Below are 139,378 nucleotides of genomic sequence, written 5' to 3'. Positions count from 1 at the left end.
GGAAACGTCCTGATTCTCCTTGATTACTCCCTCTCTCTCCCTCTCTCCCTCTCTGTCTGTCTGTATTCCCCCTCTTTCTGCCCCCGCTCGCTCTCCAAATATCTCTGTCTCAGTGGCTTCTGGCTCTCCTGTTGTCTCCAACCCAATTTCAAACTTTTTCTTTCCCGTCTCTGTCCGTCTACTTGCTGCCTTTACTCGTCTCGCCCTGCATCGATCGCTCTGATTAGTCCCCGGGGTTGCTATTCAGACCTTTTCTGTCCTCACGATGATGAGCTGTTTATCCACTTGGTTTTACTGCTTCAATCAAGACTTTGAGGAGACTGTCAGGATTCAGTATTGCACCGTGCATGTGTTCGTTTTTGTGGCATTTCACCATTCACCCAAAATCTCGTGTTTGTTTTGGATTTTCTTTTACTCTTGTCTTCTGAAAATAAACACAAGAGGAAACACCACCATGTGTTCCAAACAACTAACATTTATCGAGTAGATATTCTTCATAACAATCTCATTCCTCAGCGATATTAACCAATACATGAAAATCTTACTTAGACTATCACAATTAGATGTATACATATGACCACAATGAAAGGAGAAAATTAAGGATGTTTTCTATATGGAAAACATAACTGCAAGACTCCATTAAAAGCAGATGTATTCCTGACTTAACGGTCTTTTATTTCAACTTTTTTTCAACTGATGTGACAGTAAAATAACTTTTCTCCTCATTGAAATGTGAACGCTGCACGACTTTTTTTCTTTTCTTCTCTTTTATAATACATTTATTGGTTTTCTTGTGTCTGTGGACAGCACTAGCTGTCCCTATTCATTTATACTTTCAGGGATTTTCCCCCCTGAGGATGCTGGGATCTAAACACGGACGGTGAACAGATGCTGAAATTCATGGACTGTCCTCTAGTCAAACATTCAAAGCACGACACTCAGTCGTGCTTTGACTGTTTGACTGCACTGCACAATACCACTTGATAATAGGTAAAATACAATTTAAGAGAAAACCTCCTAAACCATGTAACCAAATTCCCTTTAGGCAAAAAGAGTGGCAAAAAGTGTCACTGTACACTGATTAGAAAGTCGTTTGTTTGCAGTGAAAGTCAAAAAAACAGTATTTGGACTGTAGAAACTGTAAGTATTGTACAAACTGTTTTTTTTAACCTGATGGTGCCGCTTAATGAAAAAACAAGGGATGACCAAAGTGAATAAAATTAACTGTGAGGGGAACAAGAATGTCTTTGAAATCCACCCAATATCTTTGAGACATCTCAAGCAACAAAATGTAACTTCCTGGAGAATGATGGCAGATTGTTGAATCTCGTCCACAGGCCTCAATCAGTGACGCATTGGGTCGTCGTCCAACAAGCTGCCAGCGTCAATCTATGATCTTTCTCCAGGAAGTTACATGCTGTTGCCTTATCTTGAAGCCACAAATCTCGTGGTGGAAAGATGAAAGGTCAAGGGATTACCAAAGGTATTAGGAATTAGCTCGTCATCTTGGAACCATGAATGCCTGTACTAAATGATGTGGCGATACATCCCATACGTGTTGAGATATTTCAGCCTGGGCCAAAGTGGTGGACGGGCCGACAGAACGACTGCTAGCGTTTGCTGGAAAAGTGGCATGCAAGACGGAGGCTAATTAGCTCCATAGCGAACCATCCTGTCACACATGTGCCATTGGTTTACACCGAGGCCTGTGTTCTCACGTTGTGGTTCCAGCTAAAGGGATGTAAAGCCTATTGTCCTCACATGACTGGCATTATTAAAGAGCAGAGTTACACATTGAACTTCAACACCGCTTTGACTGCTCTCTTGATCTTTGTGACGCTCTCTGTCTCACTCTTTGTCACCATCTTTACTGTGTTTCACTGCCTCTCAACACTTCCTGCTCTCTGACTGCCTGTGGTGTTCTGGATTACAGACTGTAGGGATGGAAAATGTGGTACTTGAAATGGCATTGTATGTACGTGTTTGTCTTTGTGTGTGTGTAGGGGGGGAGTATGTGTGTGCAAACATGTGAGAGATTGTATGTATGTAAATGTGCGTGTGGGCATGAATTTGGAAGACAATAGCAGCATAAAACACACAAGCTGCGACTGTGACACAACATTGTCACAGAGAGGACGCAGACGTTGACGACCGCCCATCATAAATCAGCTATTCTAACTATGACACCGTGAATAGGCGTCCGGAAAGTGACACAGCAGTGACACGAAATTCTTTTCACATTTCCTGGACAGTAACGGCAGGGCACGAGCGGGAACTTTCCCCTGGAACAAGAGTCCCCTCTGAGTGAGGAGAAAGGGGGACATTGTGGGCCGGGACCCGAAGGTCATCATGGCTGTTAGGCTCACGCTCCGCCCGGACTCCCGCTGACTCACTGCCGGCCCCACCAGAGGAGGACGACCAGGACTAATCTGTGTACGTCTCGGGCCACCATTAGTCAAACATTAGTCACGGCGCCCATTTAGGTGATGAACATGAAGAGAGTTTCTGTTCTCCAGACACACTCTGGGGCCCAAATGTGGATTTCTCAATCCCGCCGTGACCTGATGTGATTACATTTCCTCTCCCTGCGGCCTCTCCCTGCTCTCTGTCTGTCTTCCGCGTCCGTAGAGATGCTGGCTGAATTCCTGTGTCACAGGACTCGCACTCAAATGATACCGAAGCCGTGCCCGAGGGCAACTCTTCCTCCGTGGAAAGGAGATTCCTTCCATGGAAAAAGCTGCCCTTCCTTCTTCTTCTTCTGTTGAATTCTATCTTAAGCTTTGGTGGTTGCTCAATGGTGATTGGCTGACGCATTACCTGAACTTCTATTCAAAGGAAAAGGTGGCTGTTTGATCAATCATTCAGTTTGCTAAAGGCAAAAAAACTAGTACACATACTGATTATTGTAATTCTGCTATAATTTGTGACTTTTTGCTGTGGCAGACCTGAATGTACCTTTATTGAACACCTAAAAGTGTCACATGGTTTATTAAAGTGAAAAAAGTCAACTCATTTCTTGCTAAATACTAGTATTTCTGTCTACATGATGTTGTCTGTTAGTATTCTTATCATCAGCTCTTTATTTGCTTTATATTTGAGTCTTAATCATCTGCTTTTTTCATTTAACAATAGTTGTGCTTCTCTTTTTGATCTGCTGCTATTTTTTTTTCTTGCTTTAAACTGGCAATAGATACGTTTTTGTTGATTGCACAATATAATGGCTATAGATTAATGAGACCATCGGTTTTTAGTTTTGGTTTCCTCTAAACTTTACTACTCATCGTGCAACTCTGTCTGCCACCAGGCACAAAATTTCCCAGGAAAATTAAGTCAAGCTGGCAGCTTGGCAACATTTCTGTTTGCTTTCACAACTACATTATAGACTAAAAGAATGGACAAACTTAATTGGTTGCGACTCTGAGGGAAATGGAAACAATCCGGTTGTCTTTGTGACAGTGGCACCAACAATAAATAAATACCACTTGGAAACACTGGATGTGAAAGTCTGTTTCCAATGTAAATATGTATATCCCTCATTGAAATCAAAATCTTTTTCAAGAGGGACCCAGCCAAGAGACAGCATAAACACTAACAATAGTAGAATGTACATAGTCTTTTTTTATTATTATTATTGTTTAGTTGTAACAAGTGAGTTTCTGCAGGGAGGGATCAATAAAGTGTAATGTTACGTTATGTCAAGTTATGATATGTTGCATTATGATACACTATGTTATGTAATGTTATGATATCTGTTATATGTAATGATATGTTAATTATGTAATGTTATGTTGTGATATGTAATATTATGCTTGTTATGTCATGTTATGAAATGTTATGCTATGTTAAATTGTGTTATGTTATGATATGTTATGTCATGTCATGTCATGTCATGTTTTGATATGTTATGTTATGATATGTAATGTTATGTTATGATATGTTATGTTATGTTATGTCATGATATGTTATGTTATGTTATGCTATGTTATAATATGCTATGTTATGATATGTTATGTTATGTCATGATATGTTATGTTATAATATGTTATGTTATAATATGTTATGTTATGATATGTTATGTTATAATATGTTATGTTATGTTATAATATGTTATGTCATGATATGTTATGTTATGTTATGTTATAATATGTTATGTTATGTTATAATATGTTATGTTATGATATGTTATGTTATGTCATGATATGATATGATATGTTATGTTATGATATGTTATGTTATATTCCCTTACAGTTATCAACTCAGACAATTAATTGTAATAAAAAGTGGTCAAAATTAAGTGTTTTCTCGCCTGGAGGGAGGAAGAAGATAGGGTTACTATTACTGTCTCACAGACCAAATTATCTTATCAGACATGTAAATAAAAGCAAAAGTGAATTTTGCTGTTATTTATTGTTTTCTAGATTTCATGAGGAAAGATGCCTTTTTGTTCTTATTACCTGGAGAAATATTTGCATGTTTCCTCAAGGTGCGTCATCCTCCAACAGGCCTTTATTTGGAAGACATGTTGTCACAGTAGGAATCCACATGTATAAATATTAAAGGTAATAATGGCTGAATTCCATTTAGCTGTGTCAATTTCAGCACCCTGCATTGTGGCTTGGCTTACTGGGAGAGTTTAACATAACAGAGCCATCAGTAATGTTATTAATAACACTTGTATTTTTCCTATTATGCCTGTTGATGTAACTTTCTGCTTCTCTGATCGGATAATCCGTCTAAAATCTATGTGTATAAATGAAACTGATTCTTGTTTACATATTTGATGAAGGTCGTCTGGACTGAAAGGTCATGTTAAATAAATATAAGATAAATCAGCAGTAAGTGAGACAGTTTGTGGTTGTTTTGGGGCTTCGTGTTTTGACTTATGCTGAGTCACTGTCTATTTTAGCAATAGTGACAGGCACTTTCACGACAATGGGACTGCAAGCAAAACCAAACAACACCGTGACATCATTGTGTATGTTAACGCAACCACGCAAAGAAGGAGCAACTGTTTTTTTTTCCTTATGTCTTGAACATAGATCCTGTTAGAATAAACCATGGGGTCATGTTTAATTTAGCTTTAACTTTAAAGCTAGACTATGCACAGTTTGTTGAATGGCGGCCAGCCATTGTGTTCAGAGGCCAGTCTCAAAAAGATGTTTCAGATTGTTCTTTTTTTTGTGCCTTTCTACCCTCAGGCTGAACTAAGAGCAATGTCCCCACTGTAACAATCAGTGACACCAACGTCACAAGATGACAAGAAAAGAGGAAAACATGGCTCATAATTAGCAGTTTTGCGAACACTGTTATGGAGTGACGAGCGATGAGAAGGGGAAAGTTTTTAGAGACGTCAGGAACCTGATGGAAATATACAGCAGTGAGGAGATTGTTAATCGTTCGTTCAAGGAAAGTCTGACTGATGACGAAGCCACAGCAGTTTCACTAAGTTGCTATTGGAAATTATTTGTATTGTTACACCCTTCTTTTCCCAGTAAAAGGTCCTTGTAACTGTTTAATTCGTACAGATGGCAAACATTTTCTGCTGGATAAAAGAGATTTCATAGCAACTTAGTCCTAATCAAGTGTAAATCCACTGTGACGTCACCTATGGGTTTGTGGACTACCGTTTTAAAGACTTGAGCCTGGCATTACAGCTGTCTTGGTTCATTTGGGCCAGAAGTGACTGTATTTCTGACTGAGAACCTGAGGAAATGCCATTGGTTGCAACTTATCAATCACAAGGTAGCCACACTGTAAAGCATACCCTGCTCTATCATTTATTTTACATTAATTCACAAAACTAACATCTTGTCGTATTGAAGAAGACTTGAATCTAGCGTTTGAGACCATAAACTCATTAGGAAATAGTTTATTAGGGTAATAAATCAGGTGAGAAGAAGGGTAATTTTCTCATAAGCTTATATAATCAGACATATTTTTGAAACCAGTGGAGTCACACCCTGGCCAGAAAGAACCATAAGACTTTTTGCTTTTAATGAAACCTCGCCTGACTCCCTCCTTTACAACTGTAATAATTACTTAGGCCACTAGAGGTCGCCCCCCAGCCAAAAACATAAATATGGGTCGTAGTAAGCCGCTTTCACAGTTGACCTATTTGGTTGTTTTTCTGATGAAGACAGTCTGTGAAGAACAGCTGAATGTAGACGTTTATCAGAAGTCTGACCATTAGTTGGACCGAATGGAAAGTTGAAGTCTGTCCTTGTTAAACTAGCCCCAAAAGTGACAGCAACAGCTAACATTAGCCACCGATAGCCTGCTGATAATACCAGACCAAGGCAAGTAGGCGGCAGAAGTCCAATAATGCATTTTGTTGCTTCTGTTTTCAGCTTTCCATTTGTTAGAAGTTATTAAGAAAGTTATCTTGTTTCAGCTTTTGTGAAGTCGATCTTTGGTTGTTTGATGAGGCACCGCTGTGACGAGTTTTTTCAATTTCCATCCTCAAGAGAAAGGAGATGACAGGATGTCTCGGGTCAACAGAGGGGCCACCAGATTCTGTCAATCTAACAAATTAATTATCGGACATTAAGAGATTTTAGGGATTAGTTATCTGTAAGAATTATGGGATGTTAGGGCTACAGTCGCCTACTGTCTTCATAATACAGAAAACCTGACATACAAAGAGTTTTTCTGTGTGTGGAGAGGAGGATCGGTGTCACACTCTCCCTTTACAAAGAGATAAAAAAAAAAAAGAGAGAGAGGAAGAAGAAGACACTTCAGGATTTTGGAGACCTTTCCTGTTCCTCTCACTGACTCAACAGCCTCCTATGGTGAAAGACTGTAAAGCAAGAGACCTGAGGCATGGAAAGTAACAGAGACAGAGTGATTCAGTGAAAGTGAATGGCCCTGACTCCCCTACCCATCACTGAAGGGGGAGAGGTTGAAAAAAAAAAAAAAAAAAAAAAGAGAGAGGAGCAGTGAAAGGACGGAAAGAGTGGGGGAAATGACTGGGCGACTGTGTGGGAAGAGAGAGAGGAGGGGCTTAGAAAGTATGAACTTGTGTATGATTAAGCTGCAGGAAGCATTAAGAAGGGAAAAGAGTGCAAACAGGACGCGGTAGACTTCACTTTTAGTCGCTTGCTGAGGACGAGTGGCCTTATGGCTTGCCACGGGGGGACTTTTTCCACCGGGTCGCACTTTTTCTAACGCGCTCCTGAGACTTGTCTTGGTGAATAAAATCCCGGAGCTTGAACCCCCCGTGCTGTTTTTCCCTCTCTTCCCCACTGCTGTGCGTAATTTCTCTCCAGGATCGAGAAGGAAACAACACATCACAGCAACACGAGGACGAGGACTCGGGACAGACAGACAGAAACATATCCGACTGGAGGAAAATGAAAGCCGTCTCGGATATCTGCTTGCTTTTCCTCATGCTGCACACTCCCGGCGTGCTGTCCTTGTCCACACGTAAGTTGCACGCAGATGTCCATCGGTGCGCAAAAAGTCGTGGTCTTTGGCTGCATCGGGGAATTTGGGTTTGGGTACGGACTGCCCTTTTTGGTCCACAAGAGTAGGTTTAGTCCATGTGTCACCTCAAAGATCTTACTGTAAACACCTCTGGGTGACACTGTCCTGCTCTGCTGTGCACGATTTCAAAGATAATAGAGTTGGAGAAATGGATTTTAACAGCAGTGCAACACATTTTAGAGAGCTGCAAACATTACAGATGAACTACAAGCCTTAATAAGAATTTTATAGTTGTACCATATTGAATAGATTTACTATTTTAGGAGGATATTAGCCTGCAAATACCCTTGATATATCAATGTAGGATAAGAAATACAGTTTTAGAGGGGTGTTAGTCAATGCAACCACTACAGATCAACTACAAGCCATCATAAGACTATTATAGTGACAAAATATGGGATAAAATGACTATTTTAGGAGGATAAAAGTCAATGCAAACATTACTGATTAGTACAGGCCTCGGTAAGGAATATTAAAGTTATCAATATAGAATGAAAAATGCCATTTTATAAAGGCATTAGTCAATGCAAACACTACAGAAACTCTACAAGCCCTGCTGAGGATATATAGTGACATCTTATGGGGTTAAATAAGTTAATGCAAACATTACTGAGAAACTACAAGTCTACAAGGTAATTATACAAGATGAATATGTCCATTTAGGAGATGAATGTAGGATAACAAAAATATCAGTTTGAAAGGTTATAAGTCATTGTGAAGATAACAGACAAACTCCTGGCGCTGTTAAGAATGTTGTAGTTATAAAATATGGGATTAAGTTAACAGTTTAGGAGGATATAAATCAATGCAAACATTACAGATGAACGTCAAGCCTTGAGAGATATATAATAGGAATATTATAGTTATCAATGCAGTGCAGAAATACCACTTTAAAGGGATATTATTCAATACAAACAATACAGTAATACAACAAGCCATAATAAGAATATTATAGTGATAAAATATGGGATAAAATTTACATTTTAGCACACATTACAGAAACACTACACGTCAAGTCAAGTTTATTTCTAGAGCACATTTAAAACCAAAGTGCTTTACAAACAGCATTACATAAAATAACAAAGAAATCAAACAGCAGTGAGGCCTCAAAGTGCTCATGATTTGTAGGCTAAAGAAAATTGATGGGTGTTTCGGTGGGTTTTGAATGTATCAGTGGACAGAGAGGATTTCCTTGTTTGTGGCAAACTATTCCACAGTTTTGGGCGACTACCATAAATAGTCCGTCACCTTTGGTTTTTAGCCGGTTGCGTGGAATGGAGAGCAGCAATTGGTCAGCAGATCTGAGGGGTCGGCGGTCGAACAGGGGATGTGCAGTTCTGAAATGTAACCTGGTGTCAGTCGATGCAGTGCTTTAAAACAAAATAGAGAATCTTAAATCTCAATAAATAATATGATTATACAATTTGCAAGGAAATGACTATTTTAAAAGGATATTAGCTGGTGCATAGAAAGTGCAATAATAGTATTATAGGGATATTAAAAAGGATTTTAGAAACACTAAAATGTTACTTTAACTCCATTGAAGAGTAGCAGAGATACAGGGTTTCCAGAGGAGGAATAAATCAGCATCAGATTATGTAAATCCCACACAGGAACATATAACACTCACAGTGACTTTTCACAGGGGAACACTGGATTTGAAATATGTTTCCAATAGAAAGTAACTCCACAGACTCCTTCCTGCGTTGATTTACATAATGGAGACTCACTTGTTTGGATCCACTGGCGAAAAAAAAAAAAGGACAAATGCCACTTTGTCCACTTGACACCTCCTGTTATTGATGTGCTCCTGCTGAGGTATATTGGTTGTATCCCTGCCGAGAGAAACTCATCTCCCAGGAGGCCGAATTTCAACAAGTTGGGCCATAATTCGTTTAACACATGGAGGGCAAGAGGGGCTTTACGAACCGCAACAAAACAGTGACATCATTTGCTCGGGTTTTGGAGAATGTTAACCGGCAGCTTAATGCACAGTAACGTAAATAAATCAAAGTTATGTCCGCTTCCCCCCGTTAAGTGGCTGGATTAGTTTTTATGGTGAGCTCACTGGCAAAGAGCATCTCCTGTTATTCATCCAGTCTGAAAGGCGCTAATAAAAGAAAGTATACTTTCAGTGGGCTCATAGAAGACAATGGGCCTTGATCACGAGCTGGCCTGCTGTTTATTACAGGGCCTAATAGGTCATTACTGTTTTATTCACTGCAATGATGGAGGGTGCTTCCCCTTCACTCGCTGTGCTGTGGTTTACAGATGCCACTGAAATAAAACAGTTTCAATGTGGAATTTTCTTACAAACATATAATTAGTTTTTAGTGCGGCTCATAATCCCATAAAGTTTGAGTTTATATGTCCTGTTAGCGTCTAAAGAGGTATTTATGTTGGATATCATCAGTTAAACACCAACTTCTTCACTCTAAAACAAACAAAATCCTGAAAAACAAGCTTTTTTAGCCCGAAATTAACTTCTCATCTCCTACATGTCCCCTTTCTTCTGACTAAACTCGCCCCTAATTTGATGTTAGACAAGATAATCCCTCCGCTCGCCTGTTCAGAGCGTCAGTTTAACACCCGCAATGTAAATCTATACAATAATACACGCACACGAAAAACGATCCGCCACCGTCTCCTCGATCTCTCTTCAGACAGTGCTGCACGGCTCATTGTCACTAAATGTTGCGTGACTTCTTCCATTTCTCTTTTCCACACCGGCCCCCGAAAATGTTCCACATGTACGTCTATTGTGGAGCAGACAGAGGAAAGTGTAGGCTTCCTTTCAACTGTCGCACAGATGAGTGGAGGGTAAATAGCTCTTTAGAAAACAGGAGGGAGTGTCACGAACCTTTAAAGACTGACAGGATAAAGAATAGAGCTGCGACTGATGATTATTTTTGTTGTTAGTTAACGTGTCGTTTATTTTCTGGATGAATTGATTAGTTTCATAGAGCTCGACCGATACCTGGTGATATTAGGACGTAAAAAATACACACACTTCTTTTAAATGATTCCTAGAACGTGGTTATCAAACACTTGTGACAGGATACAGGATGCAATGGAGGCAGGATATTTTACAGTTTAACAATAAACTTGTCCAAAATGGCATCACTGCATTGTAACAGTGAACCTTACTGGGAATTTAGTGGTTATAAATTACCTGGACAACATATACTCTGACACAGATATAGCTAAATATCTGGATCTGTGGGATTTTATCGTGGATCGTGATGAAAAACACACCGAGTCGGTTGTGGTGAATTTTCATTAGCAGGATAACCGTGAATCGAGACCATGACTGATTTGTAGAGGCTGTTAGCTCGCTGATGTACAGTCCTGTGTTGTTTTTTCTGATTTATTCTGAATTGCCCTATCCTGTCGCCATGACTTGCACATTTCATCTCCTGCAAAAACAAGTTCAATCTAAGGTTGTGAGGTTAAAGTCATTCCAGCGTGTTTCAGTGCAATTGTAGTTTTTATTTGAAAGTTTTAAGAATATTTTGATGATTATCGAGATAATATCCTGAATCGCAATCATGTGACATGGCAGGATAATCGTGACATGAAATTTTCATATCGTCGCGGGCCAATCCGCCAACCAATATATTAGTTGGGCTCTACTGTAAAATGTGAAAATGAAAAATGTTGATCAGTGTTTCCCAAATCACAACATGATGACGTTTTGTCTTTAAATACTCAGTCAACTTTCTTAAAGAAGTAAAGAAACCTGAAAGTATTTACATTTAAGAAGGAGGAATTTTGACTTATTTTTATATATGTGCAAAAAATGTTTTTAATCATAATATAATCATTAATTCTAAAATACTAGATTATGGTTTTTTTTGTTTTAGATGGTAGTTAGATGCAATTACAATGTTTATTTTAACAGTTTAGCTTGCAGTGGTGGTAAACCCGAAATAAATAAGTAATGAATAAGAACAAAGCACCACCACTCAACTTAGTGTGTACAGCAAAATGCTTTGTTGCAAAACCTGTCCATGGGAAGCTTTTAAAGGAGCACTATGTAGAGAGAATAAATGAATTCAAAATCAAAATCATTTCATTATTTACAAAATAATTGAGGTAACAATACAAACTCAGAAATATTTTAAGAAGAAAAGAAAAGAAAAACAAAAAGGAGATCAATACAGTTACAAATATAATGCAGGTATAAACATACAGTACTGTAATGGTACATATATGTCTGTGCTGGTGTATTAGTTGTGTTGTTTCTCCTTTAATCATGATGTAACAGCTCTGTTTTGACAGACATTTGTGTTTTGCATTTTCAACTCTTCAGCTGGGATTGACGATTCCCAAGTTTTGCTTCTTGAACAGAGGAAATGAATAAATTGTGACTGTCACCACTAAGTGATTAGTTGAGTAATTGTTTGCCGATCTAACAAAGAAAATTATTTTCAGACTTGTAATCAATCATATATGTCATTGTTTGGAGACCTGCTAAAAATTACACAGTGCCCGATAACTTAATCCTTCACTGTCGCGCATCCACTGCGCTGATGAGCGCTGTGCTTCACGCAGCCTCTCCAAACAAATAACATTTTACAAGCCATTTCCTCCAGCGAGCGTGTCAAGCAGAGACAATAAACAGCAGTAATTGTGTCTTTCACTGTAGTGTTTGAACTGTAAAGGAACGGGGGTATTAGAGGGCTTCGCACCCAGCTCCGGGGCGATGTCCCGTCCTCAGCGCCTCGAATACACAAACACTGATTGTTATTCAGCTGGATCAGCATATTATTGGCTAATCACGGTCCCGCTTTAGTCCCGCCGTCTCCGGTGACAAAGACAACCTCCCCTCTCTGCATGTGTTTGTTTGCGTTCCCGTGTGCGCGTAAATGTTTTGTGTCAAAGCTCCGGTCGGGGGTTGTGATATTAATATTGGTGTGGAGTTACAGTTGGTTTTAGCTTCTTCAAAGGCGGCTCCTCTGCGTAGGACCACACAATGTCTGTCAGCTCAATAGACGAGGCCCCCGGGCGAAGATTTGTAGTGGTCTGACAAAGTGTTGACGCTCTCACAGCTCAGTCAATCCTTCTTAGAAGTCATCTGACTGACGTGTTTTCATACCGCTGCCTGCTTAGGTGGGCAACATTTTTTGAAAAATCCACAAATCTGAGGAAATAAACGTCTCTTCTCTTCCCTTCCCTCACACAAATCAATCATAAAACACCCACAAATATGATTAAAAATATCTGTAATCCTTCACATTTATCTTTCGTCTGTAAAATATGATAACAAATGATGATAAACTGTCTCTCTGTGATGATTAAACTGACCATCCACCTCTTCCAGATGTAGCAGTTATCTACCCCCAGGACCCCGTCCTTCGCATGGGGTCCAACCTGACCGCCAGCTGCTGGGTGCACTCCGACCTCGGCATCCACGCCAGCTCTCTGTTCTGGACGCTCAACGGTCAGCAGCTGCCCAGCTCCCTGTACCGGGTGCTGAGCCCGACCAACCTCAGCGTGACGCTGGCCGGACTCAACGCCTCCAGGCAAACGTCCGGCGACAACCTGGTCTGTCACAACCACAAGGGGCACATCTTGGCGGGCTCCTGCCTCTACGTCGGGAGTAAGTTCATCAGCATTAATGTGACTTCTATTTTCTCATGTTATTGGTGCATTTATCTGGTCACTACGTCCATGTGAAGGAAAAAGGGTCAATAAAAAGTAGAACAGGATTGAGAGGAGTTGCACAACACAGAGGTGAGAGGAGTGAAAGGAAATGGGAATACGGGGAAACAAGACGGAAACAGTGGGCAGATTTTTAAGTGTCCCTACACGGTTGTGGCTGTATTTTATGTTTAGTGTTTCTGCCTTCAGGCCGGTGTGAGGCCTCTGCGAGCGTGTCACTGTGTGACGCTTTGACCACCTGTGTGGTCCATTACTCGCACAATCACTCATAGGGCACGGGTCATAGGACGTTTTACACAGACACATGTTTGCTCTTCTATACTTATGAGGACCAACATCTACATAATGCATTGCCAAGCTGCTAATGCTTCATTGGGGGATCTTGTCAATAGTCTTTCCTGTAGGGTCAGTCATTTCCTTCACGAAATTCATAGACATTTTAGGAATTATTTGCTTTCTTGATGAGACGTCTGGAGGATAAATATGAGGCTGCAGCCAGCAGCTGAGCTTACCATTAAGACTGAAGGACTTCCCATCGGTCTTATTCTCGCTGTTTGTTTTAAACTACACCATATGTTACACATTACTCCTTTAATGGCAATCAAAAGTGAGCTAACATTATCAACATAATGTGAAGAAAAGTGTCTACTGACGTTAGCAGTCTAACTAGCTAGTCCCGGCCCATCCTGGATCCTAATACCACTTTGTACTGGAAAATGGGATGTAGTCCGACAGCCCTGTATTTTCAGCTGGTTTACCGAACTAAGACTTAATTGCTTAACTGCCCAGTTATTTTATCGTTAAATACTTATTCGATCTCAACATAAATGAAATACAACTTACCAAAACAGTAGGGTTTTTTTTTCCCCAATCACCTATCAACCACCTGTCAACATGAAAGTAAAGAGAGACTCTGTCCAGTCCCAGGTCGATATGCTTCAGATGTACCTTCTTTTCTCGCCGTATTTTCCAAATGACAGTTTTAAGTCAATGTTACTTTAACCCTTTGTGCTTTGTTTTTGGTGCAATCTCCTCATCTAACTCTTGGCAAGAAAGTAGATAAGTGTATTTCTGAAAATGGCTTATATAACTATAAACCTACTAAAGTACCCTAAACACTTAAAGCCTTAAAGGGTTATTATTTTTATATTAACTGAACTCTTATGTTAAACTTTACTCGGAGCTAAATGCAACATTATGTACGTTTTTAGGAGAAAAAACATAACCACGAAGAGACGCATGCTTTCATTTTCTCAGACACACACACACACACACACACACACACACACAAGGAGATGCGGTCTGGATCCTAATCTCTGTGTGACACTGGTGTTCAGCACCCTGTGTTCTGAGAGATGAGGAATGTTGGCAGGGATCCAGAGTCTCACCAAATCAGACAGCACACACACACACACACACACACACACACACACACACACACACTCACACACACATAGACACAGAAACACACACAAAAAACAATTAAGAAAAAAAACGCACCAATTTCTGAGGAACATCACGACTGGGTGAATTACACTCAGGAGGAAGTGGCTGAAATAATGGCTGGAGGTAACTTTGTACCCTCAATGACCCTCCACCACCTTCTCTCTGCACCACTCTCCTTTCTCTTTCACCGACGTCTCTCACTCTGTCCCTCATTTGTCCGTCTGTCCCCCCTCTTTCTCTCCCAGTGCCTCCGGAGAAGCCGGTCAATCTGACCTGCTGGTCCAGGAACACCAAAGACCTGACTTGCAGCTGGGCTCCAGGAGGGAAAGGAGAGACCAACATTAGCACGCAGTACACGCTCAAGTACAAACTCAGGTACAGACACACGGATACAGCTACATTCAGTTCGGTAGGAAATCTGAAAACCCCCCAAAAATGTTGTGAGGTAAAAATGCTCTTGAACTATGTAGATCCCTAATTATTTATTATTTTTCATAATTTGAGCGTGGTGGGCAGGGTGACACGTCAGTCAGTTAAGTAAACATAGTATACTCAGACCATTTAGGATCCTAAATCCTGGAAATGAGACTAAACAATCAACTATCTTTCTCCAGAATCGCTTACTTCAAATTGTGCTAAGAGGGGGAAGTATTTTGAGCAGACAGATTTAAATATGTCGGACTGATTTTACTGGTTAAAAAACGAATTACTGGACAACAGACACCCTCACATCTTCAACTTGCTTCAACATGTGGCAAAGTCAACAGTTGTCAAAAGGGCTCCATGCAAAGCTAACCTGACGCGCCGAATGTTTTATTACACAGAACCATGTGGGAAGGCACCATTGGAAACTCTTTAAAAAAATACCTGGCGTGTGATGAGACAAACTATCTGTCTGACTGTCTATCGTGGGCTAACTTTGACCAATCAGATCAGTAGTAGGAGAGCCAATTGGTGAATTATACTCTTACCGGAGCCAGTTGAGAAAATGTTTTCCATGAAGAAAAGCTTTTAGTGCTGTGAATGAAATGAAATATACCCTCCAGTTCTGAGATAAGTGATGCCACGGCAGCATCTAAACTGACCTCCTGTGGAGCCACCATTGTTTAAGGCTGGTTGTCAGCCTTCAAACACGCCCGTAGTTGCCAGTATTTCCTCATTGGATTGGTTGAAGCGTTGCTATTTGGCCATAAGAACAAAGCTGTAAGCCTGGCAGAGACATGTAGCGACCATGCCACAAACCTGTAAAGGACGGGAGCAACTACCAGGCGAACCAGCCTCGGGTTTAAACGGGTTAAATATCTGACTTGGTGAGCCTTTCAGGAATGTTCCCAGTCAAAATCAAAATATTGACATGTGGGATTTTTATGATGAGCTGAACTGCCTGACAAAAAGAAAGTGGAGCTGGAAATGGGACAAAATACCTTATCTGTTCGGCGGACCATATTTTAAGAAAAATCACATCAGTGGCTGCCAGCCGGTGAAGCCATTTATAGAGTCACATTTCACGAGAATAAGGAAAAACAGAGTTTTCATCTGGGAGCGATACATTTTCATATGAGCTTCAGATGGGTTGAAAGCTCCGTTCTCATTTTTTAAATACTTGAATCAGATATTTGAAGAGATAAAAAGAGAAACACGACACGCAGCGCCAACAGGTGTACCAACAGCAACATTAGTGTTCGTAAAACATCAGATTAATTCTTTGCCAGTCGCACATCGGCTCAAATTCAGCTCAAATGTGTTTTCCTCCCAGATGGTACGGTAAGGAGAAGGAGTGCGAGGACTACACTCACTCGCAGCCGTACTCCTGCAGCATCACTCGGGACCTGCACCTCTTCACGCCCTACGAGATCTGGGTGGAGGCCTCCAACCAGCTGGGCCATGCTACCTCTGATGTCATCACCCTCGACATCCTAGACGTGGGTGAGTGTGAACTTTGATCCATTTTCTTTGAGTCCTTTTTTTTTTTTTTTTTTTAGAGCTTAGATCCCGGTGTCAATGAGCCCTAAGGGTTATGAATCAGGACAATAGATACCTGTGTCTACCTGCAGCCCTTCTTCACAGCAGTTTTCCCCTCCCCCCCCCCCTTGAACAGTTGAAGGATTATTAAAGAATAATTGGACATTTTGGGAAATACACTCATGTTCTCTCTTAGGACAAGTTATCCCCTTCTCACAGAGAGCAAGGAGGAGATTAGCTTAGCTTAGCATTAAGACTGTAGCCAGGGGTTGAAAGCCAGACGAGACATAAAAATACGCCTTCCAGCACCATTCAAAGCATATTTATTATGTGTTGTATCTTGTTTGCTTAACCATATAAAAACTTTGGTGTTACAGCAGCAATCTGTGGTTTTACTGGGGGGGGTTGTGTGCCAAATAGTTTCTTGGCCAGCAGCAGTGACTTCCAGTCTTTATTCCAAGCTCTCAATTAAAATCCAAGGTTTATCTTCTGACCCACAGGTATCGAACCGTAAAAGACTTTAGCCTCAAATGGGCACCCTTAAAGTATTGAAGAAGCATCACTTCACTTCATAAGTCCATCTCTTTATTGGCACAGACAGGTCGTTGGCTGGACTTCTGTGTCTCCTGACTTCTGGAGAAAGTTGTTCGCTCGCCCAGCTTCACCCTGATAGGAGCTGAGCGTTGTTCCCTTTTAAAGCGATGCTATGTGGTTTTCCCTGCGTGGCTTAATGCGGGTTTAAGCAACCGGAGCATGCAGCGAGACCAAATCCTTTCTCTTTTCTCATTATCTCCCCCCTGAAAAAAAGTCGCACACTCATACAGACATGAATGCACGCACCTGGACAAGCGTAGGTGTGTGACGAATGGAAACGCCCTCCCTTTTGATGAGCTCATTTTCTTTTTACTCATGCTCACTGGACACACACGCATAGAAACACACACACACACACAGAAAACACTCGCTAACCCCCTTTTATGTAGTGTTGGAATGTTCCAGGCTGATCCTCAGACCTAATCCTGTCTCCGAGCCGGCTGTAGACCCCCGAGGCCAGAGGAGTTCGGGCTTTTGAGGCTTTAAGACTTGGACCTGAAATAATACAACCTGATTAGCTCGGAGCTCTTCACCTGGTTCACTCCTAACATGCTCCCAACGTTGAGTTTCAGAGGCGAACGTGTCCCTGGCGAGGAAGCGAGCGTCCATCAAACTGTAATCCCCTTTCCGTTCCCTAACGTATGCACACACACATACCTGTTTACACACCCCGGGGGCAGGGCAGGGCCTGGTAACAGTATAGAAACAGAGAGGCAGGCAGAGCGTAGGCGGTTTCTGGACCTGCGTGTACGTTTTTGTTTCCCTCGGGTTGCCCTGGCCGTTCTTTTCATTCAAGTTTCCACAACAGTAGCAGGTCATAAAACACAGCAGCCACACCTGCGCCGAGCTGCTGTGAGTCACTCGCGTCTACGGTCATGTCTAATCAGTCCTGAAGGCGAGGCGGAAACACCTACAGTTTTCTCTGCATTCCTCTGTCACGGGGAACCCTCTGAACCGAGAGACTTGAGGCAACTTGTATTGGTGTCTGCCTCTGAGATGAGGGCGCGTGGAGGAATGACACAACATATGTTAATGATGATTCATCTGTCGGTTGTCACGTCTCATTGACTTTTACTGCCTAATGCATCTGATGTAGATAACAACACACCGCAGAGAGCACTGTCCTGGACTGTAGCGTCTTTATTGACAAAAGCAAAAGTATGGATTCATTTTTTTTAATTAAAAAAAGGGAAAAAGATTTGCCAGCAGTCCTGCTGTGACACTAGGTCCAAACATCCATCACCCAGAGGGTATGTCAGTAGCCTCTTTGTAGCCTGAGAGGCCAAACGCAGGGCAAAGAAAGTCCAGAAAATGCTTACTGCTTGTAAAGCTTAACTGCTTTGAGCGCAGGAATTACTGAATCAGGATTTATGTCAGCTTTCGACAGTAAGAAGACTCTTTAGGGAGATATAAGTGAGTAAATCAAATTGAAATTGGAAAAGCAGAGGGGACGGAAACATGTTTATGACCGTTAATATGAGAAAACAACTCTGACCGAGTTAATAATGAAACAAACTCATAACTCATCTCGGTCTTCAGATACTAAAATTAATGGTTGTTCTCAGCTTCCATTTTAATGAAAATCCTGCTTCTTGAAATAGTTTTTTCACCATTGACACTTAAATAATAAATAATTAATAAAATGATTTAAAGAAAAATACATTTAAGTGCATCAATTATTTCAATTAGTTGTGGTTTACCATCTAACACCCTTTGTTCTAAACTTATCGTTGGTCCGGGCAATTTAAAATCACCCAAAACTCTGAACTGAAACCACTGAACTTACACACTTTAGCTCAGAGAGAGTCTCTGGTGGCCAGAAACAAATCCTCTAAAACTCTCGTGTCAACTCCCAATTTTTCCCCCCACTGACTCTCTCTCATCTTCTTCTTCTTTCCCCTGGGTTTGCCTTGTTTGTTTATTGCTAAGGAATGAGATTGTAAAAAAAAGAAACCGAAGTTGATATTGAAACGATCTTAAAAGCTCAAAACAAAATGTGAGGAAAGTTAAAATAATGGTCTGTCACAATATGTTTGTTTGTTGGAAAGATAATCGTTGTCAGATGATAAAAGTCTCTTATGGCGTACACAAGTCGACTCTTCGGAGACCACAAACCTCCGCCAACACTGAACACTCCTTCGATGTGCTGTTACACATAAAGACATCACTCCTACCGCTTCAAATTAGAATTGAATGGATTCTTGACCCGGCAAACATCAGTCCAGAATGTAGCAAGAAGCCCCTAAGCTATGGATTTTTGGCTTAAAATGTTAATCCGGGCCATCTGTCCGCCAGAAGTTTATCATTAAGTTCCTCGGATAGAAATATACTCCTTAATGGCTGTAATAAATTACAATATTAATCCAGTTTGTGCCTCTTGTGAAATCATTGTTTGTACATTTGAGAATTTTCCCTCATTATCACGCACGCAAGCCACTTTTTTCCCTCAAAATAAATAGAAATCCAGAAGGTTGTTCAACAACACGTATACTTAATCTTTTTAAAGACATTTCTTAGATCCCAAAGCTGCTTTAATCAACATTTTTTAAATTTAAGAGACTGTTGGAAACGAATGTGTAATGTGCTTTTAGTGACGACCCACCAGAAAATTATCACATAACTCTGCAGATCCTTTCAGCTCTACGGAGCGTTTTACCCTCTTTCAGCCCATTGTTTTGGTTTTCTGGCCCTCAATTTCCAGCGACCAGCTATTTTTAGTGAAAGAGCTCTAATAAAAATCTGAATAGCACCAAACTAGCTGGTGAACACAGCGGAGTATGTAGCAGCTAAAGAGCCAAAGGAGTTGGTAGTGACCAAAAACAGAGCTAAAAGACAGACCAGGACCAGAGACACGACACTGAATGAGTGATTTGTGTGATTTGTGCTAATTAGTTATGTTAAAGTTAGTTAAATGCTTTTATTTTATAAGTTTTAACCTTCGCTGTTTTAGCAGAGGGAATTTATGAGAATCAAACTGACAACCTACTTATAAGATTATGAAGGTGGACTGTTTTTTTCTGTACTTTTGCAAATATAATGTTTCTTTTTCAGTTGTGAAAACTAATAAACAAAGTGGAGATAAGTCACAAATGAGACAGCCGAAACACAAACGCAAAACATGTCACTTGCTGGGCTATAGAAAATAAATGGGCAACTACTCTGATAATCAATAAACATTTTTTCATTCATTTTCTATGCAAAAATGAAAAACATTCAACGGTTTCAGCTTCTCAAATGTGAGGCTTTGATGCTTATCCTTGTCATACTGGATATGTTTTGGTTTTAGACTGTTGTGGTCAGACACAACAACACATTTGATGATGTAATCTTGGGCTGTGGGAAATGAAAATGGGCATTTTTTCACTATTTCCTTTCATTCAGCACTACTTACACATTACAGATCTTCATTACATAACCATTTCGATTCTTGGCCTGACTTGTTAGAAGTGGATTTGATGGGATTAGAGCTGCAACTACAAATTTTTGTATGGATTAACTGCTTCATCCTTTGGTCTGCAAAATGTAAAACAAAAAAACAAGCAAATATTCAGACTTTAAAAGTTCGGACCAGTTGATTCTTGGTACATTTTCATGATTTCAGCTCTGGGGGTGATTTGTACTTAATAACCTTCGCCGTATCTTTTTCCTCCAGTGACCACGGACCCTCCGTCAGGTGTGACTGTCAGTCGTGTCGGCCAGTTAGAGGACCAGCTGAGTGTTCGCTGGGAGGCCCCGCCTGCTCTCAAAGACTTCCTGTTTCAAGCCAAATACCAGATCCGCTACAGACTGGAGGACAGCCAAGACTGGAAGGTAAAGGACAAGGACGCGCAGTTATGAGGACATAAATCTCCTCTCTTTGTCTCTCACACACAGGCAGATATATTACCTCAGCACTGTCCCAGCTGTTTCTCATCCTAATGCTGTAATCACCTCTAATCTAGCATGATTGAGGCCTCCGCTGCCAGGAGGAGAAGTCAGGTTTTGATCAGGAGAAAAAACACAGTCCGGAGCCACTGTGTATACCTCGGTTCAAACTTTTAATGAATGAAAAATACAGTGTAAAACCTTCAGCCGTGCAGATGGTGCTTCCCAGAATTCATTTGAGTCCTCTGGGTACGAGTGAAGATTCTCCAGTAATTAAGGGGGAATTACACACATGTAATATAAGCAAGTCTTTGCTCGCAAAGTGGAAAAAGAAAAGGCGGGGAGTGGAGGGATGAGATGGCGGCGAAGGAGGAGAGAGGAGACTTCAATCCAAGTGGCTTTAAGGGTTCGGTGGTGAAAACAAAACGCCGTTTTCCCTCTGAACCGGCCCTAATCATGAGGTCATGCTGAGGAATGGAGGGATACATCTCAGCTGTTAATGTCTTCAATATGGCTGCAAAGACGCGCAGCGGTTTGGCTTCCCCACGTCACATCATTAGCCCTCTGATGCCTGTAATTTCCATGTTCTGCTTTCTGTTGTAGTCGTTTTGAACAAGTGTTTACAGACTGAATGCCAGAGCTAAAGTGGGGACTATTAGACGGCATTATTAACTGCAGTGTGCAGGCGTTTTTTTTCCCTTTTTTTTTCTCTCTATCTATTTGCTCGTCTTTATTTTTGCCGTCTGTCTGTGTGTTTCCGCGAGTACCTGCGCATGCTCACGCGATAGTTTCTCAGCATGTGCGGCTCTGTAATACCTAACAGAGAGCAGATTTTTACCCAGCAGGCACAATTACACGAAAATATTTGCATAAACATGCTGATCAGGAGCCACTAAACAATGTGGTGTGCATGCATGTTTAGGTCTGTGCATGGTTTGTGGTTGTGTTTTCTACATCTTGACTCTGCCTTGTGTTTTAGTTTATGCCCATTGGTATTTAATACTGCGGTCAGACCTCCAGCACTCAACTCTTCTGTGTTTGGTTTTTTTCATGTAGGTGATGGACGACGTTGGGAATCAGACTTCTTGTAGGCTGGCCGGACTGAGACCTGGAACGGTATACTTTGTCCAGGTATGGTTTGGTACAAGGGGGGGGACCATAGACAAAAAAATGATCTCTTGAGCAATTCCTGAAGGGGACACCAAAAATACTGTTCTATTAAATGCATATAGAAGAAGAAGATTTATTAAATACATATGAATATAAAACATGTGGTGTACGTTTTGAATTTGCATCCAGGTTAATGTTAACAGCAGCAACAAGATGGTGATGATAATGAGGACGGCATCTTCATATTAAAAGTCCGACATCTGAGAAATACTTTCCATCAGCTTTGACTGAGTGTGATCACCCAGCATCAATGATGTAAACACATAGTCCACCTTACCTTGTCATGCTGTCCTGCGCTCTGTGGGCTCAGAAAAAGACACCCATCGTGCACAACAGCTTGATCTAGGGTGGTGTGGTGGAGGCAGGTTACTATAAAGATGTGGGCACAACAGTCTTGGGTTTCCTGTCGTTTGGCTAGCACAAGTCCCATGTGTCCATTTTATTCTCCTACACTCTCAAAGCTTCAGTATTTGATGAGTTGGGAATGAGACTCAAACATCAACTTTCTTACAAATTGGACCCTTAAGTCCAAGCTGGAATAGCATGGCTGCCAGCCTGAATCTCTCCCCACTCCTCCTTGGGGTGGTTGAAAGATGCCGTGACTAGTGATCATCTCAAAGTTCGCTGATCTTAATCCAAAGCCCTTGACAACTCACCTGTCCTCCCTGTCATAAAAAATATGATATTGGTGCAACACAGTTTATGTAAATGTGTGTTCTCTTGTATTTTCCCCAGGTTCGCTGTAACCCTGTGGGTATCTACGGCTCTCGCAAGGCGGGCATCTGGAGCGAGTGGAGCCATCCCACGGCTGCGTCCACACCCCACAGTGGTGAGCACACACTCGAGCACTTACTGGTGATACTCATGATGGCACTTCTTCCTCTTGATCTTGGTTTTTGAGAGCTTTTTGGTCAATTTCAGGAGACAGTTTGTACCTCTAAAGCTCGTTTTATATCTGGACGTTCCACATGTCCCACTGTTTTCTCACTCTGATGGAAACTGGCCAGCGGTGGTGCAGTGTCGCCCTTCTTTACTCTTCTTCCAGCTTGTTTTGTATTGTATTTTATGTTTTATTCAGGGCAGATGCATCGGTTAAGTGACATCAACTCAAATTATATCACATCAAATGAAAAAATTAAAACCAATCCGAATATTGCCAAACTTAATATTAAAAATCAGACCAGACCTTGTTTACGCAATGTTTTAGTTGCAACACAAAAGGCTTTTTACAAAGAACTGACAAAATGATCAATAAGGACGACTGAACACAATTCAAACCCACGCTGTTCGCTCTGCTGGATGCTGCAGCGACATGGCTAGCTGCGGCTGTTGTCTCCTCAGACTTAACAATGAGTTCTCAGAGTAAAATGTTGTCATTACGGTCAGGAATGATGGCCACGGCTACGAAACAATACACGGGTTGTAAAAAAAAAAACTTGAATTTTTGAAAACATCTGAATGTTTCCCAGAACTTTTAATGGAAGCGAGGAATGACTTAAACAGATTGACTCAAATAAGCAGTCTGGACTGGGGGCTTGGAGTGGTATTATGAAAAGGGACTCACCAGGTCTATATGGTTAGCATGCTAACCTCAGTAGATATCTCTATGTAAATGCATAAAACTTTACTTTTCCCACCACTGCCGCTCTGAGAAGTTTGGTTACAGAAAACTAAAGCCAGTCTAACTCCGGCCTCTTTCCCTCCCTCCTTCTTTCTTCCCCTTCACGCAGAGCGCTTGATGTCGGGCTCCTGCGACTCCAAGTCCAGCGGGGACTCCAACTCCACCCTGCGCAGGGAGCTGAAGCAGTTCTTCGGCTGGGTGCGGAAACACGCCTACGGCTGCAGCAGCATGTCCATGAAGCTGTACGACCAGTGGAGAGTGCTGATGCAGAAATCCCACAAAGCACGCAACCAGGTAGGTAAGCATCACTAATGCAGGGACACACTACTCAAATCTAATCACGGACATGCACCGCACGCACCAATACACACGCAAAGTAAAGACCGTTGAATGAAAAGCTGATTTGTAACGGAGTTTGTCTTTTAATTTAGGTTCTCCAAGGGGATAAATCGTAGCACACGCTGCCTTTTCCAAGTCAACAAAAGAACTGAGTGAGTGTGTTTTTGTCTGTGTGCGTGTGAGAGAAAGAGACAGTGTATTCTTATATGGGAATTATAAGACTTTTTCCTCTGGACATACCAGCCGTGGCGGCGAGAGGACATCCAAACATGGGATTTTCTTCTTTTATTCATCTTGTACCGGTCGACATGAGCGCTTTTTTTTTTTTTGTCTAAAAAAAGGTGCAACTGAGAAGGTGGACTCGCCTCGGGACGTCCTGGTATCAACATTAAAAAAAACATAGACCATGCGGACTGTTCTGCTTTCTCAAAGGACGTTGTGAAATGAATAACTCGGGCATCAGTAAAGACGTTTGACATGTACCTGCTCTAAAAAACAGATTCAAACAAACTAAAAAGTGTTGCCCGGGCATTAAAAAAGTATTCTGTGACCTGTTTTTATTCTCCTGTGGATCCAAAGCACCATCTAGTGGCTGTTCAGCATCCATGGATCAAAAAACTTCCACTGTGGTCCTGATGTAAAAAAGAAAAAAGTTAAGAATTATCACTCAGTATTTCCAATTCATGCTTTTTGTTATATAAGTGGATAATGTGCCAAACGTGTTTCTGAGCGACAGTATGTGACTGATGGTGTTTGTGTATGGAGACGTTTTTCACTGCCTTTATTTTTGTACTGAATTGTACCAGCATATTTAAAACTGTATAAAGTTATGTTTTATTTCTTAAGTTATGTTTAGTTAGTAAAAAAGAAATATCAATGACTGAAGTTGTTTATCAATCTCTAATGTTGTTCTATAAAAACATGTCAGAAACACGAGGCTTGGGATTGAGTTGTGTGTGCGCACTACAGCAGCGAAGCAGACACAATGACACACACCTCTGCTCCTCCTGTTGTCTTTTATAATACTTTTTTTTACCCATTACTCCACAAAGTATGACTTAGTGCTTGACACATCTCCTGTATAATTTTCACCGGGATTGTCCAAATTGAAATATGTCCAATTTAATAATTTATGTGAACAAAAACACCTTTTATAATAAGAATTTTCTGTTCATTTCATCCCCAAAATAAGCAGAAAACATGCCACAGGTACAGCTTGTGACTTAGACTGATACTCAGTTGCTACTCAAATAAGAAATTAGTAATATTTTAAATAATATGTATTATTTTTGAGAAAATAACAGGAACAAAAGAGAAAAAAGACAGACACAGCACATCCTGGCATAACAATAACTATGTCATGTTTAATTAAAACAACAAATTAGTCCTCCCCCTGAAAAAAATACCACTATAGGTTCCCAGATCTTAACTAACACACCGCGTCTATCTTCGTTACAGAGTCTCTCTCCAGATGTGATGTGTTTACCATTTCTCTCCACCGCAAATCATAAGTGGGTACAGCTTCCATTTTTCACACTCGCGAGATTCAATTATTTTCAATCACCTTTCCAAACAAAACCGACATTTTTCAGATAGTTGTTGGCGAAAGACGAGGGGCTAGTCGCTCCAAGAATAGCTGTAGGAGGATCAGGTTCCCAAAAGCCTCAGAGAAACAATGAAAAATGCCTTTTCATACGTGTGAAGTTTCTGCATCGCCAGAAAGAATGTGTGAAATAGACTTACATCAATAACAACCAGTGTAAACACCAGTAAAAAATACACTATAAGATCGACAGGTATTTTAATTAACCCTGAGATTCTAGATTTAGTCGTAAGATTTAGTGTAATGTAGGAAGAAAGTCATGTTTTATAGCCAAAGGTGCCAAAAAATACAAGTTTTAACAAACATCTAGATCTTTTTTCCCATTTATGTTAGTTTATGACAGTTGTGTGAGCTTTTAAACACAAGTTTGAGATCCTTAAAGAACATTTTATTAATTTATTCTTCATCATACGACCTTCTCAGACTTTTCTGAATATCTAAAATAACAAAACTCCAGTTTAGGAATCTATATGTGCAAAATAAAAAAATAAACAAATGAGTCACATTAATCAGATTTGCTCAGATCGTTCTCATGATCTTGAACCTGCCATAAATCTGGTTTCCAAATGTTTATATGAATCGTGACAATTAGGAAAAGCTTACCATGTTTTCGCAATCAGAGAAGGGTGTGTCAAACACATTTTCAATGGCGGAAAATGAGTGTAATGAAATGGGTGGAGTGTTTAACCAAGAAAAAGCTTGACAGTTTAGCTTTTAAGAGCAAAAACATGCAAATCCTGACCACATGGCGGCGCTCTGTGCACCTAAATCTGACAGGTTATCTGAGCTGGTGTCTGTGAAATAAAACATAACTTTGGAGAAGTCACAACAAAGCTGACTGATATTTGACAAACACTCTCTGTGATGACTCCAGACTGCATCTCATCACACTCCACAGCAACGAGCGAGCCGCCTCTCCGAACACATCTCACTCAGCCCGCCGCGGCGCCTCCCTGTTCATCAGAGGGAACTTAAGACGGTGGTTGTGTTTCCTGTCAGTGCCCTCCACTGTAGCCGGTTCCTCTCCTGCTGGTGACACAGCAGAGTCTTATTACAGGAGCCTGCGACCACTCAGAGTCACTGCTGCTTAATATTTAACCAGTGTGGGGTTTAACTTGGTCATGGCTCTGCTCTCAAGGCTTTAGTTACCTCTGTGTTCAGGAAGAGAATTAGTAGAAAGCGGGAGAGCAAATTTTCTGCCAGGGTCTCTCACACTGGAAAGCAAAACATTTTTGTATTTTCTGCCACAGTTCACTCTTTCCAGATGCTCCCTGGGTGCAAAGTAGCCGACTGTGGATTACGTTCAAGTTTTCTCAAACTTTTTTTTGGGGTGGGTTGAAACTCATTTTAAGGTCTGGGTATTCTCACAAACCTAGAAATTGACATTTTGTAGTTTGAATGGAAGATTTTCATGGATTAAATACAAGTTCTTTCCCTCAGTGTGCCCACTGAAAAACTCCAACATTGTGCCAAGTGTTACAAATAAAAGTACTCTGCAGAAAAAGTGGCCTGTATGTACTATATTATATTGTATATAGGGGCTGTACAGATATAACTATGGGTTTGGGCATCAGAAAAGAGGGATGGTTATGCTGTATATCTTCTCCGCTGCTCTTTTCACCAGAGAAAGTGAGATTTTTTGGAAAGAGAAGAGAGTCTTTAGACTTATCTGACCCCGCTTGGTTCTGTATCTCAGCCTTTCCTTGAGAAATGTATTATATTGAAAATCAACAAGATGGCGTCTGTGTGCGCCACAGGTACTCAATGATAAATACACAAGTTCTACCCTTGTACTTTACTTGAGTTTTCCCATTTTCTGATATTTTATACTTCGAATCCACTACTTTTTGGAGACAGGTGTTGTACTTTTACTCCACTACATTTGTGGGATATTCTGGTTACTTTGGCAAAATATTGCAGCATCGGTAACCTGCTAATAAGAGAGACAATCCATGGAAACTTCTTAGCTTATTTTTCTTCTCACTCCTGGAAGAAGCCAGACCTAGAATATATTTACTGAGAAACAAAAAGCTGGTTGAATTTCAATCATCTTCACCAGTTGTTTGTCCTTACAGGGATGTTGAGCCTGTCAGATCAGTGTAAGTCCTTTCATTTTTAATAACGTGCGTGCTGAGATATTAGTTACAGCGTACATACATTAGCTGCAGTTCAGTTGGAGTAACACAATAGCTCGGAATAGGATGACAAACGAGCTACATGTCATGTTACTGACATGATTGTAGCTGCAGTGCTTTGAGGAAACAGTTCCCCTCTGAATGGGGAACAAAAAAGTGCAGATTTTTGTCTTCATTCAACTTTTAAAAGAAGTGACTGAGGCGATCACTGGTTGTCCTCTTTCTACCCCTAACAAAGTCATTTCTTTTGGCGCTGCTTATGTAAACCTTTTGTCCTGAGGGGACCTTAAGGGAAGAAAGGAGGTGGAGAGCAGGTTGGGGCGTATGCGCAGGGCCTCGGTCAAGATAGGGTTTCTTCACCTCATGGTCATGTATTATTCAGCCCAGGAGGCCGCGGATCACCTGGAGAGAGTCACACACACACACACACAAACAAAAAGGAAGTGTCTGAGGTGACAGAGGACCCAAAGAGGAAGAGAAGAGGACGGACGGAGAAGAAAGAGGCTGGCGGAGTATGCAGGAGGCGGTGAAGAAACGGCCGATAATCTCTGCTCGAGAAAGAGGTCAGTGTGAGAGATCTCTGTGTGTGTGTGTGTGTTGGTGTGTGTGTGCACATGGACTGTATTATAGCTGAACTGTTTTTGCTGTGAAATTATACAGCCATTGCTCCACACTTGTTTGAGATTTATACTTTGTTTAGAATCCATTCCCAAACAAGCGGACGGAGACCGTTAAAATGCGTAACCATAGAAAAACAGCTCCATATGGAAATCATCAGAGACCATACAGCCCGAGCCAGAGAGCGGCGGGTGTGCTACACTGGCTGCTCCGAGCTGAATCTGTTGCATCACGTTCATCACCGTCCTCCTCCTCCTCCTCCTCTTCCTCCTCAGGCCCGGGCCCTGGACGCTACGCTCTGCCCCCTACAGTCGGATACATCAACCATGACTACACCAAGCCCAGCAGCCCGGCCTACACCTTCCACAGCCGCATGAGCAGCGCCAGTGAGTTGAGAGTCACCTCACAGCAGGGATCTTTAAAGGATAACTTCACCCAAATATGTTCATTCAGTCATCATCTACTCACCTTCAAACAGATTTTCGTTTTTGGGTGATTTATCCTTTAATGTTTTATACCAGTCTGGAGCGTGTTCACTTCCTTTTATGAGGTCTAAAGGTGACTTTGAGTGTTTGTTTGTTGTGTTTTTCTGTAGTGGTCTCTGTGGACTCCAGCCCAGGACCGAGGTACCACATTGACTCCAAGGTCACTCGCTTTGGCCGGATGGAAACCCCCTCCTACTCAATCCTGGGCAGAGGAAGGCGAGCAGGGAATAAAGGTGAGAAAATGAAAAACTGTGTCGGTTACTGCAGGTACATGTATATTTATTTATTTACCACATTTCAGTCTGCTCGACCTTCCTCAGGAAGCATCTGAACAGCTGCTGGGTAAACGATCCAATCGGTGGGCCAGAAAGGACACTTAGAAGTGTCCTCTCCGGCGGGGTTCACTTAGACGGGGTGAAATGCAACTAAGTTCATTTACTCAAGTACACGTTTGAGGAACTTGTCTCTTCTTTTCAGGCACATCTAACTTCTACTCGACTACATTTTAAAGGGAAATATTGTGATTTTTACTTTTCATCTGGCAGAACTAGATTTTTTTCAACAAAAGCTGATAAAGAAAATAAATCTTTCCAAACTACTTCCTCTTCTTGTTTACAGGTGAGGTGTTCCAGACTCCAGGGCCGGGGGCCTACAGCCCGGAGAGGGCTCCACCTGTCAATGCTCACCACAGACCCCCATCCTACACCATCGGCACCCGCACCAGATATCGCTCTGTGGACCCTGTACCAGCACCGAACAGGTGAAAAACTGCACGTCACAGAATAAGGCTGCTTTCTTCTCCCTGCCGTTATATTTGTGACCTGCTTTTATAACTTCACATCCTCTGTAGGAATTAATCGGCTTTGCTGAAAAGAAATGTGTTGTTTCTGTCACTCCAGCTACAGTCTTCCAAATCTTCTGGGCCGCCAGGTTCCTAATAAACCCTCCAGCGCCAGTTTCAGCTTCTCGGCCCGGAGGAAGGTCGGCGCTCCGTCAGAAGACCTCTCCCTGAGCCCCGGACCGGCAAAATACAACACCATCAACCCGGACGTTTACCTCCAGCGCCAGCCCTCCTTCTCCATGCAGAGCCGGACTAAGAGGCCCAATTATTCCTCTGCTATTCCCGGGCCCGGCACGTACAGCCCGGAGAAGTTTTACATGCACCTCCCCAAGCCTCCGTCCTACACTATTGGTGTCAGACACTCTGAGTTCGTCACCCCGCTCGTGGTGGACATGGCTGACTGACGGATTCAGTGCAAACGCCTTGTTTTTATTCAGTTTTTAACACAATATACGGAGCTGCCACACAATGATTAAAAAAAGATTAAAGTGTGTCTCAAAATGGGTCATAAGCTGATCTTTAATAACAACTCGACTAATAGTACAAAAATAGATAATACAAAATATTAGTGGGAATGGTGACTGTGCAATGTAAATACATTAAAACATCTCTTCATTCATTTATAAATAAAATAAAAATATAAATAATTATCTCTTGCATTGCTTGTGCTGGTGAAACAACAAAGACTTCTGCAGTTTAACGTCACTGCTAGCTTAGAAGGAGAGTTGTAGATGAAACAGGAAGTGACGGGGAGCGTCTACACTCTTGCCCTCGGTATGGTGACTTTTACAGGTGCGCTCCAGTCGCTGCACTGGCCCAGACCCAGCAGCTCTTTGGCGCACACCTGGAACATGTAAGGCCTTCCTGGGGTCAGCCCCTTCAGCTCCACCTTGTTGTTCTCGAACGGACCCAGCTGGAGGAGAAAAAGTTTTTTTTAACAATCACCCATCAGCAGCTGGAGTTTTATAATACAACACAATTCCCCAGAAGCCCCGACTTCCCAAACTGTCATTTGAAATGTGTCATTTCAAAGTAACTGCTCATAAAAATGTCACGTTTCTAATTATTTCAGGACATGTTATTGTGTATATATGTAAAAGAAAAGCTGCTGACACATGACTAAATCTACCAACGGTCTAAATGAAAGTGAAACTAGATAAACTGTCAAATCTAAATGAAAAAACAAAACATTTGATCTCAGTGTTGTTGAAAAGGGGAGGCTTTCCACGGATGATGGGAGTTTCTGAAGAATTTTGAGGTTGCCTGTGAAGCTGGGGTAATTTTTTAACTTCTGTACGCGCTGTCTGTGTAAGACCTAGAGTTTTTTAAATCACATCGCAGTTTCTGCTGAGTATTTAAATGAAGACGATTCTCACATTGACAGACTTTGGGGTGCCCCTGTATTCCCACTGGTACAGTATCTGGTATTTTAGGGGGAGGATGTCCAGGTTAGCCCAAGAAGGGGGAGGAGACCATTCCACCAGCAAGTTTCTGCTACTACGAGGGGAAACCCGGACGTCTACGGGAGGATCTGGTTTCACTACAGACAGAATGACAAAGAAAAGAAACAGTGCACCCTTCAGTTTAATATCAAATTGTCTCTTAATACTGAATTTTAATCACATCATATCTTCATCACTGTCTCTATATTTGTAAGTTTGGTTCTCACCTATTTCCTCCAACATGAAACTTGACAGATAGGAGCTGCTTCCACCAGAGGAAACGGCCGTGACATTGATGATGTAGTCAGTGAGAAGTTTCAGGTTGGGCAGGAGGCAGAACCACAGCTGAAAGAATAATAATAAGAAGAATTTTAAGAGCTTTTTGTATATATTTCATGTATTATTTATGTCTTTTTCAGTGTATTTCATGCATGAATTTTTATTTTACAGTCAAAACATGCAATAAAACAGACGTGGGCAGGTGATTTCCCACTATTACCAACTTATTCATCTTATCTTAAACTGACACACTGCTTACATCAGAATCACAAGACAAACTTCACACTGAGTTTGGACACTCACAACTAAAACCAGAAAATTTGACCGAGGGGTTTTCCAAAAGTCAAGTTTTGAGTTTTTGGATGGACATTACAGCATAACTTTATGACATATCTGACCGTTTTCATAACAATATTCCTGACTGAGTCCAGTCCAGTCCAGTGTATCTGCTATGAAGGTAAATAAAACTGTTACCTGTTCAGATGAGGATGATGATGTTGCTGGGATCAGGAATGAGAATGAAGAACCGGGTTGGATGAGCTGGCACTGCTTGACGTCCGTCTGTCTGTGTCTCTCACTGACAAACACATTAACATACATGAGGCTCCTTAATGATGACAGCTGGAGTGTGTTTTACTCAGAGGGGTCAGAGGTTTGGGGTCAGCACAGTTTCTCAGGTTTACCTGTAGGAGGCGATGTAGCGTGACGGTGGGGACTGAGAGGGTTCAGGCCAGGAGCAGACAGTCAGGTTTGGATAGCTCGCACACCAGCAGTGCACCTTGGGAGGCGAGGGAGGACCTGAGGGAAGAAATTACACGTATAACAACTCCTGTTGAGATCCTAGTGAACAGGTGATAAGGCTGTTATAAGATGCTTGTTAACATTATTAACTGTTAATAAGACTGTTTAAGTGTTGATAGTAGTATCATGTTTATTGTTTTTGATGTTATTAGTGATGTTTGGTGTCATGTTTTCAGACTTAAATCAATGTTGAAAGATACTGTAATCGTACCAGAGTATATTTTTGTTTTAGTAGATTGAAGTTGAATTTAATGGCGTCTTTTTTGAGGGACACCTTTTTTAAAGCTACATTTTCAAAATACTAAAAATCTAAAAAAAAAGTATACTAGTTTTAGTAGTTACCTGGTTATCCATGCTCACAATTGTACCAATAATCAGACTTTTATTTTGAAAGGCTCATTTAAAAATATACACATAATTGAAAAGTAAGTCAAACTTAATAAATGTGTTTGTTACAGCAGAAACTTATAAGGCTTTCATTAATGTTCTCAAATGTCTATAACAAGTTCCTTTTAAGTGCTTATAAATGTCTTATATCTAACATTAAATGTGTTTATTATGCTATTATTTACACTTTATTAACACATAATGATGTTAATAAGCATCTTGTGGATTTAAACGGACCTCATTACCTGTTAACTAACATTTATTACAAATAAGCACAACACTTCATGTGCAATATGAGCATAAAATACAGAAAATATTTGCACTTTTGTCCTTATTTCATGTTTTTGTGCTTCTATGTAAAGGTGCAGTTTAAATATTATATCACTGCTTATTTGTTTCTATTGTTCTCATTACTGTCTTGTCTGCCTGTAACTTACTACTTACTAATACAAAATAAATTAAAAAATCCCAAAAAAGGGAAAAAATAACATAAATAATGACACGATGCCAACACAATGACTCTACAATCACCCAAGGCATGTAGACACACATTTAAATAGTAGTCAGGAAATCTATTAACTCGTATTATTTACTTATAAAGCACTTTTCAAGCAAGATGCAAAAAGCCCTCTCCAGAAAAGAAGATAAACAGTATGACATACTGTAAAATATTGACTGTCTTTCCTGTTTTTTTGGATTCTCATTTATATTTCCCAGCAGTTGATACTCACTCCCAGATGTTGCAGTTGCCTTCAGCAGGTCCAGCGCTTGGCCTCCAAGAGCACACATGAGGAGAGCAACAGCGACACGCACACTGCCACCCATTACAGCCATCAGTGCTTCAGGCAGGAGAGATTATTACCAGAGTGTAGTTTCTCTAATTATCTGTGTAAATGTTGCAGCCAACACTCAGGAATCTCGACTAGTGTTTTCTACTGTCCTTTGTTCTTTGCTCTGCTACAGTCTGTTCTATGTCTGCAAGCCAAAGTTCACAGATAGTAATCAGCATTAGTCTGGTCACTTCTTCTCCTCTGTCTGTGTGTTTGAGCTGCAGCTCTCTTTTAAAGCGGTGAAAAAGAGGAACAGCGAGTGTGGTTTATCACAGGAAAGCGTCCTTGAAAAAGAACCGCTGTCGCTTTTAGGTTTCCCCACGTCACTTCCAGTATTGTCACACTAGTTTTATTACATTATTTAATTGTTTACAAATAAAAAATTATATACAAATTCAGTTTACAAATATACAGAGGACTTAATCAGTGTGTACAGTAGTTGTAAAAGTGGTGAACAGACAAGAGAGTGCAGCAGCTGCTTGTGCTCCCAGGTACTCTCCACTGACTCCCTTTGTGCACTAGTATGCCCTCTAGTGCACAACACACACATAGCAGCTACGGTATCGAATGCATGTTGTACATGACAATATGGTGTCAGCTTTCAGACGTTTTCTCGATTCTCTCTGTGGGGCCACGACAGCTTCTTGGCTCTCCACGCAGAGAGGGGGCCTCCGTGGAGGTTCCAGCCCGCCGTGGGAGCTCCTTCTCTGTGTACGCTGATGCTGTGAGCTCCGCTGGAGGTTCGCAGGGAAGTGAAGGCCTTGCTGATCCAGCTGTTCTTTGCCTCCTGGAGATCGTTGGCCAGGATTCCTCTCTGGTGCTCCAGCTCCTGTATGAGGATAGCACAGGTGGCATGTTAGAAATGTGGCAGGAAAAATGTGAACTTTAGGTCATGACAAGGGAATTTCGGTCCCTAGTTGTGTAACTATACTAAAAAAAAAATGTGTAATATTGTTTGGTTTTTCAAATGTTGCCTCAACCTTGAGGCAATACAATAAGTGCACTTACCAACAGTGTGAAGAAAACCCCCTTTATTGTACAATTACACTGATTAAAGCATACTTTGAAGTAGAAGTAGGCTGTTATAGACTTTTGGTAAACTACATTCACATGTCACATGGACATTTTTATTTTAATGTGATGGAAGTGAATCCCTTGTGAAAATGTCAAGTACACAAGTAACATTATTTTATTTTCACATGTTAACACTTTAGTTTACATGTAAAAATGGCTGATCGCATGTGAACATGTGTGAAGTTGTAAAAGCATTTCAATTTAATGTGATTTTTGCAAAAATAAAGCTAATCGCATATGTTTTCTTTTATATTTCATATGTTTTTATTTTTTAATTCACATGGAAATTGTCATTTTAACATGTGAAAAAGTAGATTACACATGCACCGTTTTCATAACAATGTACTAATTGGACAATGTTCTTGTTATACTGATGTAATATTGTTGTATTTTAGTGTAGCACGGGAAGAATTACAATGGTATATTTAAGTACACTGAAATACTACGACAGGGAAATTGATTTTTAAAGAAAAAAAAACATAATTTTAAATCATTTTTAATCACAATAAAAGTAATAATGTGCTTGAAGCTAATCAGCCCTCGGATGCTGTTCTCTCACCACCGGCGTCTACACTCCGGGGGGTGCTGTCCTATTTCCTATCTTCACATGGGCCCACATTTTAATGAGGGTGCTTCACATCCATGGGCTCAAATAGCCAAAAACTTTTCTCTGTTGCTAACTTCAATGAACATTCTTCTCCAGTTGAAGTTGATCGCTCCTCGGAAAATGTAGTTGAAAAAATACGTTTCTGAAATTAGGAACCAGGCAAGGAATCTGCTGCTGGAAAGTACCCACAAGTCCGAACCTTGTGTTTGAAGTTTCGTTTACAGTTTTGTAGATATTAGAGTGACAAACCATGATTCTGTGATCTGGATGTAACATGTTTCAATTCCCAAAATGTGTTGGTCAAAAAGTATGGGTCTGCTCTCACCTGAATCTTGCACTTGGCCTCCACCATCTGAAGTTTGGTCTGGGCCAAGTCCTGTTCCAGCTCCGTGATCTGGGCTTTAAGAGACTCCTTCTCCTGGTCATCCCTCCTCTGCTCTGCTTTGTTGGGGCTTTCACCGTCCTCACGCTGGCCTGATTCGGTCATCCCGTGGCCCTCTGTAGCCGCCTGAGCTGTGGCGGACGGTTCATCTGAATCTATGACGTGCTGACAGCGTGAGCAAGTCCTCAGTGCGCTCTGCAAAGATGGAGATTGGGATTGAAAACTGCTCCGCCCAAACGCGACACCCACCCGCTGTTATAAAGGAATCCTTGTGAGAAAGTTAAGCAACTAAAGCTTTCAGGATTTTTTTGGAAAGGGCTGTAAAAAGACTTCCTACGACATGTTCTTCAAGTCGAAGCATGACATCAGTTTGTGGGGAGATAAAAGGAGGGAGGATGACAGTCGAGCTATTCTCACCTTGAGTGATTCCAGCTCTTCTCTGTGGGAGGCCTGCTGCCTCTCCAGACGGTTTGTCAGCTGAGAGCAGATCTGAGCAGAACAAAGAGCGTCAACATCCTGAATCATCACTGCGCTCTTTATCGATATATCTTTGATATATAAAGAATAAAGTATTATCTAATTATATGTACCTGTTTGTAGTCTGAAATGATACCAGATGACCTCTTGACCTCCTGCTCGGCCTTCTCCAGCTCTCTCCGAAACACTTCCTTCAACTATAAGAAGAGAAGAAATCCTTTACTCATGCAACCCATGATGACAGCGAGGGATTATCAATTGACAACGCTTTTTTTGTTTATGCTCTGGTGACTGGAGATGTCCCGCCGTTGGATCAGAAATATCTTTTTTGTCACCACAAAAACAGCTCAAGATGTCCTGAATTCTTGTCAAAAATATCAGTTTTTTGGTGCCACAATCACAGCTGGAAATTGTCCAGAGGTCTCCTTAAAAATACCCAGTGGTGACACACTTACAAATGTTGAAATGCAGTCTGGACCTGCCGTCATTGGGTTACCAGCCTCCTTGCCTGCAACTCCACCACCATCCCCTCCACGTCCCAACATGAGATTAAAAATCTTACCGTGGCAGCCTCCTCCTCTTTCACTCTCATCTCCTCTTCTGTAGCCTGCAGTTGATGTCTGCTCTGTAGAAGATCTTTGGTGAGTTCGTCCACCCTGTCCTCCGCCTGAAATCAACATCACAGCTTTATTTCTCATTTCACTCGAGTATTTGCTTTGTGACACAACTTTGCCCAGCCTGCATGATCCTCCAAAAACAGCGTAAAACTACAGGTGTGAGGATAAAATATGTATTTCTGGTTTTTGGGGTGTACTGTCCCTTTAAGAAATGCAAGCAAAGACTAGTTTTGTTTAAGTTTCCTTAAGGTTACAGTTTGGCCGTCTCCCAAGGGGCCCCTCCTGTTTGAGAGTTTATGAGGCCTCCTCAAGGTGAGTTTGCATTTCTAAATTAAATCACTTCAACCTTTCTGCGAAGGGCGGCAGCTAATCACACCTTGTCCAGAGCGTTCCTCAGGGCGACCTTGCTGGTGATCAGTCTGTGGGCGAGGTCGTCGTTCTCCTGCTCCAGACGGAGGCTGGCCTGCTCGAGCCGACGGTTCTCCCTCTGCGAAAAACACAGAAAAATCAGTCAGGGTCAGCGGCACACTGCAGAATATAAACTCCGGAAATCAGGTCATTTTAAAAAGAGAGAAAATGTAATTGATCTTTTCAAAAATGTATTTACCAGCATTACCAGGTATTTGTCCACGGGGTCTTCTTTATCCTCCATTATTTGAAGCCGGCCTTCCCCCAGTTTAGCTTTCTTAGTTGGGACCTGAGGGGAGAGAGTCGAGGCTAATGAAATACAGCAGTGTCATATTTAACTGAGCCGGAGAAACAGATCTGGTGCTGTATGGGTGAGAACAGTCCCCAGAAAGAGATCGAGCTCGGGATAAGAACGAGACGAGACAGAGCCGAGAACATACGGAGGTGGTTGGTGATAATTCCTGATACACAAGTTAATTATTGTGGAGGGGAGGATTCTTATTAAAGCCTGAAATGACAATGATCATATCTCAAACATCTAAAATAAGCAATCAGAGTTCATTTCCTTCTGTTTCGCATCATGTGGAGGAATGTGTTTGTGTTGCAGTGTGTAGTGTGTCAGCCTGTTACACTCTGTTAGTATCGTTTCATTCATGTGTTTTTGGATCAGTCCACCACGTCGACTTCAGCCATGCTTCATATGTTAATAAGTAATGAAGTTTTGGATTTGCAAATGAAAATCCTTTCAAGCAAAACCACAGAAACTCACAGCGAAACTGAAAAAAAAAAAGAGACCTCAAAGTTTTTTTAAAGTGCATCCAAACGTGTTAAAGGTAAAACAGCGGCTCTGTGCTTATTAAATATGTATTCTTTAGGTTATATTCATGGTTTGAAACCAATTATTTGACCCGTGACACCAAAACTGCAGACTCTACACTTTATCTTTGTGTCACACTAATATATAGATAGTGGAGAGGCAAAGTGCAGCAACTGCAATCTTCTTCGTCTCTTCTTACTGAAAACACTTAAATCTACTTTTATTTCTAATTATATTTCATCTTACATCTCAGCTTGCTGTGTAGATTACAGGTTAAAGTTATACATTGGGAAACAGTTCGGACAGCTGTCCTGTTTTGAGCTGAGCTGTTGAAGGCCTTGCAGGGCAGGCCATCAGATGTGTCCATACCAATACTTGAGTCATGCCGTGGTTTTGAATCTAATCAATGTTAACTCTGTCATTGTGGTTTAGCTGTTGATATTTGTTGTGGTGCTCTAAAAGCAACTTTACAGTGAGTGCAATCTGCACGACATCGAATCTTACTGTGAATTTAGGTCCTGTTTCTTCCACCAGAGAGGCCAGGATCTCCTCTTCGCTCATCTGCTCCATGAGTTGGGCATCGTACGCCATCATGACAGACACCTCTTCCATCATCTTGCCCCGATACGCAGCCTCAGGAGCTGCTGACACTGACACAAACCCAAACAGTCGCAGCCGTTGCAGGTTAAAGTTTCCAATTTCCAACCACAGACGTCCAGTGGTAGCGTTGGGACACCCTGCCGGTATCCTGAGTGGATCAGCGAGATGTGTTCTTCTTGTTTTTACTCGCAGTGATGCAGGCGAGAAGTCAGACCAGCACGTGTGTGAACGAACAGGAAATGTCAGGACAAAGTCCAAGTCGTCCAGACACAAGGAAACGCTTTTTATAGTCCAAAGGTAAATAACAGAGAGAGATACTCCAGCAGCAGGTGAAGTTTAGCCACACTGAAACATTTAATAACAGCAGTCAGAGCCTTGTCCACACAGTGTCAGGTGAAGGAATGAGTGTTACAGGTAAATGGGCAGTAACTGGCTCAACAGGGTTTATATGAGACCTGTGTGAGAGTGTGTGTGAAAGAACAACAGCCTAAGACACACCCACTGCAGGCCTCACCTGTCTTATCACCTCACCTGTTCTCTCTCACACAAACAACACCTGTTTATGATCCCAACCTCTCGGGTCACACGGCTGATTCTGTGTATTTGCTGATAATAAGCTCCCGCACTGTATTTCTTTTAATCTGACACTTTTATTTTCGCCCATTTTCCTCTGCTCATTTTCTTCACAGCCTTAATACAGCTGGCACAGATGCTGTGTGAACCTGCCAGACAGCCGACTAGTAAATGATCTGGTATTTGTGATATTTCACCCCGGGGTGTCGGTGTGACACAGGCCCGGTCGGTCTATTATTGTCCCGGGCCGAGCAGCCTGACGGGTCCGGCAGGTAAAGTGATCGAATACCAAAGCATGAATAACAAAGAGGATTCATCACCTCCGCCCGGTAAAACGACACCAACTTATGTCACACTTCCACATCATGCATGGAGTTTCTCCTCATGTGCTGAAATCTCTTATTCAACTGTTTTCGTCTATTTTTTCTCCTGACGACAGACTGGTTTCATTTCTTTCCAGCTCTCACTTCCCTTTTCTGCCTGTCACTCCTTTTCACTTGTCTTTGATTTTGCGTCCCTCTGTGTTTTTTTTCACCGCTTCCCGCTATATTTCGGTGCTTTTTCTTCTTTTTTTTGTCTTTTTCCCAGAAACTGCGATTTCAACATCCTGTACAACTGCAGCCTGAGTCATTTTTAAGTGAAGACAAACCAAAGAAAGTCCAGGAAGATATAAACATTTATTCCTCCTCAAAAAAAGGAACATTTTGTGAAACTTTGTGGGTTTTTTTCTCACTGTATCAGGGATATACCAAAACTTACTCTAGTTTCATACAGAAATATCTGAAAAATACAATTTTCAACAGTCAAGAACAAGGAAAGGGAACCTAAAAATAACAGGTCGGCTCTGATACAGCAATGGTGCTCTCGGTGGTGCAACAAATGTGCCGTCATAGAACAAACTATGGGGACCGTATTTGTTGAGTGGGTATATTGACTATGTTGTGAAACACCAATGCTGAGTGGACATTTAAATGAACAATAATAATAATTAAAAAAAGTTATTTTATGGATATAATCCAGCACGTACTTCTGAACAACGAGGGGGATGTGTGGTGAGGAAGGTTAGGAGACGTGACAATGAAGCTCACAGCTCGGTGGAAACAATGTGGTGTGAGAATACACTGAATAAATATCTTCTGTATAGCTTTTAACTAATAATCTTCAATCTTTTATACTAAATATCACCTTTTTTTTTATGTTTTTCACATTTTAGCTAAACTTCAGGACAATTTCAAAGTGAATTTTTCCCTCCAAATGTACATTTTCTGTTATCTTCTCACCGTGTTCCTCTGTTGTATCATAAAAACAGCCTGTTCTCACTCCCCAACACGTCCAACACGGCAGCCTGGTCGACGGCCCTGTGCTTCCAAGCTTGACACTAGCGACATATTGCTAGCATCAACAGGCTAAGTGACCAAGAATGAAGAGCAAGTTATGTTAAATGAGTGAGTTAACGTACATAAATGACGTATCTTACGTTAAATGTGTGACATAATTACGTCACTTATGTAACTTTCAGGATGAAGTAGGAAGCCTAAGTAGGAAGTTTTAGTGCCTAAACCTAACCAAACTGCAGCCGGTCCAAAAGTCATAATATGCCATAATATGTAAACTTTTTTTGTGAGGAAGCTTTATTTTGAAAGTTTACCCAGCTGTTGCATATTATGTATTATTGCTAACCTGACCGCGGAGCCATTGACGTACAAAACTGGCGCTCGATGGGCAGGTAGAGCATCACAGTTTGAAGCTTAAGGGCACTGACCAAGCTGCCGCGACACGTCGGGAGTGAAAACACGTTGGAAAAACAGATGGAAGGATAGTTGAAGAGTATGCAAAACTCACATTTGGCACAAACTCAGTAAAACACACTGAAACCCTGACGTCCCTCACAAAAAAAACTACAATACTCCTTAAAAAATATATAGATTCAGGCATATACTGTGGAATAACACTGCATCTTGTTACTGTACTGTAAAGCAGATATAATGGCTTATAAGATACGAAGCTTCAAGATCAACAAAGTATGGTACAGTTTCTGCCTGCGACAGCTCTAAATCTGAGGATGCTTCTTGTTTTTCACCCTGTAAACATGAATATGTTAAATACATCGACGTATGTGGAAGACACTACAGAACCAACTTCCTTTCGGCGGTCTAGTTTCATTACAGTCAACCAGAAGAGAAAACGCAAGCGAGCCAAATGCCCGTCCTCATCAGAAAAACCACCATACGGGGGTCAAACTGTGAGAGCAGCTTATTACGACCCACGCGTACATTTCTTGTTAAGCTGCGTCATTTAAACACTCGTAATTATTCCTTCACTTTCATTTGAAGGAAAGAAAAAAAAAAAAAAGCCCCATGAGCAGTTTTCTGTAACAACAAAACCTAATAGGAAAAAACTGTTAGCCCTCATGTACAGTAAGCTGCAGGGGATGGGGGAGGGGGTTTCTAAGGCTAACTTTGAGTAGGGGATGCGGGAAGGGAAACGATGCTGCAGAGAAGAACAGAAACTAAAGAGGTGCTGATCTTCTTCTGTCACGTAGCAGGATATATTCAGGCTGACCAAGCTGCAACAAACTGTGATCAGCAGTGGAAGAAAAGAAAAAGGTAATTTATAGAAACAGGCGATGAAAGTCAATGTGGAAGGAAAAAAAGGAGTGATAAATGATCAAGTGATTTGATTACTGAGAGTCAATTTGATTAAAATAACAGCGATATGATAGAAACACATGTTTTATCATCTGGCCTGTCTTACATTCGTCATTCACAACACAAACTGCCATTTATCAGTTCACAAGAGTGGCCTCGAGTGTGTAAGCAACAAAATTAATTATGGAAGAGATGAATGTACGTGATTCGAACAACAGAGTGACGTTTTATTGGTAACAGCGGTCACTTCCACCCAAAATGTTGAGTAATTATTAGTTTTCATCACATCACAACTGTGTTTTCTTAATAAAAATCGTTTAACTTTTCTGTAGAGAAGATTTCCCGAGGCTAAGGTCACAAGCTTTCTTCTTCAACCTTCAGGCAAACACTAACAGCTTCTGGTTTAAATGAATCAAATCACCTCATAAATTATCACTCCCCATTTCATTTCACATCCATTTTCATCACCTCCATTTTTTACCAATTAATTTTTGTTTCTTCCATGCCTCGGAGACGACAGCAAGCAGCTGCCATTACAATTATTCTCCAGATGTCACTTCCCAGCTCTTATTTTATTTTATTCTACCGTTGGTGCTGAAACACATATAAAAATTAAAATACTGTACGTCCCTGGCCGTACAGATGGAGAAGAGGATTACCTAAGCTTTTGCCTTAGGTGAGGACTTAAAGTTAAATCTTAATCGAAGGTGTTTTACGAAGGCAAATCAACTTGTCGGTCAGTGTTTGGGAAGTCTGGCACACCAGAACCACCAGTAATTAACCAACAACTGAGATGTCAGGGTGTTTTTTAACTTGATATAGACATTTGTCGGCTTCAGTCCGACATGGCGCTGAACGTTGTTGTGCTTGCATGTCTACTGTAATCTAACTGAGGTCCTGTATATTTAGAAATCGGTTAGTGCCGCTTGTTAATAACAGCAGTTATGAGTCTATAATTTACAAATACTGCCCTACAACTTTCCCACTAGGTTTCCTAAAAGATCTACGCAATTTGGTGCTAATTACAGGGAAATAGAGTTTCAAAGGTTGTTTCAGTCAGTGTTAGCAGCTCAGGTGAATATGCAAAAAATATGAAAAGGCAAGAATACAATATAACACAGTGTATATGGGTAACAAAGTCATCAATAATCAATTAGTAATCAATAAATATCTATTAGAGTTTATGTTTTTCCTTTCGAGGACATCTCTATTTTTCCTATGATTAGTACTAAATTACATAGTTACATCTAGAAAACTTCTGAGGAAATTAAAGAAATGTTTGTTTAAAGTTTTTTTTGTTTTATTTAATTAATGACCCAAACAAATGTCTTGTGATTTCCTCTAATATATTTGGATTTTGCACATCAATCGTTTAAAATAAACTTTATTCATATTTCAGAAGCGTTTAATTATTAATTGGTAATTGTTTAAAAACTTGGCAGTAACACTTTATAATAACTCTCACTGATAAAAGGTAAATATGTAGTTGATTAAACTCGTAACTGAACAGTGAAATACAACTGAACTAATGTTTAATCAACTATTAATTCACCATTTATTAGTGAGAGTTATTGTAAAGTGTTATGGGAACGGTGAAAACCTTTATCTGTAGCACCTACACAAGAAAATTGACTTGACTCTCTGGAAACCATTTTGTGTCCACACTATAGTCTGCATCAGTCCAGACGTGTTAACATCTGAATTTCGATTGGATCACAGCTGAGATCCGATCAGCAAAGACACATTTTAGTACCGCATGTTATCTGTGAAGCGCATGAGGATGCACTTGAGTTCTGTACCATGTCCCTGCTGATAAAACATCATTTTATGCTGATGTCTGCAGCTCCCTGTGGGCCCGGTCCACGGATGTTTGTGCCCACACGGAGGCTCTGTCAGTGGGCTCAGTTTATGGGTCACTCCCTTGGATGAATGAGTCTGGAATCTGTGGCAGGAGGGAGCATGTGCAGTAATGTTGGCGTGTGTGTGTAACTGTGCTGTATCCTAATCCATCACCTGAATTTAGTCTCAAACAAAAGGGCATGTGCTGTGTGTGTAAGTGTAATGTGTGGGCAGGTATGTCAGTTTTCCATGTGTGTGTGTGTTTATGGTGCAGCAGAGGTCAGACCACGGTGCTGTAGGGGCGTGGCGGGGGAGGAAACATGTCCGAGGGGCCGTAGAAACTCAGAGGGGAGGAGCCCTGCGGGTTGGCAGACAGCGGGAGGGAGACGGACGGGTTCTCGTAGTAGGTGTGGAAGCCCAGCCGCTCGCCTCCGTTACGCATGTTGTCTGTGTGTCCAGAGCGGACGGAGAACGGCGAACAGGTCGGGCAGTGGTTGTGGTGAGAAGCCGTTTCCAGCTGATCCAGAGGGACGGGGTTGATGGCCGTGCCGTCCATGGCGAGGGCGTTGCAGGCGTTGCAGGGGAAGTGTGAGAGAGGGTCCGCTCCCACCACAGAGCCCACGTCCACCTCAGAATCATTCTTCTTACAGCAGTAATACTGCAGAGGGTAGAGAAGGACGAGACCGGGGGAGAGAGATGAGAAAGCGGTGCTGAGGTTCGGTACTAAAACATGCTGTATTTGAGACATCAAGGCTGTTAAAGGAACATTTCACATTGTGGGATTTAAGCTCATTTGCTTTCTGGCCAAGAGTTAGATAAGAGGATTGAAATAACTCTCATGTTGGTGTGTTAAACACAAAGCTAGAGCGAGGCGGCAATTAGTCTGGCTTACATCTAAAACCATAAATTGTCCTTCTTACAGCTCTGTTTGCGTAACATGTTAACACATAAGATAAAGCATGTTAATTAGTCAGCTACAGAGGCGCTGGTAGGTTAGCCGTTTCCTCGTTTCCACTGGGGATTGCCCATTGTTCTGGTGGCCTCTCACTCTGACTGTCTGGAAAATGTCCCACCGGACTGAAAGCACATTGGTCCAACAGCCAACAAAAGCCCACTGCTCCGTAGTCGCATTGTTCTCAAAATACACGCTGCTTTCAAATGACTGCAGCACACACACACATTCACAGCCGCTCAGTGACACAGTGATACCTGGAGTCTACAGTAACAGAGCACTGCTACAATGCACAGCAGTATCACTCCGGCGAGAATTCCTCCGGATATAACAATAGTTCCCGCTGACATTCGACCAGCTCTCCATCAAACCCTTCAGAGGAGGGAGACAGAGATGAAAGCGAGAGAGAGAGAGAGAGAGAGAGAGAGATGGAAAATTGAAGAGGGGCGGAAAAAAAAGACGAGCTTATTAGACATCAGGATTTCAGCTGTGCTCCAGACGAAACTCAAAATTCACTGCAAGATGTTCAGCATACTCACGTCCAACAAAGGTTTCTATAGCGCCTGCGAAGATAAGCAATGAAGACTGAATTAGTAAATTGGTGTAACATCGTGATGTAACCTCAACTGATGAAACATGTTGTAACTTATCATGCAGCTGTTATAAGACAGCTGGGGTTGTTTCAGGACTCGCGGATACAGATGGAGAATAAATGGACGGAAAAAGAGCCAACGCGAAACCTACAGAACAGGTCTGGTGCTCATTTACATAAGTTCTGGAGACAAAAGCTACAGGCGGGATGAACATCACTCGTCGGATCGATACCACTCTTGTTTGTGTCCTAAGGCCACATTTACATCACGTCAGTGTCGAAGTGTAAGAGAACCTGAACACAAACCAGAGTCTAAGAAATAGACAATATCATCTATAATACAATCAATTCAGCTTATTTAAAAGCAGTTATACAAGTCGGGGCCAATTGTTTACAGATTTTGGGGTCCACTCTCCTCAAAGCCACCAAACTCCATTGACAAAAAAGGCAATTTTACTTTGTAGAACACAGGAGCTGCTGGCCTCGTGCTTCCTCCATTGGTTAGTTTGTTTGGATAATTGTGTTTCTTTGGTTTTTGACAAAAAAAATACACCCCCCAAGGATTAAGTTGCAGCCGTTAGCCTAAAGCAATTTACAGGACTGACGCACCGGTGGCAGTTTCAAGGCTTAAGAAGCTAAGAGGGCAAAGCAATAACAACAGTGTTAGTAGTGTTCACTTACTAAAGTCACTAACCTAGATCTTGATGAATGAATGATATGCTGTACTACTCTAAGAAAGAGGATCAGCATCCTGTCACCATGGAAAATGCCGGTTCCCGTTAAATGTCAGGATGTGCTTGAAGTTGTGCCCGTAATTCTTGCATAATCCCGTTTCCCCAAATATTAAACTGTCTCTTTAATTCGTCGCCCTCAGGTGTATCCGTGTGGCTTACAATGTGCTGTTTCAGTTCTCACGAGTCGAGGAGAAAGAGTCATTTCACCCCCTTGATGAGGCGGCGGCGTCTGAGCGCTAATAGAGACGGACACTTACATTAGAGGACAGCGGGGGACGCAGAGCCGGAGGAGTGCGAGGAGGTCGGAAACCATGACAGGCCTGTGGAGCGTTACTCTCAAAACCTCCTCTCGCTGGAACTCCTGCAGGGAGAGAAAGAGGCGCCTGTCAAGAGAAGATAAAAAGAAATATAGGACAGCAGATAACGATTAATGTCAGTGTGGATTCATCTGTTTTTTTTGGGATTAATCAAGTGTTATTTTAGCCTTTAAAATGTCATAAATAATGATTGGCGTCTGCTACAAGTGATCAGAGCTTTGAGTAAACTTCAAAACTTATTTAGTTTGATAAACAGAACAAGTATATGTACATTTCCCTGATATATGGAACCAGCATGTGGCTGGTTGTGGCTGTGGGATTGAATGTATCATAAATGTCAGCTTAATCAACTAGTTGTTTCAGCACATCACACCCACTGTTTCATATGGAGTCTGATTTCACAATATGTCACACACAGGCAGAAAAACGGTACATGATTAGACTCGCGATATGCAAAAGCAACAACACTGAAGTGTGAGTGATTTCCAACAGGAGCACTTTGGACGGCAAAAAGACGTTTGGGGACGGAGCCGGATTAGCATACTGAATGCGGCGGCACCTACTGCGTGCACTCGCCATATGGCCGGTATATTGTATGCATCTGTGCAGGACAGTTTCTGAATACTAAATCTGATTTGTACGTGCGTCTCGTGTCACTGTGACTGATTCAGAAAGCTCCTCTGGAAGCAGCCTGGGTAATTGTCATCCTGTGATCTCCTGGATACCGACAGAGCATCCAAACGACACAGTAAAGATGTGTTTACCACACAGAGATGCAACTTAATGATTATATGTTCTCTCTCAGCCAGTTTTAAATGAGACAGTGCTGATGGAGAGCAGAGCATTCTCATCTGGTAGTTAATATTTCTTGGTGCGAGTTATTTTTCACAACAAATTATACCCTATGAAAACGGACCTCCGGGGGGCGGCCTGCAGCTTGCCACAGGAGATCTTTGTCGACATTTTCCTGTTTAAATCATTCGAAAATAAGAACAACATTAGCTAGAACACTCGTTCTTTTTGCATCAGGAAGCTACGGCTTTTGTCTTTTCGCTGTAACACAGTGTGCGCTCGTGATCACATCGTTACATTATGTGAAGTGCGAAACGTGGTGTGGTGCCAGTGATCGGTGGGAGGCTGGCTGAGATACAGGATAGTTGTAAGAGAGAGAGACTGAGAGAAGGAGTCAGTAGATAGTTGATAGGAGCATAGTGTTCTTGTAGTTTTGATTATAGTGTTTTTTGGTCGTCGTGAGCATACTGAGCATTTGAAGACACTAAGAAAGACCGATGTAGGCAGTGGGGAAAGATTTCTGCTGCAGCTGAAACCAACAAAAATGCTGAGAAATATTTTGTTGATGTTTCTACACTTAGAAATCATTTGAATCAGTGTGTTTGGAGCTTTTATTTTGTAAAAATGTATGAAAAACACGTCTGATTTTTATATGTTTCTAATTAATGACATAATTTCAGTACCTTTATCATTTATCATCATTCATTGACTCACAAAACTTAAAAACTTAGCTTGCAGAGATGTTGGGGATTCGTTCAAAGGTTCAAAAAGTGATGCGTGCATGTCCACAGTGTAAATGAGACCTATGAGAACACGTAAGATGCACGAGATATCTGACACACGCAGAGGAAAATTCGCAGATACATGCACAAACACGCTCTGCCTAATCACAGTCGAGTGTTTCTGCATTCCTCCAGCGATCGCTCTGCATTCCAGGTAAATAAACTTTAACAAATAGCTCTGATTGGCTGAGTCTCACAGGAGCGAAAAAAACAGCGTAAATAAGAAGAAATCAAAAGTCTGCACTCGTAATTATCTCCACTGCACACGGCAAATGTACCGCCTGGCCCCAAATAGACCTTTCAAAGTGGTCTATCAGACAGAAAGCCCTCAATGAGCCCTGTGCAACAGAGATAGAGTATATGTGTGCAAATGCCTCGATTTCTTTCTTCTGGCTGTCACGTTAAAACACCAAACACACAATCTAAATATTAACACGCAGCGAGAGAGAATGACCTTTTATCTCGCTACATAAAAACGCACGATTTTGACATTAATTTGGACTAATTTATACGGTTGAGTTATCCATTTTGAGCACTGCCATTATGGTAATTACAACACCAGGCGACTTTGTTTATCTACTGTTCGAGTTGATTAACTGAAACATCCAGATATTTCTCAGCGGAGGAATAACATTTAATTATCCCAATTAAACTGACGGAAAAAATGTCAAGCTTATTTCTCATTACTGGCGTATTAATGTAATTTCGGAGAAGCTATGAGCTTCCCAAGGCTGTAATTTGCTGTGAGTTTTAGTCTTACTGCCTAATGAAAAGGTTTTTTTGTTTTTTTTTAAACGTTCTGGCACTTGTGTTGTCGTAACTGTCACGTCTCAGCCAGGAGGTAGAAACAAATGGTAGGTGGATTGTTGTGCACTATAGTCCAATCCAGCCATAGGTTTCTTAAAACTCCTCCTAGGGTTGGGATCATAAATCTTACCATTTAACATTGAATGCGCATAAATCTTTGACTGAAGCACGGAGAGGGATGTGTGTGAGCCTCTCTCTCGGACAGCTCACTCGATGCAGCTTCTTCCATTGCGTCATCGTACTAAATTATATACACCACGGGCCACGATAATGTTGTTAAAAGCGATGTGAAGTCTCTCTTGCTCCCCATTTCTCCATCTCCTCCCTCCCCAGCTCACTATCTCATGCCTCTCCAGTCCTCCTTTCCCCCTCTCGTTCACTCCTTCACTTCTACACTGTACATCATTCCCCTCGGCCGCTATAGCACATTTGTACGCAGGAGTTACGGCCTCCTCTGATGTATATCGACACAGACACGGCGGTGGATTCTCTCCAGACCCCAAAAATAAGTGATTCTGACTAACATGCGACCAAATTATGCTAGAAAGGGAGCGTTGAGGTAAAGCCTCAGATTGGAGAGTTTCCAACAGACTGGAGAGACAAAGACGGCAAGTGACAAGAGGTTTGGAGACTCAACTCTTAACGCCGTCACAGCATCTCAACCAGCGCGGTTCATGTATGACTTCCAGTGGGGTTCGGAGCTGTCCGATTCAACTGGGAGACGCACGCAAACACAAATCCAACAACCCCCGAGGTCTCAAAACAATCCCTGAAAGGAGTCGGAGGGATCTGCCAGAAATCCCGTCAGCTGCTGACTTGGACAAGTGACAGGGATGAGCGGGGATCAGAAGGTCTCAGAGGAGGCAACAGGCGTCTGATTTCCACAAGACAAAAGCTCCTTTAAGTAATTATGTGTACGAGTGTGTTGAGCCCCGGTGACCAGGAGACTCCGGATAGACAGTGTGTGTTCGGTGTGTGTGTGTTGGCAGTTCTTCGCTGTACAAGAAAAATGTGCGTCTCTGAGATTTGTGGGGATTTTGACTGAAGCACGAAAGCAATGCTAAGCAGGTTGTTGTGTGTGTGTGTGTGTGTTTACGTGTGTGTGAGAGAGAAAGGCTTCGTAAGTTAGTCAAAGTCATTTTACTGCTAAGTTTCTGCATACCGTAGACACTAAGTTGCTTTCCATTCACGTGTTTTGAAACGCCCCAACATAACGATTAGTCGACTAATCGATTAGTGAATGAACCGGCAACTACTTGTGTGTTTCAAATGTGAGTTTCGGATGCTTTTCACCTTCACTACCTTTAAGGTTCGAACGTCAGCGAGCAGTAATAACAAGTTGATATCACAGTATTTAGAGATATTTTAATCAACGAACAATTCAAATTTGTGCCTTAAGCATAAAAAAATATAATAGAGCTGCAAAAAAAAAGGAAAAAAAGGTCACAATTGTCTGATTGCAGCTTCTTAAATGTGGTTATTTTCTCATTTCTTTCCTCCTCTGTGACAGTAAACTGAATATCTTTGGGCGATGGGCAAATAAAACATTTGAGGACGTCATCACGGACATCCTGAACCATTTTTTGACACAAAAAACGAATTGATTCATCGAGAATATAATCCAAAGATTAACTGACACTGAAAATAATATAATACTCTGACACCTTATTAACAAAAAGAGTGATGTTTTTGTGTCACATGATTATAAACCTATGACTCAAACGCACAGATTAAAAGAAGAGCTCTCTCCCGGCCCTGCCTCGCTCTCCTTCACATTCAAAATCAGTTGATTGGTGGGCTGATTACGCCTTTGCTCGAGCTACATCATCATCTACCTTCGACCTTCACAACGTTATAAATGTTGAGCGGGGTGGAGAGGTTTCACCCTCCACTTGCGGTGCTATATTTAGCAGTTTCGTCGTCTCTCGACACAGTGAAAAGCGGGAGATGAGAGGCAGCTGAGAGAGGTGTCATATTTTAATTTGTTTTCTCTGTGGGAAATGAAACGACGCTTGCAGTCAGCTAAATGCCAACGCACAGAGACACACGAGCGCCAAACACACACCAGTCAGCGCGCGGCTCTTACACAACCACCGCCGAACGCATCCCCTGATCGAAAGTTGGAGAGGTAGAAAAAACGCCGCACGGAAGTTTCATGTGGGCTGCTGATGTGGTGATGATTCGAGTTGTGAAATTAAGAGCTTTTTCTCCCATGTGAGGCCGGAGTGAAGCATGGAAAATTAGACGAGCTTTGATAGGGAAAGTTAATTAGCGAACCCAACTTTATCTCAAAGTTGAGGGAATAGTCTGACATTCTGGGAAATATGCTTACAGTATATGATTTCTTGCTCGGAGTTATATGAGAGGCTTGTTGCTAGTCTAATATCCTTCTGCACAATATGAAGCTGGAGCCAGCAGTTGGTTAGCTTAGCTTAGCATAAAGACTGGAGGAAAAATGCAAAACTTGCCTACGACCAGAGTAGTGAGAGTCCTGCAATCGGCTGAGACGGCAGGGAGAGTCCAGCCCAGTGGACAGACTGGCAGGACGGCTGCCAAGGAAGAGACAACTGCTCCAGACCACTTCAAGGATGTTTCAACCAACAAAGTAGGGATTTTAAGCCCAAACATGACCTTTTCCTAACCCTAACCAGCTGGTTTTTGTGCCTAACCACACCATAAGCACAGCACTGCCACACAAGATGAAACTGGAAACCTATAAAATAAAGTATCTGCATATTTCCGTGGTTTGCAGAAATGTACAATGCCAACATTCATTTCGGTGACTGGGTTGAAGTGGCTCACTGAGCACGGCCAAGAAAGATTTTCAAAACTTTGGACAGAGCTGACTAGCTGTTTCTAGTCTTTGTGCTCAGCCATCTGTCTCCGTACTCCACCTCAGAGAAAAAAGAGAAAATCTCCCTTCATGATTTCTCCGAGCCCAAAGCCACGCTCGAAAAATACTTCAAACCCATTTACAATCATATACAACAGAGAAAAACAGCAAATCCTCACATCTTGAGAAACTTGGACCAACAAAATACGCCAGTTTTGATAAATGCCCTTAGGGGTTCATTGGTAGAAATGGAATATATATTCATAATTATGTTTTCATTAGTGTATAATCACCTGAAAATACAACTTGTTGTGTTTTCGTTACCTTTAAATGAGCATCACCGTGTTTCTACAGTAGCCCAGAACAGACAAACTAAACACTGAGAGGGCAAATCATGTCCACAGCCACCATAGGTGTCTTCAGCCCCCCAAAATTTCAACAATATGTGTCATATCATGTTCACATTATATGTTTTTGACTGTCATATCTGGAGGGATGACGGCGGTTGAGTTACTGGTGAGTAGGCTGCCGTTCGAGACTGTGTTTCAACATTTGTAAGAGTGACACCACTGGATTTTTTTAAGAAGACCTTGGGACAATTTCAAGGCGCTTTGTGGCAACCAAACCGGGTGTTTAAAGCCAAAACACGATGTTTTCCTCATCCTAACCAAGTGGCTTTTGTGCCTAAACCTAACCAGAGCATGGGTGCAGCGTTGTTTCAAGATAAGAGACGTAAAGTACAATCATGGCCAACATTTATTTTGGCGATTGGGTTGTTCTCCTCCATGTTTGAGAAGGGAAGGTGAGGGGAGGGGTATTCAGTTGGTTGCATGATTATATGTCAATCAGCTAATCGTCTCCTGGCACACCACCCTAATCGAACTCTTTTATCTTTCAAACTATGTCCTGTTATTGCAGATAAACAGACAGAGTATAAATAACTTTTAACAGAGGCAGTAATTTATGTACAGAAAATCATTTTTGGAAGCAGAAACTCATCTGCGCTAAATTTCAGGCCCCATTTGGGAAGACATTAGACGGAGGCAGAGTCATTATATGGCTGAGTTTTAATTCATTTTAAGGGGAAGAAACGCAGAGGCTGAGAGATGGTTCTCACAACAGGAGATAGATAACGAGGGGAGCGAGAGATGGGAGCGAGAGGGCGGCAGCACCTGAGTGGCTCCCTCATAAATCCATTCTTAAATAATGATATGAATATTTCGTTGAGGTGGCCTCCGACTTTGCGCTGGAAATCACAGCGAAGTCCCTGCAATTTTAAAGCCCTGGGGCTTCAATTATTCAAGTATCATTCCCCTTAACAATATTTTTCCATCACGGGGCGATTTAGCCAGGTAGTAAAATCGAGACTTTTCTGCCTCGTTCCTGCCCCTGAAAGCACTCATCTCAGCGTGTGAGGAGAGGAACACATCCACATCTAGGACAGAGACACCCGCTGCTGGAGGGAACAAAGACAGTAAAGAGTGTGTGTGGGGGGGGGCGAAATGAGGAGGGAAGAAGTGGATGATTTCATTTTCAAATAGTCTAAACGGAAGCCAGTCATCCGTTTTTTCCATGTGAATGACAACACACACTCTCTCAGGTCGGCTCTTGTGTTCTGAGTGTCATAATTACGTCTGTGTTATTTATTTTGGATCATTTACGGTTGAATAAGCCGGATGTGCGGAACCGAGAGGGGAGGTTAAACCAAAAAAAAAAAAGAACAGAGCCCACTGAAACCCAAAAGGGTCGAAACGCTTTGAGTTACGCACACTTCGCCCAGAGCAAGATCCCCGAGGTGCAGAGCAGAGATCAGAGCCGCCACATGAACAGCCTTGTGGCAAAAAGGGGTTTTATACTGCAGCTGCCTCCCTTTTGACCTTTACTGGTCTTGCAAGCAGTAGTGTGCATGGAGAGAAATCATGTGGGCAAGCATGCCCAAACGCATTCATACCTGTGGAAGTCACCATCTGGGGGATAGCATCCCTCACCGTGCTGCAAAGCCCCCTGGGAAAGGCAAAAAAACAAAGAGACATGACATCAGTTGTGAGGGTGATGCCAAGGAGAAGCCTCAGGGCCCCAACGAGCGTCTGATGGACTTATCTTCGTTCACACTAATCGCCCTCACATTCACACAAACATGCAAGAAAACTGGTTGAATTGTGGTTTAGTGCAGCAGCCTGGATGAAATTAATCCCACAACACACAAAAAAAGGAAGACAGGGATGAATTATAGATTAAATCTGTAGAAAAGTGGAAATAATCAGGCAGATTTGTGGTCATTAATGCCCCAAAACTCCCAACTCTATATTAAATCTCATAAAAAGGAATAAAAAGGAAGATTAACCCATCTTAAATCGATTTTTATCACCAGATTATGCTCTTAATTCAAGGATGCACATGACTGGAACTGATGTCCAACTACAGTATATATGACCTCTTAGCAGGATAGAAAAGACGAAAGGTAATAATTGGGCTGAATTGGCGGCTGGAGGTCAATTTAGCAGCAGTTACATCACTGATTAGCCTCGTTCTCAGCCAATTAAGCGGATAAATTGATGCGCAGAGCCGTCAAGTGGCGCACGGACGGCTGCAGAGCCGAACATGCCTTACCTTTAACACTGAAGGAAATCTCAGCAACCTGTTTGAGAGAGCGTTTCTCTTGTGTAGCTGCGGTCCGAGTGTCGGCTCCACACACGATAAACTCCGGTGCTCTCCTCTCCGCTCCGCTCCTCTCCAGCGCCGGTCATTAAAGACGCGCTACAACCGGAACCATCACGTCATTATCCGCCGTCGGTTATCCCCTCTTCCCCCCCGGTTCACTCACAGCCAGGTGCCAGCAGCGAGGGCCTGTGGGAAATCTCATGGCATCCTCCTCCTCCTCCTCCTCCTCTTCCTCCTCTGCGAAGCGCTGGAGACGGATGAGTCGAGGCGGCGGTCCGGCTGCTGAGCGTCATCGCCTCGGCATGGCCGCGTCCTCAGCGCGGCGCCCCGAGGGGGGGGCGGTTTGGCACAAGCTGCCGCCTGTCCCGGTGGGGCGGGGTGGGTAGAGCAGCAAACAGGGGCGACTGTTTCAGCTGTAAACCGTGTGATGTCACTTTACAGGGTGGATGAGAGGTGGTGGAGGTGTTGGGGGGGATAGGGGGTCGTCACCAGCCAGAGATGAAACCCTGGTGGGATAATGCGCTGAGGGAGGGAGGGTCACCTCCTTTGTTGGGGGGGGGAACTGAAATCTAGTTTTCTTGACTCCTGGAGCTTCCAACAAGCTTCTTGGTTACAGAGGTCTCATCACAAAACCTACCTGGCCACTAAATTTCATGCATTTTTGAGATATCACGACAAAAACAACCTCTGTAAGTAAAGGTGAAAACAACACCACAAGTGGAGGTAGCAGTGGGGACTAGACAAGTTGAAACACAAAGCAAAGTGCACATACAAATTTAAAGTGATATATTTTTTAAAGGCTTTTGTATTCAGGGGAGTTTAACTGGTTCAACCCAGAGGCTGCTCGGTGCAGTAGTGGGAGCTTAAAGGAAAAGTTCACCCAAGAATGAAAATTCAGTCGTCATCTACTCGCCCCCATGCCGGCGGGAAGTCGGGTGAAGTTTCGTAGTCCACAAAACATTTCTGGAGCGTGACAGCAAAACAGTGTTCAACTAAACCACTGAAGTAAATGGGGACTTGTTTTGAAATGTAAGAAAGTCACCTAAAGAAACGCATAAAATGGCTCCAGACAGCCCGTCTGGCGTAATCAAAGTCTCCCGAAGCTCCATGAGTACAAATTGATTTTGAAATTTGGTATCATGAAACCTCAGGGGACTTGGATTACGCCTGACAAACTGCGTGGAGCCATTTTATGTTTTCTTTTGGTTGTTTTTTCACGCTTTAAAACAAGTCCCCATCTACTTCATTTGTCTAGGAGAATGCTGCAACACTGTTTTGATGTGAAGCTTCAGAAATGTCCTGTGGACCGCAAAACCTCACCCGACTTCCCATCGGCAAGGGAGAAGTTTCATTTTTGGGTGAACTTTTCCTTTAAGTTTCAGTTCGGGCCCTCCATGAGAGACAGTGTTTTTGCGCACCCCTGGTCTCGACACTAAAGTCTCAAATGAAGACAGCTTGTCTGGAGTGCACGCGGCTGTCCGTGGTGCTGAAGTTAACTATCTGAAGAGGTCGATCATCTCTCCACCTCAGATTCATGCAGCTAGAGGATTATTTCATAAACCTTCGTCACACTATCTTCATCTTTCTAATTCCCCTAAAGCAACAGGAGCTCGACCATCTCAAGCTGCTCCTGCAAACACGACCAATCTTGACCATAATACCCCCATAATGAGGAGATTTATCCCGGCTACATTTGTTTAAGTATAATCTTGATCCAGGAAAAGTGGCTCATCTCCTCGGCATTTCTCTGCCTGTGTGCGTCTCTGGTCTATGTTAAGCTAGCTTTGTAGCAGGGGGCTGATGAAGGCAGGCCAGTGGGGAGCTCTAAGATTACAGCTCAAATTGAATAAAGGAGTCGACACATTACAGCGGCTTAGATGATACGCCCCGCTGCACTGGTTAATTTAAAACCAGCTCAATGTTTCTACACGGCACGCAGAAACACACGGCACACAAACAACATGCGTAAAAACCTGGCCAGCCCCTCTCTTTAACACCAGCTTTCCCTCCATTTAGCTCCCCCCCGCTCATTCACTCGCACGCACGCGCCCACAAAACGACTCACAGGCACTCAGCATGGGCCCTGCCTCATGACTCGAGTTCATTATTGCCTTGGCAGGGTTCCTCAGATGAAATTAGAATGACAACAGGAATGACACAGAGTGTAGCAGTGGAAAGTTTACACAGGGTGAAGTGGAGAGCGTGTGTGCGCTCAACAAATCTAATCTTCTCTGATTCATGGGCAAGCTTGTCTGCATGCATTTGAGATACGCTTCCTCTTTGCGTATGTACTCAGCGTAAGAGATGGAGACAGAGAGCGAATGAGAGAGGATGGCTTCTGACAGTAGAACACAGCATGAGCGCAAACTCTCTGGGACAAAGTCACAAAGCCTTTCTTAGCGGGACCACCAGTTAGTGTTGACAGCGCAGGCTGAGCTAATTTACTGGCAATGCAACTCGTGACACAGTTACATACCCCAAAGGCTGAATTATGACTTTCTGATCCAGAGAAGTGGCGAGACGCTGCCGTCGTCTGTTGCACAGGCAGACAAAAGGGGGAGAAGCTAATCGTCATTTCCCTCGAAAGCACCGATGACGGCAGAGGATGTACGGATGAGCTGCCTCATCTGTTTGAACGCTGCATTGTGCATCATTCTCTTTTATGTAATAAACAGAGATAAAGGGATGATGCATTGTTTTTTTTATCCATTCTAACCAGAGGTTCAAAATAAAGATCAAAATCGATACAGCAGAACCAGAGACATCACCTCTTTATTTATTCCACACATTCTTCTTCCTTTTCCAAACATGGTGCCTACATTGCCCACAATGCAACTAAGCCACTATGTGACATCACTGGAGGCAATTTATCAGAGTACATGCAGCTTCCTCTGGAGCCACTAAAGACTTCTACTGCCCTACTTTTTTGTCACATGTGCAGTCGTACTCCCCGAGACCTGTAAACACACTTTAATGTGCAAGATTGTTGGACGTACCCTTTAAGTAGAAGCTGCAATTCCACAGTGTAGAAATACTCTGTTAAAAATTAAAGTTGTGCATTGAAATATTTACACAAATGTATAGGCAAACATTAAGGCAAAAACATGGTACGGTCCATTTCAGGGGTGTCTGAAATCAACTTACAAGACTCTTCTAGGCGTAAACATGGGAAATATATCATGTAATAATAATAACTGACTACAGTTTTCTTCAGGAAAGCTGAATGTGATTCACCTCTGAAAAGAGAAGGCGGTCAAAACGTCTCACTGCGAGCTGCGAGATGAACTATGAAACCTTTTATTGTCAGTGACAGGCTAAAATTGTCTGCTGCAACCCGGTGAAGTAAGGCGACAACGACAATATAGCTGCTGTAAATCATGCTACACTAGTAAAAACACAAACTGATTTATTTCTCAATAAACTCTTTCTACTATAGAGCCCCTCGACGGAAGAGGACTAATGGACACATCACATAAAAAAAGGCTTTTACTCTGAAGTAACTAAATTGCAGATATTAGGCTGAATGCCAGGTAGCATTACACCAGGTTTCAAGGAGCTCCGACAGCCAACAACTCTTCCAAGGGCCAAACACTCTTCAAAAAACAGTCAAGTGCCTCCTTCTCTGCACTGCCAGCTCACCAGATCGAAACATTACTAAAAACCTGTATGGGAAATCCTGCAGACTGTGAAAACAGAATTTCAACCTTCAAAGAGCTCCGTGCTTTTTCCTCTTTAGACGTGTTTGATTGAAGCGCACGCAGTTCAGGTGATGTGCATGCAGTGTGAGGAGGACTGAAGCTAAAAACACGTCTCCAGTTCTTAGCTCATATCCACAGAATCTGTTTTATTCATCAAAAGCTGCAGTGTACCTTTGAGTTTGGTGTAATGTGGGCTCCTCTCCTTAATATCCTGCATCCTCCAGCGAGGAGATAAAGGCACCTGATCAACTGGGAGGCACAGCTCAGATCACAATAAACTGGAAGCTAATTAGATCTGTTTGTCACCACCAAGAAACACTCTGAGGGACCGCACAGCGCTGCTACATACACAAAACTTGTCGAGTCAATTCCACATTGTCTCGTTAAGGAGTATTACGCCACCATTTATCCCACAGGTGGATTGTTTTCATGTCTTTTTGGCTGGACTTCTTTTATGTCCCTCTTAATTTTTGTAACACGCCCCAGTTGTCTTCTTTAAATCTTTTACTTTGCACCGATAATACTTCCCTACAGTGTACATCTCTCTGCAAATGTCATCTTCAGCTTGAGATTATTTCCGCACAGACGTCTTTAATTGAAAATCTGAAAGCCGAGCATAAAAACTGATTGATGGTTTAAGGGAAATGTTCCCGCTGCAGCTGCAGATAATATTTTAGAGCAGTTCAATGTTTCTCAGGCCGAGAAACACGAAGGGAGACGGCTTGGGGCCCCCTGCTACATATACTGTGTACAATTTTGCTGAATATAAACTAAGCCTGCATTAATGTGTAGGGCGGCCACGTATAAACAAGCTGGCAGCAGTTGAAGCATGGCTAATGTTAGCAGTGTTTTCTCACATGATCGCACAATGAATCGTGGGTAGAATATAATCAATGTTAATAACATGTTTTCACTTTAATACGTCAGCTGCGACAATTTGTAGTAATTTACATGCATTAATCACTTTTTCATTGGACATATGTGAGCGGATTGTATAACGTGACGTGAAAAATGAGAGCTTCCCGCTCTTTCTCGGCTGCCTGTAGACGATTTGTGTAAGTAGTTTAATGCTGCTGGAAAGTGTTTTTTCTTTGTGAAGGACTCGGGCCAGATTTTCCGCGACATATTTAAGGTTGTGCTCATTATAACTACTTTATATACCGCTGGGTAGTTTGACTGCAATGCATCAGAATTTATAAGATTATTATACGTTTGTGTGTTCCCATGCATCTCTAAAAAGTCAACTTTTTATGTTTCAAGCTTGGCGACGATGCATTTTTTGGCTAATCCAAGAGGTTTTATTCATTTTAAGAAGTAGGAGAATATTCTCAGCCCATACAGGAACTCTTAATCCTTCAGTTTACCTAAAAAAAAAATCTAATAAATGTTTTCACTGGACAGAAAGGGTATGAAAACATGTAGTAGTTATATTCCACCACTGCATGTAGTATACAGACGAGGCTTGTACTCCTGGTTGGCCACCCATCTTTCAGGTAGCTCAGCTGTACGTGAGGCTCCTGCAGGTGAAGACTCTGCTACAGTATTAGTCTTCCCTTTGGGCACATTAGTCAATTCTGTTAACACGCTCTGCCGTGCTGGGCTCAGGATTAGTTTTTAATTACATCCAATAGTGCCGAGTGTCACCAGCCGCAAGCCCGACACAATATCAACCTTTTTCCTCAGGGAGAGTCATTCACAATTCACACATAAATTAAACCTGTGTAAATTAAAGAGCTGGCATCACACTGAGTCATAAGCAGCATGCGAACACTGCTGACCTCGGTCATGTCAGAAATATTAATTGCTTCCACCTTTAGTATGAGCTGGTGGAGAAATGCAGCCCAACTTAAAGGAAAAGTTCGCCCAGAAATGAAAAATTCAGGTCTCATTTGTGTGTGAACTTGTGTTGTCTTGAGTCAGTTCATTGCTTCATTCATTCACTCGTCACTGATCGATTTATTTCTTTACAGTTTCACACCATGTCATGATCCAGGTCCGTTAAAAACAGCAGTGCACAGCAGAGCACGCAATCACTCAAATACACACATCTGGAGTTGAAAGGACTCGGCGTTTCCGCAGTCTTCACAGCTGATTTGTGTCCTTAAATTGTATTAAACTCAATCTGTGCTCCCACGCAAACAGCAGGAGAAGACCGTAATTTGAAGATGTAATAGCAGCAGAGCTGACAGAACCAAATAATAAATTAGAATATGATTCAAAGTTTTGCAGGATGGGATTTGAGAAATAGATAGAGCGCTCCCACACTCCCGGTTTCTGAGGAAATAAAATAATTGAGTGTGTGAAAGCAGAATAGATTATCAGTAAGCTACAAGAACTCTATCATCACTCCCAAGCTTTTTTGCTTATGCACACAGTGAGGGTAAAATCTACAGCTGGGCCCCGGAGACAGAATCCATGTCCAGAGAGGAGCTGGAGCTGTTTTAACCTTCCTTCACCTCCACATATTAAGTGCCTGCATCTCTAATGAGGCAGAATCCCTGAACGTGGCTCAGTGAGAGGCGAAGCACAGTCGTCTGTCTGTCTCGCAGTCTGAGTTCATCCGAGTATCTTGTGGTAGGGGAAGAGAGGGAGGCCTTTGGTGAAAGCAGGAATGTCCATAATGGCTTCGGCGCCTGCCATCTTGGGTGAGGGGGGAAGGAAGGTGAGCTTAGACACCTCGCCGTAGGTGGAGCCGCTTAAATGCTCCTTTCTGCACTGTTCTCCTTCTCCGCCAGCCTCCTCGTCGTTCTCTTCAGCACCAAATCCGACCACCTTTCAGAGACAGAGACTGATAAGTAAAGGAAAGAGATAAATATATACGCACACATGCATCACGGCGTTGCTTACATGCATGCTGAGTTTGCGGCTGTTCGGTCCTCGGTGTTCATGGAACCAGGAGACCAGCTCGTCCCTGGTCATCTGCTTCAGAGCCTCGATCTAAACACACAGAAAGTTGAGTTTAAATACCAGTAAATCAACTGACTGTGTGAAAGGAGTCATGACAAGTCGAGTGGTGCACTCACAGAGATTTATCACCCATCGTTTTAGCCTCTTCTAGCTTATTGTTTTGGTTTTATGGCTCATTCAGTTCAAGGTTCATTCTCACCACTCTTATCAAAACTGTTTGAAGCAGCAGTTTAAGACATAAAAGCTCAGATAAACCAAGAAAATAAAAGACCGAAAGTTGACCATTTATTAAAAAACGTCCCTAAGAGGTTGGTGGAGACCAAATCAGAGCAAAAAATGGTTACATTTTGCTCAAATGCCATGCAAAAATGTCTGTTTGTTCAAATGTATGTAGGTCAGGAGTGGAAATAAGGCCATGACTTCAGAATCAAATCCCATTGTGTGCATGCATTTGTCTACTTGGCTGAAGATGTGCGTCCGTGTACGCGCATGTGTGTTTTATCCTCACCTCTCTGTTCAGCCTGTCAAAAACAAACTGCTGCGTAACCACCTCGGCCCAGTTCCTGTCCACCTCCTCCCCGAGGTGTGTGTCCTCACACTCCTTCAGCTTCACTAAGGCAGTCACCTGCACAAAACACACACACAGGACTCACACACACTGGTTTGACTTCTAAAAGTATTTGAACATTAAAGTTCAAACAGCCGGTCGTTCATGGTGTTGAACTGTGTTATTCATCCAGACTTGTAACTTGAAGAGCAACTTTTGACATTTTCTAAAACTTTTTTTTTTAGTTGGAGAGCATTCGCTGTAACTTTTTCATAACAATGGGAAACTCACAAATACACAAAATGAAACACACACACAGACCTGAGTGTTAAAGGCCTCCTCAGTCAGCGTATTGAGCTTCTCCCCAAATGAAGCCAAGAACTCTTCAATCTTTAACTCCACCAGCTCGGTACTGAGGGAGAAAAGTTCACGAGAGCGAAGAGATATATTATAGGTTATAGGGTTTATTTGATTCCTTTAGTCATTTATCAGTTCCTCTCGCTTCTCTTTCCAGGGCCAGATAGATAAATTGTAGCTTGGGTTTGGGTGAACAGTAAGATAAATTGTACCTTGGTTTTGGGAAAGCGGTTAAGATAAATCGTATCTCGCTTTTGGGCGGATGAAAGGTTACGTTCGTGTCGCACACTCACTTGAACTTGGTAGCCTGTGTTTCCACGGTGACGGAGAAACCCAGAACGCCTGAGGTGTTTCTGCAGGTGGGGTAGACGTGGTACCTGCGGAGCGGGAGATGAAGGAGAGACGGCGCGGGTGAGAGATGTCGAGGAGCAGATAAACAAGAGACGGATCAAAACAACTACACGAGGAAGCTCCAAGAGTTAATGTCCCGCCTGCCCCGACTTTCTCTACTTTGCTGTCTGTAATGAAACCAGCTGGGAATGTATTCATATAGCATCTAGCTGGAGACGCAATATGAACTAGCTCAAAAAAAATCATATTGCAATTATTGTGACACATATTGTGAGTGCGATATGATTCACGATTAGAGGGAAGGATCATCACAGCTTTCGTTTTCGCTGAAAGAAAGAAATGAATCACGATGTGTTGTCGTGTTGGAGAGCTTTCTGTAGGCCAGGGCGTCTCTACTTGTACTTGTACTTGTACTTTACTTGAGTATTTCCATTTCCAGGCTGATAACGCCCATGTTCGACCCACAGTACACAGTACATGTATGTAAATTCATGCTATCTCTAATTTACAGGTCGTTCCAATGTATCCAGTACAGGTTTAAACATTGCTAGCTTGCACACTTCACACAAGCCAAACAACAAAAATCCTCCAGTTTTAACAACAACAACTCAACTGTGTTGTCCTGGAAAGCACAATAATGATCCAGAACAGACAGAGACGTACAGGCAGGAACAGAACGTACTCTACCATCTGAAAATCATTTCAGTGGAAATTGCACAAAATTGAATAAAGAGTTTAAAAACAGAGGGAAAGATGGCATATTTATAACCAACTGTGGTGTCAACTTTACATGAGAACTTATTATTTTACCAATGATTTATTTTACAATGAAATAGCATGATAAATCAGATATACTGGTGCTATTATTCAACATGTTGTCTTGAGTATTTATGTTTAAAAGGTAGTTAATCATAATGATGATGATAATAATAACTATTTATTTATATAGAAAATGTCTTTTTTGAGCTTCATAAAATATGTTATTAACATGAAAAGACAAATTCAAGAAATAAAACCATTTAAAACAATACAAGAGTGATATTTATTTAATGAGACAAAAGAGAGTTAAAAACTACGACTATTAAGACTGCGGGTGCAATAAAATAATAAAAGCTGTGGTTGAAAAGTTTTCTCTTCAAATATTAATGGAAATCTGAACTGATTCATAATTTATTTTGCCCGAATGTCTTAAAAAAAGCAAACATATTATTGGAAAACACAACTACACTCACCCCAGTGTCTCTTTGGTCCGGAGGAAGTCAAAGCAGGGTTCCTCCATGTGCATCTGAAAGACAACAACAACAACAACAACAACAACAACAACAACAACTCAGCTGAGTATGGAGGAACGACAGAGCGGGTGGAGATAACTCCACATAATACTTCAGCACTCACCACCAGCAGCTCCATCAGTGTGTGCTCCCGCAAGGCTTTAAGGCCAGACTAGAAAACAAGGAGAGAGACAGAAAGACGGGGGTGAAGTAAAACATGATGCTATAGATAATAAAGAGGTGATGTGCTGCAGGTGTGGTCGTACCTGGTAGTAAACGGTGACCTCAGAGTTGGCGTCTCCCTTATTGAGTGATTTGACCTTACAGATGTGCTGCTTCAGAGGAAGCTCCACCACTCTGAACATCACCGGCACCTCTGTTGGCAGCTTGGAGAACTGCAACTTTCTGCAAAGAGGGGGGGGGGGAGAAAGGAGGACAGAGCGGGAGGAAGGAAGGAATGAGGGGATCGCAAAAAAATAGGAAAGGAGGTGAGGAAAGAAGGAACGGAGGAAATGAAAAAGCACATGTGAAGGAGGTTATAGAGGAGTCACGGACGGAACAACTGAAGCTAATGCAAATTACTGTGTATGGTGGCAAACAGATCCATTTGATTGTATAGTACTGGTGTTCTCATTAGGGAGAGCATTCAGCGTGATAGCAGACTTACTCTGTGATATACTGCAGGAACTGTTCTGACTCCTGTGGAGAAAAACACAATAAAGCATAATGAACAGGTAGAGATAAGAGAGCGAGAGCGAGGAGCGGAAATCAGAAAAACACAAGAACAATGTCAAGTACACTCAGAATCAATTGATGCAAGTGCAAAGCATGGACATTAACCGATTCATTAAATAATCAGCTGGATTTATTTTTAATCAATCCACTTGTCCGCCTGCCGTCCACTCACAGTGCTGCTGAAGTTGCCCTGCACCAGTCCCTCGGCGTACAGCTCGGCCCGGAGGTTCTGGCTGAACTCCATCAGCTCATCGCTGGTCAGACCGGCCGTCAGAGCCTGATACTTCTCCACCATGGACCAGCGAGAGTGCTCCAGGATCAGCAAACGCACATCCCTGAGAAAGAGGCGGGGGAAGAAGGGGGAGAGAGAGAGGAGACGGGGGAAAAGAGGACAACAAAAGCAGGAGGGTTTTCCAGTCAGGGCTGCCACACGTTTCACCACTAGAAGGCATCATAGACTTGAAGATGAGTCGGAGAGTGAGATGGAAATGTCAGAGCGGAAAAAAAAAGACAGATGGTAAACAACTCACTTGCTGAGTTTTTCTGGTTTAATGAGGATGTTGAAGTAGGTTTTCTTGAGCTGCTCGGCGAACATGCTGAAGACATCAGGGGAGGCAGAGAAATCAGCCAGGTGGTCAATGATCAGGTGGAACAGCAGCTAACGACAGAGACATGGAAAGAAAGACGGATAACATCACCATGATTATCGTTCATGAAGACAATGCAAACACATCTGTGTGTTTGTGTCCATGACTGTGCTTCATGACATCATGTCTGTGTTGCTGGGCAACCTGATTGTCTTTTCACAAGTGGTTTAAAAAATAAGTAGCAAGAGTAGTTGTACACAAACAATTGCTTTAATTAATACTTCCACCTTTAGGGACTATAAATTGTCCTTTTCCTGCCAAGACTTAAAGGGTAACTCCATCAATTTCACACATTAAAGTGTGTTAACAAGTCTTAGGAAGTACTACTGCATATGTAATCTGATAAATTGCCCGTCGGTGATGTCACTAAGTGACTAAATTGCATTGTGAGTAATGTAGGTGCTGGTTTTAGTGCAACGCTGCTGGACTCATTATGGACAGTTTGAAACAAATGATAAAAGTCGATACAGCAGAACCAGAGACATCGCGTAGTTTATTCCATATATTCTTCTTCATTTTCAAAACCTGGCACCTACATTACCCACAATGCAATTTAGCCACTGAGTTACATCACTGGAGGCAATTTATCAGATGACATGGAGCTTCCCTGGGAGCCAAAAAAGGCTTTACACTACTTTTTACACAAATTAAGTAGTAAACCCACTTTAATGTTTAAAATCGGTAGAATTACCCTTTAAACGAGCAGACTGAGCCTGGTCTCTTGTCCGTACAGTAAATATGAAGCTACAGCCAGCAGCAGGTTAGCTTATCTTACGTCTGCTTAGCTTCTGTTTTGGTGAGGATTAAACAAACACAGATGTGCTCTTTAGAGGTGCTTGTAGGTTTCCTTTGGACAGAGATAGGCTAGATATCCTGCTATTGGAAAGGCACTAGCAGATAAAGATGAAGTTGGATGCGACTTGGTGCTATATAAATAAAATTGACTTGAGTTGAAACATGCAGGGCCTGGTGCCCTGAGGACCAGGATTGACAAAACACAGTGCTAAGCTAAGCCAACTGTCTGAAATATGAAGAAGTGCATTTCCAAAAATGTTGAGTTATTCCTTTAATGCTTCATTGAAGTCAATAATAAGACCCGCTACTTGGCTGCCAGGTTGTCTACGTCTATTATGATGATATATAAGATTTAATTAATGATTCATTACCACTTGACAAAGATGAAGTACGCTTTATTAGAAAGTGATATCAAAAAGCTATTTTATCTGTCTCAGATAAGTTATATAAATGAAACCAACAATTACACAGGAAGTAAAGTCTACATCTTTCAAGGCCATGTAGATCTGATGCTGTTTAAATGCATCTAGAGAATCTGGACAAAGAAAGACCACACATTGATTAATACTCACAGGCAGCTTGTGGTTAAATCCTTTGACTTTGATGACCAGGCCGTGTTCACCGGCCGTCAGTTTGTACTCCAGCTGGGCCACTTCGGCCTCGTAGGCCGGCTCCGCAAGGTTATGGCCAAGGATGTTGACCAACAGGTCGAACAAGACCACACTGAAAAGAAGAAAGAGTGAAATAAAGAAAGGGAGGGAGGGAGGGGTGGTGAGAAGAAAAGAGGAATAATAATCATAATAATAATCATCGAGGCAGTAAAAGTGACAGGCAAGGTAGAAAGAAAGGGCGAGGCAACAAATATGAGCAAGAGAGAGGAAGGATGAAAGCAAGGTGAAAGAGGAAATTAAAGTAGGGAAGGACAGAAGGTACGAGGGAAGTAAAAGGGAAGATTGTAGCAATGAAAAGGGGATGAAATTGAAGGAGTGAGAGACGGGGGACCGAGGGATGGCTGAAGATAAAGAGATGTTAATGAGCACAGCTGGAGGAAAACAAACGCTCTTTTCAAAAGGTCACGTTTGAGCCTGAACTCACTTCTTCGCAGACTGCTGGATTACAGGAGAGATTATGTGGAATCTGATGTAGGCTGCAGGAGGACAAAGACAAACGAGTGTCAACTCCTCCTTAAAGATATTTAAAGTCATAATGGAAACATCTTGAATGCTAAATGATGCTCACAGTGCAGGCACACACACTCAAACACACACATACACACTTCACCTTTAGGGATTTTGAATTTATTGTCCTTCTTGTACCACAGGCAGCCCCTGTCGCTGTCGGCTATCCGGACAGGGAACTCGGTGTCTGGGCGGTCAGAGGGCTTCAGGGTGAAGTCAGTGGCTGAACGAATGCACATAAACAATAAAACATCATAATTCTGCTCGGTACAGTCTCATAAATAATGTGTGAGTTTCAATGATTCAGTATGTCCAGTTTGGGATAAACATGCAGGTAGTTGTCAAAACTTCCCTCTCCGATAAATGATTCAGGAAGCCTTGGGCCAATAAGTGAAGACACATCGTCTCTTCACATTTTATTAAAAGTGGCGATTTGGTGCTGTGGCCTCCCAAAATGTATAAATAGAGAACAATAAACGAAAAAGCTTGGTCAGACATGCCTCGTTTGACAGGTTTGAGTTAACATCTTGACCTTCAATTGATGTACTCCAATTAGCCTAAACAATGCAAACTGCTGACGTAACTGGATTCACGTAACATGTTGAAAGATTAAGGGCCATTAAGATAATTACACCTGAGACGCTGTATCGTGTGTCTGGCGGCAGAAATGGGACATTTTCTAATTTATTCCAGGAGAGAACAGAAAGTGTCACCTGTGTGATCTAAGAGAGGTCGAAAATTAAAATTCACATTTTGTTCTGCTGTCCGCTATATCGCTCCTTAGATATCTTAGATAAAGGCTTTTTCCTAAATTGTCTGCTGAATGTCCTGATTTATTTCCTTTTATTAAAGTAGACTTCAGTACCTTTTATTGTTGATGTGATTAAAGGCACAGTCTGTTCTCAGATGTACCTAAGCTGTATTGTCTAACTTGCAGGACTGTGCTCATATTTGGTTTGACATGTTCAAAATGTCTTAAAATGCAATGTGTTTTTCCTGTGCTGGACTTTAATTACAGTCTGAGTTCACTGAGAAGCAGCAGGTAACAGGGGGTGTAATTATAACTGGACTGAGGGGCAAACAAATCACAGACAGGATTAAAGTCATCGATCAGCACATATAATATTGAAATCGCTCCTCCTCCTCCTCCTCTCAAGAAACAAACCTCATTCTGAGTTAAGAAATTTGAGCTGCAGTTATGACACTGAAGCGACAAACAAGAGAGCGTTACAGACGGCAGGATACATTCACCAGCTCCTCCACGTTCGCTCAATATATCTGATTACTGTCTTTGTTGGACGGATGAATGAGAGAGCAGAAGTCAAACTGCCGAAGCGAGCCCTTTGCTCACGATCATCTCATTGGACACTTCCAAGATACTTGGAGCAGTTTTGGGCCAAAACAACCTGCTTTTTTTTTTGCCCGTAGTGAAAAACAAAGGTCAAGTTGATTCACCCACAGATGAACTTGTTTTCAGCCGGGAGGTGGAGGTCAGCGTTCAGCTCCAGGTTTCCTGTCCACCGCTCCATCCACTCCTGCTGGATGTCTGACGAGAGAAATAATTGCATGTTTTGAATCGAGTCATGTAAAGTCTTTATTCCAACAGCAATAAATTATTGGTTTAAGAGATTTTCTTTTACATTTAAATTCTGTTACAACACTATTGTTCGCCGTCTGAAAAGACAGAGATAAATGGTGGCATTTCTACCGCCGGCTGCCTGCATTATATCAAGCTGAATATCAGTACACGAGGGGGAAAAAAAGACAATGTATTCAGTGAAGGCCTACAATGTGGGAAGGAGCTGTTACAGTGACAGCAGACAAACAAAAAAAACACACACGAACGCACACACACACACACAGAAACAAACCCTCCACGGTGTATTGTGTGCCAAACCACTTCTCCCTGAGGGGACACTGGCCCTCATGTTCTGGTGACAACAGCATCAGGTTGGCTTTCTCCGGGGTGAGGAGCGACAAAGCTGCACTGATCACCTACACACACACACACACACACACACACACACACACACACACACACACACACAAAGACAGACACACACACACACAAACACACAAAAAAAAAGTCAACTTTTCAGCACAGAGGAGGAGAGTTGTTTTTTTCCTCTTTGTTCTAAATTACTTGTTTATGCGAAGACAATTTCCGCTGTCAATCACAATAAGAGGCAGCAAAACTGAACAGATCTTACAGTCATCACAGGAAATATGCAAAGCCACAATTAGACTGCAACGTTTGATGCAAAATATTCTCCACCAATCAAAGACGGTGGCACCGACAACTCTAGCAGATATTTCTGGCATATAAAGCTGCAAAAATCATTCACACATCAAGACAGAAAAAAAATATATTTTTCCACTTTTAAATGACCCGTTTCATTAACATCTTTATAGGATTTAAGAATAAAAAAACCCTGAACTGGTTCACTCCCCGAACTACTGAACTACTTACATCTGGGCTGTACTCAAACATCAGCTGATCTCCTGTCAGGAAGTCGTCTTTCGGGAACAGCTGCATGTTCTCACAGATGTCCTCGACGTACTCTATAGGGTCAATCTGACAACAAGGCGACCGCTCTCAGTGACACAAACACGTTTAAATCCATCTGATAAGGCAGCACATGATCGTTTGGATTCTTACCTGCTCCTGATAGTGAAACTCGTTCGCTTCAATCTTCTGGATCTCTTCATATATTCTGAATGCATGAACAAACAGACTGAAATATTACCTTTATGCATCCCTGACAGAAGCTCGGATGTCAAAACAGCCTTTAGACGGATTAAGGAATGTAACAAAAACAAAAAAATAATAAAGCTATAAATCTATAAATGAAACAAACAAACACCGTCAACACATTCGTCTCTACATATCAAGTGTAATGCAGCATTAACTACCTCCTTCCCCGTAATTTACACCAAAAGCCAGACAGGCAGAATAAAGAAGCTCTGTCAGGTTTTTTTTTGCACATCCCTGTTGTGTTGTTTTGTGAGATTGTGTGTGTGAGTGCGAGTGCCTTTGCTGTGGTCCAAGCGTCTGCAGCATCTTCAGGTACTGGAACACCAGGTGAGTCACCTGTGAAAGGCCACAGACGCACAGAAATTAGAAACCACAGCTTAAAAATCCCTCAGCTTTATTGAATCATTACCACGCTCATGCTGTTGGTAAAATTACCGTGAAATGACCGTTAATGACTGGGGTTAGGTGAAACGTACCCATAAGTTTTATAAACCGTATCAATTACACAGATGTAACTGCCAATCTTGTTGACTATTGTGATTTGATTACAGTCATTAAAACCAGATATGACCATCATTTGAAAAAAGGTGTCTTCATTTAAATACCAAACAGAAGCTAATATGTGTCTTCATTCGTCCCCCCTGTAAGATTTAAACGTGTATAAATGAAAGCGGTCGCCTCCGCCTTTTGTGACAAAAGAGTACTAATTATTAACTGTGAACAACAGAGTCCTCAGTCCTGTCAGGGGAGAAGACAGGAAGAGAAGTATGACATAATAATTGCTATGGATGCAATGGATGCATGTCACGAAGTGTAGACAGCTCTGTACAGACGTGAGAGTCGTGTCAATCTTCTCATGTCACTTTGGAAAATTCATGTTTAACTACCGAGTGTTAAAGCTTTATAATTCAAGAGGGGAATAACCCATTAAAAGTAGATGGTAAGTTTATGGCTTGTACAAGTTATTAGTAATAAGGGAGAACATTAACTGACATACATTTGCAGTAAAAATGAAAATCTAATAACCGTCATTAATAGATACGTTGTAAATTTAACTTTAGTTCAGTGTTTTTCAGTCCTGGTCCTGGTGGCCCTGTGCTCTGCATGTTTTAGATGTTTCCCTGCAACAACACACCTGATTCACATGAATGGGTCTTTACCTGGCTTAGCAAAGCTCGATGACGAGCTGATCATAACTTTAACTACAATTAACTCAAGTAATATGTTTAAGGACAATTTTGAGGTACTTTTTGCTGCTACTTCATACTCCACTACATTTTGGAAGCAATGATTGTACTTTTAACTCCAGTACAATTATTTGAAAACATAAATTACTAGTTATTTTGCAGATTTACATTATTTAGTGCTGTTAGGCTATTATTTGTAACCTGTAACCAATCAGATCGGGTTTTGTTTGGACCAAGAAGTTCTTTTGGGGCCTTTCATGGCTTGATTTGACAGGACGGCTTCAAGAGTGACAGGAAATGGGACGAGAAAGAGCGGGTACAACACGAAGCAAAAGGACCACAGATCGAACTCGAACCCTCGGCACAGCCTCTGCAGCGCTATCAGACAAAAGTAAGATTTCCCAGAATTATATTTATTAATATATTCAAATGACTGCCTACAAAAAAAATAATAAAAATATGTCATCATCAGGTGTCTCTGCTTTATAAAATGTCATACATACCCCTTTCATTGACACCTGGCCTGCCACATTCATCACATTACTCATACTTTTGTATATTTTACCATGCCACCCTGTTACCAAGTGAGCCTCAGGTGTGCCATGCACCTCCACTGAATAGAAAACCAAACCTTCCCCTGCACTGTGAGTGCCACACTTGACTGTGTTTTGCTCTCTGCAAAATAATTCAGAAAGCCAGCGCCCTGTGATCCAAACAACTCCAGGTTCATCCTCCGCGACTGAAAGAATGAGTGATGAATTGTTTTTGATCGCAGTAAACAACATCTTCAAGGCCGTTGGAGCATCTATACAGCATTTATCAATGCAAGTTTGTTGACATGAAACATTTTTCCATTCAGTACTTTAGATTAGAAAACAGTCCTGTTGAATGATCGCCGCCTGCCTCCCATTTTAACACAAGCATTGTCATAGCAACTGATATCACAGGTTTTTGTCCTTAAATGACCTGTTGTATTAATGGTAACCAGGCACACAGGCCAGCTGTGTACATGCAGGGTACATCTAATTTACACCGCTACCAGTCCCTGCTCAACACAAAGTTTATTATTTCTATGTCTGCACAGTAAAGACTAAAACAAGACCTGACAACAAGTGATTTAGATGATACACGATGAACTAGGGCTGTTCCCAATGTCGTTTCTTTCACAATAAAAAAAAAAAGCCCAAAATGAATAAAGTGATTCATCTCAGAAATCTTAAAATTCTTTGAAACTGGTCATATTCTTTGACATTTGGTAGATTGCTGCTAGACTGCCCTGTTTTATACTCTCTGTGTGAAGCAAATAGTTTTGACTGCAGTGGAAATGTTGTTTTTGAAAGCCTAAACGCCAACAAGTGAACTATTTTGTTAGATAAAACCATGTTGTGAATTATAGAAATAATCACATCCATCTTTTCCAAAAAGATTTGAATTGTTGGACCTCAAAACATTCTCGAGTTACTGCAAATATTTGGATTACACCAGTTGGAAACAATCCTCAAGGCAGACCAGGGGAATGTAATTCAACACACAGTATAATACTCACAATATTACTGTAGCCTAATCTGTATCTGCAAGTTACAAGTTCTTCCTTTGAGTTTTAACAAGCTCTGCCTCGTACTACACCGCTGTGAAAACGATCCTTCTGCACATGGTTTCACAAAAACATGCGTGTAGTATGCACGCAAGGCTAGCAGGTAGTGGTGTAACATTGCAATTAAACACCACAGAATAAAACCATGTAACTGCCCACAACTGCTTCCTTCGACTGGGTGTTTAGCCATCACATTTTGGAGGATTCAGTAGAATCAGCAGCACAAACAAAACTTAATAGTCCACCATTTCTCTTACTGTACTCATATTTGTGCAACACACGTGCACAAAGCTGGGCTGTGTCGTCACAGGCATTTAAAAGATTTCACTCAGAAACACAGTTTCAAAAGTTTGTGTTGTAAGGCCCCAAAACATGGTTGGTGGGCGAACGCAATAAAGTCAAAACGCAATAAAGTTTACCGTTTTATGCAAAAACCACTGTGGTTTGAACCTTAAAACTCAAATGTCAACGCTGTGAATGAAGCTTTGAAAAAGTGTTGCCTTGTATCCAGAGGAGAACAAAAAAAACTAATAAAAAGAGGAAAAGTGAGGGATTTTCTTCACCTGGTAGAAGTTTTGGAAACCTTCATCAGTGAGGGTGATGGAGATGGAAAAGATAGAGTAGGTGGTGTTTTGGTCAAAGCCGGTTTCACTGTTTCCTCCGAACAAAGCCAGAGCCCAGCACCTGCACGCAGACACACACAGACATTAAGGGTTGAGATATGTGCAGGGCAATAGGTAGAAAATAAGTCACGTCATGTTTCTTGATTTCAAACAACATTTTTGTGGTCCCCTTGGGGCCTCGAGCGCAGCTTTAATAATCCCAGAACGAAGAGGTAACATGCATCATTCTGTTTATGTATTTGTCCCACCTTGTGTGCAGCATTTCATTCATTTAAAAAATGAAAAGCAGGCAGCTGGCGGAGATTTCAAACTTTCTCGAGCTGGGTTATCCGTCAAAGCAAACATCATGTCTGCTTTTATCTGCATGAAGAAATGTTCTAGCGGTTTGATGATGCACTGAAAGGCGAAGGTCGGTTTGAAGAAGTCTACACTGCATTAGCAAACAAGCAGGAATGATGCCGGCTGAGTTTGATGACACCGAGCAAGTTTTTTAATATCTGAAAGTTTTCACGCTGCACTGAAAAGAAATAAATAGTGATGAGAAAAATCCATGAAGAGCAGTACGGTGGTATTCTGTTGTAAAGTGAAAAAATGCTGGTATGTGTTGAAACAGGATGTGTGACGGACACAAAGGGCTGAGCGATATGACATTTGAACTATATCACAATATTTTAGGGTATTGCTGCAATATTTTGACCAAAATATTTTCAGTTTAAAAATCTCCTATTACTCAACCGGCTGCTTCTGCTTAAAGTGGTGAAATAAGTTTGTTGTATCGCTCCATATTGTTATTACGGTCTTCTTGCCCTCTTAGATGTCACTGTGGTTTGTGTTGCATCTGATCTTTCATAACCGAGCCACTTCCACACTGCTGAAGTCGTTCCCCTTTTTGAAATTAACTCCTCCACCGTGTTATTTTCGCTTTCAGCTATGCTTGTTGTTCGTGTACATAACGATATGACCCCATTACTGTAGGTCAACTAGAGCACAGATACCAGACCCTCTGATGTCAACATGATTTTCTTTTGGTTTTTTTATCCCTCCCACTCTGTTTTGATTACTTGTGTTTTTTCCCTGGTTCTGCGTCGAGGCAGACTGGCAGGGGTGTCAGGAGAATGAGCCACACCTGAAGTAACCTCTTGTGATTGCTGCCCCCGTCATAAGAGGGCTGGATATCTCCTTCTTACGCTCTCGGTCTCCCATGCTGCCATCCACGAGGGTTTTAGTTTGGTTGTGTTCTTTCAGATCTGGTCTTATTTGGTTCGATTTGATTTTTAAGATGCTGGAACCAGCAAATAATTAACATAATTGTAAAAAAAAAATAGTAAAAAATTACTGAAATTATTAATTTATCATAAAAATAATAGTTTCATTCATTTCTTTCAATCTACTTATTGAGTAGCTGCAGCTCAGATACACAAACCATTCCCCAATTTCAGTGAGGGGGACAACAACCGCCCAATTTCATAGCGGCATCTCGGCCCTCGACGTCGTGATTGCCCGAACTCAATAAAAACAAGCACTCCACTGCCTCAGCGGTTTGTTGCGACTGGGAATTGAGACCGAGTACACTCAAATTTCAGTGTTGTCATTTATCAACAACTGAAAACAGCAGACACAGTAAATAGGAATATTCTATCAAATGCTCCAAGTGGTGCTGATGGTAAAGGGACTATTGGATGAGCTCTTGCTACTGTGGGACCACGGAGGGTTTGGCGAATCACTTTGCCACTTAGCAACAAGAGGCTGAAATGCTCTTGTACATCCACAACCAGGGATGAGAATGCATGAATCACATTGTCGAGTGGGCTGGCAAAGTGTATATATCCAAGATTGGGCTCCAACACTCGGGCGCGCTCGGAGCTTGAAAAAGCTCATGTATACCCAGCAAATTGAAGACCTTTTAATTGGGTTTTGGAGTGCCCCTCAAATCAGAAAAATAAACAGACAGAGGCAATAACACTCACTTCTTCCTGAGCAATGAGAGGATGCTTCCTGTGCCTTCGTGGCCAATCAGCCAAGAGATGTAGTGGAGAGGCTTCACTCTGAAAAGAGGAGGGAAGAACATGAAAGGAGAGTCAAAAAACATTGATGCAATCCCTCTACAATCAGGGCAAGGCATGGTATCTTTTGGCGGCTATAATTCTATGTTTACATGAAGGAGCGGCACTCTGGGGGGAGGAAACAGGGACGTGGGGGAAAAACAGAGAAATAAACATGTTGGATGCAGTTTCTTTCAAGTCAGTGGAAAGCATCCTCCGTTATGTCGATCTCTGCATTTATGCATTTATGTAGTTTACCTGTAGTATTCCTCCTGAGGAGGGAGGGCCCAGGTAATATTCAGAGCATGAACCTTCCTAACAGGGACGACTGCAAACACACAGACACAGTGTCAGAGAAACATCATAACAAAAATACAACTTCAGCTTGTATTCCAACACATTTCAGAACACAGAGGTGAAATTATGAAGTAGTGCATAAAATAATATTAGGATTAGAAGAAACCCCTGAGATCTACAAAGCCAGAGGACATCAGATCTGTTCAGTGTTCAGAGATGTGCAGATAGATTGATCATTACCTCTGTAGAGCTTGTTAAAGGCCGGTGTGTCAAAGGGATCCAGCATATCAGAGAAATCTGGCTTGACCAGGTCGCTGCAGGCACAAAAACAGAATCTATGATACTGTATCAATTAAACGATACAAATATGTCATTAAACATGTCTTAAACGCACCATAATGCTTTATCATAACACCAAAAATCACATTTCTTTTGTTTTTTAAGAAAACAACACAGAAAATTTGCATTCTAGTGTAATTGCAATGACATTTTAAGAAGAGATGTACATGATTTTAGCTCCGGGTAAATGTTAAATGTGTAATTTGTGAGGGATGGCCAGAAGAGCTTAATGGCCCTATTAGCTGATGGTAGTCTGCCCGCACTGCAACCTGGCTCAGTCAACCAGCCCTCCAGTGAACATGGCTGGACACCAGACTGGGACCGAACACAGCCTCTGAGAACAGATGCCAGTTTGAAGACAGTGGATAGTGTATACAGGTATCAGCAGCGGACAAAAACACATCTTACTCTGTGTGAATTGAGGATTTGTTTTGATAGATATGTTCGACGTAATGTCAATGTTGTTTGCTCACACTCTGTTGGTAATGTTAGTAAATTTTTTGAATGTTTTAAATTGAAATTCTGACCATATCTTACAAATTGCCCCTTTAAAGATGCCTGAGAATATTTTATTATAAGCTCACAGATGAAAGAAACTTCGTCAACACAGATGGGGGGTTACATAATTGAAAGCAAAGCATTAAAAATTGGTGGTTATGATGTTTTCAAATCGCAGTGATATGCATGTTGATTCTCTACAAAACCTGCCGCAGTGACTCATAAAGCAAACAGAAGTGGAGTTCTGGAAGAAAACACTAATTCAGATCGACTTTAGGGGAAAATTATCCCTTTCAGGTGAACGATGTTTAAAAAAAAAAAAAAAAACAAGCACGTCTGAGATGAAGTGAGGTAAAAAAAGAGGCGAGGAAGAGACGGAGGGAGGCTTGACATTTACATTTGAGCAACGTCTCAAAGGATATTCAGACTCAATCTATATCACCGCAGCACCTCATCACAGTGACTGAGAGCCTCTTTTCCAATACTCACTTGTTAGGCACCTTGCTGAAGATCTCTCTCACCCACTCCTCCAGAGTGTCCAGCTTCTCTAAAGGACAGACCGAGTGAAGGAGGATAAATTAGAGTTCGAGTGCGTCTCAATATTTCTGGCTGAAAACTCATAATTCTGGGTTTAGTGTTGGTGTTCGCCTGTGCATGTATAAAAAAATGGAGTAACAGGAGGGTCCAGTCCTGTTTTTTTATACTTTGGTGGTGGGTTAACCATTTTTAAGAGATAAAAACAGCTTCCTGCTTCTCAGCGTTAGGATCCGTCTCACGTGTTGTCACATTTTGGACACATGAACACTTTTCTCTGTGTAAGCACTCTTTGCTTGAAGAAAAAGCACTCCTGCCTGGAGCGCAGCATTAGATCAGATTGTAATCGAATGATGGAAAAAGGCCAGTTATTGAATTTATTCTTTAATAAAACAACGAGACACAGTGAATCTTTTCAGCCCAGTTTGGCTGTGCTGTAAATGGAAGAAGCAGCTCAAGGGGAAGATTTTTTTTTACCTACAGAAATCGATACTTGTGTGATGCGGTTTTAAAGTGATTTTTCCCTTAAAATTTAGATGATCGCGAGTCAAAAGAGCTACATGTAGGAACTCGCCGCTTATCGAACTCTTACTCCGAACAAAAAGGAGCAGCATTTCACCGGAAAGTTGGGCCGTCCATCTCTTGCGAAGGCTAATTTATGGCTTATAAAGCTATTTCTCTTGGAGGGCAACTCCAAGAATGATTACTCCGCATTGGCACAGTAAAATGTAGTCAAATACGTATCAGCGATGTTTCTAGCTTAGCCTCAAACTTCATCCAAGAGCCAAGAAGTAGTTAAGTTGGACTGAGAAGTTGGACCTTCCAAACCTTCCTTATACAGGAAGGTTTTAAACTAAAATCCTTACTTGTAGCCCTTTAAATGTAATGTTGTGAAAGTTTCAATGGATCCAGAAGTCACTGTCACACCTTTTTCATCACAAGTTCACTTTCTCATTAAAGACGAGTTGAAGAAGTTAAGTCGCACTGGAGGTTTTCGACAGGAACGCAGAAGGCAAATAATACAGCTGCTATAAAAGGACGACATTTCTCAGCACAAATGTCAACACTAGTCATCAAATTATTTATACGCTGTGGTTAATTAACTGTGTAATGTTTTCTGTGAAACCGTGGAAAAAAAGTGTTGATATTTTCTATCTGACTTTGTTTTTGAGAAGTATTGCCTTTTGAGTCGTTTCAGGAATAACTGAACACAGTTGGCTGAACACGGATGAAGCGAGTCCTTATTAGAGCTGCGACTAATGATTATTTTAACTGTCCATTAATCTACAGATTGGTTTTTTTTTCAAGTAGGCTCATCAATTCATTTGCAGCATGAAATAGAAACAATTAGAAAAACATGGAAAACAGATTAATCGAGAACGATCTAATTTCTGCCGATCTGCTAACGGAGCCTTGCTCTTGACGTTTAATTAATGGGATAGATTTTAACTGACCTTTTGACTGCACAGCCAGGGTCATGTAGTGGGCTGAGTAGTGTTTCTTCCAGAAGGCACGCAGTCGCTTATAGACATTGATCTTCTTCTTCTGTGGCTCGTGCTTCAGCGTCTGGGCATTCCCTGGTGTTGTCACAAGTGAGCAATCAATTCAGCAGAACTAAACAACACTGTAGAAAACGGTTTACAAATGCAGAGGTATCAGCAAGAAAAGGAGACTTGGCATCTGTCTCAGCGTTTCTGTTTGTTATTGCTGAACATACCCCAAGGAGGCCCTGTGTGTATTATGTGTCCCAGCGGTTGTGTTTACCAACTCACCCCAGCAGAACTTGCCCATAGGGTGTCCAGGTTTGGCCAAACTGCCAAACAGCATCTCCTTCCTGTGGGAGTCCGACGGCTTAGCCAGCTGGTACTCTGAAAGACAGAAGGAGAGACGGAAAAACTCAAGACGACAAGGAAAAAAAAAAAGAGTGATCAACGGTGTGTAAAAAAAAGCCACATGAGGAGAAGCAGCAGTGAAATTTAACTTCTCAGGATGAAGAGAGAAATGATGCACAGACTCACCGCTGTCGACGGCCTCCACCTCCCTATCGATGGCGTCTCGGATCATCAGGGGGCAGATGAAGAACTGAGCCCACCTAAGAGGATGGCAGGATAGAAAGACTATAATCAGGGCCTCAGAGAGGGGACACGGGTCCGACAGACACAATCAGATGTAGACGTATACGACAGACAAGAGCAGAGTGGCGGGTGGCTGATTGAGCCTGTGATGTTTGTCCGAGCCTGTAGGTTCACATCAGGGGTCGTTGTGCCACCGTATCCTGCGACCCATCAGAGTCTGAAACAGTCTTCACTTATATTTAACAAAATCTACTTGTATCAGATATTCTGTCAGTGAAAGAGCTATCATGATACAGTTGGTATGTAACTGTTTTAACAAGCCCTAAGTGTTTATTCTGTCCTTTTCTTATTCCTGTGTTTATCTGACTCTGAATCACCTACTGGTTTGTCTTGAAGTCCACTTCTTAAGGGCAACTTGCTCCGAAAACAACAAAAAAAAAAACGTCTGATCCTCATTCACCTGTCAAGAGCCTCTTTGAAGCTCTTCCTCTGGACGTCAAACTGGAAGACGGTCCTCTCACAGTCGGTGGAGGCGTTGTCGCTCCCGCCATGCTTCTTGAGGAAAGCATCAAAGCCATTTTCCGAGGGGTACTTCTCGCTGCCCATGAACACCACTGGGACACAACGGACAAACAGTAAGGGGGGAGAGGGGAGATTTGAAGAAAAGAAAAATGATTGTAAATAAAAAATATATATTAAAAGGAATATAAAGAAAAAGTCTACTTGGTGATGCAACTTGCATTTGTGGTTTTCTTTTATGTGGACAGCTGGCCAAACACAGACAGCGTTGCATTATGTTTCCTACTGAGCAACAACAGAATCTGATAGCATTTTTCTGCAGATATAGCTGTAATAGATATCCCCGAATGTTGCCGTTCACATTTGGTGACAGTTCAGATTACAGTTTGTAAGAACGAGCAAAGCTTTCTTTCCAAACGGCCCATTAAGGAACAATGTTCAACAATGATATTGGTAAAAGAGAGAAAACACGACGTCGGATGACAGAAACTCTATTCATGAGATGTGTTGCTTTCCAAGAGAAGAGAGCAAATCTGGCTTTTTTGGACAAGAAAAAAAAACCTTAATGCAACAAGTTTCTGCCTGTTCTTTGCTGCTGGGTGGAGGGTATTTTGGGAAATGTCAGAAATTATTAACTGAAGCGGAAGTAGACAAAACAGGTTAAGAAAAAGAGGTTGCACTAAATTATTGAACCAAGCAAAATAACTCCTGGAACGCATTAAAAACATTGTTGCTGAGTTTTTCCTTCTTGAACTGCAGACAAAGAGCCAAAGGAAACAGGCTGGTATATGTTGAACAGACTCTGAGGACATTTTTTTGATTTGTGATTTTAAGCTATATGTCAAATTGACCTAACTTGACTTGATAGAAAACAATGTGAGAATATCAGAGGGAGAATTAACCCTTGGCCCAAAGAAACGAGTTGATCCTCTTTGGCCGACTACTCACTGTGTTCCAGAAAATGAGCGAGGCCCGGGAGGTCGTTGGGGTCGCTGAAGCTGCCCACTCCAACGCACAGCGCTGCTGCAGACTGACACACACAGGATATCAAGTCATGTTTCAGTCTGACAGTGCACCAAAAGGATAAGTCTGACGATGTTTTTCTGATAGACAACACATAAAAAGAACAAAACCAACAGCTCGTTCCTCTGCACCAAAGAGCTTTCATTTTGCACCGGGTGACGCTTTGGTTTACGTTTCAGCGGCTGAGAATAGCCCCGAACAAACGCACTATTTATTTTAGTTTAAGTAGCGTTTGCTAAAAACCTACCGTGCCCACACTTTTCAGAGAATTATGTACCTTGTTAAACAATGAAATTATAAATTCAAGACTGTTTTTTTTAAAGATTAGCATCTTTTACGGAAAAAGAGCTGAGGGCTGCAGACGGGGCGGGTAAATTTATTGAGAGTATTGAGATATTTCAGTTCAGTAGCTGGATCCGTATGCACACAAGTTTAGGAACAAATGTGGTTAAAAAGTGTGCGTATGTATTTAACAACAGCACTATAAATAGTTTCCTGTTTGTGCTGACAAGCCTTTTGCATAAATAATATCTGCATATCTGATTTCAGCACAAATGTCTTTAGTTTCAACATGACTCAAGGTTTTCTTTTTTTTTTTCCTCTCCCGAGACATTTATGTCTAGTCTGCTTAAAAATCAACAGAGCACTACATTAAAAACCTCCCAGTGGTACCTGTTTCTCAGCATTTCCCTTCTTCTTTTTCCCCTCATCGTCATCTTCATCATCACCGTCGTCCTCGTCGTCTTCCTCGGACTCGTCCTCAGATTCATCTCCAGATTCCTCCTCCTCCTCCTCCATCTCCTCTTCCTCTTCTTCTCCGTCCTCCTCCTCGTCTTCGGATGCTGCTGGGCCGCTGTAGTCTGAGATGAGCAGAGCTCGCAGCCCGTTGTCCAGCACGATGCACCTGGAGGGGGAAAGAGTCAAAAGGTGAAACAGCGCAGGGAGCTTATGTTGTTTCATCGACTTTTACACCTTTCATAGTTTTTTTTTCTTATTTCGATACACCGTCTCTTCACAGACTGCATCGTATACACTCTTGTATTATGCTCTTTCACAGCAAATTTTCTGCGTGTACCCCACAGAGGCCTCGGGCACTGGTGTGTGCTTATAGCATGAAATCGTCCCATCATTCTACAACAATACTGTACTGATCCAGCTGGATAAGAGAGGCTCGATATCATTTTGGGATCTGGGTTAGTGGATCTGGGTCATTTTCTCAGCACTTTCACACTCATGAATATGAGGCAATAGTGTCCTTGCATGTGTTTCACGGCACGTAAATTAATTCAATAACAATGACAGAGGATAAAGTACAAAATAGAGGAAATAAATCATAAACAGGGCTACGATGCTTATTTGTTGTAAATAGTACCTGAAAAACTGTAAAACTGAAAGTCATCCATACTAATAGTACTTGAGTAAAAGTCTGTACTGTAGTATCACACATAATTTTCTGGAAATAAATGTACTTGCGTATCAAAGGAACAAATAGTAAACTATGCATGTATTTCTAACTATGTATCTACTGTCTGCCAATTATCAGATCCGATATTCAGCATTTTTACGATTGTCAGTATTAGTGTTTTAAATCAGATTGCTGATAATATAAATTCATTTAAAGGAAACCTATTATGCTTCTTCAGTTCCTTCAGAGTGTCATATAGGTTCTTGTGCATGTCAAACGGTCTTGGGAGCTCCTGTCTCCCACAGAAAACACTGCACCTGAAGTGTCTGAAACGCCAAATCAGTCTTTAATTCAATGACTTGTTGACGTCACACATTTGCACAATTAAAGCCTACATTCATGACAGAAGTGAAGCTAACTGACAGAGCTGACCCCAGGCATGGTGAGAGGTGCTGGCTCAGGTGTGTGTGAGCTGACCAATCAGAACAGACTGGGTATTTAAAGAGACAGGAGCTAAAACAGAGCGTCTCAGACAGAGGGTGAATTGGAGTATTTAAGCATATAAACCTACTGTAGTAGTAACTCAAAATGCAATTGTGAAACTGAAAATGAGCATAATATGTCTCCTGAAAATGAAAATACTCAAGTTAAGTACAAGTACATAAAATTGTACTTAAGTAGGCCTGCAGTACTTGAGTGAATGTACTTAGTTACACTGTAAATACTCAGGAGAAGAAGCGTGAGTATGGATGTAACCTGTCCACTGGAGGTATTTACCTGTACTCTTTGGGGTCACTTGGGGACTTGATTATCTCGCTGTCTCCAGCATTGTCCCCTCCACCTCCTCCATCTGCTGCGTCCCCCAACGCCCGGCTCTCCTCCTGGGACATCGGGTCCACGTCTTCAGCCGAGGCTTGGCCCGAGCCTGGGGCCGACTCCGCCGGGGCGTTTCTGGATTTGTTCGTCTGCGGCATGCTCGCCAGTGATGATGAGACTTTGGCACTGCGGGCTGACAGCAAGGCGCGACCATAAACAAGAGGACAGCTCGCTGTCAGCGGTAATTTACTCCTCAGCACGGCAACACACCGTGTCAGCCTGAACACAGCTATGATGAAGACCCTCCCTGACAGACGGGTCTGGCGAAATGAGGGCTCAGAAACGACACAGATTAACCAAGACCCTCTGTGTGGAAGAGGCCTATAGGTTTGAACCTGAGCTGTCACACACACACATACACACACATATCTACACACACACACACACACCAGCCAGCGCCCACAATACAGCTATTCACACAGGCTGTCTGGTGGTTTCGCCCCTATTCAGCTGGATGTCAGCTAAAACAGGACCCAGCCAGACGAACCCAGCCAACACCTGAACCTCTCGTGTGCGCAACAAAGCAGTGAAGACAATAAAACAAAAACAAAAAACAGCCCAAAAAACAGAAGTTAACTGAACATACACGTGTGCTACAGGCGGAAATAATGAATTAATGTCGACAAACGCTACTTTAAAATGAGCTTTCGGCGGGTGTGTGCGTGTTCTGCGTGAAGCCGAAGCCGAAACTTTAACTTCAAAGAAGTCAGTGCGGGCGACAGTGTGTCCATACCTTCCTCCCTGCTGACAGCACAAGGGGCCTCCACATATGAGAGCACCGCTGCCTCTCCCCAACAAGCCGCGCCGCGATTCGCCGAGAAGATTCGGGCGCATCACCATGCCGCCCTCCGATTGGTCGCCGCGAGTTGCAAAAAGGGCGGGGCTTGCGCGTCAACACGTGCTTCCTCTCCGTTGCAGTCAGGAGCGGTTACGGTGCAATAAGCTGCAGGGACGGGACACTGGCAGCGACAAGTAGCCACCTGGACGTGCCCGGCAGCTGCCTGCCATCTGTGCGTGATTATGACTGCGAGATTGAGAGTGTTTCAACCGACCACTTGTCATAGCCGGTAAATATCATAATTGGTCGTTTGATTTCATCTCCTCAGCCAATATAAGCGCTTTAGGATTGGATTGGATGTGAACCGGCCTGTCGGATAGCCACATGACAGCCACGGTACTGCATGGAAATGGCAGCCCCACACCACGTCTTTGTAATGCACCTGTACAGAGGCTCCCGAACTGGGGTGGATCGGTTCAGGGGGGGGACCGCTAGGTGGCAGGCATAGGCCACCGGGGGGATGTTGGGCAAATTTCACACCTGATTTTTCTGAGGATGTTTTTTTTTTATTTAGATGCTTCCTAGGCTCATGTTAAAGGGAAACCCATCTGTATAGTTTCAAAAATGTGTACATGCATTCATTATAAACACGTTTTTGTCATGAAGCACACATGTGTTGATGCTCTGATGAGACATCCAAGTAAGACGAGGTGTGAAATATGAATAAATCTCCAAAAATTTGAAGCACGGGTTTGCACGATCTGACTATATCTCTTCCCTCGAATCTCACTCAAATGTGTAAAAAAAACAAAATCTTATCATGAATAAGCCACATTGACATTTGTCCAATGCCCTTCCTCTGCCTCCCTTCTGCAGCGTGTTGGCATTTCACCCCTCCGCTGTGCCAATATGTCCTCCCCCTCACTCACCAGCTCTCCCTCTCTTTTCTCTCTGCCTCTCTGTCTGAAGCCAATCTGATTTGCCCCTGGGCTTCTGTCGGCAGAAAGAGGTGATAAACACCGCAACCATGACAACCGGCGAGCCAGACACACGCCTGAGTTCCTGTATCCTAATGGCTTTACTTGGCATCCTCTCCTCCTTTAATTCATCAAGTCCAGCCTCCACCTGAGCTGATATTAAGACACTCGGGACGGATGAAGGCGCCCGTGGTTCCACTTCCACTTCGGGCTGTTTCATCCTTGTCTTTTTCAAGATAAACTGATGGCGGGTCTATCAAACTGTGAGATGAAACGGTGTAAACGCTCAAAACCTCCAAGTTGCTTAAAAATAGAGCTCTATTAGTCACTGAATAAATATTTCCTCGGTCTGATTAACAGAAATGTGAGCATATTGATTCCTCTGACGCGCTCCAAAAGCAGTCAGACAGAAAGTGAAGCTGATTCCTCACAAACATATCCTATTGATCCCTAATGGAGCCCTTGTGAAAACACTATGAATGATGTTTTCAGGAGCAAAGTTCTCGCACCGGGTGCGCACAGAGCCTTTCTTGCTCTGCTAAAATTGCAAGGCTGCGGTAATAGCGAGGATAAGGAGCCCTATTAGGAGTGTGTGAAAGTGCCTTTACACGCCCCGCCACGTGAAAACTTTCAGAGCAGAATGGCAGGGCCTGACTTGGTGATCGATTGGACAGGCCTCTGCAAACCACGAGCTTGCCCTTCAATGCCAACACATATGGCCTTTTCATGCTAAAGCACATTGTATCAGCTGCGGACGTGAGTAATGCCACATTTTTTCCCACCTTTGTGCCGCTGCTATGACTGAGCCCAAATTGAGGTGCACCTCGGGCCTCCCCTGGAAAGAATGTGTGTGTGAAAAAGCAATGTAGAACGCAGCCGGCTGGATCATTGCAGGTATTATGACTTTGTCCCCTTCCCTGTCAGCTTCCTGTGGAGTCATTGGAGGCAGCGGCGACGAGTCTTTACCTTAAGATTCCAAGGGGGCAAGGTTCCCACGGCAACTGATTTCAATCCTAATTAAAACATGAGATTTGATTAATTAGCTCAACGATGTGCACGAGTGTGTGCGTGTGTGTGTGTGTGGGAGTCAGCATGTTCTCGTGAGTCACGGCGTATCTTGTGTGCAGTTATGTTAAATGAAGAGAGGGGGTGTTATATGCCCATATGTGCATGCGCGCGCACGTGTGTGTGTGTTAACGTGTGTGTGTGCTCACGAGCCTGTGGGTAATCCTGTGAATCACCACTCCAGCGTGTGTGCTCATGTGTGTGTATGTTTCATGTCTCCCGCGAGGCTTGTCCTTGCCTGCAGTACTACTGTGTGTGAATCAGAGGTGAGTCCTCTGGAGTTGCCCTTTGCTTTAATCTGGAGATAATGACAGAACCACCTGCCCTCCTGGCCATCCTCCCCCTTTTCCTCCCTCCTCCATTCTTCCTCCCCCATATCTACCCCTTCTATCTGTTGGCTCCCCCCTTTTTCCCATCACCACACATCTCAGCCAGCCCTCGCAAACCCCCAAATTCCCACTGCTCATCGCCTCCCTTTCACTGGCTCCCACTGTTATTTTCCTCTTCTTCCTTCCCTGCTCTCCACTCTTTCCCACAGAGTGCAGTGTGCCCTTGCCCGCCTCTCTGATTGCCTCATCCTGCTCTGTAACAAGAGACTGGGGGCAATGCGGGTCCTAAAGAAACCAAGACACGTGTTAGGGGACAGCGCAACAGTATGTGAACAACGTCTAGCTTTGAGGAGATTTTCTGACCCGTGGATTGGCAGGGGGAGAGCAACAGACCCGCTCTCACTCGCGCCGACGTGTCCGCATGTCCGCACGTCCTCCAGTCTTGAGTATCTGCGCTTTCGTGCATGCAAGCCAGTCCCGGAGGAGATCTTGTGAACAAAAGCATAATTTGAGAGAGCCACTTAAAAATGGGATGACCACTTCCTGCAATGCTGGACGAGGAGATGGAGTGAGCAGGGGAAGAGGAGCGCAGGAGGGGAGGAAATCAAAGAGGAAATGGCCTGTATGCCAGACTGAATTGACAAGAGCCCACAGGAGAATCAAAGGAAGAAAGTAAAGGACGAGAGTGAGGAAGGAAGGGAGGACGAAAAGGGGATTGAAACAGAGGGGATCTTAGTATGATCTGACAGAAACAATTCAGATGGGAGTGAGGAGAAAAGCTTTGGAGAAGGAGAAAGCGGAGGAGGAAGAAAGGAGAAGTGGCTCGAGTGAAACAGCATGAATCCCCATCCATTTCAGCACCGGACAGCTCCACAGACAGCACTAGGCCAGTATAAATAGATCCCCTACTTTAGAGGCCCCATCAACGCTCCAAAAAAGTGCTTTATGTGCTCAGAGCGGCTCCTGCCCCCTGAGAACAGACACACAGGTATCTGATGGTGCCTGATAACCATCTTCTCTCAGTTCCTCTCCGTTTGTTTTCTTAATTTAGGGAGCCTCCACGGTTCAGCGACAACACTACGGTGAGGAAAGCGGGTGTTTTTCTCCCAGATTCTCCGTCACGGGGCATTGTTACGCTCTGAGGTAGACGATACAGCCTCAGGTCTGAGATCACATTACCCCCCGCCACAGATCTGGCATCGCCAATCACTGGAAGCTGGAGAGAGAGAGAAAAAAAATCTCAGCGCCAAAACCTCATTTATATACATCAGCTGCAGCCCTGCATGTTAGAGGTGACTTAAAAGTGAGCGTGTGTCTGTAAGCAATCTCCATAAATGCATGCGCGCATGTGGCTGTGCATGCATACCCTGCGTCTGCCAGCCTGTTTCCATTGCAAGTGAACGTTAAGTAGCCTTGTGGGGAAGCTGTAATACAGCCTAATGCACCTGAGAGCCCTGAAATCTATAACCATCATCTACATCTTCCTGATATTACTGGAACCGTCTCTGTTACTGTTTCTGATAGGAATCTCCAGGGAGAGCTCCACTGCTGTAGGGAGAGGTATGGCAAGAGAGAGAGGAAGGAGTGTGTGTGTGTGTGTGTGTGTGTGTGTGTGTGTGAGGGAGAGATGCACCTCTCCATTTCCTCAAGGTGATTCACCTTAATGCACGCTGAAATCAATGTGAAATTGAACTGAAAATTGAACTTTCAGCTCAGTAATATGGAAGACATGTTGTTATTAAATCTTTTCCTATAGCCATGAAACCGTCTGACTGATATTTGAACGCTTTTGAACGCTTGTTTTCAGCGCTGTGGCACCGCGGTGTCCTTAATGGGAGCCCTCTTCTCGTTTGTCCACTGGGGCTTCACGAGGGGGCCCGTGCCCGCCACTTAGAGGCGGCGTCGATGGGGCAGCGGCCACCTATAGGCGGTGATTAGCCTGTGTAGGAGGCGGGATCCAGTATTAGTGGAGTAGGGGAGGAGGGGGCTTCATTGCTCTCAATCTCCGCGGCATCTGTTGCGCCCACCACCTTCCAGTTGGCAAGACAGGTGTTTTGACGCAGACAGTCCGGGCCTCCCTGTTATCTTCCGCGCCCCCCCCCCTCCAAAACAGTCACCACAGTTTGTTTTTTTTCGTCTTCTCCCGACTGCTCCCTCGCGCACGCACTGCCGCGCGCGCGCGCGCGTGTGTATGCGCGACGGAGCCAGCTGGCACGAGTCGCCATGGTAACACACACCGGTTTCACGAAATCCGTCGGTGCTTAAGGGCACGAGGAGAGATGAATAAACTAATGAGATTATAAATTATTGTCGGTATAGCTGAACAGTCGGGGTGTTTTTTAGCAGACTGCACACGCGGGCAACGTGAGGAGAAAGTTTATGGGGGCCCATTGTCTGTGACTCTGTTGTGTCTTCTGTAATCTGTTTATGATGAGGAACTCAAGTGGCTCCTCTGGTGAGGAGGAACCCACCCCGCGCGCTTTTGCGCCTCATATACAAACTAGCAAGTCGCGCGCCACCTTATTGCATGATTAATTCCGGCCCCTCTCCTCTCATCTATGAATTACCCGGTTGTGTGTGTGTGTGTGTGTGTGTGTGTGTGTGTGTGTGAGTGTGTGTGTGCGTGTTGGAGATGAAGTGAGGATTCTCCATCACTACGCAGGCTACAACTCCGCGCACCGCACGCCTGTCCAGCGGTCCAGTGCCGCAGCTCCCACGGGCTGCGCTGTGGAGAAGCGGACCTGCATCCTAAAGCCAATCGGTTTTTTTCTTCTTCTTCTTCTCTCTCTCTCTCTCTCCCGGTTTTTATCCTCCACCTCATTGCAGTCTTATCACGTAACCCCCCCTCCTCTCCTCTCCTCTCCTCTCCTCTCGCTCTGCCTCCCCCCCCCCTCAACACTCCCTCCCTCCCTCCCTCCCCATCCGCCTCAGCCGCTACAGGAGAGGAGAGAGAGGGAGAGAGAGAGAGGAGAGTGCGGCTGAATGTGAACGACATGTCGACAGTCAGCCTCTAAAGTGTTTTCTCGGTCGTTCCCTAATTCTTTGGCGGCGGACTGAGTGAGTATTACCCGCATCCCTGCTCTGCTAAGCGTCGCTGTGTGGATCAGAGAGGCTGGTGGGGAGAGACAGACAATGGGGAATGCAATTGGATTGCGTTACTCTGCCAAGGATTTTCATACATAGCCTGGTAAATGTCTTAATAGGTTCTGTTAATGACTGGGCTGTTTAATTGGTCATGCTTTAATTCTGCTAACTATTACAATTTGTGTGCTGTAATGTTCAGGGCTAATTGATTCTCTTGGAGGGCTGTGGGCTATCCAGGCTGGTATAGCCCCCATACATTTGATCAGTGATGCTGCTGCTTTGCCTGATAGTGCGGGTCTGTGCTGCCGGGAGAGCAAGGGGAGGGGGGCCCATGTAAAAAGCCAGTGTGAAGCTTCTTTTTTTTTTTTTTTTTGCTCGCCGAGGCTCTGTGCGCGCTGACGGACAGAGAGGACGGAGAGCTAGACACTGGAATTATGTGACATGAATAATATGGTGAAGAATAAGCAGTGACCGTCATCTCTGGTCGGCTTGCGTCAGTGTGCGGGGTCTGGAGGAGAGAGGAGGATGAATATAAAAAAAAGAGAGAAAAGTCAGAAAGACTCGAGAAAGACAGGGGAAGGGGAAGCCACACCTGTGTCAGGCCTGGACGTGGAGACAGACGGACAGACAGACAGACAGAGACAGACCGTGGTTTGAATTCTGCTGTGCTGTCACCAGCCAACACTTAAGTCCTTTCCTCTCTTGTTACCATAATGATGCGGAGCTATGCCGACTGCTGACTAGTCCACTCGGCTGATTGGAGGAAGAGGCTCGAGTGTTGACTGTGTTTCTTCTTATTAAGGAGACATGGCCGTCCACCAAAGCAGAATCTAACAGGAGGGATCCCAGCGGTCTATCTGGACTCGGTATTGATCTCCTCCATACAGGGGGCTTCGGGGCCCAGCAATAAAGAATGCATTCTCTTTGACGAGAACGAAGACCCACTGGGACCGTGAATGGGTTGTATTCTGTATTGTATTCCTATTTGTCAAACCCTATCGAGCACTTTGGCCCAGATTGGCTGTGTTTCTCACATGCTCCGAAACCAGTATGATAAATCCTCCACTTCTTTTCTCTTCCTGAAGTATTGCAGCATTGCACTGGTGTTGTTATGAAAGCACACACTCATCTACACGTGTCTAGCTACCTGTTTCTGTACTTGGCAGGCTATAAAAGCACACTTTTTGGATGTGGTTTGACCTTTCTCACATTGTTTTCAACACACACACACACACACACACTCGGGCTGGTAACTTGGCTTCGGCGCTGCTTCTCTGTGAGGCAGGCGTACATTGTGTGCAGGGCGAGAGCAGGACTTTGATGTAATCAATATCAGATTTCAGCTGTTTCACTGTGAGCTCTCATCCCGAGTGGCAGCCTTGACTGACTTCTTACTGCTTATGCAATCCCACTCCTCTCTCCCACCTCACCCGTTTCCTCTTCCTTTGTACCTACTCTCTGCCCATTACTCTTCCTTTATCCGTCTGTCTCTCCTTCGCTCCATTCCTCCACCTTGTTCCCAATTTTTCTTTCCTCCTCCTCCTCCTCCTCTGCCTCCTCTACTCATTTCCCTTCACTCTCCCTTCATCTCTCCCCGTCATAATCATCTCTGTGATTGCTCTTCCTCTCCCGGGCGGTGATGTTTTCACCGCTGCCTCCTTGTCTAACTCGCTGATGCTAGATTATTGCTGTATGATTACAGCTACCATACCATGATGATCATTATTGCATTTCGCATGGCAGTGTTCAACACCGTATGAGCAGATCGAGATGCTTTATCCAATTTAGATCTCATTAAGACTTGAGAGGAGATATCCCCATGCAAGATTCACATCTCAGCTGTTTTCTCCTTTTTTTGTGTGCGTGTGTGTGTGTGTTTTTGTTTCCAGGACTACTGCAACTCTATTCTCATTCTGTTGTTATTGCGGTGCCATTCTCATCATCATCACCATCATCACCACCGCCATCACTATCACCATCGGTTCATGTTCCTGCCCGTCAGCGCGCCGCCTTCACATCAGCCCCTTTTGAAAAATTTTTGAAGAGTTTCGGATTCGCAGCGATGCTTTCACTCCACTGTCATTATCACAATAATGATTATGACGGGCCTGGATGGCTGCTGATAACCTAACACACTCTGATTGATAATACGAGGTGGTTTTGTGCCTCATCCTTCTGTTCTCTGATTGCCATTCATCTTATTAAATGGAGCAGTTCATTAGACAGGAGCATTATGAATCTGATTTGCATTCACCCATATTCATATTGCATACATTAAAACAACACATGCGTGACATTTCAGCCTCACCGGGCATTTGAGAGCACAGATGAATATATTCATCATACCGCCCCCCGCCCCCACCCCCAACCCCACCTCATCACCACTCCCCCTACTTGTCCAGAAAGCAACTCTGGAAATGACAAAATGTGATTCACAGGTGAACCGGCCCGCATGTTTGCCTTTGTTTTGCATCCTCGGCGTCAGAATTTGAATTTTTAATACGAAAGCGGTGTCGTATTAGCCGAGAGATTGCTCCGCTTGTTCTTAAATCAATATTTTCTGCTTTGGTGAACCCTGTAAATCCGAAGCCGTGTTTTCCGGGGGTGAATGCATCCTACATATGTTTACGTCGGTTGGCTCGGCTCATACCACCGCATACTGTGGCCTCCAGTTGGCCTGTACATCATTATTCCAATGTAATGTAATTCTTTCCCCGTGGCACTCTAGTCTGTGTGATTTAACTTTTATTTTCTGACTGCTTTAGTATGCTTCTGATGTATCATCAATCTGATTCATCCTGAACTGACTTTTGCTGCTGCCTCCCTGGCTGTTTGCCCTCTTTTAACTGTGTATGTGTGTCTGTGTGTGTGTGTGTGTGTGTGTGTGTGTGTGTGTGGTAATGTATGCATGTATGTATGTGCCATGCCTCGCCTCGCCTCGCCGTGCAGTGCGGTGAAGGGCCGATGCCGGGCTGTCGCCCCAGGCTGCTGAGCTGAGAGGGAGAAGCAGGAGGATGCAGTGGGTCGCTCTGGCAGTGGCCCTGGGGTGTGTGTGTCTGTCCCGGGCGTCGCACACCCCCACCCCTACCCCCACCTCCACACACACCCCTCTGGTGGACAACTCCGAGGAGGAAGTGGACGAGCCGTGCTTCGAGCCGTGCACGTGCGAGGTCAAAGAAGGCGTGCTGCACGTGCACTGCGATGGGCGGAGCTTCACAAATGTCAGCCAGGTACCGTCCCGGCTCATTCATCTGGCTGCGCACGTGTAGCCGCGCAGCACTTTATTACCATTCAGCTCATTAACATACCGTATCTCCAAGTCTAATATCCTGTCTCTAATGTGGCTTAAAGGTGTTTCTAACTGTTCAATTCATGTAATTAATAAGATAACTAATCAGACCTCTAATTAATCACTCAGGTGTCACAGTCGTGGGTCCGCCCTTTCAAACTCAACCTCCAGAGGAACTCTCTGAGGCGTCTCTATAGCAACGGGTTTCAGCACCTTGGCAACGCAGTGTCGATAAACCTTGGCAACAATGCGCTCCAGGACATCCGAGTGGGAGCTTTCAACGGTTTGGCCAAACTGAGACGTCTGTACCTCCACGAGAACAAACTGGAGGTCTTCAGAAATGATACGTTCGCCGGCTTAGAGGCCCTGGAGTACCTCCAGGTAGGCTCGAGAATATAATCCATGCTGATTACCCATGACTGACGAATTCACCCGACATTACAGTAGATAGCTCTGACAAAAGTAGCCACTCGCTCGCAGGTTGCTCGAGTGAAAGAATCTTCTCAGGATCTCTGCGCCTCAACTTTCCTGCTGCTTTCAGCCTATTTTTTTTCAATCGCAGCAATTATATGTTCATCACATTTTCTCTTCCACCTGCAGGCCGACTACAACGTGATCAAACGAATCGACAGTGGCGCTCTGAGGTTCCTGTACAAGCTCCGGGTGCTCATCCTCAACGACAACCTGATCCCTGTCCTGCCTGCTCATCTGTTCAGGTTTAGATTCTGATTATTTTGCTGCAAAGCTTTTGAATTATTCCTCGAGAGATCTGCGGAAATATCAGTGTCAGACACAATTAGTCAGTCTGTACTGCCGTTGAATTAATGTTTCCATGGCATACTATTTCATATCATGAAAGAGGATTAATCATCAGATAAAAAAGCAGATTTCTCAGCATGGAGTGTGTGAACCTTTATTTTTGCTCGCTATCGCATTGTCCTTTCATATAACCTAGCTAACTATCCCCCCCTCCTCCTCCCGCTCCAGATCTGTGTCTCTGACTCATCTGGACCTGCGGGGGAATCGTCTGAAGAGCCTGGCATATGCTGGGACCCTGGAGTATGTTGGTCGCTCCCTGATGGAGCTGCAGCTGGAGGAGAATCCCTGGAACTGTGGCTGCGAGGCAGTGCAGCTACAGCAGTGGCTGGGTCAGATCCCCTACACGGCTGTAGTCGGGGATGTTACCTGTGAATATCCCTTCCACCTTCACGGCAAGGACCTGAGAGAAATCCCCCGTAAGGAGCTCTGTGCCGACCTCCCCGATAAAGAGCTGCAAGCAGAGGGAGGTGCACCATCAGCGGGATCACAGCCCCAACATTTGCCCCCAAACTCTAAACCCCCCGGGCGAGTCAGGCCCACTAAACCCTCCTCCATGGTTCATGGCTCCCGCCAGAACACTCACACTTCCTCCACTTCATCGTCTTCTTCCTCAGCCGAGCGTAAAGACAGAGAGAGGCAACCGAGGCCGACTAAAAGGCCTCGGCCCTCCAGAATATCCCCCACAACTCGCAGTCACAACCAGAATCCCCCCGTCGCTGGCTACCAAACGCGACCCCCCATCCCTATCATTTGTCCCATCGGCTGCACTTGCAACCTGCACATGACAGACCTGGGCCTGACCGTCAACTGCAAGGAGACAGGCTTCCTCAACGTGTCCCAGCTCACACCTCGGCCTCTCAACGGCCGCAAGCTGTACCTGAGCGGGAACTTAATCCAGAGGATCTACCGCACGGACTTCTGGAACTTCTCCAGCCTCGATCTGCTTCACCTGGGGAACAACCGCATCTCCTACCTCCAGGAGGGGGCCTTCTCCAGCCTGACGAGCCTGAGGAGCCTCTACCTGAACGGGAACAATCTGGAGCGGCTCAGCCCCCACATGTTCCTCGGGCTGCAGAATCTGAGGTAGGATTTATTTTTGTTGCTTTTGTTTTTCGGCTCACTCACGGCGGTTCGAGCACGTTGTCGTCGCCGCACTTCAAACAAATTCACGGACGGAAAGCACATCTCCACTCAACGACTCAGCTAAGGCATTTAGACAGTTGTTTATAAGTATGTGGAAATTAATTTCACTCTAATACTGGCACGGCACGCAGCAGAACATTTTGATTACCATTATGGCGGACTTTGATTGAAATGAGAGGTGCCCATTCTCTTCCGGGAGTGCAATTTGTTAGTCACGCTGCCTGTTGGCGTGCTTCAGTTGAGGTGTGATCCCGGCTTGAGTGACAACGTGAAAATTCAGCGTTTTTTTTTTTATGTATTTGCATACAGAGGTGTTGATAAGGCGGTGAGACGTCTGGATGATGCCAGGAAATTTGCGTTCTCGGAAAAAAAGGGTTATTATAGAAAGTCTATGTATCGTTGTTGGATTAAGTCCTCGGCAAATAACGCACACTGTGCCAGTAATTGTGTTTATTCAGTGGGTTAAACATTGTGTTGTTTGATCAAGACAACAGGTCAAACTGTATCCTCCTTCTACCGCTCTACCTTTTTTTGATTCAGAGCGTCACTTTGCCCAGAGCGTTCAGCGCCACTGTTTCTATATTTAAAGATAAGGTTCAGAAAATCTACAGACCCATTAATCTGACTATTAATCAATAATAAAGATCCTCTCAGGACGTTCAAAAAGTCTTCCTCTTAACCTCTCGTTAGCCTCTGTTAGTGAATCCAGTGCCAGTGAGCGCTACATTCAAACCACATCTATTACTTATTTCAGCAATGGGACTATATTGGATGACTAGCATGCAGGGAAAAGTCTCCAGTCGTACTTAATTCTCCACTAAAGTCCCGCTGATTTCTATTAACCGAGGATAAAACCTTAAGAAACTCAAAGTGTGTTAAATGTGACACGATGATCAGGCCTAACCAAGACGAGTGTTGGGAGTCATCAGTGCAAAATTACGCAACGTGATTTGTTGAAGATCAGCTAATCAGCTGTGAACGGCGAAAAGTGCAGATTAAGTCAAATTTCCGTTACGAGTTCTCAACATAAATATTCATTTATTTAATCACAAAGCAGAAGAGGTAAATTATCTCAATAATACTTTGAAATAAATCGATTTAAATGACTGAAAATGTGCTCTCACCCAGAGTTTAGACAGAGTGAAGACAGATAAAAACATGTTCTCATTGGCTTTGTGTAATGTTGTAATAATTCATGTAAGTTATAAGATGCCACGCTCCATTTGTCCTTCAGCAGAGACACTGTCACACTGTCCTCTCCTCTCTTCAGGTACCTTTATTTTGAGTACAACGAGATCCGCGAGGTCGACCCGGGGACCTTCGACTCCATGCCGTCCCTCCAGCTGTTGTTCCTAAACGCCAACCTGCTGCGGAGCCTCCCGCTCGGCGTCTTTTCCGGAGTTAATCTCGCTCGCCTAAATCTGCGAAACAACCACCTCCTGCAGCTTCCCATGGCGGGCGTGCTGGAGCACCTCACCGGCCTGGTGCAGGTAGGTGTGAGCCCATTCACCGAGTGATTGAGGGGGGAAGAAATTATCCTAATCTGCTAACCTGCTCGTGTGTAAATGAGTCACGTACCCAGCACAAGGCTTTCAGCAAATTTAGGCCAAATAACTCTAATTTTTTGTTGTTGAGTGACAGTGACAGGACGAAAAATAGAGATTATTGAATTGGATCGCCCCCGTTGATTTACTAAGCGAAAATATGCATAATTAGACAGAGTATATTTGATTCAAATGTCAGACGATGAGATTAAAAGAACTAATAGATTGCCAAGACACATTACATTATCCCGGCTTGATGAAAGAAACAAAAACAAGCTGAAGTCTTGGATCGAGCCGTACCCGCATTTCAAACTTCTGGCAGCCCCTGATCTCCTGGCCTCTGGCACAGCTGCGTTTTTTTTTCTCTCCGTCATCTGCATCGTCTGTTGTTTTGAGAGCTCTGCTGTGGCGTGTGGGACTACGGTTGCGCCTCAGGTATTCTAATTGGAAAATTGCAATTGACTCGATTTGCATAAGTGGTCTTAATAAATCAGCAGCTAAACTGGAGAAAGCTGAACCCCTCAAGTTTTTGAGCACGGTTGTAATTAAAGCACCTCTTAGTAAATAGACTGTATAAACTACAGCGTGTGTTAAACTCGCTGTTTGTGTTGCACCTTACCTCGCATATTTTGACTGCAGCATTATGTGGCTGGTGGCGGCGCACAATGCGCCGATAAGAACCGAACCCGAGGTATTACATTTTTTTTTTTCCTCCATCCTGCCTCCTCTCACTTCAGCAAATTTAGTGTACCAGGCTTTTCTTAGACAGCCGGAGTAGAATGAGGTAAGGTGGGTGTGGATTAGCCCCGAACGTCATTGTGAATTTCCGTTTTACTTTGCTCCATGGAAAATGCCTGATTCTAGGCAGTGTGGGTGAGGCTGGCAGTTCACAGGCTGTTTCTGGTTGTTTGCTGAGGGGAAGGACGACAGCGGTTTACGAAGCTGGAGGAACCATGTAGAAGTGTATTATGGTTTTGGGGTTTTTTTTGTGCTGTTATACGCCTGTGTGATGTCCACGAGCATTAAAGCTCTCACCGAACGGAGGGAACACTGTGGGCCATATTCATAAAGCCCAGCGGTATCACCATTGTAGTGCTCAAAATCTGCAGAGCGGTAATTGAATTCATTCATTTACCGGGGTTGTTATTACTCCGACAAAGCCACATTAGCGCTGCCCATGGTCTGGAGAAAATAATGTGACAATGATATCACCTGTTGACTTACGGCTGGCCTGTTTGAAGCTGGGGGAAGTGGGGTTTCTGGGCGCTGGCGTGTGTTTTCGGCGCCAGAGTTTCGCACAGTAAAAAATCAAAGGGTAACACAGATGGATGCGGGGTGAAGCTCACAGCTGCTGTAAAAAGCAGTCCAGTTTGATTATCATAAAGCTGCAGCGTGTATAGCTTAGAGTCATTGTCACCATCAAGAGCAGAATTAAACAGATACACCCACTTATATGCGCTGATATTTCAGAGAAACACCACCTCGATGTAACTGTTAGCGAGACATTACAGTGAAAATTAAAACAGCCACGGCGTCTATACTTCCTTAAGAAGCAACACAAGAGTCTTTCCTTTGAACGGGAGCGAAAAGGATATTATGAAATCAAGTTAGGTGAATCAGCTTTTGAGTAGCTGCCAGAAATATGTACAGTTCAGGAAAAACATATGTCTCTCTCAGTAAACGCTAGGAACAGGTTGTGTAGCCTAGTAGGGCAGCTCGCTCTCATCACTGCCAGCTGCAATGAAGGAACTTGCCCACAGCCACATCTCACCTTGTGTGATGTCGAGGTGGAAAAACAGCGCGCACACCAGAAAAGATTGATGACAACAACACAGTATTCCCTCACAAGGGGCAGGTCTGACAGGAAGGCATTAAACGCCCAACTAATATTCACCTGATTGTCAGTTTTACTTGAGTCTGCGTTGCTCTTTCGGCAGCGTCTGTGCACCACAGATGATTGAATCAGTGATAACACCCTTTAAAAGGTACAAAGTAATCTTTAAGGAAATAGTTTGACATTTTCAAGAGATACTTGAGTCAGATGAGAAGACTGATCGCACGTCCATCTGTGCAGTATGAGCCGGCTGCTGGTTAGCCTAGCTTAGCACAGAGACTGGAAAACGGCTAACCTGGCTCAGTCCAAAGGTAACAGAACCTGCCTGTCAGCACCTAGAAAGCCCACTAATTAATATGATGTAACTCGTTTGTTTAATCGGTTTAAAAAAAGGTTTAAAAACAACAACGCTACAGCACATCTTCAGGCTAAACAGACTATCATAGTCACTGACCAAGCAATTAGCTTTTAGCAGAGAAACTGCTGACACACGGGGAACTACTTCCTCGTTAAAAGCTTATTTAAAGACCGTGAAAGCCCTCCGAAACCACAAGGATGTTATAAATCTGCTGGTAATAGGATGCCCCTGAGCTATTAGCCATTTTGTACCGAATGAAAAAGTTGAGACGAGCAACCGACTGAACTCAGTCGTTCAAGCTTGCTTATAGAAAAATGCACAAACTAGCTTACTTTGAGAAAACTTCATGAAACTTTCTGCTTCTTTTCTAAAAACTTAACTGAGCACTGATGATTCCAAAACTCAAATTATAGTCAGTTAATAGAGCTTTTTATTTATTTATTTTTTTTTATCTTTTTAGGCAAGTCTTGCCAATCGGCAGCCATCTTGGCAGCACCTCCAACCAGGCCCCTACAGACGAATGGGGAGACGTAACGTCGCTCTGAGTGGCCATAGAAAAACCAGTGAAATCTTATTTTTTTTAAAAAAGCTTAAAAAGTTTGTTGACTCCCCAAAATTCAAGGTCTCTTTGCGAACTGTCTCGTAGCCTTTCCAGTTAGCCGGGTTATATCCTGTGTGGTAAATATCTCCTGAAAACAAAACAACCCTTTTTTTTTTTATGCACTGAAAACAAGTCGTACGTATTTTTCGCCTATCAGCCAATATTGCACTTAAACTGCACAGCACAGCAAACAGGACCGCCACAGGTGTTTTCAGATACAGCGGGAAAAAAAAAAGACATTAGCTCAATAAAAGCCTCTGAAATACTCGGCTTTTAGCAGTTGTGGAGGTTGACCAATTTACTGGCAGGCATGGCGATGTATTTTCTGTTTCAGGGCAGGAGATGGACTCTGTCTCTGATGATCCGTCTCTATATTCCCGTTTTAATAAATGCCAATAAGGTCCGTTTACAACACAAGTAGCCTCCGCCTCCGCACTGTAAGATGATTATTCTTGCGGGGTTTTATCAGTAGTATATTAATGACCGCTCTTATCCACTCGTATGTAGGGGGTAGATGAAATAGACACGATTGATATTGTACTTGCAGAATGACATTTACTAATGCATTCAGAATCACACACTTGAAAGTTAAATGCATTTCATTCCACTGAGTCAAATGTTTTTTAATCCCTTTTTTTTTTAAATTGGACAGTTTCTTGTACTATTTCCAAAAAATATTTTACTCCCAAGTATTGGAATATAACAGTGAGCATACTCGTTTGAAATGTGCTTTTCCAGCGTGTGATTTTAAAAAAACGTTTGTTTAAAAAAAGACCTTACACAAACCTGCATTCCCCGGGCTGACTTTGTGGTTCGGTATCGTATTTTTCTGCAGGTAACAGAGCAAAAACACACTCACGCTCATGTCACGTCTGCATACTTCAATAGCGTTTTTCTGAACATTTTCGAACACGAAAAAAAAAAAGAAGAAAATCCAGATATCTTATCCAGCAGCATTAAAAGTCGGTGTTTGTTTTGCCTCGGAATAAAAGATCAAGGGGCTCCGCTCCAGACTCATCATGTTGCACTGTTGCTCAGCAATCACACAGAGGCAGCGATGCCAAATTTTCTCAACTGACGATAGCCTCAATGGACCAGAAACACTTGCACTTTTGCTCTTTGCTATTACTACCATTCTTTCTCCACCTACATGAAACACAAACTGCTGGATAGAAAAAAAAGTTCATGCCCCTCCTCAAGGGGTTGTCGGAGTCGCTCTGGGAAATATGGGAAATCACTATCTGAGGTAGAAGTCGACGAGGCAGGTACAGAGAGCGCGAGTACACCATGAAAGTAAATTACAAACGCTTCCTGGAATGCACTCGGCATCACAGGCTGATGAAATCTAATAGCGTATGAGTATCCATGAGTGGATTGTTCCCGATGCATTTCTCCGGCTTTGTGTGCATAACATCTCACGTATACTGTACCCGAGAAGGCAGTTTTCCAATATACACATTTTTTAAAGAAAACCCCAAATTTCTGCGCATACTGCAGAATCTTCGTCTAATGCCTTCTTTTCATTCTCGCTCTGTGTGTATTATTCAAAAGACAATGAAGCGCGTTCATCAGTATGGAGAAGGCTTGGCAAGCTGTAGCTCAGGGGCGTCTCGTCACCAGAGACTACAGCACAAATCCCTGCACCGGAGCTTTCCAAAAAAACCTGCTTATATTGACTTTATTTCTGGGAACTAACTGGAGCAATTCTGATGACTGACAGGATATTGCTGTTTGGGCAAAGTGATCAATTATAAGACACATGGCGCTCCGAGAACATCCTGAATTTATCCCCCCTGATGTGATTTTTTTTTATGGCTCCCAAGTAAATTTGGGACAATTATTGCTTGATCTTTGATCTCTGTCATAATGATAAAAAGCCCACAAGAGCGAAATTTACTCTTCTGCGGCTAAAGCGTGGCAGTTACCGCCTCGAAAAAAAAAAACGATGCCATCATTTCAGGCAGGCTAAATATATTTTCTGACAAAAGGAGGGTTGTTTTTTTTTTTGTTTTTTTTTATGAATTTCTTGCTGAATAAGATCACAAGCAGCATCAACACCATTAATGTTGCACTCACACATTTAAACAAGACTCAAGGTGACCGGCGTTTACGGCCTGTTAATGAGTAAGATAACACTGAAATGCTTTATCAGCTATTTATCAAGTAGTTTTAATTTAACATATACTGAAGAGTATACATTTCTTTTTGCAACTTCACAATAAACAATTGCTTAATATATATATGGCATTTTATTGTTTAACAGTGAAGTAACTATTCACTGAAAACTATAAATTTTCCATTTATTAAAAACGTATTAATGACTAGCAAAAATATTTGGTCTGTTCAGGAAAAAGCCTCACAGATTGTGGGGCCTGCGGGCAAAAGCCGGCCCGTCATAAGGTTCAAGTTGGCCTTCCGGATGTTTCTAGGGATTTTTCTTTTAACTGGATAAAAACAATTATAATGATCTTTCTGCAGTCTCATTTTTTGTGCGGTAAAATGTGAAAGCTCCCTAACTAGGCCTATTTATTATTTTTGATAAACTGAGCGTGGCAGGCATGCGGACCCATTTGTGCAGGAAGTCAATCAATAAGGGGAACGTGGGATGTCACTTTGCATTTTAAAATACACCTCAATAGGTTCTTGCTTTTGGCCAGTGGCCCATCCTTATTTCTTTTTAATTTTGGGCACCTCTGGAGGTAGAAACACAAAATGTGCTGTGGAAACTGCCAAATCATGACAACGTTAAACATTTTGATTTCACATATTTATCTTTCCTTATCGGAAGAACTGGTACCAGGATTTAACTCCTCGTATGTTTTAAGATAAACTCTGTGACTTTGTGACATCACGCTACATCACCATGTCACACATTTGCATAATCTATGCCTCTAGTCACAGTAGAAGTAAAGCTAACTGGAAGCTGAAAACACGACAGAGCCGAGCAGAGACGTGGTGAGCGGTGCTGGCTCAGGCGTGTGTGAGCTGACCAATCAGAGCAGACTGGGTAGGGGGGGCTTAAAGAGACAGGAGCTAAAATAGTGTTTAAGACAGAGGGTGAATACAGAGCTGCAGCACTGGACAGTATGAGAAAACTGATTTTGAGCATTAAAGCATGTAAGTACTGAAAAATACCATTATACATCTCCTTTAATGGTCTTATAATGGTTTGTTGAGGATGCAGTATCGTTAACAAACTGTTTGGAAGTGGGTGAGTTTACTAAAAGCCTTCAGGTGCACAAAAAAAAGTGCAGCGGTTTCATGCACCCGTGTTTCCTCTGCGACTAGCACCTGTCGGGCTAACTGAGGGTCTATAATTTCCCTTCTCAGCAGAGCTTTGATTGACAAGTTGACAGCAAATCACACACTAGGTGACCAGGCGTATAAATTGTAAACGGTGTTGGACACGTTGGACAGATGCTTGCAAAAGAGAAGAGGATAGAGCCCTTGGGATCGGCGCGAACGCAAACAATGCCTTTAAATAAAACGCTTCATGGATTTCAAGCAGATGGAAGATTTATAGTTATGAAAGTCATGAAACTGCAAAAACAAGCTGACACGTCAGTCACACGGGTGTTTATTCTAAATGTCACCTTGTTTATATTAACGCGCGTTCACGCTGAATCACAGCCCGGTTTTGTCGCAATCAAAGCCGAAAACATAGAAAGCTGCACTGTAAAGCAGACCTTCAGTGTTCGAACCTTGTTAAGACTGCGGCACAGTGTTGTTCCTACGAACCCTCTGGTTGCAATTATGTCATTATGAAAGCCACACAAAAGCCCACAGAGGGCTCACTCCAATAAAGAGAAGGAGCATCCTGTTGTTCAGCGTGAGGCATGGGAAAGTAGTCATAGCGTGGCTCCCACAACAGCAATGCTGAATCATCTCAAAAAGCATCCATCTATTTCTGCAAGCCAGGGAGATGGCCTAACCAAATTAGCATGACAACATTTGTGCAAGCCCATTGGAAGTGTGACAGAGAGAATATCAGCTTTCATTGCCAAAGTCATTGCTAAAGATATGGAGCAGATCAGTTCTGCAGACAATACTACGTGATGTAAGTGATTCCCTTTGTGCATAATCTGCTTTAGCCTTTGCAGAGTGCGGCAAAGTGAATATTTGAGTTTGTTTTAGGGCTGGCAGGCAACAGGAAAATGGATTTATGCACATACCTATTGGATTATAGCACGAGGGAGAGTTGCATCACATCCCGTCTATTGTTAAAAAACAAGGTGAGAGCGGCGATACTCTCGTCACAGAGAAACCTACGGGGAGAGATTTGTCAATAACCACTTGTGTAAACTCTGAGTGGTCTTTATTGTAAACTGAAATGTAACTATAACCTGCTGTAGTACATGTGTGAACAGGCTTTAAAGAGAGCTCTTGTGGGCGGACACAAGTTGAATCGGTCGCCGCTCAGATTGCTCTCCATTACCGGGAATACGTCATTGGGCCTGGGCACAGCCATTCAGGAAATGTAGGCACTTCATTGTTCTGATGAGCCAATAATGTCATTGTTTACATTAATCAGCACTTTACATCACCTGCATATTTCAAATGAACATTTAATGACGCTCGCCATCGCGGAGAGCCGCTTTCTATTATGCAAATGCTGAAAAACTCATTTTCCATATATTCTAGCTGGTGAGAGGCAAAGATAGCAGAGAAAACATAATTTCTCTTGTTGTCATCTTATTAAAGTGCGAGCTACTGCCTTATTCTTCAACACAAGATACTGCCAGCAAGTTACTATACATCACGAGGATACCAGCTAAATTATCCTTTTCTGTCTTTACATTCCCGCAAAGTGATTCATGAATTTGCATTGCATGGCAGACCAGCAATTAGTGTCCTATTACACAATGACATGCACTGTGGTGTTATGTGTTTCCTCCAGGTGGACCTGCAGCAGAACCCGTGGGAGTGCAACTGTGAAGCAGCACCACTCAAGCGTTGGCTGGAGGGGCTCAGCGCGGTGGTGGTGATGGGAGAGGTGGTCTGCCATTCCCCGGAAAAGACCAAAGGCGTAGACCTCCGCTCCCTCTCCATGGAGCTGCTCTGCCCTGAGCTGGAGCCCCAGGAGGACCAGCGGCATGAGGAGCAGACAGCCACCTCCACAGCTGCAGACAGCGGTGTATCGGTTGGCTACCCCGGCTCAGGGCTGGGGCCCCTGATCCCTCCCGGGAAGGATTCAATCCCTCTGTCGGTGTTGGTGCTCAGCCTGCTGGTGTTGTTTGTGTCGGCATTCTTCGCGGCAGCGGCACTAATCGCCTACGCCCTGAGGAGGAGGGACAAGCTGCCGTTCCGTCGCCAGGGAGAGGTAGACTTGGCCGGCATCCAGATGGAGTGTGGAATCTTCACTGAGCAGACGCACCACCACCACCACCATCACCACGGCCTCCCAGAGACGCCGCCTCTACCTCCGCCGGAACACAACCACGTCTACGACACCATCTTGCCCCCGGAGGCTGGGTCGAAAGGTCCCAACCCCGCCGCAGCCTCGCACATGTGTAGCAACCCCATCTACAAAGAGGAGCAGGACGCAGCGGTGACACAGCGGCCACAGCAGCAGCAGCAGCAGCAGCAGCAGCAGCAGCAGCAGACGTTTGCAGCTTCCAAAGAGAGCGAGGGAGGATACTGTCCTGCAGCAGAGAAGGAGAGGGAGTGGACTCTGGAGGTGTCCTCGTCCCCCATCAACACCATCACAGGAGCAATGGGGCCGCTCGCCGGCCTCCACGGGAACGGCATCCTCTGCCCCACCGTGATCGACAGCCAGGGCCCCACGCCTAAGGTCGAACTGGTGGACTGCCTCTTCAGACTCCCCGCCCCCGAGTTCAGAGACCTGCCAGACAGGTACGCGAGGCCACCGCCCCGCTACCCTCACCCGCAGGACTCCAAACAGGAGGCCCGACCCGACCAAACGCTCGTGGTCACCACCGCCAGCTCCACAGCGGGCGGCGGTGGTAGCAGCAGCCAGAGCGAGCAGGGAGCAGGAGAGCAGAGAGCCAGACTGAGGACCACACCGGACTACATGGAGGTGCTGGACCGCTCTTACCAGTTTTAACACTCCTCCTTTCTCCTCCTCCTCCTCCTCCTCCTGCTACCCCTCTTCTCTTGTCTCCTCGTCATCTCCCTCTCTGGCGATGAATCATCCAGTAACAATGACTCCTGTACAGAGGCTTGCGTGGCTTTGAGAGGAGCCTGTGGGGGAGCGGGACTACACTACACACTATGTTTATTCCTGGATAACGAGCTGAGGTCAGTTTTTGTATTTTCCCCACTACTGGCGTATAGGTTGGTATTTGGCAAGGATTAGCTGATCCCAGATATCCGCCTGGAGGGCGAAACTTCAGCTGCAGCTACTACAGAATTTTACCCTCCATTACGCCTCACAATCGTAAAAAACCACAGAGGCTCCGTTTTTCTACTCAGCGCCACAACGAGCAGGAGGCCGCACGGCAGCTGCAGCTGCGGCGGGCGGCGGCGGCGGCGGTGGTAGGCGTTAATGTTCATATTATCACTCTGAAAAGACCTGCGCGGAGGTGAAACACACCAGCTCTTTGCAACATCAAACACAGAGTCATAAACTGTGACGGCCCGAAGGTGTGGAGCGAGCTGGGTGGACACGTGAGATGGAGACAACGCGAGAGGGAGAGACATGACTGAAAACAGCCAAGTGCCTTAGCAATGAACAGCCAGCAGCGTGGTCAATGCTTATTTTTCTATGAATACAGATCTATTTATCTAAACAAAGAGGTTTGACTACTAACGGATGGGACGCTGATGGACGACTGAGACTGAAACCAATCAAAGCCGCCGAATAATTGCATTCCCCGGATGAGCCAAAAATAATAATATACCCAGTCAATATTGGAGTTGTTTGTATGCAGTTCAGTTCATTTTCATCTCATCCAGTTAACTTAATTTTTGCTTATCCGGTTGAAATTTTTTACAGGGCTAGATGAGAGGACTTATCCAGGAATAGTTGGTGTGAAATTATTATATAAAAAAAAAGGGTCCTGGTTTTATGGAGGAGGGGATACAGAGATTATTTTTTTTAAATGCAAAGGAAGGCCGACGCACTGAAGGACATTGTGGCAATGGATGCATATTGGATTTATTAATCATGTGGCCACAAGGACCTCTGCTCCACGTTTTTCTTTCACGGGACAGACACACAAAGGTTGTTGTATTGATTTTGAAGTATTTTCTCAGAGGAAATTTGAATGTGGGAAAAAAATGGACAAATAACCAGGACGAGAAGGGATTTTTTTTTTTTTTTTTTTTAATTAAAAAAAAAAAAAGACAGACACTTCTATCAACTATCGATTATTATCTTTTACGGAGGTACCTTTTTATGCTTTCATCTCCTACCAATAGTAGAGGCAGTTGTGAATATATTTATTCTTAGTTTTTGCGTGTTGAATCTCTCCTGTAAGGGATCATGTTATATTAATGTATAGGATGATTCTGCATCTGGTTCAGCCTTCTTACCGCCGACCCACGAAATACAATAAAGGGTGCTACGTAAAAAAAACAAACCTTTGCAATGGCAGCTCCTGCAATTTGTGGCAAATACGTGTCCTGACCCTCATAAATGCACACTCACTTTTCCCTCCGTCTCCATCTCCGTAATAGTGCATGAAAGAAACGGCTCGAGGTAAGCTGAGCCTGTAAGCTTGTCCACGCAGCATGTTGGAGAGATGAGATGAGAGTTTAGTAAAGCTGCAGAGCCTGCAGGGTTCCTCTCCAACTTAAAGGCTGGAGATAGACGCTAATAGTGTGAAATCTAGCACATTAACGGTATGGAATCAAAACAATCTATTTGTAAAATGACATGTAAGGCTGGTGGGGCCCCGGGGCCAAGGTCGTGAATTGCTCTCTCTCGCTCCAGCTCTGTTTCATTCTTAATGATTTTTTCTCTCTATCGGCCTTCCACTTTCATCTCTCCATCTTCTTCTCACCTTTTCTCCTTTGTTCTTTCTTCCTCTCCTCTATTTCCCCTTCTCTCTCTCCTCTCTCCCTGGCGTTTGCTGTGGCTGTCAGCTCAGCCTCGCAGGACAGACATAGAGAGATGCTGCTCTATATGCTGCTCGACACACAGGTAGCTCACGCTCAACTCTCTCTCTCTCTGTGTGTGTGTGTGTGTTGCTTTTTTTTTTTGTTCCTTTCTACTGTGCTCTTTCCATCCTTCGGTGATGAGCGCCGTTCTTCAGACGCCTCCTCACTCTCAGCGTTCAGAACTCGGTTGCACAGATAATCCCCCTGTGGGTGCAGTTTGTGTGTGCGTAGTCGGAGGGGTGTGCCTTTTTGTTTGTAGGTGTGCTTGCGTGTGTGTGTGTGTGTTTAAGAAAAAAAGCGTGCGAAGCCGGCGTGTTTGCGCAGCTAGTCGAGGGGCCGGCCTGTCTGTTTGTGTGCGCGTGACGGAGAGAGTGAGTGCGGCGCCACAGCCTCAGTCCAGCCTTAATCCTCTAAGCTGTGTAGTTCACTCATGCCACATCAGCCCCATTGTGTCTGCAGACAAAGAAGCCCAGTTAGAACTAAATGCCAGTTAAAGCAACAAACGACTAATTATAGCATCGTTCTCTGCATCCCTTTCTCTCTCCGGCTCTCGCTCTTTAACGCTCCCCTTCTCGCTTCCTCGCCACACTTTCTCCTCTTGGACCCGTTCCAGCTGTGTGTAAGTGCGTATGCATTTTGCACTTGTGTTTCCCCCACGTATGCGAGCGTGTGTGTGTGCGTGTGTGTGTGTGTATGTGTGTATGTGTGTTTCGACTATCTGACAGCTTTGCCATGGTTCATGTGTTTGGGTCCTGTCAGAGCTGTCCTGTCACTGTGTGAAAAAAATCATTCATTTCCCAGAGTCGAGGATGAAAGAGTCTTTAGACTTCAAACGCCTGTGGGCCTCTGTGGCTTAGATTGCCTCTCGCTCTTCCTCCACCGCCGTGTCATTTATTCCTTAAAAAAAAAAAAAAAAAAAAAAGAAAGAAAGGAGGAAAAAACAAGTGCGGCTGTGGCATCGGTTAAGTAGAGATGGCGGAGACATGGCGAGGAGCTGGACAATTAGCCTGATTAAAACACTGTCATTTTGCATAATAGATTTAGCCCGAGCTGCGATAGGCGGATCCTCTCCGAGTGTGTGTGTGTGTGAAGGCATGAAACCATATTCTTCTCTGCATAAACATGCGGGGGTATTAAAAATGCACAGTTGGGCAGAGTTTGATGTCAGTGAAAAGAGATCTATTTAAAAGTCATGGTGCATAGCTGCAGAAGCTTTGGTGTTTGGGCATGACAAATAGTTGGTGGTGGAGCTGGTCATCGCTCACAAACATACGTCGTCGTATCAGCGCCGGGGAAATGTGTGCGCGCACCCCGCGAGTAAACAAAGTCCACTTTCGAATGTGTACACAAACTGCACATGCGAGCGCACATGCAAACACGCGTCGTCTGCTGCAGCGCCGGCGATGTTGTTTGGTTGCTCTGCATTGCAGTAATCGGCTCCACTCTTCTGCTCTGCTCTCACCCACAGACAATCACTGGCTCTCAATGGACAACATCAGCGAGGGAAATACCTACAAAGAGATCGAGAGACATAGAGAGGCAAGAGGGGGAGAGAGAGAGAGAGAGATGGGAGAGGAGAGGGGAGGGGAGGGAGGAGGATGCTGGAAGGAAGAGGATGATGAGGAGGTAGGGAGGGAAAGAGGGACTAAAGAGGACAGAGGGAGATTTGAGGGAGGATGGGGAGAGATGAAAAGAAGGGGGAGCAAGATCAGCGAGCGGGTGTTTCCAGGCTTAAGGCTGCTGGAGGACTTGTTAATTTGTGCAGGAGAGGAGAGTTACAGTAGTAGGTAGTGAAGAACTTACAGTGTACGTGTGAAGCCGACACAGACTGACTGTGAATCCACACATTTCTGGCCCGTTTTTCCTTTCATGCTCTCCGGCACGCGACGCCACCCACATGATCTCTGAGCGCAATTATGCGTCTGCCAAACAAGTTACGGTCAGAGAAAAGGGAGACAACGATTTTCCAGTGCCTCCCAGTGTTACACGACAATACTTATTTACAGCGTCTTCAAGCAAAAAATGGCGGATTATTCGGCGCGTTGGTTAGGTGTTATTCTAGTAAGCTGATATGTGTCTGTTACTGTGTCATTCTGCCGTTGCAGTAAGCTGGTGTGGAGACACTAAGATGGCAGGGACGGGGCCCGGCTGACGTTGACAACATCACATGAGCTTTACGGGGCCTTGTGCTGCAGCTTTTTCAAAGCGCGTGTGTGTGTGTGTGTGTGTGTGTGGTTTTATGTCTTTGTGGGCGTTTATGTGAGTTTTAAGGTTTGTAGATCAGAAAGAGACAGAATAAGGAGAATATGGATGAGAGGATGGAAGAACGAGGGAGTTCTTTTACGGTTTTTGTTTTTTTCTGATATTTCTGAGAAATACTTGTGGAAGGAAGTCGATTGCTTTGAACCGATTTTCGCCTGGATTTCAAGTCCTGGCACATCCAACAAAAAAAAAAAAAAAAAAGGTGTTGACTTTCCTACTGGAAGGAGAGTTTCTTGTAGTGTTCAGGAGGAGAGATAAAAAGGGGAGGAAATGTGGACGATCTGCTGATCAGCAACCCTGAAAGTAAAAGAAAAACAATAAATGATTCAACTAGATGTTTATTTGCTCTCCAAATCAGATTTCCACTGAGGTATTGATTTCTCGTTTTTATCCAATTTTCCGCTTTTTGAATATTCACTATTTACAAATTATTCGCTAGATTGAGAGCTCCAGCAAAAAAAAAACAAAACAAAACATAAAGCCTCAGGATCAGTGCCTCTCTGAAACAACTATACGACAGCGCTGATCGCACCATAAATTCTGATTTGTGAACGTGCCTTCCCCGCGCTTGTTTCCTCCCCTGTCAGGAGCGAGCCAGGAGCAGAGGATTAGAGCCTACCTCAGCACCGGAATGCCTTGCGACTGCTATTGCACAGCTCCCATCACCTCCTAAATACCCCAGCTGGTGGTTTTAGTATTGAGAGGCAGTGGGCCACACAACTGTCGACTTTGCTCTTCATTTATGATAAACTTAAGTCGGCCTTAATCTCCGCCCGTCGCCGTGTGTTGAACCAGTGTTTGGAACAACATGTTTATCTGGCGGGCGAAGGCGAGTGGAGTGGGAGCCAGGGGAAGGCACCCGTTCACAGAGATAACTCCGAAATATCTTCTCTCCCTCCAAGTGCTGCTCTGAAACCGGGGAGAGTGGGATTGTGTTTATGTGTCTGGGTGCAGGGGCGTAACAGTGATTTATGGGTCCTGTGCACAGACGGGAATTATGGGGCCTCGCTTTTACTTTTTTCATCAGCAGAAAGGTGGCAGCCAATGTCTAAATCCAGCAAGACAAAAATGCAAAGTTCAGACGTTTTTTGGTTTGCCGATCACTTCTAGACCGGGTTGGGTCGGATTAGTTTGAATTGTTGGCGGTTACTGAATACACATGACGGGGAAATGTTGACATTTTATACTGATGTACAATATAAGTTGAGGTCACCAGGATGTCAGAGGCACTTTTTCATGTGTTAATTACATGTTATCATGAAAAAAGTTTACTTAGATTAAAAGTCATTTATAAGCACTTAAGTTTAAAAGAGGTTAATAAAATCCTAGAGTTTCTTATATTTGTTTATGTTGTTCTCACTTTAGATCCAGTGGCTGAAAGAAGCATAGCTGACTGCTAATAAATGCATAATAAACTATGTATTAACCTCAATAAAGCACCAAAAAAACTTAGTTGACAAAGACGTAAGACATCAATTGTGTTAAAAAAAACTTAAGTGCTTATAAATGTCTTATAATTTAACAATAAACATTCTATATTATGCTGTCATTAACATGCATATAGTCTTATTAATGTTAGTAGGCATCTTATGACGTCACGTGTTTCCATATCTCCAAAACAGAAAGGGGCTTTTACATCGATCATCTTCTGGCACACTATGACTTCCTCCCTTGTTTGGCAAAAACAAAGTGATCCTTCAACACTTTTCTTTGGAACAAACATCTGGCCTGGTCACTGACCAGTTCCTGGAAAACAGCTTGACTGGCGCCAAACATTATGCAACATCCTGTTTTGTACCAAATCCAAGCCTATCTAGGACATTTAATGAGATTGTGATTATAGTTTCCATGCAATGCCTTACGACCCAACCCTGCTTCTAGAAAGACTTTTCTGGGGAATATCAGTACTGCTGTTAAACACCACTGCTTACTAGTAATATAAGACTATAACTGAGGTTATAATGTTGTGTTGTTGTTATAGGGGTGAATCAGATTAAGGCCAAAGACTAAAATTTCCTGAGCCCAAGGCCAATTCTTCAGGATTTCTTTATGAGGAGTTTTCCTCTCATTTTCACAGCTCACAGTCGAGAGGCAGACAGGAAGTTTTGGGGAGAGAGACAGGCAGATAAACATCTAACAAGGGTCCCAACGCAGCCAGATTTTAAACCTAAGATGTCACGGTTTTGTGATTCACATCGAAGCCGCTGTGATGCCCCGAAGTCAATATTTTTAAACTGTCTTACTCTCTTGCTGTCTGTCAACACAGACAAACAAACACTGGAACGACTGGTGACAGACTTAAAATGCATTCGGTGCAACAGTGCGATAACAACAGCGTCTAGTCTGCCGCTGTTTTATCAACCTATCCATCATAATGTAGTAACAAGTAAATCGACTGAAAATATTGACATCAGCTGGAGTTATGTAGCTCTCACTAAACATTGGCTAGCAAAGCATCACACGCACAAACAAAATCATTAAAGCTGCAGCAGTCGATATTTTTATATAAACAACTGGTCAAATGACTCTGTGTAATTTGAAAGGAGTCGAAGGTAGCGACGAACCTGGAGATTTATCAGCCGACTGCAGCTCTCTTCAGCTCCAAACTGCCCTGCAAAGACAGAGAGCAATAACTGAAGGCAGGTGTGCCAAACATGAAGTGATCAATCTGATCAGTTTTCAAGCAGATTATGTTTACAATCTGGCTTTAAACAATATTTAGGTTTTAGGGAGGAAAAAAAACATTAAACCTTTCCAGTTTCATGGACTGAGATGTTTGTTACGGCCAGCTAATCTTTACAGGACCGGTCCAGCTGTTGTTCTGTCATGGCTTTATTAAGGGCGTTACTCATGTATGTGGGATAACATGAATGAATGTTGTTTCATCAAAATTGATTTTTCAGTCGCAGGAAACAGAAACATTTTGCAGAAATAGGCTGTAAACTTAGCTAAGGCTAGCTGTAGCAATGCCACAGCTTACTTCCACTTAACGCTGTGGTTTTTATTATTATTTCTGATGTATATGGGATAACATAAATGAATTACTCAGATTTTATGTCATCAAAATTGATTTTTCAGTTACAGGAAACAGACACATTTTTGCTGTAGAACAAGAACAAGATGTTCCCTTCTACGGGAATGATCTTGTTCTTTCTTCTTCTTTAAAGAGATTAGACAAGAGCTAACAACCCCAAATTAATGAAAATATTTGCAATCTGATCTTTATAAGGTAATAATGTGTCAATACTGTGTTTACGCTCTGTTCCACTGCCCCCAAGTGGCCGAAAACCTTTTCGAAACTGCTTTAAACTTCGCTGATCCTCAACACGATTGGCTGGGAAACAAGATTTTGATAAATCAAAACCAAGTCATGAATTACCCTTATACTTGAGAAGAATATGATGAGAAAATGCCGGGTTATCGGAGTCTTCAGGGGAACGGAGAGATTCAGAAAGAACAGAAGATCCAGAACAAATTCTACCTTAACTCCCTTATCTATTTTACTCTGCAGAGCAGTGTGTGTGTGTGTGTGTGTGTGTGTGTGTGTGTGTGTGTGTGTGATGAAGCAAGACAAGACCAAAATCATCAGTATGCTTTGAACACACTCCATCATTGCAATTTTAATCCAGAGTACAGTAATAATTAACAGTACCATTCAATGCTTAAGAGTGATATTCATACCCACTTGACCTGAGCCTGCAGCATGCGGTTCAATTCGACTCATTTCTATGTCCATTTTTGAAGCTCTGGTTTGTGAAATTGTTGCACTGGATTGCAGGTATTCACATAATTGTTTCTGCCCGTTTTACTTTTAACGGTTCGCGTTCAAAATCTGTCGAGGGGAGGCGATTTACAGGCCCGGTGTTCTTCCCGTTGGACAACTTTGTGACACTAATGCCGTATTTCTACGGTTTACCTCATGATCGTTGAGATAAAAAGCTAAACTGCGGGTTTTACTAACCATTCTGCGGCGTTTTGCAGTAATGTGCCTTTTATTTGTTTGTGGTTTTGATGATTTCCACCAACCCATGTTTCCAAAAAGCAGAGCGGTGTGAAATAGAAGTGTGAAATCTTCATAAATATACACTTGGGGGGATGACAAAAGGCATTTTAGTTCTGACAGTTTAGGAGCCATGTCTCATCCCGTGGAGCTGCTGTTTATACGAATGCCAGCATAAGAAAAGGTGTGCATGTGTGTGTGTGTGTGTGTGTGTGTGTGTGTGTGTGTGTGTGTGTGTGTGTGTGTTTTGATACTGAATGAGAGCTGGTTGGTTTCGTGCACGTGCCAGTTCTGCAGCCGTGGAATGAATCAGATCTGCTCTCAAGACTGCGTACCTCTCTCCAACGGGGGACTCGTAAAAGAAAGCCCGACATGAAATCCATTATGCTTAATTCCCCAAATCCATAATACCCTCAGAGGTCTTAATCTCCATCCCATTCTTATATAAATTAGCTTCCTCGTCTCTGGCAGACACAGCTCTCTGAGTCGACTCCAAATGCCCAGACCTCTCTGCTCCGAGTTGGACCGAATCACTGCGACTACAAGGAGCAGCCATGATCTTTTCTGCGGCCGCAGCATTTTAAAGGAATAGTTCGACGTAACCCTCCATTAAACGACATAGATTTTTGTACGGATTAGACCGAGTCTGTCTCTGTGGGGCCCTTTTATAGACTGTGTGTCTTTACATTTTGACAGTTTGGGGAGCATTAAAGGAAGCCGAATTAGCTGTTAACGGTTCATGTTGACAATCCACTGCTGGACGTACAGACAACTCTCTCTGGATTACTTGAATAGTGACGCAAACCTAAAAACATGAAGATTCACAGTGAAGTTCTGGCCTGTCTTCTATGATTTTTAAGCAGATTTGCGCTTGTTTTCCGTACGTCAGAGATTATGATGTCTTTGGGAAGTGTGTGTCACAGCGAATCTAAAAATATGTGTATCATGTATTCGATGTCATGACTGATATGTCTCAGATTTGACTGAGGTATGACTCAGTGCTATTTCTGACGTGAACTGCAGCGATCAGGCGCCGAGGCTCTGACTGCTGGACGTGCTGACAAGAGGGCACATCATCTTCCTGTTGTCTTAAGAATAACGGGACAGGTGTCCATGCAGCTCACGCAGCATCGTTGTCTCAGGTGAAGTGTTCAGCACATGTGAATGAGAATCAATGAATCCTGAATTTATTTTGTCAACTGACTGAAATGAATCAGCACTGTCACCGTGTGACTGACAGCGCTGTTGTCACCCAGCTGTGATTCACTGTACTTCCCACTTAAACACCTGTTAAAAGACAGAAACCATCATAATGTGATTATTTAGTATAATAGATCAATAATAGACCACTGAGCTCTTAACCTGTGCTTGTGTAGGGTAGTTTTGTACTGAACTGAATGTGACAGCTTTGACTCGCAACGAAGTAAATGTAGGACAACTGAGGGCCAGATTAGAGCTGAAAGTCTCGCAGTGTAAACGACAAAGTGCTTGACTCTTACTAATGTACATACGGAAGTCTTGCCACCTATCTCGGCAAACGCCCTCGGGAGGTGTTTTTCGGGGCTAACAAGACCTAGCGGCTATCTAAATGAATGGGTAGAGAGCCATAACTTGGGTGGGAGAAGGATCCCTCCGCTGTGGCTCTTCCTGAGGTATCTTAATGCTTTTTTTTTCAACACAGTCTCTGGTGTTACAGATCGTTTTATTCAAAATGATTTAAAGGTGTTATATGTAAGAATTGTATCTCAAACTATCAACAGAATGTAGAGAAACAATTGTTTTGGTGTTAAGTTAGCATGCTAACCAGCTACCCCCAGCTCGTCCCAGTCCGACTATTCCCGTGCTAGTGGTGTAAACGACAACACTTCTCTTACTCCACCGCTACATGCACGGCTAACCAAGCTAACTAGCTAAACAGTAGCTACAGTTAGCAGTTATACTTATGATACGCTGTTTGTTTTGAGCATGAATTCAACAGGTGGCCGATTCTTACATACTGTCATGTGAAACAATGATAGAACTGCTTAGGTTAAAAGAAACTAACGAGTTCATTATTGAGCTTCAGAGGTGCTGGTTGTTGGATTTTTCCACTGTTTGTCACAGCCAGGCTAGCTTTGTTCCCTCAGCTAAGCTAACTAGCTCCTGGCGGTACTTTCAGAGAGCGGCATCAAATCTCCTCATCTAACTCGCTGCCGGAGAGCAAATCAGCAAATTTCCCCCCCAAATGTCTAACTTTTGCTTTTAACAGCGGGGGGGAAGAAGGGGGTCGTCGTCTCAGGAGGGGGCCCTCTCGCCATCGGGAAACAAAATGAACTTGTTATTTTTGAGGGCGCACGCAGGCGAGAGAAGGCAACGCTCTTTGTCGGGGCTCAGATGTTTTTTTGGCCTCCAGTTTCCTTTCTGTTCGGGGGCATCTGTCAGAGGCTGTTTTCTCGAAAGTGGTTCTGGGACGAGGATGAGTGAAGCTCTTCAGCGTGTCTGTGTGTGTGTGTGTGTGTGTGTGTGTGTGAGATGCTGGGTAACCGGGGGCGATGCACCACAGTTTCGAACCAGGAAATAAAAACAACATTCCAAAGAGAATAATGCAGCAGGAGGAGGAACCTACTTCTACCGAGGTCCCCTGGCGTTGCTCGGATGCTATAGTGTGTGTGTCTACGTGCCTCCTCCAGCTTTTGTGCGTCTCTGTGTGTGCTGGTTATGTACACATGCTTGTCCTCCAGCGCAGGAATGAATCACACACACAGACACACACACTCAGAGAGAGAGAGTCACATAATTAGTGCTGGGTCCCCACAGCGGCATATTCCAGAGATTCTTCTCCACGTTTCCAAAGAACACAATGTTTTGCTTCTCTCTTGTGCGACATTAATAAGCAGGGAAAGACTTTTACTGTTTTTCAGCACATTTTTTTTTTTTTCTCACCCCTCTTTACTTATTCTCCCCTCCCTCTCCTCTTAATCGCTCCTGCTTTCAAACACCTCCCTCTGTAATTATTTCCTTCCTCTCGCTCCCTCCCTCCCCCCCCTCTTTTTATTATTTCTTGCCTCCCTCGCCGTCCTTCCCCCTTCGTTACTTCTTATTTAATCTCATTTCGTTTTTTTTACTATACCCCCCCTCCCTCATCACCCCATCCCATCCCCTTTTTTCCCTTCTCTGTCTGTCTCTTGTTAAATGGGAGCAGTGACCCCATTACGGAGCGCTGGTGCCGCGGAGCGTTGGAGGAAGAGGAGGCGATGGAAGGAGGAGCAGGAGGAGGAGAGGATGGGAGGATGGATTACGTTCCGTGGGTTTGAATGGGATGATTAATGAGCGTCGCCTCCAGAGGGTGTTATCCCTGCTCTGGACCAGCAGGGACACCACTGGGTCACCACTGGTCACACACACACACACACACTGCTCTGATACACACCGACACTGTGCACACAAAAGCTGGCACGCTCTGCAAACACTCTGTAAAAGCACACACCTCACACACCCGTCACCGTTGACATTATCATTAACAATGGTGGGACAATGGGATCGGGGGCCACAATAGCAAACACAACCCAGAGGCTGGAAGTGTTCACAGTTCATGAGCTGGATGTTACCGACTCGCTGCTGCTGCTGCTGCTGCTGCTGCTGCTGCTGCTGCTGCTGCACATCTCCTCCTCGCTGCTCCTTTCCTGCACATTCACTTGCAAACACATGATTGATTAGTTTGATGACTTGATTAGAAATTCTGAATCTGACTGTAGAAATCTCGATACTGAACGTCCTCTTTGTCACTTCCCGTGCCGGAGCAAACTATTATTTTCAGTCTTGATTAGTCCCTCAGTTTTTTTGTCCTTTAATAGACTCATTGATTAGCCCAGTGTTTGTCGTGCCCCACCATCCCACCGCACTAATCTAAAGCTTTATCAGCCATTCATATTGTGGAAATTGGTACCGAGAATGAGTTCAGTTAAACGTGATTACATTTAAATAACGTTAACACGAGCATGAGCTGCATATTTCCTTTCACTTTAACTTTTTTTTTTTTACTGCTCACAGTAATTTCTCCTCAAAAAAAAAAAACTTTAGCGGATTATCAGCATAATTGGACTGTAATGAATCTAGAGCTGAATGATTACTTGACTAATATTGGATTGCAACGGTAGGAAATTTTCACGGTATGATTAATATCATGGTCATCACTGTGGAATTACACAGTTATTATTATTATTAAGTTATAATGACACTTGAATTGGAAAAGAAACACTTTTAGGACGAACAAACGCTTTTGGGTAGTTTCACACGATATTATGTCAATAAGCAAATGTACAAGGTACGATAATCATCGGGTTTTACACGAAAGCAGACCTTGAGAGAGGTGTATATCGCCGCGGTTGATTGACAGAAGATTAATCTGCAACAAATGTGATGATCAATTCATCATTTGTCTGGGTTTTGTCTGTTTTCATGCATTCCTCATATGACAGTAAATTGAATCATTTATGTTACGGACCATTCGTCAGGCAATGGATTATGAATATTTACCTTACACCAGGGGGTCACTACATATTGATATTGAGGATAACAGTGATATAACAAATGAAATATTGATATCATGTTAATAATACATATAGGATAATATTGTTTAAATAATCCAGCGCCTTAAATAATTTCCATTCTTTACGTTATGTCATCATATATAGCAGTAATGCATAAAAAGAGGTTGCCACCCACCATGAAGAGTGTAATTGTTCTTTTGGTACACTTACAGTATGTACAGTTATGGTTACAGCCTCGCTCCACCTCCCTACACTTGTATTTTAAGTGAAATGCATTTGCCAAAACACACAATAAACTTTAGGGCACGATAATCTTGAGGCACCTGTAGATTTCTTTTGGTGCAGTTTCTCATTTTATGTCGTGACAACGCTGTGTTGATGCTCTGGTTAGGTTTAGACACAAAACACACTTGGTTAGGTTCAGGAAAAGATCATGCTGTAGTTTAAAAATACCTGTTTTGGTCGCCACAAATATGGCTGGAGATGTCCCGACTTCCCAGCTGTGTTGTCCCCGCCAACACAGCTGGGAAAAATGTCCAATGGTCTATTTAAAAATATCCAGTGGTTGCACACTTACAAATGTTGAAACTCAGTCTCAAACTGCAGTCACTGGCTTCCTGGCCTCCTATCCTGTAACTCTTCACCGTCCTCTTACGCATATGAAAGGTTATAAATGTGCAATGCGAACATGATGTGACACCTTCTGCAGGAACGTCAGTGTCGGCCTATGAAATGTGAACGTGCAGAAATGTTAACTACTGGCCAGGCTCGACTTTTTTGCCAAACAACTCAACTACTTTTCTTCCAGGTGCCTCCGACTGTGTGGGCTGCGTTCTCTCAGGCATGACTCACTGGTCTGAACGCAACCTAAATGTCTTCATGTGTTGTCTTCGCATTCAAAATTAGTTGTTCTCACAGTGTGTGCTGCCTCAAAGGTCTCTCCTTGAAAGTGAACCCGTGAGCAAGGTTTGATTTCTTGGCTTTCCCTATCCCCTTCAGGATTCAGACATCTCTTTTCGGACGAGCGTTGCCTGTTTTTCTTTTCCTCCCAGTTAAAAATCTGTCTTCAGCTTTAAATGTTTTGCTGTCTGAATGACACTCGCTAACTTGAATACTGATTGCTTTGCTGGCGTGGAAGCACTCTGTTTGTTTATTGGCCGTGACTGAACGGATTCATCCGACTTTTGTTCCACTTCAGATCCATCCAGAAGTCACGTACTGCCTTTTGAGAAACCGCTGGTTTAAGTCTATGAAAATGTCAGGGAACGGAGTCAGCAAGAAAATTCTTGTTTTGTCCGACGCAGACTGTGATGATTATGATGCATTTTCCCACCGTAAATCCAGATTAATTGATTATCAAAAGTGTGAGAGGTTGTTCTGTTTTATCACAGCCGAGCACTTAAAACCTTAATTATGTAAGTCAGATTATACGAGTCTTGATTACAGTGTTGTTTTGATGAGAGAAGAGGAATTAGAGTGACGCCGTAGGTGTTTTTGGAAGGTGTAAAACCTCTGTTTGAAATACTTTCTGGAGTCTGCTGTGTCTGCCCTCATTTTTATTTTCCTCTTTCATTCCGTCACTCCACAGGACTTCCTTCTTCTGCCTCTCCCCCACCGCTCCTTCCTCTATAGAAACAGCTCTCGTATACTTCAGCCACATGTGGACAGTTGATGGCAAAATGAATTTCACTCATTCCCGCGATGATGAGAGACGATGGGAGACCGGGAGCGCTGCTGATGTCGACTGCAGCAGTTGAAGATGCAGCAGTAAATCATTTCGAAATATATTAAGCCGTCCAGATCCGAAAACCAAATGCCGGGGCCGATCTCCGTTCTGTGTTTTCTTTTCTCGAGCTCGACAAAAACTTCTCGTGACAGCGAATTTGCAATTATAAGCGAGACTACCCTGCAACTTCGCACGAGGTTACAAGGCCGCAGATACCCAATTGTTGAATCTAATAAATACGCAGCAAAGTGCCGGAAAACTGCACAGCTGAGCAGATTCAGCGGGGCAGAATGTGCTGCTCTGTTTTTTCGACTCAACCCAGAAGGGCTTTTTAAATGTTGCAATGTAAATGCAGCATTAGTGCTCTGCATGTAGACCGAGCCTGAGCCGTCTGTTATTCAAATAAAGGGCTGGTTTTCAAGCAACACACACACACACACACACACACAACATCAAGTTTCACCAGTCGAGAGTTGCTGTTTCCAGAATCTTCTTCTTCTCTGCTTCAAAGATCTCTCAGTTTCACCTGTTCAACCTGTATTTCACTTCACTCGATTATTGCTGTATTACACCTGACTGCCTTCGAGCCCCTTCTCTCATTTCAGCCTCACAGAAACACTGAACCGTACTGTACACTGTCCTCCTGCCTCTTTCCATCTGCCTCACTCTATTCGCCTCACTCTCTTTCTAGGCGCCGACTTGAAGTCGTTCCCTCTCGCTCAAGATCAAACAGTATATCAATAAAAAAAGCTGGATTGGACACTGAGCCCCTGTTTACACTTGATCTTGGGGGTGAGCTCGGCCCATTCGCACCGGACTGGACTTTCATTTCCTTTAACTGACCGCGATAATCCACTTAGCAGCGCAACTTCTGCTTTCCCTCAGAGTCCTTGGCTCGGTTTCCAGAAAGCATCTTAGCATTAAATATCATCTCTCGCACACAGTCTGTACGTTTCCATACAGACTGAAGTGATGCTCATGCCAAATGTGCTTATTTTGGACACTGAGGAGAAGAAATGATGTGCTAGTTGAGTTTCCGCAGCGGTCTTATTTTACGGTCCATTCCTTCACGGCTGGAGTGTTTTTGTGTCCTTGTAGGTATTCAGTGTCTAACTGTCACTCAAAAAGGCATTTACATCTCCTAAAGGATCAGATATCTGTGAGCAGAGAAATAAGCACAGATCCAAGTCAAGTATTAAGTTTATACGACTTGGTTCAGGCTTGGTTCAAGACTTTTTATTGATAATTACCTGCAGAAGAAATAACTTAAAAAAGACTTAATGAGGGTGTAAAGCAACCACAGTAACAGCTTTTAAACCCAGTATTGTTTTAAAATGAACCAAAAACACAATAAACATTTTTTATACTTTAACAAAAAAAAAAAAAAAAAGTAAAATAAGCAGTCGTCTACATAGTATGATTGTAAATTGAAACTTTACACTTCTTTAGTATTTTAAAGTTTCTTTAGGTTTGTCAGTTGTCAAGTTATCTTGTGATAACACGGTGCTTGTGCTCTGGTTAGGTTTAGGCACTAAAAGCCACTTGGTTGGGCTTCGGCAAGGATCATGTTTTAACTTAATGTTTATTACTGTTACTAAAGTGTTGCTTTTTTCTAAAAATAAGAACAAACGACTATTTTTGTCTCGTCCATCATCGCCAAAATAAAAATAAATGCAAACGTTTAGGTTTGGATCTGCGACCTGCGTGTATATAAATAGATGTATTTAGTCACAAATATATGAAATTTGAACACGCAACCAACCATTTCTTTACAATAAAGTGAGATGACATGCTTTTAAACATGATCTTTAAATGACACGTGAGTATTGGTAACAGGATTGAGAAAATGCCAACATCTTCCACTTAGAAAACTTGCCTGAGATTGACCAATACTCTTTATGAATGCTTGAATATGTTTGTTATTAGATTCAGTGTTGATTTAAAAATGAAGTTTTGAAGAGGGCACGGCTGTAAATTGTCCCGAGGTCTCCTGAGGGTCAAGAGTTACTAATGTTGAAACTCAGTCTGCAGCCATTCTCGCCTGTAACTCCACCACCGTCCCCTCCACCTCCCGATAGGTAAGTCTGGTCATAGACATGTAATGTAAAAGTGACATATCAGTGGTTTGCAGAAACACTGGGCTGCTATTGGTCTGCAGACAAACATAAAAACTTTGGCAAGAAAATACTGAATATGTTTTGGACCAACAAAACACTAAAATGGGTAATAGAGACTTTGTACATCTGTTGTACAGATCTGCTGTAATATTATTACAACATAATTAGAAACAAGTTAAGGATTGCCACTTCATAAAAAACCCTTGCGCTGGTGTTTTTACTCATCCAGCAGCTTGTCTTTTTAGCTCCTTAATTAGCTATTTAACTACTGTATGTAGTTGTGGGGAATATAATTAGAAGAGAAAGATCTTCATTGACAGATTTTTGTCCAAACAAACTACAGAAACAAACTGAGTAAACAAACTGACCTTAAAGGACAACACAGTTTCATGCTGTGTTACTTTATTTATATGTGGCGGACCCTGCCACCTTTCTAGCTTCAAACAGTGTTCTGGGGACCTTATTTACCTCTATCACCATCTTGGTAATATTAAGCAATATTAAAGTCTGATTATCATCAGTTTCAGTACATATTCACCAGATGTATGTTCATTCTGTGTATTGAATCATTTGAGTAATTAGCTCGATGCTAAGTAAGCGCTAACAGCAATTTCTACAGAAGCCTCTTCATGGTGAAGGTAGGCTGCTTTAACACTTCTTGCTAATACACTGTGCACTAAATTATCATTGAATTTGAAGTTATAAAGCATCTGAAGACCTTGGGTAGATTTTTTTTTATATAAAGTCATGTTTTTATTATCTCCACCAAGGGCAGATATCTTTAAAAAAATGATGAAATGATTTTCATCAAATTTGGCGAACAGCCTTGGGTGAAGAAACAAGCAGCCGGGTTTAATCCAAATCGCTTATTTCCACAATAAAATGATGATCTATTTTTAAAACAGTGGAGATGAGACTTGAATCCGATAGTGAAGATTGTAGGATAAGAAGACAATTTCAGTGAATCTCTTAAGTCAAGTGGCCCAATAGTCTGTCAAGTGAGAGTGTGATCAATGGCTAGCATTCAGCGCAACGCACCGCTGTCCTAGTGCAACCTAATATCCCTTTCCCACTAAACTAAAAATCCGCTCATACCTGCAGACATCTGGCTTTTATCTTCAGTGGGAAAGGGTGCAATCTGCAGTCCTGCAGTATCACATGTATGAATCGGCTGCAGCGCCTAACGACAGTGATGCAAACATGGCACCCACGTGGACAGGCTAGTTTTGTCCCTCTTCCAGCGCGATGCATTGGCAAATAAATTGCTGTATATCTATATGTCCATTAAAGCATGACTCATTAATAAAGGCTTTGAAGCCAGTTTGACTTTGCTTTTTTAAGCATCACAACCACAAAATGACTCGTTTAGCGATCACAATCTGATCCATTCGGTCAAATAACATTGTTGAAAGTCTAGAAGAGCCACAACATGAAATCATTCACGTTAGCGGAGGGCTACACAGCAAGTTAGCGGAGTAATCATGCTCTTTTAGTCCTACAATGCAGAGTTTTGGGGACCATCTGGGTAATTCAATACCCAAACATCAAACTACTTTGGCTTTATGACCCACAGACCCACCGATCCACTAGAGGTCAGAGTGCAAGGTTGAAGGTTTGGCGCGTAAAAGTACGTGACGCAAACAACCAGCGCTGACTGAAACCCAAACAAGGTGTTTCGGTGCCTTTATTTTGAAATGTTTCACGGGAATGAACAGGGACTCACCTCTGTTGCAATATTCATTTCTCATTTTACACTCAGCATTAAGAGAGACTGAAATAAATGATCTAAATAAGGTAACCATCATAAATCGTCACTGGCGTCGATGTTGCTTACACTTCCCTGTTTTCTGGCGCATTTGTGATATCGAATGTGACACACCAGAAAATAGAAACAGAGAGAGAAACTCCACTGGCAATCAGAAATGAAGCAAATGCCAGTTTTTAGCTGACTACCTGCATTTAAAAACCTGCATATACGCTGTAGTTCTGGAGTGAAAATGGTATAACAGAGCAATGCGCCACTGTGACATGAAATCTTGATCTTGAATATAGCCTTAAAGCTCACGGTGTACAGATCCATCTCATGCCAGACGGGATTGTGCTCACCTTAATTTGACTTGAACAGAAAACATGGCCAAAGGTTAAAAAGGCTAAAAGCAGAACTTCAGAGGCCCGTGTATATCTTTAAAAATGTTACACTAACTTCTTTTGAAGCAGTTCTACTTTAGTTCGAGGCAGGAGATGAATACTGAAGTGTATTTTTTATTTTTTTCGCCTCAGAAACTCCCTGATCTCTGGTGTTGCAGGGCAGTTTGAACTCTAGTTGGCGTTGAGGTCTATGCGGCAGGCGAGGGAGGTGGACAGAGATGAGGAGCGGCACCTGAACCTCATTAACCCTCTGTTTTTTTTTTATATATTCCCTCGGTCAGTGTCAGCAGTTAGTGGAGGCTGGTAAGAGCGAGCGCTGTGAGCTATGGGAACAACCAACACCTACTGGAGAGGAGGGAAAAAAAAGCGTCTGTTTATATTACAGCCAAAGTGTCTGTTTGTATTATATCTTACAAGTCGGCGTGGCTCCCAAAAGGCAAAGAGAAGTCTGTCCCTCGACTGCGCTCTGCATTACTAAAGAGAACAAGCACTGTTGTAATAACTGTAAATATTATATTATCATACCTTTCAGAATACGATGAGTTCATGTTTTATTGAAGCGTGAGTTGCTCGCAGCTTACATGAGACTGATCCTCATAGCGAAAAATCATAAACATAAATAATATGTGGAACAAAATAAATGAAATTCATAGAATATTATAATATTTTTATGTAACTCGCCTCATTAGAAAAGTTTTCACAACAGTGAAGCTTGAATTCATATTCTAAAAATCTATTATATTATATTATTTAAAAAGGCTGGTATGCCTCTTTCCTGCTAAAAGGATTTTTTTTAACCCCTCAACACCCCTCTCCTTCTTTTGTTTACCTTTCAAGGTTGTTAAAACTGGCTGACAGCATCATCATACAATATTCTGTTTTAACTGCTTAATATATTCAAATGCAAGCTTATTTTTATGGCTGCAGCATTTAATGAAATGGAAATGTTTTATTTCTCAAACTGCAGCGTGACAGGTTTGTTTTCTGTCTTAACTTCGGGATCCCCACCAGATTTTTAAAACAAAACTCAGGAGAGGGTTAGAACAATGTTTGGCTGCGCGGCACATTGTCCGCCTGACTGGCGCGCCACCAGGCACCTGCTTGTTAATGCCAAACGCAGAGCGCACACTCATCGGTCCGACACTGGCCCGGCCAGACAGACAGAAATTTGCATCGGGCACGACATTGTTTCATTTTATCTGGTGTAGTGTGTCACGGTTAGCACACCTGCCAACACTCCCGATTTCCATGGGAGACGCACTATTTTTAACCCGCCGTCGTAACGTCTCCCATTATTCTCCTGATTTCACAGAGATACAAATCAAACGAGTGTTTGCACAGTTTCTATGTGTTGTCGTACCTGGCAACCCAACCCAGAGACAGAGCTAAGCCACAGAAAATCTCCCTCTTTTTCACAGCCTAATGTTGGCGGGTATGGGTTAGCATGCTAAGCTGCAGCACAGCAGATGTCTTTGACAAACAGTAGCGTCAACACTGTGGTTCTTCACACTCTGTGGATGACGTTAGCTCCATTTTTCGGGTCATATTTATACTAGTCTGTAGGAGTTAGTGTAATCTTGGGGTGAGGTTGCAGATTGCAGCCCGTCTGAACGACCTCTTGTCTCACCCTGCCCTACCGAGGCCTCTAACATTGAGGTTTTGTCCTTCTGGGCTACTGTAGAAGGTAACGAAACACAGCGGTTCTTAGTTTATAATCAATATCTCCCTCTAAATCCCCCTAAATCCGAGACCTCTAGACCTCCAAGTGTCATCTAATTAAAATGTATCGCTATTATTACCATTGCAAACTCAGTTTAAGCGCATCAGTGACTGGAGGATGAAGTCGTTTATAACTTAACAGGCTCACAGGAGTTCCCGTCCCTGCATTACCAGATTTAATTTAATAGCATCTCCTGAATCCAGCTCCTTCATAAAATATTAGGTGTGTTTAATGACGGTCAGACACATGAATGTATGCGCATGTACACACACACACACACACACGCACAATTCCCCCCACACACAACTGTACATACACTTTTAATGACAGCCAAGCGCTAGCATTCGCTTTAATATTCATGGCTTTTACGTAACCTTTACGTAACTGTGGGACATGTGTGCACGTTTCTACGTGCGTGCGCGTGCTCCACTCCATGCACGTGTGTGTGCATGCATGGGCGTGTAAGTGTGTGTGTGTGTGTGTGTAGTTTAGGTCTTTTCTCTGTAGTTTCCCTCATTATGAGAAAGCTCTTTAATGTTTGTCTCCCAGTGGAGAGGGGAAGGGAGTGTGAAACTGTTATTGCAGAGAGAGCGTGAGAGAGAAATCTAAGGGAGGGAGCCAGACAGACACTCCTGCTCATGCAGTATGATCTCTCTGATGATGACACCCATATTTGCCTCGCTTAGCATCCGTGCGGGGGCTACCTACGCTCGTGCACGCGCTCGTGGGGCTCGTCTGCGTGACCTCAGCAATTTAGTTTGCCGATGACGGGGGAAAGAGTGATTGGGGTGTTTTGCTTAAGAGGATAATATGGATCAGGGTGGGAAGGAGAGGTAGAGGAGGTAGAGGGGGAGGAGGAGGTGACGGGGAGGGTGGTAAGAGATAAGAGCAGATGTGTGGATGAGGGGGAGAAAGGAGGGGGCAAGGAGGTACAAGACAGAGAATAAGAGAGGCTGAGGAGGGATGATGGCAGGCAAGGAAAAGGCAGAGTCTGCTCCCATCAGGCTCTGACTGTACATGACAGTGACTGGAGAGCCCTCAGGATTGTATGTGTGTGTGTATAGGGGGGGTTATATATGTGTGTGTTTGTGTATGTGTGTCTGGGCATGCTCTGTTGGCCACTGATAACCCCACAGCAGAACTGTCACAGTCACGCTTTCACTCACAGTCGCAGCAGTGTGGGCACAGTCCGTGTGTGTGTGTGTGTGTGTGTGTCTACATGTATGTGAGTGTGTGTGTGTGTGTCCATCTGCCTCTCCCTGTCTGCCTGCCTCAGCGTCAGTCTGTTACTATATTCCCTGATACCTCTCCAGTATCAGAGGCCATGATTTAAAACGGCTCGGTGGCTGCACGGGGAGCCCACAGATCGGGGGAAGAATATCGCTCAGCTAACAGGAGCCTCGTGGCCATTACTCCTGCACAATAGCTGAGCAGCCAGCTGGAGTGCCAGGAGGCGTCGTGGTGGGCTGTCGCTGGACCAAAACAGAAAAAAAAAAAAAACAGGAAAGAGAAGTTGGGAGTTGTTTTAGCACTCGCTCAGGGCTGCTGAAAGTCTGGCCCAAAACACCTGCACAGAGATTTCACCTGCACGAAGATAACAGAGACATTTCTCACCTTTTGCAGGTTTGTTTTTTTTTTTTTTTTCGACAGGAGGTATTCCACTCCGTCTGATGAGTTTTATAACTCAAGGCAATTGCAAACTATGACATAATTAAAAAAAAGCAAAAAAAAACTTTAGCTGTCAGAGGTCCTCGTTAAAATACTTTTCTCCTCTGAGCCCGAGGGCAGGTTTTACACAGTTTGCAATTTATAAAATTCCCAAAAATTAAAAGCGATAAATATTCGCAGGTTTGACAGATCTTCCTTTTTTTTTTTAATGATTTGCAGTCTTCCATCACGTCTGATGTTTGATAATTATTTCATAACGATGATTTGATGGTTTCGCGGTATCATTCTGAAAATGAATAACTCTCAGCAACCTGTAATCAAAAAACGGCATTAATCATCAAAGTTCGGGCTAATGAAATGCAAAACAGCGGAACAAAAGTCTTTCAAACAAACCTTCAGATGACATTCTGGGGAAGGACGACTTCAAATTGCACACAGCTACAGTACACTGGGGGAAACAGCTACTAAAACAGAAATTAAAAACAACAATGAATACACGGTGTGTCTTGTAATAAATAACAAATGTTTGTTAACCAACTGTACAACCCTTACATGCTCGCTCAAAGGATGACATCTTACAGGAATACCTCAGGTGGAATTGCTTGACATTACCTGATCAAAAAGCTACATCTTGACGTCGAACTGCACTCGCAAGTAGCCAGCCTGCATCTCATATTTGAATGTGTCTGTCCACAAAATCTCATTTTGGAGACATACATACAGACGACATTAGCACTGGACCTGGGAATCAATATGGGAGAGAGCTTGGCTGTTCAAAACAGTTACAATCGTATTATCATTGCAGTCTTCTGTATAAGGTAATGTGATTTAAACATACATTTGATCCTGTTGCTTTAGGCTGTGAACACATAACATATCATGATACGGTGTATTGGATAGCAACATATCCTGCTTCAGGTGCCGATAATGACTTCAACCGTTACACATGTGCCTCATTTCTCTGAGCCTTTAAATGATTTAGATCAATTAAAGCAACCGGAGAGGACTAAGCATGCTGATAATTCGCTCGGCAAACAGTGCGAGTTCATGTGGAGTGAATAACAATAAATGTTGCAAAACCTTCAGTCAGTTTCCTCTCCTGAGCTCGGCGAACCAACTGCGTGACTTTCACTCATTTCTAGATGCATTGTACGAGCTCGTGCTATTGATCCTCTTCATTTAGATGACGTATTGAATGGCGGCGTAAGCTGCACTCATTTTTCATTTTGTGAAACTGGTGTAACATGTAATGGGAGCAGATTTCACAATAGGAACATGCAGAAAGGCCGTGCTGGTGGTGTGATTGTAGGGATGGCAGTGCTGCTGCGTCAGTCTGTTCATCACGTTGGATGGAAATACAGAGGGACTGCCATGAAATTTCAAACAGACATTCATGTCCCTGGGAGGATTGGATCCTACTGACTCTGTTGATCCTGTGACAATTCCTCCAGTGCCCTGATGAGATTCACGTGTGCTTTTCAGTGAAATGTCTCGAAAATTGGGCTCGATCCCAATCAACTTCTTGCACGACCACTTAGTCCTACTCTGGGGGTAGGGTGTCCCGATTCTTGGTGGGATACAGGGGAAGGTTGAGGTGTCATGGATATACAAACAGATTGCAGAATTGTACCAGACACGTTCATTCGGTCCACATACTGTGTTGGATTTTGGCACAATCCGGGCCACAGTGATTTTGCTATCCGAGATGGCCCTCCAGAAGGACGTTTTTCAGAGGCACACTTCAAACTGAGGCTCATGACTGTCATTTTAATGTATTGTTGTCCTTTTCTTTGTGCAAAGAAGCAATCCCTACCCTTTGTTGACGTCTCGGTAACTACCCAGCTAGCTAGCTATGTTACGGTGTTATTGCTGATTTGTGCATTTTGATGTATTTCATTCTTGCATCCCCCCTTTGATGGTATATACCGCCTTAAATTTAACTTGTGCAGCAGTGAAGTTGCTGCACTTGGTACTGCTCCTCTAACATCAGTGCAGACTGGTTGCTAATGGTAGCCTATTAAGTGCTGCTGGTGGCCAGGTAATGAAGCAGTGTTCTTATTTATTTGCTGACTTGATTGATAAGACGAAGTTGTGAACAAGTTGCGGGTGTCCATGCTTTGTGAGAACAACAGGATCGTCACTGTGACGCAAGAGTAATCACCACAGCTGAAGGCAGCATATTGGAAATGTCCGGTCGAGTGTGTTTAAATAATCACTGGAAATGGGATGGAGCCTTGGTTCACGTCCCCTCAGGATGATTTGTAATCACGCTGGTCATCACCTGACATTTCATCGAGCACGTCACTGGTCAGAATTAAATTTGTCCAACACTGTGCTTTGCCAAAATATAGCCTCAGCAAGTGTTACATTGTAAATGTAGCATGATATGACCCCAAACCAAGACAGTGAGCATGCTAAACATTGCCTCTAGTGATATTGTCTTGTGACCACTGTTACTGTTAGCATATGAGCATACTGATATAAGCATTTAGCTCAAAGCCCCACTTTGACGGAGCACGACCTCACGGACCCGGCAGCATGGTTGCAGAATCTATATAATAATATAGGAGTCAATAAATAGACATTAGTATCATGTTGCATTTAAGGACAAGACAATATGCTGTGGTATAATGTAGTGGGTTTGCCTTTGGCCCCCCCATCACATTAAATTATCTCACGTTATGCTCCGCATTGCAGCAGAAGTCCTCCAGCGTTTCCGTCTGCGCGCATCATTTTCTGTATAATACGTAAATGTCATGTCATGTCACCGGATACACAGCTGAAGATGCCTCCTGCCGTGCCTGTTTAAAATTCATGGTGTTCTTTGTCTCAAAATAATGTGGACATAATTGGAAATCAAGTGGATGTAAGTTGGCCTTAAGTGGTTTTGCTTTTTCTGCAAAACAGTTAATAAACGGAGGAGACGCAGCCCCCCTGAAAACTAATGGTGTGGATCATTTCGAATCACCTAAAGTAACAAAAATGTGGTCGCCTGAAGATATCACATTTTGGAAAAGCCGCAGACTGGAATTTTTCTTCTAGTTAATATCCTCTCTGACAGATATGATGCGTCTCCGGTTCGCACATGAAAAGCACATATCGAGCTGGTTGTTTTTCAGAGCTCTACCTATGAATGTCATCTGCGAGTAATGTTTTACACGGGAGACAAAAGCTGGCAGAGAATGCGTCATCCAGCTTCACAAAGTCGCACTCCAGTCTCCGTACTACAGAAGTAATTGGTTTCATTGTGCATCGAGAAATAGCCTTTTCTTATTTTAAGTACTCGCTCATCAGCCAAATTTGTCAATATAAAGACAGCAGAGTGAGGCATTTTGTCAGCCTGAGAATATCGACTTTTAATGCGCTGTCAGGTTTACAATAAAAACATAATTACACTTTTGGCAACATACACAAAGGAATGAGAACTGGAGAATCAGACTGCTCGGTGTAATTCCCAATTTGTTTCGATCCTCAGTTTTCCATGACCTTTCTGATTAGGCGATGATTAATTTCTTTTTATTTACTCCTGCGTGTTCAAATTAATTCCAGGTAACTGAAGAAACTTTGCACGCTTCACAGTCCACAACTGCAGGTACTTAGACTTGATTTGAGACACATTCATGAAAGCTACTAAAATGTTCCAGTTTCCTTTCCTCGAGATTAACGACCAGCGGTAAAAAACGAAGCGTACGATAGCTTCTAATAAGTCTCTGTTTTTGCAGGCTTTAATGAATCTGTAGTTCAGGGAAAATTGCTGTCTGATTTCTTTGTTTTTTTCCCCAGCACCATTATGATCTCATCCGGTACTTTTAGTGTTTCTGCTGACAGTCCTCGTTGTGTTTCCTGCTCTGGTGGGATTAGTGACACCACTTTACACTTGTATTATAAACCATCTTCATTTCCGGAGTTCCAGCACTCTCCCCGTGCTCACAGGCCACTTGACAAAGCATCCTAATGTTCGCAACAGTTCACTGATTACCAAACAGCCTGACAGCCCAGTGGCGGCGGCACAGCCGGACGAGTCCATCGTGCTGCTCTGCTTCTGGTCAGAGCTCTGTGGGGCTGATTGTCGGGGAACTGCGAGACATTTTTCAGCCTCGATGGCTGCCAACTTACAAATAGCTCCCTGTAGACCCAAACTGAAGGAAGGTCGATTTAGTGGATCAAAAGGGCTCAACAGGAGCAGGCCTTGTGCCCCTATAATTTTGTGGGTTTGAATCTGTTTTCTGACCTTTGCTGCACGTTATCCTCTCTCCACCTCCACTTTTACCGCCTCTCTTCACGACTTTTCCGTGCCTCTGTCTGCTGCTCACCATGTAATGAGACAGGAGGGTCATAAAAGAAACTTTCCCCTTTACACACACTTTATAGCCTATGTACCACCTTTATTTAAACTCAAAGATCATTGAGGCCCTTTTGTGGAGAATGTGTCTTCAAACTGAAGCCTGAGGCAAAGTTGTGTTAAAACAACCAGAAACTGATTGGTTTATGATAATGGATTTAAATTCACCAAATGGCATTAAATACCTCATTGAACCTGGTACTGGAATGTGTAATCTGTATCCGTATGTTATCTGGATAATAAATCATCCGATCTTGCCTTTGCCTTGTATATTGGATGCATTCTTGTGGTCCTCATTCAGATCTGATCTGTCCTCCTGAGTTATTTGAGGTGCCAGCAAATTGGCTCCAGACTCCGTTTAAAAAAAAATCACTGAATTTTGTGAGTTAGGGAAAACTTTAATGACTTTTTCAAAAACGCCGTCTATGACAAATTCTTAATTATCTGTCGGCTCTTGTAAATTCTGCAAATGTAAAAGATGAAGTTATTCCTTTCTTTGTATGAAAAATACCGTCTAAGTTTCTGTTGGCGCTGCAGCACCAGCATCGAGACTACTCTCTATCTACATAAATTATATGCCTTTTTAATGGCAGATCAGCTGCATTGATAAATACAATACAATCTTTACAAATACGTAAAGAGTTGCAGACAGTTGGGGAATAGAAACTTAAGGAAAATCGTCTAAGATCAGTGCAAACTTGAGGACTTAGGGACAGAGTTTGATAAGCACCTGGGGACCAGTGTAGCATAGCTGTCACATATGAGGGCAGCCATAGATAAATACAAATGCATGTCACGTCTCACAGACAAAGGAGACCACCCAACTTTTTCATACGAGGTACAATGATAAGTGATGTAAGCATCATGAGTAATAAACCTAAGAGCAGAATGATAAACAGCATCGAAGGCTGAAGGTTAGAGGGAGAAGAATGCTTATAAATCACAATCCACACCAGAGACAAAGACGGCTCGACAAGCCTTTTCCTGCAAAGCATTGTTAGTTGGACATTTTTTAACTAAGTTTGTCGTCTATCCAGACACTGAGGTATTTCTGTTCTGTCACTCTCGACGTTGGATCCTTACGGTGGCTCTGAGGGTCAAAACATGACATTTCACAAACAACAAAAATTTCAGAAATGGCAACACAATTGAGGAAATTGTCAATTTTGTGCGTTGTGAAATGTGTTTTGATGCGTTTTCTGAAATGTGTTTTCCGAAATGTTGTGTTGTGTGATACGAATGTTGTGTATTCTGAAAGGTCATGCTTTGTGAAATGTCATTCTGTTTTGTGAAATGTTGTGTTTTGTGAAATTTCATTGTGTTTTGTGAAATGTTGTTTTGTGAAATTTCATTGTGTTTTGTGAAATGTTGTGTTTTGTGACATGTCATTGTGTTTTTTTAAAATGTCATTGTGTTTTTTTAAAATGTCATTGTGTTTTTTTTAAATGTCACTGTGTTTTGTGACATGTCATTGTGTTTTGTAAAATGTTGTGTTTTGACCCTCTGTACAGAGCACACAAAACGTTCTGTGTGCATTAAAGTTGAGTTGAAGTCATTAAGTGCAGCTTAGGGGAAGGAAATGTTTTCCACAGCTAACTGAGCATCTTTGGCAATAAAATGCAAAATTGTGCTGTATTAGTAATTGTATATCAAATTGTATCACTAGTTTGCGTTTTCATCTCAAACACGATTTGTCAAGACTTCTTCTTCTATTTTTCGTCTCTACTATCGAGTTATTTCAATGTCTGTGGCTCCAAAAATACAATTTTGTCCATTTGTCAATTTTAAGTGACGTGATTGGAGGGAAGGTGTATTTCGGAGCGCGTAGGAAGCAGCGAGTCAGGAGTCAAAAACTCACAGGGGGTGAAGCTTTTTTAGAAGTCCCATTTTTATCTCAGCTGCACAGTTTGTAATTCTTCTCTCTCTTCTGCTTCATCGCTTCATGTGAGAGCTGGGAGATATACTGTATCAATATTGTATTGATAGGACAGGATCTGAGGCCAGATATTGTGTGTGAGTTTGGTTATATAAGTCATGTATCTTAAATTATGTCTTGTCTTGGGCTTCAAAGCTACCGTCTCGGTAGTCTGTTTTAGCTCAACCTGTTTGCCCATTATATACAGTACATACTACATTGCAACCACATTTTTAATATGCAACATTCAGATGTCTACATACTTTTGGCCTCGTTATGTACATGCGATGTAGCTTGAATAATGTATTTTCCTAGTCTTAAAAGCTACAGTACAAATCAGGCTGGATTTCTACTTCATTTCACCCCCTCATTGCACCACAGCCACACTGGAGTGATTCATCATATTGTACAGTATGTGATTAGGTCATGTCCCGCTTTAATTACATTACCCACAGTAATTGTGTTTACATTCTTTCATCTACTTTGTTGAATAGGCTGACAGTGGACTACTCAAGCACTTACAGCGCTGGAATTACATCCAGGTAACTTCTATTTCATCTTGTCTCAATTCTGAATAGAAGACTATTACCGTGCGATCGCTGTGGTCACATTCTTCCGCTCACTTTGATGCAGAGCGGTGATCACGGTCGAAACAAGGTCTGCAGTGGAGATGGCTTTGATGGATTTGTGTTGCTGAATCGGAAAGAGGACTGCGGGCTCTTTCTTCAGCTTTATTTATTCCTATGAACGACTTCTAGCTCTGTGGTCCCTACATGTAGAGTACTTGTAGTTACATGTTTAAGGGAGGATGACAGGAGGGGTGTGGACTTTTATTGCATCCCCTTCACCTGAACTGTAATAACTAGTTTTCTGGCCACTTGCATCATCACGATCATCAAGCTGAAATGGCCATCAAGTCCAATATATTCTCTCTTCTTCCTCTGTTTTTGGTCTCCACCAGCTCTTTATCTGGTGAATGCTCCACTGTTTTCATCAGCTAATCACTAACTGCATCTATTGGCTATTCAATGATGGGCAGATACTGTAAAGAGAGTTTTTTTTCTGAGTTTTTTCAGCGAAAGCAGCTGCTGAAAACGACGCTAAAGTTGCAGCTAAACAATCACATGTTTAAACATGCTAGGCCTCACTAAAGCCGAAAAGAGCTGCAGATTCAGGTGATAAGTTGTTGTTTTCAAATTGTGATTTGATGTATTGTTATCAGAAAAACATCATTACATGTTGAAGAATATTTAGCTTCATTGTTTTCCAGGACTGAACCTTTAAAAGATTCACATTTCTCATATATAAGGACCTGTTTTGAAGACGATCTTGTTTGTCGGTGTACCATCTTCAGTTACAAAGTAGTCGCTGTACATTTCCTCCTGTCAAGCTGTTGGAAGTCTAATCTCAAGCACTTTGTCTCCTTCTGCTTTTTTTTGTCTAATTTTAGTGCTCTCCCTACAGTGTGATACCGTTGCCTCTGTTTTAGCTGTACTGCACAAACTGCTGCGTCTAAATAAAAACACACAGGAAACTGCCAACGTGTCAAGCAGACTGCAAGGTGGTGTTTAGCTGGACAAGGACTTCCACCCACCTTATGTTATTTCCCGTCGAAAACAGTATTACTGCAGAGTCATGGCAGGTCAGGCCGGTGATGTCCACTCCACACGCCAACAACTGAAGCGCCGGGCTCCGTGCCAAGCGGATGAATGTCAACCAACAGTGGGGCGAGCCTTCAAGGATAAGAATCTGTCTCTGTACGGTCACCTTTAGTGGTCAGATTCATAAGAGAAAGCTCCCCCTTACCCTGTGCAGACTGCGGGGGAAATGCTGTTATCTCCGGCTGCAGATTCGGCCCAAGGGGTTGAGAGGCGACGCCTGGGATGTTGTCTTCTCCTGTGGTTCAGCTCATGGTTTGTGTGGGATGGTTATCTGATGACACTTTATAATCCTTCACACAAGTATCCCTATGGTGCTGTGTCTTGTACAATGCTTAACTTTGAAGCTTTACAGTGGATTACACTAAGAAATAGAGTCGCTAACCTTTCGGCTCTTAATCTCTATAGTAGGAGCTTTAAAGGGACATTTTTTTTGCTTTTTGGAGGACACGCTTTTTCCAAAACACTACACGTCCATTTAGTAGAGCTCTTTGTGACCTGTAATGTATTAGTTAATAACTGAAAAATCCCAGCCTTTTAACTTTTTTATTTTTTTTTTACATTGAAGCAAAGGTGTTAAGTGTGACTTCTAATTCTGATGATAATAAAATGTGCTCCCATGCCAGCAATTATGTTTGTGCGAGTACGTGCCACTTGTTTCCATTTGCATATTTTAACACTAACTCCACAGGAACCACATGAATAGCCAACTAAGGTTCTTACTTTGAAGTAATAATATTTAAACTTGTAATATATTTAAAAACAACAGCAATTAAGGCTCAGATAGAGCATTTTATCCTTCAGTATACGCTCATTTCTGACAAAGAGTTGAGCTTTAAGTTCTGCGTTTGTTGCAACAATCTATATTGAGCGCAGGGAAGGGAGTGAAAAAAAAAAAAAAGGCTGAACGCTGGTGGTTACAGCCGATTCCCAAGGCTGCCGGTGTTGTAGGTTGACTGCTCCTGAGTTCCTCTGGAGGTGTGTGTGTTTAAAAAAGCCCTGAAAACATTCTGCTGCTGTGAAAAATCGCTTCAAAGGGGCATTTCAGCAGCGTTGACTACAGCAAGATACGTCTTAAAGAAAACACTTTCTTCGCCGTGATGGATCTCGGTGGAGGTGCATCCAAAGAAGACAGAAGAGGCAATATGTATGAAAATGAGCAGATGCAATGTTCCAACGGCTTCAATACCAACAGAGAGCGGATGTTGTAAAATTCTCAGCCCTGAATATTATTGCTCCGGGACGCATCACCCGTCATAGCTCGCAGCAAGCCTCCGGGAATTAAAGACGTGTCTCCTTGGAGGGGGAAGAACAACAACAACAACGCAAACACACACAGACGCAGATGCAGACGGATACTATAGAACTCGTGCAGCACACACGGGCAGTGACGAGCAGTGACCGTATATGAGAAGAAACATGCACGCTCAGATGCAGTCAGTCTTAAGCTGCCACGCCACAACTTGACTGTCAGCTAAATCCCGCCATTAGCTGGATTTCCATTCAAATTTTTGTCAGAAAATCAGCGAAAGATTATGCGAGTAAATGTGCGTTTCTGTCCACTTCTGCAATGCGAATACTAAGGAGACTTGTGGATTTAATTCTCCAGTCAGTTGTGGTTGAACCGTTGCAGAACAAGATGAACTAAGCAAAGAGAGTACAAGTCAAATCTCAAATGGTGGAAAAACCCAGTAGAAAACACGATATATAATGTGAAATGTACGTTTGTTTCAAGTAATAATTTGGGAATGTTACTGTCTCCTCATGGCTTCTGGTGTTTTCATCTGTTTTTCTGCTCTTCAGCGTAGCTTCAGTGGACGTCATGACTCATTGATGAAATGTTAGGCTTTTCCACTCAGTTTTGTTATGCAGAAATTGAAAAGCGGATGGAAAATGTACCTCAGTTAGCAGCTTAGAAGTACGGCACAGCAGGACTGTCAAAACTTTGGATTTTTCCACATATTGAAGTGTTGTGCATGGAGCCGAAGTACGAACCATTCTCTGCACTTGACGAGTTTGGAAGGTAGTTTATTTCTTTTTGCCTTCTCTTTCCAAAACCATAAACACAAGAGCAGAAGCAAAAGGAGTGGATACAACTTTAATAACTAATCAACTAATGTGAGCTAAAGTATTGTTTGGAAGGGTTACACTGTGACTCGGTCTGAAGTGGACTCTTCAGTTGGTTCAGGGATGTTTCGACCCCTGCAGCTCCCAGTGTTTACTCTCTTTTAGCAATGCTTTTGGTCTCAGAGAGACTCCTGAGAGAGATTTCTGTTTCTCTTAACTGCTAAAAGCTCAACTATGTTCATCAGCTAGTGTGTATGCCTCCTGTTTGGTGCTGAGCAGATGGCGTACTGTGTCTTATTAGCGTTTTCACCAAAAACAATGCTGCAACAGCTGTGAGAACGAACCGAAACAGTAAAGTTTTGGGCTGAAAGCATCTTTGAAACTGTAAAGCTGAGCGGAGCTGCAGGGGTCAAAACATCCCTAAACCAAATGAAGAACAGAGCAGAGCTGCTCACCGTAGCCTAAACTCTGCTGTGTGTCTCCACCTGCTTCAGATGAACGCTGTTTTGCTGTGAAGCTCCAGAAATGTTAAACTTGACTTTCCCTCCTCATGCGGGAAAGTAAATAATGACTGACCTGCGAGCGACGGTGGACATGTCGGCCATAGTCATTGCTTGAAAACGAGAAGCGCGTGCTTTTGTTTCGCATTTTTGTGAAATGGAAGACCCATTGTGTCAAAAATTACTGCAGATTTCAGGCGGTAAATCCGCCACTGTTGTCGCCATAAATGGCGTGTAAGCTGCGAAGTGATTGCTTTACATGTATGGATACAGGAGGGAGGTTATCCAACAGTCATTTTTTCGGTGGCAAGAAAATGGCCTCTCATCCTTTCATGCATCATGCCTCCCTGTCCCTTTCTGTCTCCCCTCCTCGAGCACTTCCCTCTGTCCCATTTCCCATCTCTCTCTCTCTCTCTCTCTTACTTTCTCCCACTCTCTCTCTCTCACTGCGCTTTCTGCCAACCAGGATGCTGACAATAGCTTCAATAAAGATGAATTGAAATTGGCTGTGGCTGGATTCGGCTTCCCAAGACACACAATGGAAGGACCTAGTGCTGTAATTATTACTCTGGATTCCAGCACACTGTTCGGCAAACTCATTCTCCCTGTGTTCCCCCTCTTCCTCTATCTACCTCTTACCCTCTCTGTCTGTCTGTGTCTGTCGTTTTCCACCTGAGTTTCTCTTCCTCTCAGGTTGATATTTCTCACCTCCTCCTCCTCTTCCTCCTCCTCTTCTCAGTCTGTCCCTGCTCTCTTTCAGTCCCTCCCTCTTCCTCTCTTTTTACTCCCTCCCTCTCTCTCTCTCTCTCTCTCTCATCCTGTTCAACCCAGTACAGTCCATTATTGTTGTTTGCTAAAGTAGAACTATAATTTCACAGCTGAGGAGCCAGATCAGGTCTGGAGTAGTGATTAATAATCTGACGGTGAATAATGATTTCATCCTCCATATTCAGCTGTAGGTAATTATTCGCTGTGTAATCGTGGAATAGATTTGCTCATGAAAAACAGACTTATTCAAATGTGAGATAGAAAGCGGAGCGCCTTGGGTGTGTCGAGGCATCCGTGAAGCTAAATTTACATGGGTGGGATCCAAATATAGGCCCAGGAATAAGATTAGAACATTAGCGTGGGCGTCACTTCAAGCCTCTCCGGTCTCAAAGTCTTACCCGGTCTTGTCTCAGCTGCTGAAGTGAGGCGCACTGCCTGCCTATCCCGCTCATCACAAATGTGATGAATGTGTCAAAAGAAACGATGCGAGGCATTTCATTCTCTTTGTCCTTGTATCTCTTCTTGTCTATAATGATAATGGATTGCATTTATTTTCTCGATGGAAGTCGGGGGATCAAAAGGTGGCGGGCGAGGCGGCAGACAGAGCGAGGGGAAGATCGCTAGGAGGGCTGCAGATATGAGCCTTCGTATTTTGTTGCTGTTGTTTTGTTTTTGGGGTTTTTTTTGGTTTTTTTTGTTGTTTTTTTTTTTTTTAAATTGGTCTCAAAGCAGCTAAGCAGCGTACCGGGGGGGTGTAAGACACTGAAAACACTGTCACTCACTTATAAGGATTCAGACACACAGAGAAGATGCTCCTGAGCACGGACACACACACTTTTAACTCCATGAAACAGAATGTAATACACACTTTGCATGATTAATTGAGGTATCTTGATTCACATGTGTGTGTGCATGTGTGTGTGTGTGTGTGTGTGTGTGTGTGTGTGTGTCTTTGTATTTGCACAGCTTTGGTTATTTTGGATCTCGCTGAGGATGCTGACACACACACATTATACTGATGATCAAAACAAAGGTCACAATGCAGTTAATCCTGGTTCCATAGCAGTGCTAAGTGCTCTGTACAGTGTGTGTGTGTGTGTGTGTGTTAACGTGGACGTGGGTGTGGGTGTGTTTGCACAGGTTTGGTTATTTTGGGTGATGTCAACGAGACAGTGAAATCCTTTTTTTTTTTTCTGTAGGTACAAGTTTCTCTATCTGGTTGCCAGGCAACCGAAAGCCTTGGGTTGGTCCACAAAAGGCATGTGCGTGCACGTGCATCCAGATGTGCACACACGCACTGGCACACATTAACGCGCGCGCGCACACTCGCACACACACCTGCGTGCGACCGTGGCAAACATTCGGCTCTCGCGGCAGATAAACAAGAGCCATCACCCCCCGTCACTGTGTCCACTGTGGGGTTTGTTCTCACAGATCACATGCCAGATCACCAACAGTGTGCGAGCGTGAGCGCACGTGTGTGTGTGTGTGTGTGTGTGTGTGTGTGTGTGTGTGTGTGTGTGTGTGTGTGTGTGTGTGTGTGCATCAGGGGGATTTTTAAAGTGCCATTGTTTAGACAGTTTAGATAGTTCTGCTTGCCAAGGAATCAACAATCCCCCTTCTGTACGCACACACCAATATAGAGTCACACATGCACACTCCACGTATGCATGCGTACATACACACATATCCGTGCAAACACACATCAATGACAGGGAGATGCTCATCCCCACTCAGGCGTGGGAGAC

At 43.1% G+C, this 139,378-nt stretch overlaps 7 protein-coding genes across 13 annotated transcripts; 3 read left to right on the top strand and 4 right to left on the bottom strand.

Annotated features, from left to right (window-relative positions):
• The first annotated feature begins 7,033 nt into the window (after positions 1-7,033).
• On the top strand, positions 7,034-24,992 carry crlf1a (cytokine receptor-like factor 1a). 2 transcript variants are annotated; one of them, XM_084381861.1, is made up of 9 exons: positions 7,034-7,422; positions 12,806-13,084; positions 14,838-14,967; positions 16,349-16,518; positions 20,801-20,958; positions 22,069-22,143; positions 22,918-23,011; positions 23,913-24,097; positions 24,235-24,992. In XM_084381861.1, the coding sequence occupies exons 1-9, from the start codon at positions 7,350-7,352 to the stop codon at positions 24,256-24,258; spliced, it is 1,188 nt and encodes a 395-aa protein (XP_084237987.1). In that variant the 5' UTR covers positions 7,034-7,349; the 3' UTR covers positions 24,259-24,992. The 2 variants fall into 2 exon arrangements, with proteins under 2 accessions (XP_084237987.1, XP_084237988.1); XM_084381862.1 differs by having other exon boundaries at positions 23,913-24,101.
• A 3,389-nt stretch (positions 24,993-28,381) lies between these two features.
• odf3l2a (outer dense fiber of sperm tails 3-like 2a) lies at positions 28,382-30,228 on the top strand (the record flags this gene model as incomplete). The annotated part of the gene is made up of 5 exons (XM_084381870.1): positions 28,382-28,443; positions 28,774-28,884; positions 29,094-29,216; positions 29,602-29,743; positions 29,883-30,228. The coding sequence occupies exons 1-5, from the start codon at positions 28,395-28,397 to the stop codon at positions 30,226-30,228; spliced, it is 771 nt and encodes a 256-aa protein (XP_084237996.1). The 5' UTR covers positions 28,382-28,394.
• Positions 30,229-30,452: 224 nt separating this feature from the next.
• Positions 30,453-33,861, bottom strand: ebi3 (Epstein-Barr virus induced 3). The gene is made up of 6 exons (XM_084381869.1): positions 33,465-33,861; positions 32,229-32,343; positions 32,020-32,122; positions 31,494-31,611; positions 31,201-31,364; positions 30,453-30,737 (listed from the first exon to the last, which is right to left on the bottom strand). The coding sequence occupies exons 1-6, from the start codon at positions 33,565-33,567 to the stop codon at positions 30,582-30,584; spliced, it is 759 nt and encodes a 252-aa protein (XP_084237995.1). The 5' UTR covers positions 33,568-33,861; the 3' UTR covers positions 30,453-30,581.
• Positions 33,862-34,023: 162 nt separating this feature from the next.
• LOC311274303 (rab GTPase-activating protein 1-like) lies at positions 34,024-38,560 on the bottom strand (the record flags this gene model as incomplete). The annotated part of the gene is made up of 8 exons (XM_084381868.1): positions 34,024-34,392; positions 35,570-35,821; positions 36,044-36,115; positions 36,217-36,300; positions 36,666-36,770; positions 37,097-37,207; positions 37,328-37,417; positions 38,450-38,560. The coding sequence occupies 8 exons, from the start codon at positions 38,558-38,560 to the stop codon at positions 34,165-34,167; spliced, it is 1,053 nt and encodes a 350-aa protein (XP_084237994.1). The 3' UTR covers positions 34,024-34,164.
• A 1,216-nt stretch (positions 38,561-39,776) lies between these two features.
• LOC311274307 (protein FAM163A-like) lies at positions 39,777-54,390 on the bottom strand. Of its 2 annotated transcripts, none has more exons than XM_084381873.1 (6): positions 54,025-54,390; positions 53,366-53,418; positions 46,141-46,266; positions 45,097-45,120; positions 44,815-44,929; positions 39,777-44,263 (listed from the first exon to the last, which is right to left on the bottom strand). In XM_084381873.1, exons 5-6 carry the CDS (start codon positions 44,905-44,907, stop codon positions 43,886-43,888), a joined length of 471 nt encoding a protein of 156 aa, XP_084237999.1. In that variant the 5' UTR covers positions 44,908-44,929; positions 45,097-45,120; positions 46,141-46,266; positions 53,366-53,418; positions 54,025-54,390; the 3' UTR covers positions 39,777-43,885. The 2 variants fall into 2 exon arrangements, with proteins under 2 accessions (XP_084237999.1, XP_084237998.1); XM_084381872.1 differs by having other exon boundaries at positions 46,141-46,244.
• A 5,319-nt stretch (positions 54,391-59,709) lies between these two features.
• On the bottom strand, positions 59,710-83,106 carry LOC311274290 (nardilysin-like). Of its 3 annotated transcripts, none has more exons than XM_084381841.1 (32): positions 83,062-83,106; positions 82,230-82,461; positions 80,720-80,951; positions 79,973-80,054; positions 78,966-79,119; positions 78,449-78,522; positions 78,203-78,298; positions 77,885-78,007; positions 76,386-76,443; positions 75,300-75,373; positions 75,021-75,090; positions 74,688-74,765; positions 72,661-72,781; positions 69,594-69,652; positions 69,221-69,275; positions 69,032-69,136; positions 68,433-68,556; positions 68,021-68,107; positions 66,665-66,784; positions 66,479-66,530; positions 65,956-66,106; positions 64,472-64,599; positions 64,114-64,276; positions 63,874-63,905; positions 63,473-63,611; positions 63,331-63,378; positions 63,168-63,220; positions 61,878-61,961; positions 61,549-61,639; positions 61,189-61,305; positions 60,621-60,710; positions 59,710-60,545 (listed from the first exon to the last, which is right to left on the bottom strand). In XM_084381841.1, the coding sequence occupies exons 2-32, from the start codon at positions 82,424-82,426 to the stop codon at positions 60,330-60,332; spliced, it is 3,273 nt and encodes a 1,090-aa protein (XP_084237967.1). In that variant the 5' UTR covers positions 82,427-82,461; positions 83,062-83,106; the 3' UTR covers positions 59,710-60,329. The 3 variants fall into 3 exon arrangements, with proteins under 3 accessions (XP_084237967.1, XP_084237966.1, XP_084237968.1); XM_084381840.1 differs by lacking the exon at positions 83,062-83,106 and adding an exon at positions 82,539-83,054; XM_084381842.1 differs by lacking the exon at positions 83,062-83,106 and adding an exon at positions 82,962-83,024.
• Positions 83,107-83,304: 198 nt separating this feature from the next.
• Positions 83,305-104,458, top strand: LOC311274291 (SLIT and NTRK-like protein 3). 3 transcript variants are annotated; one of them, XM_084381845.1, is made up of 7 exons: positions 83,305-83,395; positions 91,511-91,791; positions 91,980-92,231; positions 92,451-92,566; positions 92,838-93,752; positions 95,083-95,302; positions 103,047-104,458. In XM_084381845.1, the coding sequence occupies exons 2-7, from the start codon at positions 91,576-91,578 to the stop codon at positions 104,211-104,213; spliced, it is 2,886 nt and encodes a 961-aa protein (XP_084237971.1). In that variant the 5' UTR covers positions 83,305-83,395; positions 91,511-91,575; the 3' UTR covers positions 104,214-104,458. The 3 variants fall into 3 exon arrangements, with proteins under 3 accessions (XP_084237971.1, XP_084237969.1, XP_084237970.1); XM_084381843.1 differs by lacking the exon at positions 83,305-83,395 and adding an exon at positions 88,421-88,534; XM_084381844.1 differs by lacking the exon at positions 83,305-83,395 and adding an exon at positions 88,421-88,664.
• Positions 104,459-139,378: the final 34,920 nt, after the last annotated feature.

The sequence above is a fragment of the Pagrus pagrus genome (genome assembly GCF_965226575.1).
Source record: "Pagrus pagrus genome assembly, chromosome: 18".
NCBI lineage: Eukaryota > Metazoa > Chordata > Actinopteri > Spariformes > Sparidae > Pagrus > Pagrus pagrus.
Note: the sequence above shows the minus strand (reverse complement) of the source record. Positions and strands in the feature narration are given on the sequence as shown.

Excerpts from the sequence above, each read along its gene's own strand:
- crlf1a (XM_084381861.1), top strand. The coding sequence starts at position 7,350 with ATGAAAGCCGTCTCGGATATCTGCTTGCTTTTCCTCATGCTGCACACT. Across the intron at positions 14,968-16,348 it reads ACGCTCAAGTACAAACTCAG|ATGGTACGGTAAGGAGAAGG; the intron begins GTACAGACACAC and ends TTTTCCTCCCAG. Across the intron at positions 24,098-24,234 it reads CCCACAAAGCACGCAACCAG|GTTCTCCAAGGGGATAAATC; the intron begins GTAGGTAAGCAT and ends CTTTTAATTTAG.
- ebi3 (XM_084381869.1), bottom strand. The coding sequence starts at position 33,567 with ATGGCTGTAATGGGTGGCAGTGTGCGTGTCGCTGTTGCTCTCCTCATG. Across the intron at positions 32,344-33,464 it reads GGCAACTGCAACATCTGGGA|GTCCTCCCTCGCCTCCCAAG; the intron begins GTGAGTATCAAC and ends TTCTTCCCTCAG. Across the intron at positions 32,123-32,228 it reads CGCTACATCGCCTCCTACAG|TGAGAGACACAGACAGACGG; the intron begins GTAAACCTGAGA and ends TGTGTTTGTCAG.
- LOC311274307 (XM_084381873.1), bottom strand. The coding sequence starts at position 44,907 with ATGTCAGCGGGAACTATTGTTATATCCGGAGGAATTCTCGCCGGAGTG. Across the intron at positions 44,264-44,814 it reads TCTGTTACTGTAGACTCCAG|TATTACTGCTGTAAGAAGAA; the intron begins GTATCACTGTGT and ends TACCCTCTGCAG.
- LOC311274290 (XM_084381841.1), bottom strand. The coding sequence starts at position 82,426 with ATGCCGCAGACGAACAAATCCAGAAACGCCCCGGCGGAGTCGGCCCCA. Across the intron at positions 78,523-78,965 it reads TTCAAAGAGGCTCTTGACAG|GTGGGCTCAGTTCTTCATCT; the intron begins GTGAATGAGGAT and ends CCATCCTCTTAG. Across the intron at positions 63,906-64,113 it reads AGGGCAACTTCAGCAGCACT|GAGTCAGAACAGTTCCTGCA; the intron begins GTGAGTGGACGG and ends TTTTCTCCACAG.
- LOC311274291 (XM_084381845.1), top strand. The coding sequence starts at position 91,576 with ATGCAGTGGGTCGCTCTGGCAGTGGCCCTGGGGTGTGTGTGTCTGTCC. Across the intron at positions 92,567-92,837 it reads CTGCCTGCTCATCTGTTCAG|ATCTGTGTCTCTGACTCATC; the intron begins GTTTAGATTCTG and ends CTCCCGCTCCAG. Across the intron at positions 93,753-95,082 it reads CTCGGGCTGCAGAATCTGAG|GTACCTTTATTTTGAGTACA; the intron begins GTAGGATTTATT and ends TCCTCTCTTCAG.